General features: G+C 29.5%; 1 protein-coding gene across 1 annotated transcript; it reads left to right on the top strand.

Moving 5' to 3' along the window:
* Window positions 1–43145: 43145 nt before the first annotated feature.
* LOC129966179 (forkhead box protein J3-like) lies at window positions 43146–136100 on the top strand. Its single transcript, XM_056080582.1, has 3 exons — window positions 43146–43264; window positions 103981–104463; window positions 134860–136100. The coding sequence occupies exons 2-3, from the start codon at window positions 104020–104022 to the stop codon at window positions 135970–135972; spliced, it is 1557 nt and encodes a 518-aa protein (XP_055936557.1). The 5' UTR covers window positions 43146–43264; window positions 103981–104019; the 3' UTR covers window positions 135973–136100.
* The last annotated feature ends 8079 nt before the right edge of the window (window positions 136101–144179 follow it).

Genomic DNA, 144179 nt, shown 5'->3' with positions numbered 1-144179 from the left:
AATCAGTGCGTAAACACAGTACATAAACTAAGAGCTATATTATAAAAAAATTTATGCTTAAAGTGGTAGACAAAAAATGAACACACAAATTTAAAAAAAAATAGTTAACTTCTATTCTATGATGCAATAACTTTGTCCAAGGCTTTTTTTTTTGTCGCGCTTTGTGTTTGTATAAAGCTGAACCTCTATTTCAAATTTTTAAGATTTTCGTTTAAGAGACTGTTCACAATAAAAAATCTAAATTGATTCAAATCTGAAAAGGAATCCCCCAAAACATAGAACGGATTTAGTAGGAAGAAACTGCAACACTACTGCAACAGCACTTTCCGAACGCTACTGGTACCAGAGTTTCGACTCAAACTATTTGAAACCGACTCCAGAATGTGAGTTTGTATACTCCCAAAGAATGATGGTCTGGGACGGTATTTGAATCAATGGTTGCACCGACCTGTGTATTATCAGAATTGGAGCACTAATGGCTCAGCGATGTAGGGATGGGACTCTCAGACTTATTGTGGTCTTTTACGGTGCCGCAGTTGGAGATGAATTCATTCTCGTAGCTGATAACGTCAGATCAAATCGTGCTCAGCTGGTGAACAATTTTCTTTGCGACGATGGAAATCTACTAATGAATGACACAGCATATTCTCCAGTTTTGAAGCCAATAGAACACATCTGAGACATTCAGGGGAGATGGGTTTCTAGTCGCTCATTACCTCCAGAAACAATATAGCAGCTGGAAAACTCTCTTCTACAGGAGAGGGTGAGAATACCCCAGTCCCTTATTGATAAACTCATTGCACCACGTGGATGTGTGCTACTCTCGATCCCCGCCCGCCAGCCCTCCCTTCATTGCTGCATCTGATTTCTCTGAGAAGAGAGTCTTTAACACAGCATCTGACAATCGGTGGCACTTTTTGTAACAACATCTCGATGTCGATGATAGTTTTGATGTAACATCTGACAACCGAAGAAGACATTTTTAAACAATATTGGGCAGATGGCTATAGTTTTGATGTTAAACTGCATTCTGCCGTTACCGATGTTGGCAAATCCAGGGCCACAAAAAACTGGTTGACCTCATAGGATTCCATTACTGGGATTCCTATAGGAGCCAGGCGTGCCGGCAAATTGAGGGTGCAGCACATTTTGTAAATCGTCAAAGACTTTACAATGGAAACATCAACCTTCTGAACTTTAGGAGGAATAAATTCAGCAGGTAGCTCCAAAGCCTGGCATATCATATTAACTGTATACCAGCGCACAACAGCAACTCGCGGAACAGGTGGAAGAGATGGTACATCCGTATCAAAATCTGAATCAACAAGCGCAAGAGATTGTAAACTGGGGTAAAGGAAATATTCTAGCATTTCCCAAATCGTCATTAAGACGAGGAACATAATGATGGCCGTAACTCATTGAAATTCTCGAAAATCGCACTAAGCATTTTTACTCAGTAAAAAAAGTCGCACAACTTCGGTTGCAAAACAGTGAATGAACTTTAACAGAAAGCAACAGATTCTTGTTTGTTCTCTTAGATTGTTTTCATTTTGTAACTTTGTTGAGCATTTAAACAGTTATATTGCTGTTGATAACAATAACAACTGGTGGCTGTTACAATATTTTGAGTTCAGTAACAATTGAAATATGGTGAACTGTTATTACCAACTCAACAATTGAATGCTATTGGAAGTCGAGTTGGGCAAAAAAGGGGCAAAAATATATAATAAATAGACATAAGTATTTATTATAAGAGGTATTAGTAATTAAAATTTCTATAGGTAGTTAAAATTCATCCCCCCCCGATTGAAAATGCACTCAAAATAGCAAAATATTTTTTTTTCACTTTATAAACAGGGAAATATTCCTATGTCATACTTGGACATAGGAGACATCGAACAAATAGGAATATGATTGCGAAGTGAATTGGAAACCATAAAAGAAGGAGAAATTATTTGTAAATCGAATAATTACATATTTTATAGATTTTAATATAGGAATTTGTATTTCATTAGTGATCAGTCTTTTAACGAGAAAAACTTAATGAAAATTCATTCTTTATATATTGGGAAGTAACTTATTATATAGTTTATTAGAATACGATTACATCAGCGTACTAAATTAATTTGCTTCTTCGAAGTAGTTATTCAATTGATCTATTTATATTGATCAGTATCTTGCTCTGAAAAACAATCATATATGTATTCTTAACTTTCTTCAATTTTCATCGCGTCGAAGTAATGTTCTTCCTTTTTCTAAATATTAATAAAACTCTTCTTAATTGTGACAGAAATTAAGATGCCAAGATATCGTGTAAATTTGTAATGTATTTGTGTTAATTTCAGCGATTTAAGACACTTTTTTTTTAATTTGCCATTTAATGAGTATTTGGCTATGAAAAAATGCTTGAATAACGAGCTATTTAATAAATTAAAACAAAAAAAAATGTACGACGCGGTTGTGATTTGAATTATATTTTTCTGTGCTATATATATATATAGTGCACTATTAATTCATTCGTATTGTTATGTCGGCTTTGATAATTTTTTCCCTCGGTAGATTACTTTTCATGCTTTAACACACTGCGCATGCGCGAATAATTTGCTTCGCCATCAGAAGCCTTGTCTCATTGGCGTGGGAAAAGAATAAGCTCTCTCTGTTACGAATCAATCCTCATTTACGTAGAAAAAGAAATAGAAAGCTTAGAGATGCGAAAAATTATTTTTAATTTATAAAAAGATTTCGGTTATTATGTATGCACAATTTGAATAACATCTGTTAAATAGCCTTTTTAGTTTACAGAGGACACGCACAAACAAATATTGACTTTTGTATATATAGATTAAGCTAATGACAGAATCCTCAGAAAAGTTTAATTGTAAACAAATTAATCACAAGAAACGAATTGTCAAATTAATCCTAAAAAGGAATCGTCTGTAAAATCATGTAAAAACATATTTCTGAGTTCCTTTTTTAATGTTGGCAGCATTTTTAATTGTCATTTTCTACATTTTTTCAAAAATCGTTTGTTTTTTCTCTTTTACTTTCTTGCCTGTTAAATCGGTTTAGAATTGCTTAAAACTGAAGGAGAGGTTCATAGTGATAAATGAGTTATGAAAGAGCTTTTGGATGAAAAGTGATTAAAGAGCTAACTATTTTCTTACTAAAAGATAAATTTTATAATTAGTAAGTTATCAAATTTAACAGATTTATGAGAAATAAAACTATTGAAAGTAGTAATAATATTGATAATTTGTTAAATACGTAGTTATAATCCCTTTAAAAAGTCTTCTGATCCATTTCCGAAGTAAGTTACTTCTTTCCTCTTTGATTTTCATCAGAGTTCTTGTAATTAAATATAAATAATAGATGCTTGATATAATAAAAAATCAAAATCAAAAATTAAGTAATAATTAATCACATAAACTTCCATTTTTCCTACTATTAACAATAGTGAATATGTGTTTGCATGATTTGGTATTCTACGTGACCGAACGTTGGTTCTAGAGTTTCCAAATTTAACAGAAATGGAAATTTCTGAGGGAATTTTCGAACTTTTAATTAAACTTTTAATTATTTCTCTCATTCTTTGTAATGTTACTATGAATTCTTATTCTCTTGTTTTATTTTATCACTTTTTTGTATGATTTAAAAATTAAATCCTTTAAGATATTAGTATAAAATCTAGTAACCAGTATTTATGCTCCATTTTCCTTTTATTTTCTAAACCCATTCAACTAACCCAAAGGGCCTAAAGCTTGACTTCAGTTGAAAGGTTGTTATACTTTCTATTCTTTAAAATTAATTGATGAATTTCAAACCAACTAGTACGCTAGTGAATGTACTTAAGTATCGCTATCTATGTTTCTGCTAATACTAGAGGAGAATGTGTATGTGCTTCTGCATGTTGACACTCTATAGAACAAGTCGCTTGATCTAGAATTACCAAATTTGGTATAGTTATACTTTCCTAGGATGAGATTGTGTACTTTGAAAAAAGCCTTTTTTTAATTATTAAAAAATAAGCAAGATTTGGTATTTTTCCACAATGACTGCGGAAAATATTAGACATAACTAATTTTTAAATTATTTTCAAACTTCAAAAACTTATGTATAGAACAGAATTACGAATAAAATACATGTATATATAATAATGTTATTACAATGGAATTCATACCATCTGCAATATTTCCTCTAATACAGTGGCTCTCAAAAGTCTTTATACAGTTTTAAAATGGTGAGAAAAATCGCTGTAACGTGAAACTGAATTTCAAATATGATGTAAAATATTTTTCATATTATTTCCACTTGTGTGTGTTTTTACATCTTTGAGGGAAAAACTTTTTATTTTATCTGATTTTTTAAAATAAAAGTTAAAACACAAGAAGGCAGAGATAACGCGAGTCACAAAAGTATTCACACAACGAAAAGTTTCAAATAAACTAAAATTGTCGTTTGTTATTTTTCTTTTTTATTGAATTTTGAAGATATTCTAAAAATTGTTTAGTTTTAAAATTTGCTTGTAATTTTCTATCGTTTAGTTATTTTTTAAAAACGACTCGCAATTGTAATAAAACAACAGGCAGCAATCGAACATTGATTAATTTTCATCATAATAATGGTAAATCAATTACGAATATCGCTAAATTAGTAAATTTATCTCATTCTACTGTATAGTATGTGATAAAACGCTTTAAAAAAGAAAATAGAATTGAAAATAAAGTATGATAAGTTCATCCAAAAAAAGTTGTCTCAACGTAATAAGATATTTATAGCTAAAAAAAAAAAATTGCGAAAAATCTTCGTTTGTGTGTTGTAAAGATTTTTACGGAATTTACCAAAATTATTTCAATATAAATTTCGCATGAAACTGTTCGACGAGTGCTGAGATCAGCTGGTTTACATGGACGTTCAACTAGAAGAAATTTTTTGTCAGTACAAAGAATAGAAAGCTTAGGCCAAACCAAAGATTTAAAAAAAAATCCCGAAACATATTGGAATCATGTCTTATTTGTAAATGAAAGCAAGTTTAAAATTTTTGGTTATGAGGGGAGTGCAATTGTATAGAAAAGAAGAAACGAGGTAAATCCGAAGAATTTAATTGGAATAATAAAAAATGGCGATGGTAGTGTTCTTGTATGGGAATCCATATCATCTTTAGGACTAGTTAATTTCGTAATTATGATGGAATTATGAATCATACTGTTTATTTAAATATTTTAAAAGATAACTTAAAGTTTTCATTCCAAAATTTGAGTACTAGAAACAGTTTTTTTTTATATCAGAATGCAAATTGCTCTCAATAATCGCCTCTGGTGTTTCTACGATAGTCCACAAAATCTGAAAGCATCTCCTCGGTAGCCAGATTTAAATTCAGTATAATGTATTTGAGAACTGGAAGTTAGAGTAAGAATATATAACATTAATACAGAAGCTGAACTAAAAATCGTAATGATGAAAGAATATAAGAAATTTGATACAGAAATAACAAATAAATTAGTGCACTCTTGGCCAGATTTTCTAAAAAATTGTTGTAGATGCTGAAGGATACTATGCTTAAATACTAATTGACTAAAATACTACAATATTTACTAATATGTATATAGATAACATTTAATATCTACGAAGAATTTTGTGGCATAACTTTTTGTTTCTATTTTTATCGATTTTTTCAAAAAAAAAAAAATAGTTTGTGCATATTTTTTAATTATGTTTTGTTCGGGAAATTTATAAATGTTATTAAAAAATTCTTATTCTGAAATCTCAATTTTTATTAATGGACAGAACAATATGTCATCAAAACTTGTAAGTGTACGAGCATTTTTGAGAGCCATAGTACTTACAGTGTGATTTTGTTTCCATCGTTGAAAGCTAAGGAAGAATGATTATGTATGTGCAGTTATATAAGGAATAAGAAAGTGAAATAGCAGCCCTGCAAAATATAGAAGATAGTTGAAGCAGACACTAATGTTTTATTTTGCTGTATAATATCAAAGCACTTGATTCCATTAGATTGGTTCATACACACAATGGCAGATTCGAGGCTGTTCAAATAACACGTCTTAAATGTTTGTCACAATGTAATGTCCTTAAGTATAAGTTGATGATTATATACAGGTCAAAATCAGTAACTAATACATATGGAAATTGAAATTAAAATGCCAATAATATTTCTAGTAAACCAGCTGATCGTCAAAGGCGACTAGTTTAAAATAAAATTCATCGCACCAGTTCAATTTTGAAATTTACTGCATATATTGTATGTGGAAATAGAAAATGAATGTTAACTACTGCGTTAGACAAAACAGGGCTAGATATACGTGGCGCAACAGTTCGTTTTTCGTGTGACTGTCATGTCATATAACTTTACTTAATATGGGAAATCCATGTTCACATTAAAAGAGAGATGTAAAACTGCAAACATAAAACTCCTAAAATGTATAGCTTAACTTGAAATTTTTTGGTTCACTGTGTTGAGGCTACTGTGAGTGTAAACTTTTTTATAAGACATTTAATTAAAATTAAATATACCATATAATTGCGGTTTTTTAGTTTAATTTAGTTAGATTAACGTACCGTTTTAAACACTAAGGCTATTTTGGGACGGACCTGATAATTTTGTACCACGGTCAGATGGCGAGGTTGACACCTGAGCTGGCACTCCATCTCCAAGTTTGCACACCGCAACAGCGGGAGGACGTTTAGCGTGAACCGGGCCCGCTTACATGATTGTTCTTCGTGGAATTGGGTCTCGAGCCTAGGGTCCTCCGGTTCCGAAGCAGAGACCTTTCCACCAGGCCACGATGGCCCATACTATTCCCGCTAATGAACTAATAACCAAAGGCAGCTTGTTAAATAATATTAACTATATAATAATTAACTATTTTTCTTTTGTTATTGTTCCCACGGATGTTTTCTTCGTGGATTTTCACTTCTTGAAAATTCAGATCTTGAAAATCTTGAGAATTCAGATAAAGAACTGGAAGATCCAATGCTATCTCATGGTTTCAGTGGTTGTTATTTATCTATTTACGTATAAAAGTTTTATTTGATGTTAAAAAATCGCAAGCAATAGGTAATATATAAATATCGCGAATCGTTATTTTGCCTAAAAGATTCATATTATTTTATTTTGTTTTATTATATTCTGTAAAAAAAACATTCTAGAGTCGATGGAAACTTTTGAATTAAGGTGCGTCTGAAACAAATGCACCATTATCGTTTCATTACTTTAAACTAAAGAAGTGAAATGTGCAGACATTTTTTTATTCTTTTTATTATAATTTTATTGCAAAAATTCTATTACTCATTATCTATCATAGATAATTACAATTGATATCTATTTATTTCATTCAAATATGAGCGTATGAGTTTCATTATAATTTACTTTTTCACTACTAGGGAATAAACAAATTTGTGTTTACCAAAATCGAAGTCATGCTTAAAGATTTATATTTTTAGAAAAAGAAAAAAAAATCCACACTGATAGTATACAAATAATGATTAAATGCACGGAAGCATAAATTCATTAATTTTTTTTTGGGGGGGGGATATTGATTAGCAATATATTAACTTTGTCGTGAATGTAGTTTCGAAACATTCTTTTAGTCTGAGTAAAATTTTTACATATTCCCAGAGTAATATTCCACATTATATAATTTGATTCTAAATATTTGTATGTATAACATCATATTAATAATTTGTTGTAAATAAATACTTTTAACATATTTAATTATCCTTTAATAATTTCGTACAAGAAATCTGATTGATTTCTTTCTAAGAATTAGCCGTCTTTCGCGACCAACTTGTTCACCCAGATTATTTTTTTAGGTTTTAAATATTAATGTGGAACCATAAATCTCAACCATAATTATTTGCGCTAGTATTCATGGTGCTGTCATGGTAGTGAGCTAAGCTAACAGGTTTCTACAACAACCCTGGAAGGAGTGAAGCAATTCACTCAGTTTTAATAATAAGAAGAAAATTATTTTAGTATTAATACATTTTACTATTGCCTAATATATCTGTATCCACTTTGCCCCTTATGTGATGTCATAACTTATTTAGCTTTGACAAACGTCTGATCTGTTACCGCCAACGTGTATATATGTGTCTTTTCTTTTTAATAAATCCGTGCTTTCTTGCTAATCGAACTTTCTTTTTCAGTCTAACAATAATAGAAGTTTTTTTTCATACAAGTTTTATATAAGTATGATACAATGTAAAATTAACCTTCAGCCAAATATCCAAATATGTTTAAAAAAATAGGTTCATATTTTCCAAATAATTTTATTTTAGAATTACATCTGCTACAAATGGTCGATTCTATTAAATTTTATCAATTTTATAATAGCAAAACAACTCAAAATTTCTTTTTCTGGTTACATTTTAGCTTGTACGTCGTGTCTCTAATTTACTGTCAATATACTTTCTGTCGCCCAAAAATGACATTTTGGATATGTTTCCATTTAAGATGAACTTTAAAATTCCCAGAAAATTAGCATCTTTACAACTCTTTAACATATTACTTGAGTGAGTTAATTAGGAGGACTTTAACAAGTTGGGAATCTTTTGATATCAAGCTTCAAATTGCAGCAGTTGAAATTCCGTGCCGTATGTTCATAATTCGTCGAACAACGCGCTTCCGTTCCAGTTGGCGTCCAAAATTAATTGGTTCGACAGATGTTTTTTATCCGTCTCTTTCCATATTTCACCCCAAATAAACCGTAAAATCTGCCCTGTTAATTTCATATGACCGTGACTTTAGTAAGTAGGCTTCAGTGACAGAGGATTTTATCGTGTATGAAAAAAAAAAAAAAAAATATTAAGAACTGTTAATAAAAAATTGCATGAAGCATATGTCATTTAATGTCTAATTATATTTTGCCTTTAGTTGCACTCTATGGTTTCCCATCACTTTTTCATTCTCAAAGAGGCACGGTGTATTTCAGAATTAAACTTATGATATATTTTTGTATGTTCATTGGTGAGCAAGAATTGATTTCTTTATAAGATTTTTATTTTATAATAATCTCTCGAGTCAAAGTATACAAATAAAATTAAAGAATTTTTGCTGTACTAACATTTTAAGAATAATATAATCAGTTGTGATCCAGTGGTATAAGTAAAACATAAATGAAAAATATAAAACGGGATTGTCTTCTCCATTTTGTTCTGGTATCCTGGAGATCTCTGAGCGATTTAGAGAGCTCTTCGATTTGCCTTCGAAGTGTGTGGCAGTCCTTGCATCCGCTATTCGGGCCTTCGACCAAGTGGATGGATGACGAGTCAGTAACTTCCAAGACCTTGTCTGCCATCTTTGCAAGAGCTTCTAAATCACCGGTGCTGACAGCTAGGATTTGCTGTACAGCTGTGGGCAAGCGTTGTAACCATAAATTTTTCAGAAGGTCTTCTGGTACCTTAGAAGAAAGGTCTCGCATCTTGCACAGGAGTTGAGTCGGACGATCGCCCCCAAGTTGCAGCTCTTGTAGAAGCAATTTAAGCCGGTGAGTCTCCGAATCTGCAAATTGCTCAATCAGGCGCTCCTTTAAAGCTTCATACATTAGTTCCTCAGGTGGGTTCAAAATTATGTCACTGACTTGTGCTATCACATCTGTTTCAATGGCAGCTACAACATGATGGTACTTGGTTTCGTGTTTTTAATTCCAGCAATGGCGAGCTGGCTTTCAATCTGTGCAAAATATAATTTGGGATTCTGTTTCCAAAATGGTGGTGCCTTGAACGACACTCTAGCAACGACAGGACTGGAATCGTCATTTGTTGAAGGATTAGTCGTTAGCGAAACATCTTTATGCTCGCTAGTCATCTTGAGGCGTTAAAGTTTCTTCTATCCGGGTCACCACTTCTGTGGGTTAGTGCTGGTTTCAATTACCTAACCTACAAATTTGCCTGCCTAATTTAAAATATGCTAGAGCTAAGAAAACAAGGTTTAAGTTAAAGAAAATTTAATTACAACATATTTACAAGACTTTGTACAATTGCAAGATTGGTGAAAAACCACGCTTAAAGATTCAGTCAGAATCGTTCCGGTCGCGGCAGTGTTTTTTTTTTTCTCTTGCTTCGCTGGTTTAAAAATAGACTGAAGGAGTCGTTCATTTGCATACTTGCCGAGATCAAAAATAACCACTAAGCGGCACTGTCAATTTGATTTGAACCTCGTGGCAAATGTCAGTTTGTAGTTGCACTTTGTAGTACCGCTACAGCATTGTCAATTTGAACCTCGTGGCAAATGTCCGTTTTAGTTTCCCTTTGTAGTACCGCTACAATGAATCTATTTTCTGGTAATACTCTTGACCAGGATTATTTAAATCCATAAAATACTTGAAGCATTTTATGGATTATTCATTGCGAATATCTTTGTGTGAATGTGTATGAATATCTTTGAATTATATACTTTCAATTTCGAAGAACGAGTATTCAATACCCCTGTGACACACAGGTATAAAGATTAATGGATTCAAAAAAGAGGGATTTAAAAAAAATCAAAGTCGTAAGTTTTCTAATGATTCAATAACCATAAATAAGTTCCGCCATTGCTTAAATTATTTCAAATATCGATGGATCTTTGATTGTCTAAATCGAAAGAGCTTCCACAATCCTACAACATTCTGCAAAATTGCTTCTGTATTACAATACCATCTAGAAGCCATTCATTTATATCACGAGAAAATAATTCTTATATTCATATGCCAAATGAACTGAAAAAGAAAATGTATTCTTTTTCCTTAACTTCCCCATCGCAAAAGCGTATGGGAAATGGAAATCTCTTGTTGACACAAACAGTCAGGACCTGGAATTTTTTAATCCAATTTGGTTGTTTGTTCGCGTGACCGAGGCGTGTGGTGGCAGAAAAAACAGAGGACGCTTTTAGTTGATAGGGTCAACAGCGAGAGGAGCCCTGCGTCAACAGAGAGAGAAGGGGACAGGCATCCGTCTCGCGTGATCGCCAGCACGAGAAGCAGTTCTGCGTTCGTGCCTTCTTCTGCGTGGGAGGGCGGAGACACTCTCAGCAGAGCTCCGAACGAAAAAGGAAGTTTTAAATCTCTGATGTGAATCTATTGTAGAACCCTATTAGCTAGATTTAGTGTGAGTAAATTACCAGTTTTATAGATTCCGGACGCAACCCTTTCAGTCGCTGGAATGAGTCAGGAACGTTTATATTACGTAGCATGGACCGAGTATGACACGTGGCTTGCTTTTACAAAAAAGGAGAGAAAAAATTCTTCTCGGTGAGCTGGGAGGCAAAGTTAGATTCCTTTTAAATTAATATTTCATGAATCTAATTTCAGGCAAAATTAGGGCTTGAAGATCACTTTTTAGCCCCTAACTGATTAGGAATTATCTGGAGGAGCTGATTAGCCAGTTGACGAAAACCTATAAATACAAAAGTTGTTTGTCAGAACGAGAACTAACTTGTCATTGATCTATTTTTCTATCTTCAATATTAATTAAGTCATAGCGAAATGAAAATTTCAAACTCTCACCATTTCCACCTTTTTAAGATAGATAGCCCATTCACGCACTAGCTCGAGGTTTCTACATTTCTAACAGCATATTCTAAGCCAGTTAAAATCCAAACAAAATTACTGCAGCTCAAAGTTGCATTGTTCAAGATAACATGGGGAAAGCGTTATACGTATATAGGTATAGATTTAGTTTTAGATAGATAGATATAGATATAAATAGATATATAGACTTTTGAGAGAAGGGTGGTTTTGGGTTCTAGGAACCATGATCGGTGAAGATCTGCAAAAATTTTCTTAAAGTCGCGTCATGAGAACTACTGCAATAAGTAATCTTTCTATAGGAATGTAACTAAAACGCATCCTTCATTCTAAACCGTACTTAATTTAAATGAAAATACAAAGATTTTTTTCTTAATTAGATTTTTTTTGTAATTTATTAGTTCATTATGTTTTCTCGGAAGATGGCAATATTAAATTATTGGTATCATTATTGGCATTTGTCATCGCCATGATTTGAATGCACGGCCTACCCACCAAAAGGAATGAACTGCGCTCTTCCGACATTGAACTGAAGGAGAACTGATTGAACATTGAATTGATTCCTCCAACTGAATAAATTTAAATATGATGTATGATATGATACGGGTTGATGATTCTTAAAATCTCAAAAATCAATTGACTTTGAATGAGAACCGAGCTGACTAACTTAGACATATGAGGACAGCACAAAAGTTTTTTCTGTTTGAGAATGCATATAAATGTGCTGTCACCAAGTCTATCTCTAGTGTTTGAGTAAAGCTAAAATCACAAAATTATATGTTTGACTCACAGATATGTGATATAGTTTTGATAGAAAATTTCTATTTTCCCTGGGTTTTAATCTTCCAACCCACGATCAGAAAAAAGAAATGGGGATATAAACTTATGACGTACTCTGTTCTTTTCAGAGATCAAAGAATGGTTTTGAGTAAGAGTGCATTACTTCTTTATTTCTTACCATCCCCAATTTAAAGCTATTTCACAATTTTTTTGTAATTTTTCAGTATCTGTACTATGTTATATAACATTATTAAAATTTCGATTTTGTAGAATGTTCGAATGCGTTTCATAGAATATCGAATGTGAATAGAGTATGTTTGTAATTATGGTCTTCTACTGATAATTAATATAAAATAGAAAAAGATAATAGAAATCATCATTCTCCTTAGGCACCTCTTTCCTTATTTTAAAAAGAGAGGAAAAAAAATCTTCAAAATAGAATAAAATCTTGTATACTTTTCAAAATAATGCAGCAAAGGAAAGCAAGTATTAGGTTTATTCTACCAATCCTCAAACTAGTCATTACTCCCTAATTGTATTGGCCCTATAATATAATAGAGATGAAATAAGTTTATGAAATATTGATGAAATAAATTAAAGATATTTATAACTTTCCTTATCAAACAAGGCAAAGTATCTCACTTTAATGACAGCAATAAAAAAGAGTTTATTTTTTCTTTAAAAAAAGAATGTTCTTAACGAATATAACTTCTTGAAAGACAGGGGATGTTTCTCGTCTTTTAACTATAATTCCCGAAGAGAATTTATAGTTTTTCTAAAGGTTTTGAAGAGGCGTATTAGAGTGATAACTTTTGTCATATATCCTTTTATTAATTTTAATTTCATTAGTGTCTATAAAATAGATACATTTTTCGTAATGAAATCAATTCATTAGATGCTGCAGTCATGTTAAATGTCTAACATTAACTGCATGCTATCTTAAAATCTGCTTTGACATGGCATCTCTTTTCTTCTAAAGATATGCAACGTTCTCCAAAATCAAATTTTCAAGATGCTCTTATATTATTCCAGGTAAATATAATTTAACGTCAGTCGCCTTTTTTATCCGCTTATGCTGAAGAATATGACTCATATTGAATTTTGATATTCATTATGAATGTTCCCCTATCGTTTATAATTTTAAATTCTTCAATATGGCAAGATTTGAAATTATGTTCCTCAAATTAAGAAACCTTTATAAAAATAAAAATGGCAGTTTTTGGCAATAAAAATAAATGATTTATTTCAAGAAAAATTCAGAGAAACAACTTTTTCATTATCCGTTCTTGAATTTGTTTGTACCTTCTCCATTATTTTTCAAATTTTCCGCTCAGGCTTAAAAACAGAGGATAGGATATTTGACGGACTTGATGTCGCAAAGTTGTTTTCATTTCAGATCCTATAAAAATTATAAAGGAAGGAAAAAAAATTCAAGGAAATCCTTGCAAAAACTTATCACCTGCATTTAAAATACAAATGTTATAGCTTTATCGATATGCTTGATTTACTAACTTTCTCTTCAGATATTGCATGATTTAGATCAAAAGTGGAGATGGAATTATTTTACTCTACGCAAGTAGAGACATTTTTATTGGAATAACAACCATGTTTTCAAAATTGTTCATTTTTCTTCATTCAATTTTTTGTTGACATTCTTATTCTTAGATACTAGGAAAAAGATAAAGATAAATACTATTCATGTGTAAATTCATTCGACATTAAAATTTTTTTCATAGAATTATACAATATTAAGAATCAAAATAAACTTTTTTCATTGGGGTTGGAATCACATGTTATAAGATAGGACCTTATTAACTCTAGTCGGAATTGCCATTTTCAAAATAATTCTTTGTAATCCTTGATCAATAGAAATCATTAAAAAAATATTAAGAAAACTTCGGTTTTTGTCGTTTTAAAAACTTTTCACTTCAAGTCGAAGTGTTGTGAGAATTTGCGACTTCTAGGGATATCTTTTAATATTCATGGAATCCACTAAAATTTGAACATACTGTATTTGATTTGTGGATATTTATCATTAATTTATTCTTTGAATTTGAGCTCATATATACGATTAATTTTTAAAGAAAAGTGAAACAACTAGATAAATAACTAATTCGCAGTTGTTGTTTTTTTTTGGGGGGGTGGTGGCGAATTTTGATTTTTTTTTATTAAAGATAAATGGATCTGATATTCCGTGTCAGTAGGTGTGCTTCTAAGTGCTATTGAAGGCTTCTTTACCCTTTCTTTTGGCTCCTAATTCTGTGAAGTTCAGTTCTTTTAATTAAATCATTCTGATACCAAATTATAATTTCTAACGTGGTAACGCTTAAAATCTAAAATACTATCTATAAGTTACATTATGCAACATACATGATGAAAAAAATTGCTTAAAAAGGCTCTATAGGAGAGATCACTGAAGTTAGAACTATCAAATTCTGCACGTAGTTTTGAGGCTTCGTAATAGATGTTCATTAAGAACAAATTTTCAAAATTTTAAATAGATTTTTAATTAAAAAATATGGAAAAATTTAGCGTTTTTCTTTTATAACTTCGGGTCATATGATGGCACGAAATTCATTTTTACATTACTTTAAACTTTAGAAAAATATGCATTTCGGTATAATCAATTTAATTTCCATTAATTCGTTTATGTGAAAACATTTTTAAAAAATATTTTAAATATATTTTAGAACAATAATTTTTTATTGTTTTAGTTACTGTGTTTATACACATGTACGTTATGGCAATTATTAAATTCCACCCATCTTTGACAGTCAGCTAATTCACCGGGAATATTGATTATAAATTTGAATTAAGTCGCTAAAGCATAATTTCCTGTCCATGATTCTATCAAACTGTCAGACATTAAAACCATGTTTTTTAATAGACTTACATATTTTCTGTTCATTGTACTCATGGATTTTCTTAATGGAGATCTCTCGCATGACATCACAGCTCTATTAAAAATATAAATGTCTCCCTTCTAATTTTCACAATAGAGCAAATTCACTCTTTATTTGCCTTATAAAATACACAGATCGTAAATAAAATCCTTCTTTCTTAGTTTTCAACAATCAATGAAAATCACACGATGAAACAATCAAAATGATTTGAATTTTAGATCAAAAATGTAATCTGTTATTGGATATCAGGAGGAAAATTTTTTATAAAATTTGTCTAGAATTAGAAAAAGTTTGTACGGTTATTAACCTGGTATCACTGAAAAGAAAATATTTCGATTTTGGAAAGGTACAAAATCCAGTCTGATTCAATAAAAGTTTTGAAGGTTATAGCGAGAAAATACTAAAATTCCGCTTAATTTTTAAACAATTAAAATTTAAAAAAGACATCGCTCCGAGGTGCACATTCCCACCCTCACAGGTATATATATATCTGCCAAATGTATTAACTCTGGTCAGTAAAGCTCCAATACACACACACACACACAGAGCGAGACACACATTCATATTTATCATTGCTAGAGAGAAGTAATCAATTTCTAACCACGGAAATCGCTGTTATATCATTAAGTGTAAGTTTTGAAAATAAAATAAAGAGAGATTAATCAAATTTGTAACAAAAAAAGTATTACCGCGCTAATATATTTTGGCCTTGAAATTTAAAGTTTCTTAAAAATCCTTTTACTTTATCTTCTCGTAAATGTTAATTGCGATCATTGTAATCGTCAATAAACGGGATCTTAAGATTTTGGTGAATTAACAGATTTCAGATCTTCTTGAGCCGGAAACATACATACTCTACAATTTGAAAATGAAAAATGAATCTCCATTAAAATCTTTTCATAAATTTTTACATAGATAATTAAATCTAAATCTTATTTTTAAATGAGTCAGCCTTTCTTGCCCATGCTGTAAATTATTTCTTTCCAAATGTGGCTTTGCCTAGTGATTATTCTGATACTGAAAATTTTTGCGAAATAAAATGTGTTAAAGATCTATGAATTCAATTACACAAAAAATGAAATCTAACAATGTGCTTCTGTCAGACTTTTCAAGACAACTAATTCATCAAATGATACATACTTCGACGTTTGCGAAGATACTATAATAGTCAAAAAATTCGAACGTTTCAGTTCTTCCTGAATCTGAAAAACACATTTTTTGTATTATGTTTGTCGCTCTGCCTGACAATCAGGCCATTTCTTTATGAACACGATAACTCAAAAACACTTTGAGCCAGACGGATATAATTTGACAAGTAGATTTGCGACTAAATTTGTATATTTCTGTCAAATTTTGAGCGAAATTCATTTAGAGATATCTTTTGTCTAGCTATTCAAGTACAAAAGAATTCGATAACTACAAAATTCAAACAGCAATTTAGGTAAAATGAACACAAATGTATATATATATATATATATATATATATTGACAATTGACTGTATTTTCTGCCAGTCTGTATTTTCGCCTACATGTAAATGCAATCTCATAAATAGAATAACTTAAATCCATGAAATTCGACATATCTTATGACTACAACCGTAGTACCACGTCAGATATTGATGTCAATCAGTCGCCAAAAAGGAGGCGAAAATACCTATTTTCACAATAGATTCAATAAAAGTGCTAGATTCATATCAAATATCTATATTTCGAACTATTTTTCTCCAATTCATGGTCACAGTTTTATGGGGGGGGGGCACAGAGGGATAAAAATTGCAAGAAAAGCATAAAAATTTAAGAGATCACTCCCACTGGTTTTTCTTACAATCGAAATTTCGCACAAATAGTCACTTTTCAATCTCTTTTTTTATAATCCCATTAAAATAAAATGAATTAATCTAAATTTTTGTGATCCTGTAAAATAGGAAATTTTTAATAAGCATAATTACTTCACATTATCATTCTCCTATTAGGCATTTCTTAAGTAATTATAGCATAGTTTCTCAAGTCGGTGAAAGTATAAGGTAAAAGTTATCCGATCCGAATTTTATGTCAAAATAAAGGTCAGTAAGATTTCATTGGAAGGGAACTTATTAAAATATTAGTTTGTATAACTATTCTATGCATAAACCAAAATTAAAATATCTTAATAACTTTTAATATATATAATTTAAAGTGAGCTATAATTTAAAATTTTAAAAATATGGAAACTGCAATTAGCAACTAAGCAAGTGCTTTTAAATTGCACCCAAAACCATAAATTCTAAATTTCAACAGAGACGCAAGGCTTTCATTGTAAAAGTGATTGGTTATTTTAAAAATATAGCCGCTTTTGATAACCAGCCCAACGTATTAATAAAATTAGTTTAGTTGTGACAGTCAACTTTGGTGATCTACATCTTATGAAACAGAATGAAAGTGCTATTTTAAATTATGCTTACACACAAAACACACACACAGAACATTTTGATTGGTTACTTATTCACACAAGTTAACGGAATTAATTGCCGAAATCGGTCTTCTTGTTGAGACTGGGGAGAGGGACCCTGTCAAGATTTTATTTTGTGATATCTCGCAAGTGAAGAGTTAAGTGGTGCGCAAATACATTGATGACATATCTAACTGCCATAAGCTTTCAAATCAAATAAAAATTGGCATATCGAGGCAATGATTGTGGTTAGTAGATTAGTTCTTTGGTTTTGCAAGTTATTTTAAATATTTAAATTTCTTTAAAATAACCATGGGATGCAGATCATGCAAACCGAAACATTTAGCAAGCTGTGGTTAGCTTATATAACCATCAATGAATTTTACATTCCATTAATTTACTAATCATTTAAAATCAGATGAATAATCACGTGAATCCAGAAGCTTGTTTTACCACAGAGTCCCTGGAGCTCTGAAGTGGGCCGGGAAGTTCAATTTCCGGCGATCAAGTGTTCCAGGTGGGAGAGGTGTGATTCAGCGAAGCCGATCATTGCGATTAGCTCCACACCAGAAAGACAATTTCGTGATTCATTCGGTGGGCACTGGTCCGGAACGGCTCCCTCTCCCGGGTCGCCGGTAAATGACAGTATTGCCACGCGTTCTTGTTCATCCCTCTAAGAATTTATATCGATAAGCTTTCGCATTATGAGATCAACTTTATAAATAATTGGGTCGCCTTTAATGTAATAACTGGCAAGCTTCGAAAACGAAAAACTTATAATTACAGGATGATTATAGTCTCTAATTAGATTACAAATTCAATACATTTCAATGTGACTATCTTGCATATCCATACACATTTCTCAATGCCCTAACATAAACTGGATCAATTAGTGATTATAGTCTCTAAATAGGTTACAAATTCAATACATTTCAATGTGACTATCTTGCATATCCATGCACATTTCTCAATGCCCTTACATAGACTGGATCAATGGATGATGATAGTCTCTAAATAGGTTACAAATTCAATACATTTCAATGTGATTAGCTTGCATATCCATGCACATTTTCCAATGCCCTAACATAGACTGGATCAATGGATGAATATAGTCTCTAAATAGGTTACAAATTCAATACATTTCAATGTGACTAGCTTGCATATCCATGCACATTTCTCAATACCCTAACATAGACTGAAGCATTATCTCCAACATACTTGATGTAATTTCAGACATTGAACTATAATTTTATACTTTTTTAAAAAAATATTTAATGTGGCGGATATTTACAGAATACACTTCAGAACTGGCAAAAACCTTTACGAATGCTAGTAAGAGTGGTTCCCTCAAAGCATACTTTTTTCTAGCATACTTTTTAATAAAAGTGTTGTTTACCTCCACCTGTATAAAATTGTAGATCTTGAATAAGGCCGTTAGCGATTTGCATGACATTGGAGAACAATAGTTTAGAAATATTCGGGTTTAGTGTGAGTTAAACAATTTTACTATTCCTATGGTGTGGTCCTTTCTATATTTTTAGTGATTAATTCCTGGCATCCATTTAATAGTACTCGAAAATAGAATTATATTTTATATGCGTCTTTTCCGGCCGATTGAAACCAAAATTTGATAGAGAACTACAATTGTAGTCACAAAATAAAATGCCAAATTTCAAATATTTATGTCATTGCATTTTTAAGTTATTGCAGGCTTAGCCGTTAGATCTATAGATGTTCAACCCCTCGACGGATTTCAATCGTAATTTGATATATATCGACACTTTAAATGTGAAATCTGTGTACTAAATTTCATTTGTCTGCTGTGTGCGTTTTGTAGTTATCAACTTATATTTGAACAGCAGGGAAAGCAGATTTCCTCTGAGTATATTTCGTTTAAAAGTTGATAGAAATTTAAGAATTTAGTTTAAAGACCCTATACCAAAGTTCATCCGTCTAGATCAATGCGCTTTTAAGTTATTATGTTCACAGAAATACTGCTGACAAAAAGGCAGTCATAATGTCAAAAATATGCTTTTTGAACTCCTGGTGGGAAGGGGTCAAACTGGGGATTGGTCAAAATCTTGAATTCGAATTTTATTGACGATTACACTACTATCTTTTTATTTTGTACACAAGAAAGTAAAAACCTGACAAAACAATTGACGAATTTTTAATTACTGCTATTCATGATGTTTGTGCATATGCCACTATACACAAATGTGTACAAAAAACATTGTTAACACTGCTTTAAAATACTGGAAAAAGATGGCGATGTAGAGAAAAAAATGCTAGACATTTTATAAATATTTAGTATTTAAAAATTATTCAAGAATTATAGTGTTTTTTTATAAAGAAGGAAAATTTTAAAGTAATCTTATTAACTATATAAAAAGTAAACATATCTCTCAATTCATGTTATGAAAAAATCACAAAATATTGCTCTCATGGTTTTGATTAGTGTGAGTATTGAGCATATTTCCCTGAGAACATTACTGCATGACAAGCTAGTAAAATATTATTTTCATTTTGACATCGTTCAAAATAGTGCTATTTGGGGTCCTATGAAGTCCAGTACAATTACTGGAGCTTATGTTTTTTTCTAAAAGGACTAACATAAAATTATTGTTTTGATTTACTGTGAGAGCGGTTAGTGGAATGCTTGTAAAAAGAAAATATTGATAATTTCGGAATTATTACTCGTAATATGAATTTATATGAAATCTGCGATTTTTAAAAATTTTTCTTACAATCATATATTGTATATTTAAAGGTACAAATTATTTTAATGAAGGATTTATTAATGATTTTACAAAATAATAATAATAATAATGATTCAACTCCTTATGACACTCTCAGAACTGATAACTGGAAACATTTATATTTATGCCCTTTATATCATAAACTATTAGCGTTACCCTTCTTTTAATGTAGAAATTCGGATTTTAATTCAGTAGTAGCAATTTGGAACCGAAGACGGAATCATAAGGCCTACGACCCAACTCCTTTCGCAGAAATTACGTCTGATCATCGAAATAAAGGTAATTCGAACCGAAATCATTACTTTGCCCCTTGAAGAGGCGAGAGCCCGCTTACATATCCAATGGCTTCTTATCTACGAACCCATTCTGTCTCTCCCATGGGAGTGTCGGTATCATAAAGAATTTCTCTAGCCAGCTACGTGAGCATGTAGTAAATGAAATGAGTTGAATGAACGGACTGTATACAGAAAAATGTGCAAAATAAACTTTATTACGAATATCTCATACTTGGAATACTCACAGGTATTAACAGAGATAGAAACGTTAACCAATCAACAGAAACATTATTATACTGCTAAGAGAACTCGAAAACTGTTTTATGTAGAATCTTTTTACTCTCAAAGTGGCTTCCCAGCATGCTTATATTTTTGTATTACTCTAAACAAATTTCGCATCATTTCCTCCAAAATTCAAAATGGACTTATAATTATATAATTTTCAGTATTTTTCTTTAAGCTTAGCAGTAACCGAAATCTGCAGAGGATGACAAACGTCCTTGATAAATATAATAGTAGTAATTAAGATAATTGTAATGTAAAAGTAAACCAACATGAAAATAAATAACGTGGTGAACGATTATATCATGGTAGCAAAGGTAAAATATCTTTCTTTCAAATGAGTGACCAATCTTTCAATGTGGTTACCTGTTACTCAAGTATAGCCTCCACGTCCAACGACCATCACTGATTAGAAAACTCGCACCACAGTTTTTATTACAAACATCGACACAACCGCTCTCTAAAGGTTTGACAAGAATTGCTTTACAAACTTCATATATGTTCTTGATATCTCTCATGGTTGTCTTAACACTACAATAAAGCTTTGAAATCAAAGCTTCTATTTTTATTCACCTCTTATTACAGTCATAGATACGAAAAAAATTCATGCCACGATTCAGGTTTATTATTTATCCTTGATTACAGATTAATTGTCCGTGCAAGAAAATCAATTATTTGTTTTAAATACATGTTTTGAGTGTTTGGTAAAAAATTATTTATTAATTAGCATTTGATTACTATTGGTTTTGATAACCGAAAAAAAATTTATTCCATAAATGACACGGCTAATAATCTCATGCAAATATATGATCCATGAAGAAAATTTAATAAGTTATTTCATCTACATAGCCTGAAGTTTTAAAAGGAATAGTTAATATTTAAATAATTAATAGTTAAATATTTAACATTTATGGAGGAGTTTGAATTTAAAATATGGTTGTAAGCATGTTGTCATATTCATCAGAATTATAATAAGTTTCTGTTAAGAAGACTAATTATTTACTTAAACTTTTTTTAAAAAATTCTGTTGATTATTTGAGAATTTTACAATTTTATTTAAAAGTGTAATTATGGCAATTTCTTCCATAATAAAAATTCTAATTCCTTTATTCTAGTTAGTAGATTGTGTTTATATATGGCCTATTAATATTGAACAGAGAAACTTAGTAATAAGGCATTTATAAATGATTCATTTTTCTTTGAAATGAAAGGTTCTGTATTTTTTAAAGAAAAATAGAGTTACAATAATATAACAATTAAAATCAAATCAGTGAAATACTCTTATCATTTTGCAAATTTATGATGTTAGTTCATTTCAGAATGTGCTCTAAAACAGATAAATTATTTGAACATGGAAGAAACATGTTTTCGTCAAAATCCTGTTCCCTCAAGTTTGAAAGAACGTTGCTTTTCTAAACAATTTTAGAAAGCAAAAATTTACGATCAAATTTTATTCTTTGTGCTGTACTTACAAAGATTTAACGATCTTTTTGAAACATCCATTGTTAATGGAATCTGAGTCGGAAAGCCGTATCGACTTTCTCCAACTTGTAAACGTGTATCCGCCTCAATTTTTTTTGAGAGTAATTAGAGTTCTAAAGAATCAATCATGTTTCATTTACAAGGAAGTAAAACGGGACGTGTGGAAAATGTGTTCCTTTTTAATCGCTTGCTTTACGCCTTGAAAACAATTTTCGTGCACTTTTAACACTTAGAGCAAATCATTATGCCCAAAACATAATTTATAATACAACCAATTTAGAAACTACTATACTAAGTTAACTTATTTTTAAGCACTTTTCAAAACCCTTACATTCTTCACATCAATAATTTATTGTTTAATTAGAGGTCTAATCAGTATTCTGAGTGCAAAAAGGCATTAATTTTAACATAACGAGCATGGAAGAATTATTTGAGAAATACTATTTGGATATTTATTCAAAGAAGTGCATAGTCTTCAGTTGTAGAAATCAAAGTACTCTTATTGACGGCTAACCACACAAAATAACATCCGTATGATTTGCAAATTTAAAATAAATGTATCGGATTATTTGTAATGAAAAGAATCTTCAAAAAAAAAAAAAAAAAAAGAGCAGAAAATAAAATTAATTCATTTACTCTTATTCTTAACTAAACACTTTTAGTGACCAATGGAAATTGATTGTGTTCTGTCAATACATTGTTTTAAGCATCAAATTGCTTTATATAAGAATCTTTTTAATGGATAACAGTCCCATGACATCATAGCGCTATTAAGAAATCACACCGGTTAAAATTACGCAAAAGAAATTGTCGAAATTTAGAAAAAATTTGCATGAATACTAAATTGATATCATTGAAAGGATAATTTTTGAATTTATAGATAACATGAAAATTATTTTTAAGCTATAATATTTTTGAAAATTGTGGTGAAAAAAATGTCGAAATGTTGCTTTTTTTTTATTAATCAAAATTCTAATTAAAATTTTTTAAAAAATTGCTTTTAGGTCTTCATTTCTATCCTCCAAAGTATATATGTGTTTAGTTTGGTAGCTCTAGGTCAAACAGTTTAACCTGTAGAACACCAACACATACTCGCACACATTCATCTTTATTAGTAGTAGAGATTTTGTCTCATAGATTTCTTCACAAATTCATAACCTATAGCGGTTTATCTTACTTACATGATATCATACTTTCTAAAATATTTTCATCCACTTGGGCGTAGAAGTAATGAGAGCTGATCCTTTCGTAAACTAAGTTCTAGATTATTTTCGGACAATATTGGTAAAATTTAGTTCGAACATCTAAAAAACATAACCCGAATAGAATTTGAAAAATTATGCAAATTTACGTGAATATAAATTACATTTCTAAAAATAAATAATTTGAAGAAAAAAATCGTGATAATAATGTTTCGGAATGGTTCTTCTCGTTTATTTTATTTTAAAAATTAACTCTTAATGATGCAGCAACAATAATATAGTTAAACAAATTGTTTAATATCGTTGCATTGAGCGTGAGTATAAATATAATTTCTAAAGCAATAAAAGGTAATGTTTTAAAATATGCTTAATGTACTTTTAAATAGTAATAAAATGAAGGAAACAATTTTACCAAAATAAAATCGGTATTGCCTACAAGTTCCTTATTTTTATTTTATTTCAGAGTGGTGTAAAAAATATATTGTATGCAAAAGTATTGCACAATAATATGGTCTCTGAAGTTATGGAAGACAAATTTTAAATGTTGACTAATTTTTAATTAAAAATCCAATTAAAATTTCGAAAAACCCTTTCTTAGCGAGCACTATTATCGAAAAAGTAATTACGTAGCAAATTTGCTACTAAACTCTTTCACTTCATTCAAAATGTGGAGTGTTTTGCATGGCTTTTATGAAGCATGTCGCATAGCACTTTTTAAAACTGTATGACATTCTACAAGTTAATTCATTCAGCTTTCAAGTGTATTTTGTAAAATTGCTTTCGCACCTTTATCTACAAGAATATAAATCTTTTAAATTGCACATGAACTTATTAGCCCAAATCCTTTTCTTACCCTCTGTTATGCTTTGATTTCCGAAAATCTTTTTGCCAGATAATTGTCCCTGGACATGTTGGTACGTTATTGTCGATTAATTAATTTCTCTAATGTGATACGAGCTTTATTAGCAAACGCTATTTCCGAACAATAAAAAATTCTAGTCTCAAAATTCAAAAAGATTAACTCTGTAAATGAATCTAACATCGACGGGATGATTTCTATAGATGTATATAAAGCTAGCTCCTCTAATACTTTTTTTTTTCGGAAATTCCGAAAAATTTGGTTTCGAAGAAGAAAAATAGGTTTATGGTTACATTTTTTTTTTCTGAAGGAAATAGAAGAAATACGTATAATTTACAATTCTTCAGTTTTTTATATGTGCAAACGTAAGAGTCCTCCTCTTTGCTGATAACAATTAAATAATTCCTAATTTAAAAATCTTTATTATCATTACTATTATTACTGTAACAATATTTGTTTGAATGATTCAGCTCTCTGTGTTTCTTCATTGATCAAAAACAACTTCAAAATATAGAATTGGAATATTTTATTTTTCAAGAAAATATCGTTTAAGATAATATTAGTTATTTTGCTTATTTTTCATATACTCCCGGTGAACAAGATATTGATAAATTATAAAGATATAACTTGTAAAAAAAATACGAGTGGGCATTGAGTTTCATTTAATGCTCATGTTTTTATTAATTTTCCTTGTCCTAGTATTTTTTCCTTTGTATGAAAAATTTGAATTTATTATTCTGTAAGTTTCTTTTAAAGCAAATAAGGAGTTGCTTCTGCTGGATTTATGTTCTTCGAATCGAGGTTTCATCAAACAACCTTATCTTGCTTGGCTTGCCAGGAAAGTCACCTTTAAATCTTCCAGGCCTTCGTCACTAAATCAGTTTTTAGAGAAAAGCAAAACATCTCTGAAAAGTCATCCATTTTGGTGGCAATCTAGCTTTATGACAAGAGAAAATAAGAAGATTTAATACCACACGGCGCAGACGCATTGCTTTAGCAAATGGAGCTGGTTACACCAGACGGAGAAATCTCTGTTCCAAAAAAATGGAGGGGGTGTGGGGAGAGAAGAAAGATCAAGGAGCCTCTCTTTTTGGGCATCGACCGCGTTTTTGCGTGTGGCTCATCGATTCGCTGCAGAGAAATACTAATGAGGTGACGTCATGCGCGCGCATTTCTTTTGCTTGCTATGCCATCCTATCCCTTCGCAGTAGATGGATGCGGAGAGGCCAATCCCCGGCAAGGAGACCGCATTCTAAAAGAAGGCGACCCCTTCTGTCATCCCACGCGGGAATGACTCAAGGGTTCCACGAAAGAAGGGGTGAGTGGGAGTAATCTTAGTGAACAGAAAAAAAAAAAAAAAGTCTTCTTGTTGAAATGGTTTCGTGGAACAGAAGCGGATCGGACGGAACAATTGGGCTGCTGCTGTATGTCTGTTGAAGATGTACATGCGTTTCAGAGTTAGAATTCTGGAGAATTTCTATTGCACGTGGAAGGCGTATCTCATTTTTCACTGTCAGTTTTCTAACTGCGTAGATCTTACTAAACTGTAATCTGTGGTTTAGAAAGTTTCAGTTGAAAATCAATGAATATGGTTCCGAATTATATCGATTATTGTCTTGTAATAAAAAAGAATCAAAGTGCATTCCGTTAAACTTAATGGGGGTAGTGTTTATTTTAATAACGAATTTCCTCATTTCTAAAAATTTTATACAGCAATTTACTTACTTTAAACCTTTTTTTCAATAGGTATGCTAACCAACGAAATGAAGATTTCTCTTTAAAAAAATGAATAAGATAAAAAAAATAATAAATCTGCCGCTTTTACTTGTTTTATTTTCAGTCCCTACCTCCCCCCCCCTTTTTTTTTTAGAAATAAGGGCTGGGAACCATTTCTATTTCTGATGTTTCATTAAAGAAAAGGTATGAACAAAAATAAAGTTTTTGATTTTATTTGAATATCCTTTGATCCTTTAGTGAATGGTCCTAATATTAATCCTAAATATTAATCAAAACAAGAATGAACAGTTCCTGAAAAATTCCGACCACAAGAAGAAATGGAATTTAGTTGTATAACTTCTTGTCTTGTATACCTTTTTGTTAAACCCAGTTAATAATTTTCACTGCTAATTTTCCTATTTGTTTATTAAAGTGACCAATTAATAATTAATCGTTCATTAAATGAAATTGAAAAAAATTCAATATAATTCATTGCTATTAATTTAGATTTTTAATTGAGTAAAGAATCTTAGTTTAAGAGCCCTAAACTCTTGTCGCTTATTTAGTTCACAATTGTTTTAATAAAATATTGTTGAAAAGAATTTTTTTTAACTGATTTTAAACCTGCATGGAGACCATTAGAAATAATTCTGAGAATTTTGAATTGCAATTAAATAACAAAGGGCATCTTATTTTCTGAAATATATTCCACATTAGTTTGAGGATGTTTTTTTTTTTTTTTTTTTTTTTTTTTTGTAGATTTAACTTTAACCTATTAGAACCTTCAAAACATGGCTTTCTTCAAAAGTTCTTAAAACAATATCAATATCTTCATACAAAACTAGTTGATATAATCAGAGATGCTTGAAATTTAAATACCTTCATATATAATATTTTTACGTAAAAACTAACTTTTTAAGCATTAGTATAATGCATATAATCCTTTTATTACACCAGACTATTAACTGACTGACCTTGGACTTCAAACACTTCTATTCGCTAGAAAAAGGAAGGTTATTTCAATTTTAAATAAATGGTATAAGTTCCTTTTTTTTAAATAACTATTTTAAACAAATAAGAAAAATTCAAAAAGGTATGAAACAGAAAATTAAAAAAATAATAATGGTAAAGTAGATCAGAGTTTTGCTGTTACTGTATTTCAGAATCATTTGCGTTACATTTTAAAACAATTAATAAAAATCGAAGAAAAATTTAAAATCACTAAAAAGATAAACTTTTGAATTTTAAGGGAGTACTAAATTATTTTTTGTATTAAAATTTATTCCGAAGTTATGGCAGGAAACCGGCAAAATTTCAGTTAATTTTTAATTAGCTGAATTTAAAATTCAAGTGCAAAAGTTAATGAATGCAATATTTAATTAATTTTTGCACTTTAAAAAAACTAATAAAAACTTTCTCTTGTTCTAAAGAATAAGTGTGCAAAGTTTAATTAAAATCGACCAAATGTCGTTCAGAAGGAGATGTGAAACATATTTATATACAAACATAATCACAATGAATTTTATTTATATCAAAATTATGAACTGCATGGATATTAACAGATATCAATTTTATCCTTTCTGCTACCCATCGTGAGGCGTCTATAAAGCCTCCGGTAAATGCATATTATTGTTCTTTTAACGAGTTAGTTCTATTATGAGAATTTAAATATTTTGCTTATCCAACAAATAAATCTTGATGATTTCAGAAAACTGCTGACTTTAGAAATTCAGAAAACTACTGACTGCTTAATTCGAATAGTACATTCAAAAAGTAAAGTAAATGAAGAAGTAGTAAAGAGTGAAGCCTCTTTCGTATATCGCTCATTAATACATCATTCTTGTTGATTCTCTCATTTATATCTTTATCGTTATATCTTTTATATATTTTTATTCCTCTCATTGTTAAAAGAAATCTTTACAGCAACAAAAATTCACAATCCTAAACCTAAAATTTCGGAAGAATTTTTTTAAAGGTATTGATCCAATTTATTGTGACTTAACTAGACTCCAAAATTAAATATTATAATAATCAAAATTTACTCGAATTTTTAAAAATAAAATTAAAATTTTAGCATTTCCTTCATTGTTGATTTCTCTAAAAGTAAGGAGAAAATATCAAGAATGATTATAATAATCAATTTAGAGTCTATTTATTGTAATAAAATTATTTGAAACTTTACAACATATCCAATGGTGCATATTTGCTTGGCATCATTTCATGAAAATTCTAGAAAAAATCAGTATCTGTATATGGTTGCATAGTTATAGTAATTATTACAATAAAAATGTTGTGAAGTATAATAAAGTGCAATGCGTTTGATTAAAAATGTAATTCTTAAAATTTCAAAATATTTTAAACTTGGTGAAGGCAAAGAAATTATAAGTCTGGTAACACGGGCAAATTATTATAAATTTAAAAAAAAAATAAACCGATACTAATTGGTTTGGATTGAAGAATGTCACTTTATGTTAAAATATCAATTTATCCTGACAATTAAATAAAATTTTATTCAATAAGCATTAGCATTCAGTTTTAAATGACTGAACATTTTATTAAATCAAAAGCAGTACTGTTGCAATCTATCATAACAAAAATAATCAAATGAAAGTGAAATTTGTTGTCAATTAAAATTGTAACATATTTAAATGACAGCCTTAAATAAAATATGCAGTGAAAACTATTATAATTAATAAAAGAAATTTTAAAATACTTTCAAACATATACCTTTCATTGTTTCGCTAAATAAACTGTATTTTGAACTCAGAAACCCCACGTTAATACGTCATTTTACAACGGTCTCGAATTCCATACTAAAGAACTGTATTTATATATTTGTTTTATGCAACAATTGCTTTTGGTTACTACATAATAGAAGTATCCGAATCATAATTATTCGTTATTTTCATTATTTTTAGAATCTAATAAACTGACAGAAAGCTACTATTTCATGAATAGTATGATTTAAAATAATTTCGAAGTAACTATATAGGAATACAATTTCTAATCCAATTTTTCTTTTATTAAGTAAAATAGAAAACTAAATTACCATCACAGGAATGGAATCGTAAATCTTTGTCTTAAGCTAATGACTTAAATCTGACAAAAAAAATTTCAAACGAATCAGCAATAGTCTGAGTACTATAACTTAACGAAAATTTAAGAAATGTGTGGGCGATATGAAAAATGCAAGTGTTAAATTCTGATTAAATCATCCTGTGGGACTTATATTTCATAGAATATGTTCAACACGCTTGAATGAGATTGGGTAGCTATTTATAAGAATTCCCTCTGGCACAATACCGGTTCACTTGCAAGATTGATAGTATCCACGCGCCGTTTTTCTTCCTTGAGAATATTTCCGTTCAAAATTATTTCCATGTCAATGCATACACCACATGAAGCTGTTAAAGCAAAATCAAATAATATATCTAATCTGCATCTCGATTGGCATAAAACTTCTCTTCATATTTAATCTGTAGTAGGAAGGGCGTCAATTATTGATCTCATGATATATGTAAAATATTCAGCTCTAATTTAATCTTTGTCCATCTTGTAAGAAAAAAAAAATTGTTTTCATGAAATTCGAATCTTCAGTTTAAAATATCGTAATATACTAATGATTTAAGATATTAATTCGTTTATTTTTACATAATTTATAAAATTTGTTAGCAATAATATAGCTGCCATAACAAGCAATAATATAGCAATAACAAGCAATAATTTGTTAGCAATAATATAGCTGCCATAATAAAATAGTATTGAATATCATTGCAACAGGAATGAGTCTGAATCATGTAACTAACACAATGGAAAGTAAGTTTTAAAATGCATATAAACTATTTTTAAAAAATGTTGGAATTGGGGGAGGGGGAATTGTATGGAAATTAAATTTATGTAATAGAATTTTGATTTCTTGAATTTATAAAATGATATAATAAACAGTTTTTGCGTGATATTATATTCCGAAGCTATTGAGATGAAATGTTATCCTTTCGAAGAATTTTTAACGAAGTAAGTAATTATATGTAGCATTTGGTAGCTTAGTTTCGTATCTCTACCCTGTAGAAACATTTTAAAGATTTTTTTCTTTATACATGTTGCAATTTACCCATGGTAAACATGCCATCCGGTATTATCAAATTACAAGGTCACAACAAACTGTAAGGCATTTTCCAATTAGGTGCCAGATGATTCGTACAATTGCTTTTATCATGGGATTATGACGTCATGTAAAATAATTCCTTTCTTTGAATCTAGAATGGCGAATTCCCTATTAATTTCTCTTAAAATAAATGGACATTTCTCGGAAGGATAGTTTCGAGGATCTCTAAGAATCCCTTTGTTTGACTATTTCGTATATTTTATGGATAAAAGATTAAATGAATCATATATAATCAAAGCAATATTCTTTTATAGACCACCAATATATAAAAATACATTTTACAGTAGCATTTTGTTTTTAAAAAATAACTTTCATTAATGCTTTATTTCTTCTTAAATATGTTGTTATTTTCGTAACTAATTCTGAATTATAATTAGCCATTTACAACTCAGATTAAAAATAGAAATGGATATTAAAAGCAGATTCCTTCGGTATAAAACCTGCACCAGAGAAATTCGAGTGAGTTAGCAATTGACTTTTTCGATTTTGGAATTTTCATAAGTCTCTTGATTATCATCTGCCTTTATTCACGAAATTATTTTTTAAATATCAAATTCTTACATATAGCCATAATGTTTCTTTTTGATTTTGCTCGTCAATGTACAGTTAGATTAGATTCAATAATGACATTGCAATCACATGACAAATAAAGCTATAAATGCCATTTCAATTTAACTTCATGTTGTCCTACGCTGTGTTGTGACATCAAGCCCTTGTTCTTCCAGTAAAATGTGCAGAATATTCCAAAATTAAATTGATCCAGTTTTTTGCAAATGTATCTCATCAGCTTGAATTGATTCAGTTTCGGAATATTTTGTAGAAGAGAAATACTTTCCTATAATATTTTTTGAGACAAACAGACACGCATTCGCATTACATGAAATCCTAAAAGGACCTTTCCCTTCTACCTTATTCTGCCACTGCGCACTGACTTTTCGGGAGCTTATATTAAGTCTCATAATTCCTTGACAAAAAAAAAAAAATATTTAAAAAAAAAAAACAGTTTTAAGCCCTCTTGTTCGAAATTTTTTTTAGTTGCTTTGACCCGTTTAACTTCCGACAGTTAAGTCTGATACACGATATGGAAAGCGGAGAAGCTCTGAAATACACCACAAGTTTTGCAATTCCGTGCATTAATGTCTCTATCTAATTTTAATCAATTTAACTTTAATCAATTTCAATCAATTGTTCAAGTTATCGAAATTCTTATCATGAATGAGCATCGATTGATGAGTCGGAGAAAGAGAAGAGAGTAGGAAAATGGTATTGGCCCCAAATCCATGTCGTGAAGGTACACACACACACACACACACACACACACACACACACACACACACACACACACAAACACGCGCGCGCGCACACACACACACACACACATTCTTTGTAAAGTCAATGACATCTGAGACTCTAACATATTGCCATATGATGACACGAGTATGAGATGGTAACCAACTGAGATATTTATCACAGGATATCCATCTCCAAGAAACATCATGTGATAGCTTTTCTTAATTTGTAAATTCTTTATTTGCGTATATTTTATCAGATATTAAAATTTCACCTTCATTATTTATACATCACACTAGTTTCTTTTATGTTATATGATCAACAATTATAAAATTCAGGATTAACCAGTATTTTACAAAAATAACTATCAATAAAACGAGTCAATTGAGTTTTAAAAATTAGTTTAATATTATTGCAACCATTAAGATCGTGATGGGCGAATAACGACCCATTTGGATTTTCTACCTGATTGCTGAAAAAAGTAAAATAATAGACGATGATAATATAATCAGTTACTGAATATATGTAGACTACACAAGATAGACCATTTCACGTACAACTATTAAATTTTCTATAAATATACTTTATAGAATAAGAAGGTGTTCCTCGGAGCGATGATCTTGAAATTTTAATTATAATTAATTAAATTTAAACAGAGATTTGGCGCTTCCCCTTCACTAATTTCGGAAATTATAGTTGGAAAAGGATGTTTATAGTATTTTAAATCTTTAAAACAAAAACGCGCATTTTTCAATGATATCAACTTAGATGCCGTACAATTTTTTTCGCGCAATTTTTCGCAGTTAAAAAACATTCTTTGGATAATTTTCACATTTAAAAATGCATTTAATGGTTGCAATGAAATTCAAATCATTTTCATCATTTCATCAAATAATTTATATCGAAATATTTTTTTCCTTTGTTGTAATCTAATGAAAGAAGACTGATCTGGCCAGTTTGCATAAGGGATGAGACTGTGATACGGCATCACAGCGAATGGCATCATAGAATTAGAAAATAGATTATGCAAATGTATACGTTTTTAACAATAGTGTGATGCAATGGGACTTGATTTCATTGGGAAAGTTCACTTAATACAACAAACAGGTGGAAGCTATTAAAATAACAGTTTCTTAATGTCTATTACATTTTGATGCTTAAATAGATTTATACTAGGAATATGCGATATAAATACATACTGGGAATCATAAGCATCAAGCTAAATATAAGACATTTAATTGAAGTGATTAATATTAGCACAATTGATTTTAACAGTGGGCTAGTTGGTTATCAAAAGGGATTACGATTAGATAAAGAGTGATAGTAATAAAAGTTAGATTAGCACAAATAATATAAAAAATACAATATATAATGTAATTATTGTTCAAAATCTCCTAAAATAAAATGCGTTCATTTATACAAAATCGTATTTCTCAAACAAAGAATGGGAAAACAGATTTAATTAATTATTTTTTATAGTAATTAATCGACGATAACTTATAGAGCTCAATTACAATTTAATTTCAAAAAATTTAATTGCATACGCAATAATTATTGGATACGTAATTATCATTTTAATCAAAATCAATACTGTTTATAAATTAGACCCAGTTATGAAGTAAAACTAACTCCAAACTACATCAATTCAAGGTATAACTTTTGCATGTTCTCAACGAAAAAAAATGTCTGATATTGAAATTTCCTCCCCCCCCCCATAAGTAACTACCCTTTATTGATTATATGTTGTGCAACGGACTCCATTTAGTTCAATTTTCCTCCTTAAACTATGTGCGAGTACAGTTTCCAATCGGAAATTCGATGGCTTAACTATACAATGGTTATCATTTTAGATTACATAGTGTGCCGCGAGTTTCTTTTTATTTATTTATGACATCAGCAAAGCTTTGAAATCACGATGTCCTGTTTAATGATATCAATGACATATAAATTTAATCATCATCTGACAGTAATGATGTAACAATGTATTTAATGCTCATTTACGATTTTCTAGAAGTGCTAGCAATTCTTTGAAAGCCAGCCACTTTGGAAATTTCGTATCTCCAGCGGAGTCTAACTGTTTGACCACCCATGATCCAGAAGCCGTTGGGGCCGGCAAGGAACAAGTAACGGGCTTATTGATCTCCCGTTCGGCCGAGCGTCACGCCGCTGCACCTGGTGGGAAGGACGCAGATGCAAAAGAGGTTTCAGTCCGTTTTTTTATTCATGGGAAGGACAAAGATCTTTTGTTCCGGTAACGAGAACTGGCTATGACGAAATTTCGGGACTAGGATTTGGAGGTTCGCATTTTAATAATGCAAATGATATGGGTCCCTACAGGTATAGCTTGGAAATGAAGTAACTAACTGTGGTTCTTTAAGTCTGAAATAAAGTATGAAATTAAACAGCTACTGTTAAATTCATAAAATGTTTTAGGAATTTTACTGACCTGGCAGTCGTTTGTTTTCATTATTCTCTAAAACTCTGACACTCCAAGAAAGAATACCAGCTAGGAAAGAATATCAGGCTATCTTTGTGCCTAGCAACGAAATGCAATTTTTTCAAAATAGAAAAGATTTTGCCCTATAAGTGGTTTAAACATAACCGTAATTTTTGATATCTCACTCTTTGTATTTTCAGGTCTATGTATTTATGTGAGTTATGATGTCATAGCATGAATTTTATTAAATGTAAATGAAGTATTGCATTGCTGGTAACACCTGGAATTGTTTTTGAAACCATTATTTTTAATGAGTAAAAGTACCTAGAAATTATTGACAGATTTAACAACTACATTAAGTTTATGTAATTTTTATTTATCGCAATAATGTGTTGGCAAGCGAAGAAATCGAAAAAATCCCAAAGAAATCTAATCCCATGACTATGTTGTGGACAGTATCTGTTCAATATTTCTTGTTTTAATAATTTGTCCCCATGACTTTTAGTTTCTAGTACACGCAGTATAGAGAAAAGATAGCAATCGTCAAAAAATTTGAACTCGGGATTTGGGCGAATCTTCCTCATTTTAGACCTCCTTGCGGTCGAGAAACACATTTTTAGAAAATGTCCATCTGTCTGTCTGTCTGTCTCTAACAAAGATAACACCAAAACGTTTTGAGCTAGATGGTTATTGAAATTATGTGTACGGTACCAAATTTGCATATTTATGTGTACGGTACCAAATTTGCATTTCTATCAAATTTTCTATAAAATCTATTCAGAAGAAATTCGGCTTTTCGAATATAAAGTAACACAATAATTACAAAACAAAAAGAGCCAGATCGATAAAATTCGGTACACAGATTTAACATCTATAGTGTAGACATCTGCCAATTTTGAATCAAATCCAACTCTGGGCTGACTTTTGTTAGTCTATACTTTCAGAAACATATAAACTCAATAATTCAAAAACGCAGTGACTTATATATATAAAATTTGGTATAGTATACTTCAAGTGCAGTTTTGTGTCAACTTTTTGTTTCAAACGATTGAGAAAAATATGTCTAAAACAAAAATTCGATTTTTATTACTATAAATGGATGCTAGGAATGAATCGCCAAAGAACTCTCCTTGGATGGCACAATAGATTCAGTAAAAAATGCTGAATTCACATAAAAAGGTTAATATTTCGAATCTGTTGTATCCCAATCCCATGAAAGGGGTTTTCTGGCATGAGAAGTTTGTTGGAGAGAATGCGGGAAAGTTTGGGGAGACTAATTCCGCTGGTTTTCCCATAGAAATTCTGTGGTGTAGCTATACCTTATTACCCTCAACCCCACCACCCGCCATTATCAGTGGTCTCCTGTCACCCTCGGGGGTGGGGGGGGGGGCGGAAGACAGTAGACAACTAATGAAAAGTTTCAGAGCCAAGAGCTTTCAAATAAAATAAAAATTGGGGAAAATGAACAAACGATAGGAGCTATGAGGCTGATTCTTTTGTTTCGTAAATTTTAAAAATAAATATATAGATTCTAAATTTGTTAATAATAACAAATATATTCTAAATAAATAAAATAAATAAAAAATAATATTCTAAATGTGTCTTATTTGCAAGCATATATTTGAAGTTGTTTAACAACTTTTGAATTTGCATAGGTAATTAATATGCTTTGATCTTTAGTTCTTAAAGTTGTATTATTTAGTTGAAGTAGTAAAATTACAAGACATGCACTCATCACTGAATTTACAAGCATTAGGTCTTTTTAAGTGATCTGAATACTAGCTTGCGATATAAGCTGATTACAAAAGATAGATTGATTATTTGATTTCTTAAATGTTCTCTTACCTCTGTATCATCGAAATTATATTACTGCTTAAAAATGATGGTAAGACATATATCGTAATTACGCATTATTGGCACGGTAATTTTTAATTGTTGCTTCAGACAGAGGTTGCTTCAATATCCTTCCTGATATTTGTAATTAGATACTTATAACCTCTGATTAGTACTATCAGTGAAGCTCCAATACTGCATTAACTCGAGCGCATTTGAGACTTTTTAAATTAAACGCACTTACCACTCCCTATAATGGCTTATTGAGACTCTAGATCATAATAATAGGAATGGAAGTAATAATTATAACGTATTTAGCACCCTATATTTTTCAGTATTAATGGCGTTAGACGATGTTATTCCCTGTAACATCGTCAACACCAGATTAATATTAAAGAAAGTCTAACTATTTATTACTGTTGTTTATGACCAATTATTCGAAAACTAGAGATGCGTTAGGATGAAAATCTCTATTTGTGATCTCTATGATGATGACTGAGATATTTGAGATTTCTATGACTTGAGATCTCTATTGAGATGAATATAGTTTTAACTCCCTTGTCTCGAGAAATCCTAAAGCAGTGTTTCCGAAAGACGATCAAAGAAGAAAATGAGATTGTAAGACACATCATTCCGAAGCAAATAGTTTTAGAAAGAATTTCTTTCATATTAGAGAGGCAACTGATGAGTAGAATTGCCTCACTGTAGTGTCTGGTAAGATTTATTCAATTCCAAACGAATTATAGCAATATAAATGCCGAAATTCATTGAAGTGTGAAAATTAATGAGGGTTTTATGGAATAAGACTTTGAATAATCGAAGTTTATAATGAGCTTGTAAAAAACAGGTGAGTAGTAATGAAATCCTCCGCATAAAAAGTCCAAAACCCACACCGCCCTCCATATTTGAGATCTGATACAAAATTTAGAATGAGAACTATGGTGAAATCCCTTTTTAATTAACTTCCTCTTTTAATAGTGATTATTTCCTTTTCAGATGAATAAAGGAGGTCTTGACAAGCAGAAGATATTTTTCAAATAATAAAATCAAGGCATCTGCCTAAATGAGAGGGACATACTTTTGCCTAGTCTGGTATGAAAATATTGGTATTGCAGTCTATCGATTCGACAGTTACATGGAAATGCTATGCGATCTTATCTCTCTTGCATCTGAATTGTACTTTCTGGCAGCCGTTACATTATGGTATTTTATTGGCATAATAACTTTGCTTATTGATCAATCGACGTAACTATTCCAAACAAGTTTGATACTCTTATGACTTTGAATAGCTATAGTTATTCGCTATACTTCAAAAGCACTGAGAATTATTCATAAGTGCATTATGCATTAATTATGCATAATTGCATATAAATTGCGATTAACAGTCACTATGTCTATGCATTTATAAATTAGATCGCGAAATCGTTTCCCCTCATAATAAATATTCCCACTTTATTGCATTTAATGATTTATTGCCTTTTTTTGGTGAAAAAGATTGCTTGAACACTTACTATTAGTGCCAGGGTCGGGACTGGGGAGAAGCAAAGGAGGCATTTGTCTCGGATGGATAACCGGAAAGGGCAGGGAATTACACAAGCTTTCCGAGAAAAAAAAAGGATAAAAAGTAGTGAAGAAAAAAAACTGCCATATCGATACTTGATTTATAAATAAGAAAACAAAAATATATAATAATATAATGATAACTAATGACGAAAATTAAGATGATTTGCAATAATATTTATAGCTAATCATCTTTGGCGATCAGTTTGTTCACCCAGTTTATTGATATCTTGTTAAACGGTTAATATGAAATATATTTTTAAAAATTTCAACTTGGTATGAGGTACGCCTATAAAATGAATTTAATGGAATCCATCTGCTACACATTCCTGCTGATCCAAATTAAAAAGCGTATATATTAATAAATAAAAGCGGAAGTGGAAATTCTGGAGTTAATGATAACAGAAAGCAATTTTTTAAATATTAATTTTAGCATTGGCAAAAGAATGGGATTGAGTCCTTTGACGGATTAATTTGAATTTCATCATTACATTAAAAACATTGTAGCAAACTGAGTATGAAATTCAATATAAAGAATTTATTTAAAAAATAAAGGATTTTTTTTTTCGTTTTAAAACTATACAATATCCTTTTCTGAGATATTAGTTTTGGAAGATATGGTCATCTGTATCTATAGATAAGTCAGAGCGATTGCCTATCTAGCGACGTTTAAGTCTATTTTCTCGTTCAATTAATTTGGAGCCTATTTCTTAATTTCTTTTACATCTTTTTTTTTCTCTCTGACTGAATGAAATTTTTGATGATCAGGCAAAATCACTCCAGAACATTTCTAGTAATCCTTTGAAACTTCATTGATTAGCGAGGCTTTTAATTTTTGGCAATTGTAAGAATGTAAATGTTACGTTCGTACGGCGATTTATTTACACTTGATTGTCGCCATTTCACTATAAGTAATAAGAGCTATTTCAGTGCTATGTACATTATTATTTATATACTATATATTTTATATTATATTGATTGGTATAATCTTTTTAAGTCCTTCAAATTCAAAACGGCGTCTTGCAAAGCCAGGAAAGTAACGTGTATCGATAATAAAGTGCTTATAGTGATTTTATTGAAACAGGTTGCAGGCCCCTAGTGGTGAGATCAGGAAGTTACAAAGAATAAAAGAGTCAGTCAAAAATTTCTTTTTAAAAAATGTATCCTATTCCATAATTTAAAAAAAAATGGGAAAAAGTTTCATATAATTTTTTGTAAAATTGGCGAAGATATTTATGATTAAAATTAAGAATTTTCAGTGATGTGAAACAAAAAGGTTTCACCTAAAGTTGTAAAACGTATTCATAAATTTTATAAATGTATATATTCGTAATATACTGAAAAATGTGCTTTCGTAAACTTGCTTAACTTAGAAAAATTCGTGTAATAATATCAAAGAATTCCTTTTTTTTTTCAATTTCAGGACGAATTCATTTTCAAGTCACGAAAAGTTCATAATTTTAATTCCAAATATATCCGCCAATTTTACATATAATTCCATGAAATTTTTTTCTATGGTTTCATTTTGGATAAAGTACATTTATAAATTGAATTTTTTTGGTCGATTTTCTTTATTTTTATCGAGGAAAGTTACAAAGTTCCCAGCAGCGAAGTAAGAAAGTTACAAAAATAAAGAAAATCGACCAAAAAAATTCAATTTATAAATGTACTTTATCCAAAATGAAACCATAGAAAAAAATTTCATGGAATTATATGTAAAATTGGCGGATATATTTGGAATTAAAATTATGAACTTTTCGTGACTTGAAAATGAATTCGTCCTGAAATTGAAAAAAAAAGGAATTCTTTGATATTATTACACGAATTCAATGTAGTCACTTTACTAACAGATAACGTTACTTCCCTGGTTATAAGAGACGCCATTTTGAATTTAAAGGACTTCACTGTTTACCCTGTATATAGATGTTAAATTGTTATTTTGGCACAAAATTATAATTTTAATTTATTTCAGAATTTTACCAATTATTTCCCTCCTTCAAGTGAAAACATCATAGAGCTGGGCCGATAAATTTCAACATATGATCTTCACACCAAAATTATGGATCTGTGTATTATTTTCAGTTAAATTCGTCAGAGGTATAGACTTATTTCTTTATTTTTTTTTATTATCTCTCCAAGTGTATATGAACGAAATAAAAGAAAACGCAAAACTTTAGATAAATGAAATCTTGATATCAAAATTACTTATCTATATGCAATTTTGGAACCAATGAAATTACTGAAGAAGATCCCAAACGCATAATTGATAATATTCACCATATTCCGAAACTAAAAATGCAACACATTATGCATATACAATATTATACACATTATTATGCATATACACATTATGCAATACATGAGCAAATCGAGAAGAAATTATTTCTGCAGGTAGTTTTAATTTGTATGTGTGTGAATGAAGTCTGACATTTTTTTTAGGATTCAAGATAATGCATTATTATCCAAATATTCATTATCACAATGCAGATGATACTTATCCAACGAAAGAGTACTGCTGACTTCAAATCAACCAAATGCTTACATATATCAGGTTTTTTTTTTTTTTTTTTTTTTTTTTTAGTCTATGTTGAACAATAATTGTCATGGAAATCAAAATAACATCATGAGGTAAAATCTGAAATAAAAGACTTTATCATTAATCCGAAATCGAATGTATAATTTTAAAAAGTGCTTTGATTTCATTCGGAAATTTTCTCACTATGGAAATGTTGATTTTAATTTTAAATAAAAACTTATGAAATATAATGTAACAACATAAAGGGTTGCTTAAAATTTGCTTGGTTATTAAATTCATTTTAATTTTAGAGAAAAATGCCTGAAATATAATGTAGACATTCTTTTTATAAAAGGTTATTAAAATATGCTTAAAAGTGTGGCTATTAAAAAATGATTAAAATATTTGAAATGTGACTTCAATTTCTGTGATGCACAAAATGTTTAAATTTTCTCAATCCTTTATAGCTTTCTGGATGGAAATTTTTTTCCCAATCTCATACCTTTTTTTTTTCTATTGGAAAGATTTGTCTACTAACAAAATTAAAAAAAGTAGGTAAATGAATAATGATAATCAAAAGAAGAGTCAGTTCAAAATAAACATTTAGCAAATTTTAATTAATTTTTAAAAAAATCCGGATGGATTGTTTTTTCAGCCATTGTTACTTACAGATTTTGAAAAGCTGGGAAGTAAAAGTCCATATAGGCTTTGTTATTATTCTATTATTTTTCTACAGTGAGGTTTTGATATTCGGTTTTTAGAAAGGGTTTATTCAAACTTTAAATGCTTTGAAGGGAGGGAGAAAAAAAAACAGGCGGACATAAAATTAAGCCATTTCTTTAATATGACTCAAAGCATAAAGGAACCAATTTATTCATAGATAAAAACTAGGATGAACAAATAAATTTTTTTACATCTAGACATCTTTATCCTATGTGATACAGAGCTTATAAAAATTGCGACTCCTATAATCTCTAACTTAAAGATTTCCATAATTACATCGACATTTCAGCGTTTATGACAATACAATTTATAATTAATGTACAAAAGAACTATGTCCTGAGTTAGTTTTCGAAGACAGTTGAATTGAATTTATACTGTTCGACTGTCTTTCCCATTCTTTTCTTTTTCTTTTTTCTTTATTTATTTTTTTATTATTTTTTTTTCTTGTATTATTCGTTCTCCCATGCTCTGAAATGTCTGCCACGGAGTCTGGGAATCGTTTGACCCCTAGTTTTCTTTTCAAAGTGTTCTTTAAATGTAACCACCTTATACAATGTTTTCGAAAGCATGTTAAGTTTTAATCTGACTTTTCTGAAATCGCTATCAATAAAAATATTCTTTACAATAAGTTCATTTTAGACATTTTAGAGGTATATAATGAACAAGGACTTGAGTTTAAAGTATATTTTCCATCTGTGAGTGTTGAGATGCCATACTCCATATTAACTGTTACAAACCACAGCTTTCTGTTTCTCTTTATCTTAGAAAATCTTTATTTTAAAAATTACAAATTCGAAATGAAACAAATAGTAGTGTAAGATCTTTTTGAAATAACGCTGAGTTTTCTAAAATACTGATAAATTTAGAACCGTTGTTCCGAAGGTCAAATAAAAAAATTCTGATAAATTACAATGTAATTAAATATGTTTCCTATATATAAACTTAATCGAAAGAATTAAAAATAAGATAATAAATTTTTCAGGCAATTTGGAAAATGGGAGAGATTGCATTAATAGCTAATACACCAGCAACTAGCACAATTTTGTGAAAATTGTTGGGGTTGATGCAAAGTATAAAACCATTTGCCTACAGAAAGAGAAGTTCTTCAATAAAAGTCTGATAAATTAGGTAGAATATGTTAATAATTAAAATTAATTGATAAATTAATAGAATATGTTAATCTATCGTAAATCATAAACTTAAATGTTAAGTCTAGAATAACGCAAATTTATTCTGTTTAAAAATTTCAAACTATGTATATTTATTAATTATAAACCATAACCTGAGCTATAGGTACTTACTAATCAAGTTGCAGGTTTGTAATGCCATTGTCTGAATTTAAATCTCAGTAAAGAATTTTATACAAGATTTCCAGATTTTAAATCTGGAATTTTTCTATATCCTGGATAAATATAGACCTAAAATTCTCATCATATGCGGATGAAAATATTCCAGATCGACCGTGATTGCAATTAGATAGCAAAATTAGGTGAAGTTTGAGTTCCGTAATCGTATGTGTCTTTGAATCTAAAGATTATCTGAGTTTTATCTCAAAAACCTCAAAAAAATCTGTACGTTTCGGTACAAAAAGTTATCTTCTCATATGAAAAGAATCACCTTTCTCATATATTCAAAAGTTATTGCATTTATATTTTTTCAGTTTCGAAATCCGACTGTGTGCATGATTTTTCCAGTGAAAAATATATGGCATCAACGTATAGATTTCAAGTAAAAAAAGGAAAGTTTTAATTTTTAATCTTTTCTTTCAAAATTTTTTGTTTGTTTGTTTTTGTTTTTCAGAGATTAATATGTGTTGTAAAACGAAAAACGATTTCTTTTTCCTTGCATGTTGTGTGTTCTATGCGCTTTGATCTCTGATAGTTGACCTTCATTTGGTCTTTGACAACTCATCTTTCAACATTTGAACAGCATTGCTCAACATATACGGACAAATAATAATGTAATAACAAATGGTATTTGCCATATCTCTTATGGTGAAGAGGGGAACGAAAGTGGGTTTTCTGTTTTAAAAACTTTAGAAAGAGTTTGGAATTTACAGGTACCCCAGCAAATTTTCCTGAATTTAGCAAATTTTAATGCAAGCTAGATTTTATTGATGTTTATGGCAACAACTATTAATTGTTACAGCTATGGCTATTCCTTCAACTTCTGTGTTGAAAAGGGACACTTATACAATGATATATCCTTCCTGTCCCAATCACACCATTACCGTTACATCCAAAATATGAAGTGTTTGCTTTCTGCTTGAAACAAAACTAAGTGTTTCGGCTTTCTTATCAAACGACATCGCCTTTCTTGTCGAGTGCGCAGATGTCCGGCTCGGTCCGGGCTGGTCGATGTGTGGCTGCGCACAGGGGTCGAGCGTCCACCTGGCGCAGACGACGCTTGGCTGCCGATCACACAACTCCGTCCACTCGCGCTCTCTTCGTGATCTGATCCGTCCAACCTTTTAAGCCTAAGCGGGATGCCCGACCCACCGACAACCGGATTATCCGGCCGCGAAGCCTAGGTGAGTACCTTTTCCTGGATTATAAACAGTGTAATCGGATTGACATGAGTTTTTCTTTTTTTTTTCACCCGACATGAAAGTAGGGGAGTACCGGCTACAGTTAACTATTGACCAGTGTCTTCTCTTTCGATACTCTTTTCGATTATTTGTGCAAGTTTAAAGATTTTTATTTCATTATGATTTTTTTTTACTTGCATGTGATAATTTAACTGATTTAGAAGCATGAGAAAATTTCTCTTAGACATTAATGTTGATTTTTTTCTTGCGATTTAAAGGAATAATATTTTGCAATCAATTTAGTAATCGAATTTTGGTTGTGAATTTTGGTTTATTCTAAAAACTGTTGAAAATTATTAAGCTGAATGAAGGTTGAATGTCTGTTTTGTTGATTACTGATGAGGAATTTTTTTTTTTTTTTTTTTTTGGATTTTCATATATAATCTTATTTTTCCTGTCATATTTAAATTTTCCTTTTTCTTTCTTTTATAATTCTCTGCTTTTTTTTATTTTTGTTTAAGGGCTTTAATTAGCAATATTTTGTAGTTATGTAAATCTATATTAAATATCAATGCATGTATTTTATTTTTTAAACATATGATTAAATTTATTGGAATCTAAATGAAAATTGATTGAAATTTTTTAAGGTTCCCATTTAGTTTTCATTAAATATCTTCTTGATTTTTATTGAATTCCTTCTAGATATTTCTCCACTGTTTATTCTGATAATTTTCATTATAGATATAAGAGAATTTTAAAATTAATTTGATAGAAAACTCACTGTTATGTTACGTAATTCAAAATAATTACAAAACATAACAGATGCCGATGTTATTATTAACTGTAAGATAAGATGAATGCTCATCTTACTTCTGCTGTAAATATTTAATTACTATTTTATGATTATCTTTTCACTTTTCTGAATTCACTTTTATGAATATTGATGTTTTATTAATATTAGATTAACAATACTCACTCTGTTACAGTTGCAATCAATTCGTTGTAACAAAAGTGATAAAATTATTGAATGCTTCCTTTATTTTTTTCCTAAAGAAGATATTTAAAAGGTATCCCTAGCTTTTAATTGATTTAACTACGGCCCTTTTCTGCCATTCAGTTTATAAAATTTTCTTTTCATAAGCTATACTTTTTTCTTTTTAAACAAATTCAAATTAAATTTTGGAATTTCTTTGTACTGTTCTTACTATTGTTTTAATAATAGTAATCATACTTTGTATTGAACTAGAAATCAGTAGATTTTAGTTTAAATTTTTCAATATTTTATCTCTTGTTAGTATTCTCTAAAGGGTTTGAATCATTTAAATATTTTTACGATAATTTATCATTATAATTGATTATTTTAAAAATTGTAAAATTAGCTTAAATAAAGAATTATTTTGAAATTATACAGCGAATTATTTGCAGAAATTAATTAGAAATAGAATAAGTTATAGATTTTGGTACATTTGATGCATTTGATTATTCTATTGATTAATTTTGTGATTAGTTCACCTGGTTATTCAGAGATTTTTTCACCTTCATTTCAATAATTTATCATCTGGTTATTTTCTAGCTTATTCAGCGATTTTCAGTAAAAAAAAGCACTGTGAATATTCTGTCGCAATTTTAGTTCAATTTTAATTCAGTAGCACTTAATCTTTGAATATAGTTTAACCCTTTCACGATACTGTGCGCACATCGCTTTCTCGCAATTTTATACTAACAAAAAACGTTTACCAAGTTCACAAAAATTATAATTTAATACAAAAATTACTTGGTATAGAAAATATTTTAGGTGATTTAGGGGTTTTATTTTAATCGAAAGAGATAAAACATTAGCAAAATAGACAGGTCCATCTAATTAGATAGACAAAATAAGCCGGTTAAGAGGTTGAATATACAACAGAAATAGGTGAAATATACCAACATAAATAAATAAATAAAAGAAATTGAAATCAATAGTAAGTTGAATGAATTGGTACAAAAAGAAAAAGAATTAATATTTTTATTGTAATGTAAAATAAAAATTAACTTTTAATTAATCTGGGGAAATTAAAAAATCTTTCTAATAATGTTTTATCCAAATTGTGTAAATCCCTTCAAGCTTTACTCGAAACCCTATTACTCCATTAGCTTTTATTCGGAATTATTGTTTATTACTTTTTTTCATTATTGCTTTTATAAAGTTTTTTTTTATAAAATTTTTAAAAGTGCCATGTTTTCTTAAAATTCAAAAAATAATTAAAGAATAAAATGTTTCATTCATTCAAGAAAAAATAATAATTTTGTCATTTTTTTTATAGATTTTGGAACAAATGTTTATCTCTAAATTGTACTGTAATCATTGATTAAATTTAAGAAAATGTTAAAATTACTTCTTTTCGAAGAAGTCATGGTAACATTCATCTTTTTTTTTCTAAATATATTCTTTTGTTCTCCTCCAAAAGTTTTTATTTTTATTCTTTTTTTTTCTTTTTGCCGTTATTTGTGTTTAAGAAAAAAATATATCTAACCTGGTTTTGGAAAAAAAAAAAAAAAAATCCTTTTTTAATTTTAGGAATACAACAAAATATTTTTGCCTCTACATTAAAGAAATTACAATTGTTTTTCTAAAACATGAATTTTTTTAGATAATTCTCGAAATTATATTTAAAGTCAATGCGCCGTCTTCTTAATAAGCTGAGCAGCAGAGCGAAGAAAAAATTCGAAGCTATACTCTGATAGTTCCAAAATACATATATTATTTATACAGTCCTTTACGGTAACTTATAAAAATGTTCCTTGCAAATTTGAGTTATAAGTTCAGAGGCTAAATGACAGAACAAATATCTTACTAACATTCTTTATTCCAGGAAAATCTTTATCACATTTTAAGAAGCATATTAACTTAAATCCAAATCTAAAATCAATTAAGTAATTTTTGTATTCATACAATGCATGAAATTAATATTTTTAAGGAATCATCATCATCATATATGGCTAGACAGCCCAGGGTGGGTCAGTGCCTTCCTCTGAATTCTGTTCTACCGCATTCTATTTTCGACACTTATGCGCCAGTTTCTTTCCCGGATAACCAGGAAAACTGTCTCCACTGACTCCATCCATCTCATTTCGGATCTACCCCTTTTCCTACTTGTTAGAGGTTTTTGTAAGAGAAATTTTTTTAATATGGATTTTATGGAAGAGGTGGAGAGGGGAGTATCTTCCCATTTTTGGTATATTTTTCCAAAATGCCGAATTTACTTTCTAGTGTAATTTTAATGTTACTTTCGTCATATAATAATGAAAATCGAGCACTTATTACGGAATAGAAGCTTTTGACTGACTCCCACTTTTAATTTTTATTAAATATATATATATATATATATATATATATATATATATATATATAATTTCAAATAAATTGTTTAGATAATAGCTTTATGTTTATGACTCCATCAAATTGTGAAACATTAAAGGCGTTTTATGTTAATTGTCTTACTTAAATGCACTTGAGTCTTTTAATCATAAAGTTAATAACATCATAACGCTATTAAAAACGTAAATGCCCAGTACATCTAAATTTCGCAGTATTGCAACGTCACTTTTTGACACGTCTTGTAAACTACACAGATATTAAACAGAATCATGCTTCCTTAACTTCCAACAATGGGAGAAAATCACGCGATTAAATATTTGACTAAGTAATGAAAATGGTTTGAATTTCTAGCCAACAATGTAATCTATTTTTGGAAATTAGGCAATTTTCTTTGTAAATTTTTCAACAAACAAGACAAATTTGAACGACTTTTAAATAGGTGTTATTAAAAAAAAAATTTTTTAAATAGAAATGGTGTAAAGTTCAATTTTTTCCAATAGTATTTTCGGAAGTTATCGCGGAAAAACTTGAATATTCAGTTTAATTTTTAAGTCTCAAATTAAATTTTAATAACCATTCTAATAAAAACTTTAAAAAAAATCACTTTGAAGTGCACATTTTTACCCTAAGTTACCTTGTAGTGTGCCAATACAAACATTTATCTTCACTGTTAGTATATATATATATATATATTTATATGTATAAATGCATGCATGAGTAATTCTTTTTTTTAATTCGATGTAAAAACAGTAAGTCAAATTTTATACAAGTAGCTTGTTGAAAATTATTCTAGTTTTTCAAGTCATAATGTTCATATGCAAACTGTCAGATATCATAACCAGCAAATATTTTTTTTTCGAACTCGTAAATATCAAATGTCGGAAATTTATAAAATCTGGCGACAAAATTGTTTCATAATTACTACATTTTCTTTATGCATGCTTTATATACAAGAAAAAAATTATTGAGAATGGATTTCTTTCCTGAAATTAATTCAGGTTTTCTAAAAAATATTTAGAAAAAAAAATAGCAACCAAGTGATTTCCTAAATCCTCATTTCGATTAATTTCTTTATAAAGTCAAAATTATTTTCTTGAATTTAATGAGATAATCCGATAAATTAATGACTAAACCAAAAATACAGCACAGACACGAAGTACAAAGTCAAAAATAAAATGTCTATTTGCCTTTCTGAGTTAAAACGGGCATCATAGTCTTCGTAATTTAATTCCCGGATACACGAATATCCAAATTTCCAGGAATCCTAAAACTGTTCAAAGTTTGTGGGCAGTTCATGACGTCGTTCGTGACGTCATAGAATTCACTGGTGCATGCAATCAGATGGATTCATTATTAAGATCGATTTTTGGACGCTTTACCTAAACGAAACGCTTCTCACCAATTGCAAGCAATTCAAACAAAACTAATGATATTTCTTTGATTATGTTTTCCCCCAACAAATTTATTTTAGTGTCTGTGCTTTCAGTCAATTTATATTTTAATGCAATTGAAGGAAATATGCTGATATTTTAATATGATGACGTTTATTTTGATGATGTTACAATAACTTTATTTTTATTGCAGTTATTTGCTTTCATAAAATAAAAACTGTAATTATAATTAAACTGGTTTTATTCGGCTATTTATTCTTTTTTTTATCATGAAGATCAGCTTTTTTATATTCGGATTTTTCAGAAGTATTTTGTATAAATTAGACATTAAGTTTATTAACAAATCTCTTCCAAAAAAAAAAAAAAAGACCTCTGAAAATATATATAATAATTTCTGATTGTCTGAAAAATTATTTTCAAAATCATTCGATTTACTAATCTGAAACTGAATTTTTTATTTAAAATTAAATTAATTTTATTTTTTAATTAAGTGAATCATATAATCTAATTTTCATGATTACAAGCATATAAGAACTCAATTATTGCAGCATAAAATTGTCACCTAATGTATATGATATCAAATTCAACGATTTCAAAACAGGTTCGTGTAATTTGTTTATTGTTGTTAAAAATTCTATTGGAAATTTCAGTAGATTATTTTTTAAAAGATATCTGAATTCAGATATTAGTATTAATTTGAAAATATTCTATCATGGAAATATTAAAAAAATTCTCAAATTTATTTGTGTATCATGGGATAAAATAAAGCTTATGAAATCGTCAATATGAATCAAGAATTTGAATGACCAATTTAAAATTTTGTTATTTTTCCTTTCCTTACAAAGCAAATTTGTTTCTATTTAGACAGATAAATACTATTCAGAAATTATTTTTATTGTTATTACTATTTTAGTTTTTCTTCCTTGAAAATTTTCTAATAAACTGCTTTCTAAAACATATGGTCAGAGATATTAGGGATAAATTTCTAAGTTACAAAAAATATTCTTGAATGCTACTTTTATTTTCCAGATTTGCTTTTTTAGGCTCATAAAAATTTCAATATTTTTTTTTAATTAAAATATATTTTTTAGCCTTAAATTTGACCTATGTTTAATCCACTAAACTGAGCATTCTATAAAATTTTGATTAATGTCTAACTACAAAAGCATAAGACTTTATTTCTGCTTTAATCAGAGAAATTAATTTTCGCGAAATATTTGCTTTTTCTTCTTCGAGATTAGTGTTTTTGCTAATTAGCGTTAAAGCTAAAATAACTTATTTGGTGACATTATTTATATTTTACTTTTTTGTTTAAAAAATTCTAAGCAATTTTATTTGTATTTATTAGCATTCCGAAATTTCTTCAATTTGATTAACTCTGCAATTGGAAACAATATAAAAAATAAGTAACTATCATATCGCTTTAATGAAGGGACAGGAAATTCCATTTTAAAACGTGATTAAAAATAATACTTCAAATCAATTACTTATGAAGTATTAGAATTAATTGTATGAAATGTTTCCCAGAGAGTTTAAAAAAATGATCACCCCAATGATCGGTGTGAGTGAGATTGTGCATCCTTTTTATTTTTCCTCGTCAGAAGGCTCCTCACGTGCTGGAAATTGAAGTGTGTATCGGAGCCAGCAGGAAGCTTGTATCGCACAGCGTAACCTTGAATGGGATATTTATTAGTCCTCGAAACGAAATTCATTCAGTAACAGCAAATGCTTCGTGATCCCGTACACATGGATCTGGCATCGAGTTATTTATCGTTTGTAGATAAAACAGAATGCATCGCCAATGTTGATAATCTTGAAAATGGTGTGATGAGATAAAAATTTCGATTTTGAAAAATTTATCATAGTACATGTGTAATTCAGATTTTAGATATTATAAATAAAAATCATAACTTTAATTTTAAAAAACTGTATAATAAACATTCAGTGTGCGTTACAATTTATTAACTAAAATATCATAAAAATATTTAAAAATTCACTAAATATTAAAAAATATAATAAATAAATGTATTTCTCTTAAATTTTATTCACATGTTGACTCTCCGCTAATGAAAATGCTTTGAAATTTTGATACAGGTTGGTAAAAACATTAAAACTAATATCAATTAACAGCATAAACAACTGTAAGTTTCAGAAAAAAGTCCGGATATTTTGTTTTTATTATATATTTTTTAATTATGATTTATTTTTATTTTGGAATGCGTAAATTTCAAAAATCAATTAAGTCATCAATTAAAATCAGTTTCATCAGTTCTACATGTCAATGCAGTCATTCCTGAAATATGTAAAGCAAGATAATTAAATAAATGATTGATTACTTTTATTTTCGTAAGAAAACACACACTGTAAAATTAAAAGTAATGTCTTATGAAACTGAACTAATAAAGAAAATTTTTCTGAGTCGAAACCTTTAATGGTAAGATACATTGTATTTAGAGCGTGCTAATGTTGCTACATCTAAAATACCAAATGAAATTAACCAAATTATGAATGTACATTAACCCTAAATTTAAATTGTATAAAATTGAATTTAAAAATAAGGAAATAATGAGTCCGGCCTGAAGACTTTTTCGATGCTCATCTTCAAGCAGGGATTTTTTTTCCCATGTGGGGACTGACTTTCGTCCAAGCATTGAACACTTGTGACCCTAAAATCTCAAGAAATTGAAGTTTTTAAAACACAAAAATAAGTATATAAATCAATGACAATAAAAATCGAAATCAAAGCATAAAAATACTTATTAGTAAACAAATTATTTCACGAATTTAAATCCAAATCTAAACATACAAAGCTGAATATAAACAAAGCAAAATACTATAAGACCAATAAACAAGAGATAATCATCAAATCTTAAAACTAATAAGCATCAATATTCGAGTACTGATGCTAAGAAAAAACATACCAGGTGAATACAAGCATCCTCCAATAGGATTGATACTAAATTACAAGTTTGAATCTTTCCCGTGTTTAAGCCTACAACGCTTGGTTGACAACTACATACTACAATGTTTATCGGTTTTATTCCATTTAGTGACTCTTGATAAAATCTTCAGGTCGGATTCATTATTTCCTTCTTTTTTATTACTTTTATTCTATTTTATGCAATTTAAACTTAGGATTAATGTTCATGTTTTAATTTGGTTTTATTTTTGCAAATAATGCCATTAAAACGAGAAAAAAAAACACTAAACAGTTTTCGCTTTAAAATGTTTTAATCGGGATAACTTTTTAAAGAGTGTGTGAGAAATGAATACTATTTCCACCACAATTTTGTTTATACCTATTTCGACAAAAAAGTGTTTCTTGACATTTTTGTACTTCAATTCTTTTTCTAGAATTTTGCATGCTTCCATTACCGCCCATTCCATAATATTTTTGTCAAATAGTAAATAAAATGGGGTGTTTATATTTCCTATTATAATGTTTCGTTCGTTTCCTATTATAATGTTCTAGTTGGACCAAATGCAGTTTTGAAAATGGTATGAAGAAGTGGTCTACCAGGAGAAGAAATTGTTTCCGATCTTTTTCCGAACTATTCCAATATATTGCCGTTCATTATTTCTTCACTATCGTCTTCAGAATCCATCAACAAATCGCATTTTCTTTCATCCTGTATTTGCTTTCAAATAATCTTCTACTTCATTAGTGCTTGATGAATATTTTTCATAACAGCTGAGGAATTCTCATCACTTTCGAAAGAATCATTCAACTCATCATCATTTTCAGATTATGGGCTTTCAACAGTAGAGTGTTCTTCTCTTCTCTCTCTCTCTCTCTCTCTCTCTCTCTCTCTTTTTTTTTTGCAATAATTTCTTATTTCTTGAAATTTGGAAAATAAAAAGAATAGAAATTCGGGAAATAGAATTTTTAGAATTAGAAATAAAAAGGGAAATAAAAAAATAGAAAGAATAATCAGTATTACAAACAATTTTACTACTTATGTGCCTGTAATGCTAATTCAATCAATGCGTTTTTAAATTTTTCACGAATAAAAACAAACTTTACATACATTGATTCACTATTAGAATTGAAGAACAAAACGCGTTTTTCAGTTTTATTAAGAAACTGGTCACTGAAATGATCTGCACTAAAATGCAACAGGGGGAAAACAAGAAAAAATCAGAGTTATGTAGTTACTCCTGTATTTCCCGTTATAATTGAAATCGGGATTCTCTAATCTGAATATAATTTAAATGATGCTGTAAAGTTGTGTTGATATTTATATGTAAAACTGTTTAGAATTAGACACGTTATGAAATCTTTAAGATATCACCTAAAAATGTCTATACGCACACTTTTAGATCCAAGATGAAAAGAAGAAAATGATATTTATGAATTAATTTAACAATTATTGTATGAAAAGTAAAAGAAATAGTTATGAAGAAAAGGTTAAACTTTGAGAATAATTTTAAATTAAAATATTTGAAGTTAAACTTTTGACACTTCTTAATAGAAATAATGTTAATTAAAATGAAATCATCAATGACTCTGTTTGGAATGTATGTACGTGTATAATTTTTAGGCAAATAGAATTAACAATTGTAAATCATACTTATTTTAGCTCCATTTCTTCAGTTTTTCTAGTCAGAAAATTCCCATATCTATTTTATATTAATAAGAAATACATTCAAAATATTACCCCGCCCAATTTTGGTGGACAATTAAAATGTGTGCATGAACCATACTGAGATCTAAATCTTAAAATAGGTCAAACTAATGTTCTCATTTCGTTAAAAAAAGCCTTATTAGATGAATCTTAAATTAATAAATGTCATGGCAAATATAAATTTAGGTAAACAAAATAAGAATCTATAAAATCAAACATCCTATCATTCCATTTAAAACTTTACTATAAAAATATTAAATTAAGATTTGTAAATTAAGCCATAAAAATGAAAGAAAAAGCAACACTGTAACTTATTGAATTTAATGTACATTCTGAACATTAAAAAAGTCTGTAACCCTGCTTTATAAGGTTTATTTTAAAGAATATATTTTTCATATCAATTTTCTTACTTTTTTTAAGGATGTAATGCATCTGTAATATTTTCCTGAAACTGTAATCTCCTTCAAATTGTGTCAAATAATGTCAGTGTCTATTTTCATGAATATTTTTAATAACCTTTTTACCGTACCTTTTATCACTTACTATAATATTTTTATTACATTTCATAATTTTCTGCATTATGCCATACTCTGTAGACATAATTCTTTGTATTCAGCAATTATAAAACTTTCATCAGTGTGTAGAAAATAGAACTGCTTTTATCTCCTAGATCATTTCTTACATTTTACAGGTTCTGCTATTTTTAGGGCAGCCGATTTGATAGTATTTTTAATCACGTCGACAAATGGAAAGTCATAAACGTTTACTAACTTGTCTTTAAAAAGAAAAACTTCGTTAAATAGAAATAATATTCCGTAATATTGGGGGATACATAACATTTGAATCTCTTTCGAATTTAACATTCTGCAAAAATAAAATCGTTGAACAATGAATATAGAGGTTACTGTATATATTTTCATATTTTCAAAACTGAGATAGGGGGTCCGAACCTCCGCAATCCTTTCTCTTAAGTGCAACTGACTAAGAAGTGAATTTCACAGTCAGAAAGCTTTAGCTTTTCGTAAAGCTTTTTAGATATATTATTCTTTTTAAATCCCATTTAGTACATGCTTCTAATGACCAGATTGCTTTATACGCATGAGTTAAAGTTACAGCGATTCAAATCACTTCACAAGAAAAGAAAAAAAAAGCCAACTTTAAAATTCTAATAAATGCATAAATTTAGTCCTATATCCATGTTAAATTAGTATCCAAGAAACTTTCTAAAAGATTAATATTACAACATTTTTTCACTCGAATAATACAGTATCTTTTGCAATACGTGAACTTCTGAAAAATAAAGAAAATATAACTTGTACTATTGTAACTTGTAACACGTCTATATGGCAGAAGTTATTTGAAACTAATAAATCGGTTTCTTCTTTCAAACTTTTTCACTGTCAGCTTTTAATCTTTCATTTTGAACTCAAAGGATAGACAATTAATGAAATACTTTTAATATATGTAGAAAGTATGTTTAAAGAGAAATGAAATGCAATCAGGAAATTTTAATCAACGATGAATTCATGGAATAAACTTGTACAATTTTTTTTTCTTGAAATAGGAAATTTTAATTTTTTTCTATAAAAAATTATAGTTTTTATTTTTAAAATAAATATCTGCTAAACATCTAAAAGCATATGCATAAATTCTTTCTGATTTGTTAACTTTATTATAAAACAAATATTTTGATGGAACTATAAATTATTATTCACGCTGTGATGAGAAGCAAACCATTTTTAAGCAAAATAAATTTCCATTTGTCATTATAGTTTCAAGATTAACTTTAAATATTAATGGATATTAATGTTAAATAATTAGTAATATTAATGGATAAATATTATTAATTATTTAAGGTTACATCCAAATATAATAATTAGTAATATTAATGGATGAAATCATTTTTAAACTGGTAGGATTGCACTGCAACAGAATTAACTTAAAGTTTGTTTTTCTGTAATAGGAATTGGAGAACCACAAAGCTACTTTTACGGCTGGTACTCATGACATTTGCTCGCTATTGATTTTAGAATTTAAGAGAAAATTTACAGCATGAATAATCGAAATTATTATTATTTTTTTTCAATAAGCGAAGCATTAATAATTTTATATTATTTTTCGACATGATGACATTAATGCGGATGAGAAAAAAAAAAGGAAACCCTTTTATAAATTTTTACAATTTAAACAAACAAAACTAATTCTAAGCCATGTATATTAAAACTCCTTTATCTAAATTATTGTTTTTAAAATTATGAAATCTGGATAAAATGGGGACTTAAAATATAAATAGCAACTCTTCTGTAATTTTAATAAGAAATCTCTTCATAAGGATGCAAAGTTCTATTCTTATTTTGAGCATTTCATTAAAATTTTACAAATGAACATATGACGCAAAACTGCTCTATTTTTATCATTAATTAATAATTCCGTTTCCTATTTTTAATTTATTTATATTTTATTTATATTTATATTCATATTTGGAATTTCAAAACAAAGTTATTCCTAATCAGTTATTCCTAACATCCTAAAAAGGGGGATTAGTGAAAAACGCTTAACAAGTCTTAAATTAAACCAATGAGTTAAATTCTAAAAAAAAAAAAAAAAAAAAAAAAAAAAAAAAAAAAAAACATTCTTTTAAAAACAATTTAAGATGATATTTTTGGGAAGTTGGAATATAAATTCTCTCATAAAAATCAGAGTTTTTAATATTTTCAGAAGTTTTTTATAGCTGAATAATCATCAGCGATTTGCCTTTAATTGGTTTCCTCTTAGTTCATAGAACGCACTTGAACTTATAATGAATTCTTTTGAAGTTTAGAAATTAAAAGTGAAAAAATATGGTAATTATATATAAACTTGTCGTAAAATGAGAAAAAACAAGTGGAATTTAGCGATCTAATTTGTCATTTTCAATCCGGAAATGTGAGAGTTTATACGTGTCTATTTTAAAAATTTTAAAGCCAAACGTCTTAAATCAGGTTTTTCCAAATTTGAATTTAAGGAAAATTTCTTAATTTGAAGAAAGATGGAAATTCGGACAGCTAAATTTATAAGTAGAGAATATTACTTTATTTATTTTCAAATTATGGTAACCTGACAAAATTTTTCATCAGAAAATGGATACATAAATCCTTTTTTCTATCTAAAAAGGAGTTGCCAGGAGAAAAATTTCAGAAAACACCGTTCTCAACTTTTCCTTTAAAAAATATTATTACAGTATTCAGAAATCTACCCTGATATCTCCTAGAAATATCTGAAAAAAAGAGAAAGGGAAAAAAAATCGCGAATTTAATGCGACATTGATCGTACCATGTCAAACGACCTATAAAAATAAAAGGCTCGTCCCTTCCTGGACAAACGTGCCTCTGCTGGAACATGGACGATGTTGGAAGGAAAAAAGAAAAGAAAAAAAAAGGAGAAAAAAACGAAAGGAGAAGAGGGAGAAAAAGAAATAAAAGTAGAAAAGCGAAACAATACCACCAGGACTAGGATAGCATTGGCTCCCGCTATGTGCCAAATCGAAGCTGCAATGCCCTGCAGTCACGCGAGCTGCAGAGGAAAGGAATTCTCCTACTTCGTGACTGGCGGAGAGCTTTTCCTTAGGAGCCGAACACATCTTTTTTCGTGTTAACTAATGAGAGCCAATGCAATTGTCGAAAGGGGCAGAACGGATCGACGCTGCCATTGGCTGGCGGGGCCTCATTCATTCCCAACAACTCCCAGGTGTGTTTACCCGGTTGGTTCTGTGTCGGTATTAATGGGAAAGAGTTTCTTTTCTTGTAGCGTGGAATGAAATGGAGCTTCGACGCCGTCGAACCCAATTTCCAGTTACATGCAGGGAATGAATATTTGATGATGCAAGAGGGGGGGGATCTCCCGGGTATACACTACTGTCCTTTCGATAATCTGAAATGAGAAAAGAAACCTGTTATTGCTTTGGAAGTTTTGAAATAAGTTTAGTGTCCATCTCGGTGCAATTTTTTTTATGCCACAAATGCTGAATTTCTGAACTCGAAGTAGGACCAGGTTTGGATTATGAATGTGAAAGGTATTTTCAAATTTTGATGAGATTACGCAGCATGTGTTGCGAATTATCAGAAAGATTTCCATCACGTGGTTTCGGGATTCAACAAAAAGATACAGATTATTTCACTCAGGTTTCAACAATATTTTGTCTATTGAAAAAGTGATTATTTTGAAAGATAAAATAAAATCTGTTTTTTTTTTTAATATCTACAGACATAAATTTTCTTTAACATGTTTTTTTATTATATTATTTTGAAATAAAAATTAGTGCCTAGTATTTCATTGTCGAATAATTTTCTTAATTACTTTTGCTTATAAAATTTTCGTGCCCACTTTTTTCTCCGTGACAATAATTAGTGAGATTATTCCTCGCCAAATTTATCTAGGCTGTAATCTACAGTCCAGGAATTTGATTTATTTTATCCTTAATTTCCTACGACAATTAAAAGAATATTACCTTCAGAGACAAGTTATATTTGCTTTTTCTGGGACATTAGGAAGCATTTCAAGTGAGGCGTAGTTATATTAATTTCATATTTTGATTTCTTCATTTTATATTTGCATCACAGGTCTATAATGCATGATCAATAGAAAGACGCTTCCTTATTTTAAAACCTGTTAAAAGGCATTGGATCTTAATATTAGTTCTTCACTCTTAATTTTCTACCTTTTCAACAAGATAAATTTTGAGTTATAATTTTTTTAAAATCTATATCAACCAGTACACAATGCCCGGAGCAAAGTACCTCTGACTGGAAAGTTAACACTTAAAACGTGACTTTCTGTGTAACATTAATAAATTTCACTCCAACTTGAGATGTCTAAGTGACTTTAATAATTATCATTTTTTCTTTGATGAAAACTTTGAAGCTGTAAAGTGCTTTAAAATTTTCATACATGTAATATCATTAAAATGTTACAACGAAAAGAAATCAAGATAAATGAAGTATGTTCAAATATTTCAAGGAGAAGTAACAAAAATGAATAGTGACATTTTTGGCATTCCATCTTTCAAAAAATTATTTTTCCACCACGTTCAACAATTCCTAGCAATTCATTATCATAATAATGTTTGTATCAATATTTTTAATTATTATCTTGAGTGAAGATTCGTTAGCTTGAAGACAAACTTATTGTAAACATCGTAAACACTATTGCCGGGAGAGTTTTTTTATGTAAACATACATAGAGGAATTATGTTTTTATCATTTACAACATTCAACTTCCTAGAATTCTCCAAGACATACTGAGATAATCACAAATTTTCTCAAAATTATCTAAACTATATCCTCTTTACAAATAATTTCTTACGTGTTTACCGAAATGTTTTAAATACATTGATTAAATATAAAATCAGTAATGAGCTCTTATGAAATCTTCGGACAACTAATAATGATTTACGTTTAAGTCAATTAAAATATGCTATTACAAAATTTCTTCTTATTAGGAAAATAAGTTTTCCTTTAGGAAGATAACAAGTTAAAAAGCTATATTGATATTTCAAATTATTTTACTAACAACAAGAATATCCTAGTCAATAGCAAGCACCAATTGCGTGTTCAAAAGTGTTTACTTAAAAAATGGACGGTAATAATTTTAACTCCTCTGGTTAATTAAAATGTTCAAAAGAAACAAATAAAACCTGTTAAGGTTATAGGCAGTCGAATACACATAAAAATGAATCATTCATATCAGCAAGATAATATGTTCTTATAGCAATGATGATTTCAATTATATCTTTTGCTTTGTTAAGTTTTTACTTCATGTATCCGAAAATGTGTAGTTGAATAGAAAAACATTGCTAAAAATTGAGTTATAAACGAATGTTTTGAAAAATGAAGAAATTTCAAATAGCAAAACAAAGTAACTTTACTTTTTTTACTACTTTTCATGTTTGCTTATATATTTACTTGGCAGCTATGAGGATAAATTAGTTATCACAGAAAAAAATAGCAAAATTTAAAAATAGATGCGCTCCTTTTTTTTTTTTTTTTTTTTTTTTTCTATTTTTACTTGATTTTGAAGTTAAATCTTAATTGAAAGTATATCAAAATTTCAAAAAATATATATATACTAGCCGCCTTTGGCGACCAGCCGGTACGCCAATCTTAATGCTCGTTAAAATTTTAATAATTAACTATTTTATGTAATTCCTAATTTAATAGCTTCCTCATTAAAATATTTTAAAACTTCAAATTTCAATTCCCTCAGAATATTAAAAAGGCCTTCAGTCATAACGTAATCTGTATCTCTCCAATTTTCTGTTAGCTCCCGTAGAATTTATGCTTTAAATTTTAAATTAAAGTGGAAATGATTAATCTGCAATTAATATAATAATATTTTTTACTGAAACAAAGCATTTTTTTTTTTTTTTTTTTTTTTTGTAATATGCTTACTGAAAACAGAGTCACTGAGCATTTAAACCTTATGGACACTAAAGAATATCTTTCTTAATTTATGTAATATCTCAAGAATTTGTCAACAAAATTTTTTCAGATTCATCTTGCGCAGGTATATTAATTAACAATGTTTAATTTTAAATGCCTCAAACACTAAGAAAATAAACAGAATCGTTTAAAATAATCGGTCGAAAACATGTAAAAAATTACTTAAAAAACGATGAACTTTAACTAACATAAATACAATTTAATTACAAAAGCATACAACTAACCTAAAAATAATTTAAATCGAGTTCGCTTCCGTTGAAATGTAAACAGTCATAATACAATGCGCATGCGTGAATTTTCAACGCCAATTACGGTAACGCACATACGTGAATTTTTCTACGCCAGTTGGGGTAACGCTATGTAGATTAGAAATTTTTAATTTCCTTTAATCTGTTTTATTTTAATTCAAAAGTACTTCAGAATGAATATGAAAGATCGATTAATTAACAATGTTTAATTTTAAATGCATCAAACATTAAGAAAATAAACAGAATCGTTTGAAATAATCGGCCGAAAAATTTTAGCCCTAGCCTCATTGCTGTTGGAAAAAAAAACCCTGAAGCCTTACTCATTTGGGGAAAATGAAAGAATTTTTTTGGCGGGAAAGTTAGTTTTTAATTAATAATTAAAATTTTAATTAAAAATTCAAAAAAAGGGCTATCCTATCTTTTAAGTTAGATCAAACTGCACACGGTGTGCAAATTTGATTAAAATCGGTTAAGTAGTTTAGGAGTCCATTGCGGACAAACAACGTGACACGTAATTTATATATATTAAGATATATATATATTTATATAATTTCAAATGGAATTCAAATATTGTTCAGTCATTCTAGTATATTTTAATTTCTAATTAAAAAACAATATAATTCTTTAAAATCTCAAAAATCTCAACAATTTTATCGATTAAAATTTTTGATTTCTAGTTGTCTATGTCTATATAAATGTCCATATCCTCATTTTCTTTATAAAGAGCAAAAAAAAAAAAAAAAAGTAAAAAACGTTACGCGAATAAAAAATAGAATCTGTGACTTTTCATATTAATTCATTAACATCGTTATATATATATATAACAAGTTATTATTATTTTTTAAAATTTATTTTAAACTAAAATTCTTCGAAAAATTTATATGGCCCCAAAATGAATTAATAGCATGCGTTTATTTATTTATTTTTTTCAATTTTGAGTGACAAATATTTAATTTTATAGTTGTTCGCAGTTTGTTTTCTTCTCTGCCCAGTTTGATCTTTATTACAAAAATTTCCTTTTTTTTTTCTTTTTTTTTTACTTGTAGCTTTTTAGGGTTATAAATTTTATACTATTCAATGCTTATTTATTTCGCTTGTCACATTTCGTAATCTTTAATTTGTGTGACATAAAATAACTTTAATTGGGAAGAAGTTTTTAATTGCTTTAAAAAAATGTTTTGTAAATATTTCTTAATAATAGAACTTATATTTTAGTTTCTTTTTTTTTCCCTTCTTTAGTTGTTTAAATCGATGGATATCTGCTGTAAGAAAAGAGATTAAAAAGTACCTTTCAGTACCTTTATTTTTAAAAAAGTATTAAAAAGTACCTTTAATTTTAACTTTCATAGCCTATCTATCTTCCAGTTTATAAGCTTTAAAATTAAGAAAATGAAATTTACTTATTCAAAACGCTAAAAAAAAAAAAAAAATCTGAATTTCTAAACTTTTCATTATTTTTCATAAATTACATTAATTAATATAGTATAATAAAGATTTTTCTCTCATTTTTAGCAATTTTTTTAGATTAGTAATTTTATATTGTTTATTAAGTCGAAATGAAGTTGTTTTCAAGTAGAGATTGTGAGTATTACTTATTCATTTTGACAAAATTAATGAAATTAATTTTTTTTTAATTATGTTGTTTTGTTCGATATTTCTCGATTTTCTTACGAACTTTGTGATTTAGAGAAAGTAATCTTCATTTATATACTTTTGGAATAGCTAAGTCATAATCAAATGATGAACCCATAATAAATATTATTTAATAGAATCTTTTCACAACCCATGATTGTAATTTTAAAAAATCATGTCTATATACTTTCATTACATATTGATAAATAAATTTTCTTAGAAATATTGTTAGAACTACATTTGCACCTAAAGAAAGATCAAATGATTTTTTTTATTCTTTATACATATTTTTTTAAACTTAACTCTGCCAATAATGTATTCTAATATGACTATTGAGTATACAATTCATAGTTTCATACATATCACATATACAATTCATAGTTTCTTCAGATGTAATAATAAAGCAATAAGTATTAGTAATAGTACTAATAAGTAAATAAATTATTATCTGAAACTTATATGAAGCTCATTTTTATACTCATATTAATATCATTTTTCTAATTTCAGTTACAATTGCGTAATATATTTTTATTGCATTTTTTCTAATTGTCATTACATTTTCAATACGTCTTTTTAAAGTCATCCCAGCGTGGCACATTTAGCAAAATAATTTTTAAAAAAAAGACTAATGCTTAAATAAAGAAATCGACAGCAAATTTGAATTAATTCCAACTTTTATTTAGCAGCAATTATATTTGAACGGAGGAATACTAATATGGTAGATATTCCGAGTGCCAAACATCATGGAATCAAGCGTTTATATCGCGTTTTAATACCAAATATGAAGGAGCAAAATAATAATAAAATAAGGACCCTTCGCCATTTACCCTTTCTATGCCATTGACGGAGAATTCGAGTAAAGTAATCATATTCATGAACCAGGCGCAGCTTTCCTGTTGTATTTAGTCTGTCAAAATCTTTTTTTTTTAAATATAATTTCATACATGTAACAAAAATCGTCAATGCAGTGCAATTTTGAGGTTATAAAATTATTTATATGCAAAAAAAAGGGAGAAAAAGAATCAGTCACTTGCTGATGATTAGATGATAAACCAACATTCGAATCAGTCAAATTGCTCAATTAAAGTATTAATTTAGTTTTGGAACCAGTCGACTATTCTTTTATATGTTTAGACAGAGGCTGTATTTATCTAACTATGAATCACTCCAATGCAAGTGCCGGACTCTTTCTTTTGATTTTCTTCCATTGTTAAGCCATAATTCCTCATATTCGTGACCACCCTCCTGTAAATAGCCGATCTATCAAAACGGCACTGCAGCAGCATTCCTTATGTGGGGATCGGAAGACCACTACAAGGACAACGAGGGGTGGAAGACTTGCACCCATTAACTGAACACAGCTCTCCCTCTGTACAGAAGCCATTTCTTTTTTTCCAGGTTCCCCCTGAACACGCCAATCCTCCTCTCTGGATGTGATTGAATGAAAATGATCATTATTTAGAGGGACTCTCCATATTGGCCATCACGTGATAAACGCTCCCCTGTCACGCGCGCACGCGAGCCCAATTACAGAGCTATCCCAGGGGATACGCAGGCTCCGATTTAAGGCCCTCAAGGGTAGGAGCGGGGGTCTAGGTCAGCGCACGTGAGACACAGGTAGGATCGGAAATGGAATGCCTGGTCAGTACAGGAAGCTATGATCGATCAGGGATATAAAACTGCTCAAGTAGAGGGTGAAACGAGGAAGTTAGATGAGATTTAGCTCATCGGTTTGGATGTTTAAAGAACTCATTAAGTGATGACCACCCCATTCATCCGCTTCGAAAAGTACCGCTCGAAGTTTATGTTCGCAAAACGTAGTAGATGGGTTTTATGAATAGGCAAAAGTAAACTAAATAGTTTTGCTAACTAAAAACTCAAGTATTTATTTTCTAGCATCAATTATTGTATACTTGATAGACATTTCTTACTAAAATAAGCATTCTACATCTTTTTAATATTTGGTTTTAAAGTGAAAATGTATTTCCTGATTTAGAAAAGAATGTATTTTACTGGACTTCACTTTGGGAGTTTTCTTCTCTTCATGTAACTTGTTTTAAAATGAAACATATATTAGAGAATTCATAAAAAAATTCAAAAATAAATAAAATTTGAACGCTATTCATACAGTTAAAATTTTAAAGTGTGTGTGTGTTTGTGTGTGTGTGTGTGTGCCAAACCAAAACTTACGGCGAGGCACTTCATAATTATTTCATTTCAATAATAAATGTTATAATTTATTTGTTAATATCTTTTAGAAACTTTTACTTCCGTAAATGTTAAAGAATCTTCAACATTGTTCGTTATAGATCGACTTTATTCTCATATTATCACTCGAAGTGAATCTCGTGCCGTATACTGGTTATCGGTTAAGTCTCTTCAGATTTCCACACTACACAAAAAGGTGGAAATTTGAACCACGAAAAATTAAGTCTATACAAGGTTTAAGTATCTAATTTAGATGACCAATTTTCGGTATAATTTTGATATTCATTTATTTCTTTTAAAAATAAAAGTTTGAATATCAAGGACATCAATGGAATTGAATTTCCTATAGCAGTAATTTTTGGCTCAAAATAAAATGCTTAAGGAAAACAAAATGCTCATTAAAATAAGACATAACAAAACTGAATTTTAAGATTTCTTATTTTTAAAAAAGTATTTCATTCGCATTTTTCTAATTTTTTTTGGAAAAAAAGTATTAATTGAGTATGCTTGCATCTTGTAGTTTTTTTCAGCGGTAATTTTCTTTAATTTGCTTTTTTTTCATTTAGAAAAATCCCTAATCGATTCAGGGGGCGGGGGAGGAATGAGCTATTATTAGTTTTTTCCCCTAAGACTGTTAAAGCAATACTTACTGGTTTAAGATTTTTTATATTTTTTTCTCTCGCAGTTAGGAGATTTGACTAACATTCTAGCTTTCATAATGACGCAAAACTTCTTTATGCTGGTCGAAAATATTTTGTACTCTGGGTTTAGCAACCCTAGATGCTTGAATCTCTTCTTACTACAGGGAAGGATTAGTTTCAATTTGATTTCCGGTGTTGTATTTGACCAAATATACCATTTGTTCTTTTTTCTTGTAAATAAAGATTCAAAGTCAGGAAAACGAAGGAAATGGATGCCTTTGACTACAAACCGTATCGATAGGAATTATTTCAGAACTACGCCTATATTTAAAAATAATAATAAATTCAGGATAAAGCAAAAATAGTCGTTTAGTAGAATGAAGGTTACACGCATGTGGTTAGGTTAAGAAATCGTACTGTATTTAGTGTAACCAATGAAATATTTCAAAATTCATGGGAATACTGAGATAACTGCTACAATGAAACCACTTTCAAGAATAATAATTGATAACTCTAATGTTGAATATAACATAAATTATCAAGAAAAAATCTTACTCAATTTGGTTGAATTGACATCTGTACATTTAATTTAATTATGTCACAAAATCAAGAAGAGAATTTTAATAATGATAGTAACTGCACAAGGCTACGCTACCCCGCCTAATTAAATGCACTCGGATTAAATTTGAATGATCAAACCGCCGCGACAGCATTCGCAGGAACTAAAGTTGAATTTTAAGGGCCAACCCTTCCTGTGGGAAGCACGTCCCTCATCGGAAGGAGGTAGCCGACCACCACCATTTCTGCACCCACTTGGGTAGCGAGAACCAACCACCATGCCGGAAGCTTCCCATCCGCATATGAAGTATCCCCTCGCCCCGATGGGGGTAATTCTGATAATAAGAGCAAACCTCAAGTATGATGTTCTCTCATTTTTGTGAAAGAATCTGATTGAAAAATACTACATATTACAAGAGTCTAATATTTCAAGAAGTAAAAACAATTTTGTAATTCCTAAATCTCAACGACTACTTAACAAGGAACTAAGAATCGATATAGTTTGAGTTCAGTTTTTCTTTTGAAATCATTGCCTTCAGTTCTGTAACCTAATTTTTGTTGGCTAAATCTTTTGTCGTATAAGTAACTTGTTTAGAATAAGCTGCTTTATTGATCCATACTACTATTTGAAATGGTTAATAAAAAAAAGTTTTGTTTCTAATGTCACCAAACGATTTATTACTATTTGTATTCACTCCAAACGATTTAGTATTACTTGAATTAAATTCTACATCCGCGCGTTTTTAAGTAAGGAAAAATTCATTCGGCATTATGTCAGTTTTAGAGTGAGAATTTTAAGTTATAACTGAACAGAAGATAGTTGGAATATTATTTCTCTCCTGGAATTTAGCACATGTTTCAAATATTCAAACGTTTTACTGTTTGTCTGTTTTTTTTTTTTTTTTTTTTTTTCATAATAGTTTTTCTGAATTTGTCCAATACTATCACTTTCCGTTTCTTATGCAACGATGTTTGAATAACTTTGCAATTATACTGTACATGTATTTATTCTATATTAAGAACATACTATATGTTAAATTTTCAGTAAAGAAGAAAAATTCTATTGCTTGTTTCCATTTTCATAATTTAATATAATATTCTGAATTCCTATTTTTTTGTAAATTATTTTTAATATTCCTTCAGAAAGCATACTGTTTTAGATATTTATGTATGTGTACTATTGATTACGATTTTCGAAATAAAACGCAGCGCTTTTTACTTTTACATACTATTTAACAAGTGAGATTTAAAAAAGAAACTACCAATAATTTCGGTGAAAATAGTATAAAGAATTTCATTTAGATGTGTGCTTATAACTCAACAAGATACTGCATTGCTATGCTATCTTAGAATGAAAAGAAAAATGCCTCCGAAATATTTTTCGATTGTTTAAGATTTTAAAAAAATTTCATGCACGAACTTACTCTTCTCTCACACATTGATTATTTGCTTGAAACAATTTGATTAATTGATTTCAGCCTTTCGAGAATTTCGATTCAAAACTTTCAGTGAAGTAAAATTAATAATATTTTACAGTGGTAATCACAATACTATCGCTTATTTGATCACTCATTACCAATTTACTTAATACAATGAGCTTTGAATTGATTCAAAGTAATTTTTATAAAGGGTTTTAGAGCCAAGGGATAAGGAAGGGAATGTCATTAAAAATTATATATCTGAAGTTTTTACTTATATTAAGAGCAATAAAGTCAAAAAAGGAAATAAATAAATAAAAAGTAAATTTAATATAGTAATAAGTAAAAGTAACTTCACCTTTGGCACACACGTAATCGTTATCAGAATGTAAAAAGTAGGCAACTATTATTTATGATTTAAACAACCGAAAAAAGAGCGCAAGGTGAATGTCTGAATTCAAAGCTAATCCTTCGCCATAAGTCGGGTGACACCTCAATTTAGTAATCAAAACAGTCCAAAAAATAAAACACCTCTCATTTCCATTTTCCACCCGCGAAAGTAATCTCCCAGAAAACCACACAGCGACATCACCGACACTCGCGAAACATAACTGCCCTCCCCCCTCTTCCATCCCCCCTTAATTGCGATTCGGGAGCAGATAACGTGGAAAATCGTCCCCAGCAGCTGGCCGTCTCTCGGGATCTACCTGTGCCACACGAACCAATAAAAATGAGCATTAAATCTGCGCAGTCAGCCGAAGGGGGCACGCGAAAATCACTCCCGCACAAGGGGTGAAAGCTTTCATTCCTTCAGGAAACTCCCTCCCACCTCGTCACGTACACCATGTGTGGGGGGGAGGGATCGACTATAAACAAACTCCGCGAAAGCAAAGGGTTAAACAAAATGGTGGCGTACCTTTGTTTTATTGTCACTTGTTTTCAGATCTATGAAAGGGGAATGAAATGAGTATTGTAATACTTGTTTTTTCCATCCTATTTTTCACGGAGTAATTTTACAAACAAAAAAGCATAAAAATCGATTTATTAATACATTTGTACTTGATTACAAATTAATTTATTAATAAATGCGCAAAATTCTGAATTAGATAAAGTGACTCATATTCTCGATTATTGTTCAGTAATGAATGTCCTAATCTCTGTTTCGCTTTATTATAATTTTAATTCAGCTTTCCAAATCTCCCGTTTATTATCAACTCGCTTGTTGCCTTCATTCAATTGTTCCAGAATATCATGATGGATGTTAACGACAAATTGGAAACAACTATTAACTTGTTATTTTAAAAAAATATGAATGTAATAAATAATTTTTTATACATGAATCATTGATACCTGTTATCTGTTGAAGTCTTATTTTTGATTCTGTGATACCTGTTATTCCTTTAATAAATGTTGTCCTTAGTACACTAAGCAATCAAAACCGGAGCTGTGAATAAAATTTTTAAAAAGAAACTATTATTCTCTCATTTCTAAAACTCAAAAATCTTTCAAGTAATCGCGGAAGCAAGCTTATTGTTTTCTTTAGTCTCAGTTTTGGTTTTTATTGGAGAAGAATATTATGACTGCAAGAAGAATGGAAATCAAATAACTTATCAGTTGTTAAGCTTTGTATTTCAGGGAAACAGATCGAGCTAATGCGTATTAACCATTAGCAACAGAAAAAGAGATTCCTTTTCTCAAATAGCAGAGCTTGTTAAACAATATCGTACAATATTATATATATTATTCAATATTCAACACTATTGTACAACATTGCGAATATTGTTTAACCCTTTCTAAGGCCGTGAGAAGTATGCTTCCCACCAAATTTATCAATCTTTGTATGAAATGATGTAGGTTGGCATAAGTTCTGACACATTTTTTTAGAAAGGCAGAAACTTAAATGCTTTAGTTCTTTATCTCACACAAAATGATGTGTCTTGGTTTGTCACTTAATTATTAATGAACCAAATTAATTAATTAATCAAATTAAATTTATCTAATAAGCTAAATGAATTCCTTTTATTATTCTAATTTCAAGCCTAAAAATATTTTAACATAATATGACTAGAAAAAAATGGCCCTTTAAAGGATTAATATAATATTATACAATATTAATGCGCTATTAAGGTACTACAATGGTTTTATAAGATGTAATAGAATTTCTTCACAAAATGTTTATTTATTTTAGTACCTACATAAAGAATTAACCATATCATATGTCATTAAAGCTTCCGTGACAAAAAAAAAAAAAAAATTACTCTGTTTATTCTTTAGTATTCAATACTTCCACTCTGCACTCATAAGTATCAAGTAGATATGGATTTTTTTTTTTTTTTTTGAATCTTAAGAATGTTTTAAATTATCTTTGCACAGACAAATATTGCAAAATAAGATTTTATTTTCCATAATTAAATCAATTAAAAGCACATAAAGTAAAAAAATATTTTACCCACTTTTATTTTTCTGTTATATTTATTCTATACTCAATAAATTGCTTGATAACTGTGAAGAAATATATTCTAGAAACTTCCATATTGCTTATTTTATGCTTTCCAGTTTATTTTGACACATTTCAGAAACCTCAACAACCTCAACGGTTTTCGTTCTACAAAGTTTGAATTTGGTTCAAGGATCTCTTTTTCCAGGCCAGCGAGAATTGATTTCTTGAAACTTTTTCGCATACTCTCCAGTAAAAGTCTTATCTCTCTACCCTCGCATAAAATGGTTGGCCTTGAATGCTTTAGATGGCATTGGAGAACAAGAATATAAATTACTGTTCCGTGAATCTAGCATTTTTCGCTGAATCTATCTTGAAAAAAGGCATTTTGGCGGGTTTTTGTAACTGATTCATACCAATAGTTGAGACGAAACTATAATGGTAGTCCCAAGACAAAATATCAAATTGCATTAAGTCAATAATTTCTGAATTACAGCGTTTACATGCATGAGAAAGTATAGAACAACAAACGATCAACCGTTAGACAGATTTAGCTCAAATCTGATGAGAAACTACAGTTTAGATGAAAACCAATCAATTTCATCTAAGCTCTTTACGTTTACTTACCCGCATAAGAAAGTGCAGACCAACAAATTATCAATCATTGATAGATTTGATTCCAAATCTGCTGAGAAGCTACATTTTAGATGAAAATCAAATTTTATCTATCTAACTCTTAACGCTTCGCGGTGAGCGAGTTCACTTGTAAGCAAACAGTGAAGCAGGCAGATTCCTCTCAATGGATTTCGTTTAGAATTTGATAGAAACATACAAATTTGGTCCATACTAAATTCATCTGTCTAGCTCGAACTTTTTTGAGTTACCACTTTCACAGACAAATAGACATAATACCAAAAATATGTTTTTCGAATTCAGGGAGATCTGAAAAGTAGAGATTGGTAAAATCTCGAGTTCGAATTTTTTGTCAATTACAATATACATTCTCTATACATCATCATAAAAAAAGGCCTTATCAATTCCTTAATTTGTTAATTTCGTTCAAAAGAAAGCCCTCTGATATTGACAGATATTGTTGAAATTTATAATATTAAAATTCCGTCATTTTTAATCTTGTCTATATCTGAATGCTTTTTTTTTAATTTTTTTATTTGTGAAATAAATATAGAAAACAACATGAAATAGTAAATTTATAATAATAATCTCATGTCTTCTATGTATTTCGAATTTTCATATTTTCCTCGCATCCGAAAAAAATGGATTTATTTTCGGTTATGCTAGTGTATAAATTATACGCAGATTATTGCAGTACATACTCGATTTTCTTCAATATGCCATGGAGTTTCTCAAAAGAGAACCCCATTTACAAAGATCTTTTTTAACATGTGCTATCTCCATCATTTTCGAAAAAAAAAATTAAAAAAAAAACACTATGCACAATTTCCACTATTATTTTTATTATAACTAGTTGCCATAAATATATATATAGATATTTAAAACATTTGTTATATTTAAGTAGTCTTTGTCGTGATTAAAAGAAGTGTTGAAAGATATGAAGACCAAAGACAAAGGAACACATTAATTAAACTAACATGAGTGAATAGATGTTTTTTAAATGATATTATAGCGTAAAATAGAAAACTAATATTAGAAAATCCTTTGTTCTCCTGAAGGTAATGCAAGTTTCAAACTATCAGAGTAAAGAATAAATATGGATACTTTTAAGTACATTCTTAATATTAATTGATAAAGTTGCACAACTCGTTGGTATGACAGTTTTTTACCAAAAATAACGAGTAAATTTCCGAAGTCAGAGAAAGTATACATCCAGATTTTTTCCCTCCATTTATATATGTTCTTCAAACTTCATACCAACATGGGTTATGATTTTTTTTTTTTAGTTGCAAGAGTTTGTACATTGTACTGAAAGTTTTATTTCTGTAACTAAGAATGCAAAATGTCGTTCTTAGAAAGTTCCAAAATAAAAATAATCTTTCATCAATGCCATAATGTGATAATATTTTTCACGATAAGTGAACCAGGTGACAAGCCTTTTCTCAATTCCTATATAACCCCTCACCTGTGGAGGGGGTAGACCGGAAACGCTCCCGTATGGCAAACCTCCGTGTTCTCTTGGACAGACGATATTCCAGTGGCCAACCCCTTGCACCCCCCTACAGCAAATCGTTGTGAGGTGCGCGAACGGCATGTGAATCCCCTTCATTATAAGGGGGTAGCACGGATGACTGTTTGATTTGGATAATAACGCTACCCTCTAATGAAAGGGGAGCATGTTGCATTCGGACAAGGGATTGTATGAAGGAGGGGGGGGACTGCAGGGGAGGGATAGTTTAGGGAGCAGTGATGGAAATGCAGGGAAATTGTTGGTTGAAGGTTGACTGTAGCAATTTAATATTCAGGGTCTGTTTGCGTTGAGTTGTCTTTCCCTTGCAGCTATGAATGGACTCCGATGTAATACATTTATTTGATATAATCGAAGAAATGTACTTGCACTGTAGTTACTTAATTGCTTCCCGTAGAATCAGAGGAATTCGTTATTTGATATAACAATAGAAATAAGCTTGTCATTCTGCTACTTATTGGCAGGAATGAAGACCAATTGAATCATTATTTGATACGACAATAAGTAAAATAAGTAATTTTATTGAAGTATTCGGTTCTCTGTACTCAAATATTTGTCTTATTCAAACATTTGAGAATGAACTTTTCTGCAATGTATTGAATCCAAGTTCGCGTGATGTGTAATAAAAAATATTTTAATTGGAATCCATTACTTATATGTCATTCGTTGCATGTAGTACTACGCAATATCATTAATTGTATATAGCGTAGCATAAAACATATGTAGTTTGCTATTAGATGATCTACAGCTTCATTTGTTATATGATTACAATGCCAACTTAATTAACTAATTAACAAAGTGAATTAACTAATATCAATGTTTCTTTGCTAACTATATATATATATATATATATATATATATATATATATATATATATATATATATATATATATATATATATATATATATATATATATATATATATATATATATATATATATATATATATATTGTTACGAAATTTCCGGGGTTCGTTTGGATAGCGGGAGTTATATGGTGTGGAGAACACTCAATCAGCAGGCGGCAGTAGAAAATGAAACAATGACGTTTATTTATACGAAGACACACAGGACAACACAAAGACGACAACTATATACAGCACACAATTATCTTCAGCCTAGACGTGCAGACAACAGCACACAACAGACTCTAATGCAGACCGTAGCGCACAACTTAATTCAGCACCCACTTGACTCCGTCGCTGCTCCACTAATCTCGGGAAGACCAGTTCTTTCTGTCGATTCCAACTACTCTTCGACTCCACTGGTCCACGACTCAATTCACCGTCGGTCCACAACTACGACGACTCCACTGGTCCACGACCACTCTTCTCTGTCGCTTCCGACTACCCTCCGATCTGGTTCACGACCCAGTTCACCACTCGACTCACACTGCCCGGCAGCTGCGGGTACTTCCTTTTATAGATCTCAGGAGGCGGGGCTAGAAGGCTCAACTAATCAGGAACGTTCGAGGCATATCTCCGTTCCTACTGGACGGGTCGGGAAAATTCTCGATGTTTCGGGTATAATCTATTTTGGCGCCAAAGTCGCCAAATTCGTCTCCAAATGGTCGCCAAGCTCTGGGACCTCCTATGGAACTGACTATGCTGGGAAGCCGCCTCGCAGATTCGTAACAATATATATATATATATATATATATATATATATATATATATATATATATAGAATTGGATGCGTGAAATCACTTAAGAAAAGAAAGAAATTAATTTCTCTCATTTTATTCAACAAAGACCTTTAACAATCAAAAGACATTTTTTACACGCTTTTACTAAACTTTTTAGGTCTACAAATGTCATGATTGGAAATATCGAAAAACATAATCGATTTTTCGCTCCTTTCTTGAAGCAGTAGATTTCTAAAATTTTGTATAATTATATATCCTATGATAATGTACTAATACGCTTAGAAGTCAAATATAAGCTAATAGATTCATTATAATTAAATTTTGATTCCATAGAAAAGACACCACGTGGTAGCAAATTTGAAAAAAAAAAATCCTTTCATAATTCCATAAAAATTTATAATAAATTATGAAATAAATTTCGAATTAAAACGAAGAAAATATTGAAGTAAAAAAAGTTTTAAAAAACATCCTTTTATTATTGTACTAAGTAGAAGAAAATTGTTGAATAAACAATAAGAATACTGCAATTACTGTAATTTTGGTCTTATAAAGTGTGTGTGTGTGTGTGTGTGTGTGTGTGTGTGTGTGTGTGTGTGTGTGTGTGTGTGTGTGTGTGTGTGTGTGTGTGTGTGTGTGTGTGTGTGTGTGTGTGTGTGTGTGTGTGTGTGTGTGTGTGTGTGTGTGTGTGTGTGTGTGTGTGTGTGTGTGTGCATGAATCGATTCAATAAACGAGGATCTAAACAATGTTCTAAAAGCAAATGCCAGCTTCTGTATATGTCAATATATTCTACAATATATGTCAGCTTCATCCCATTAGTTCCAGATGTGTTTCTAATGTGAATTAGGATAGAAAAATAATATATATTCAAATTTAAAACTTTAATATACCCAAATGAGAACTTTGGACTGGAACTGTTTTTAATGGCGTCTCGTCAATTCAAAATGCAATAGTGCTGCTAAGGATATTTCCCAAGGGCTGAAATACATTATTTATCCAAACCAAAGAAACTGTCTCCCTTCGTGTCTTTTGAACATTTGTTCAATCTGAATACGTTTTGTGTTTAACTTCATATAATTAAAATAATTAAGTGTGCATTTTGGAATCCTCCCATCGTCCCATTCGGTCCAAAATGAATGGTTTTGATGTGAAGATTATATATCAGTGTTCATTTATCATGTTTGTTGTGCATTTAAGTTAACATGTTCATATACATACGCATAGTCTCCTCAATTGATTAATGAAAGAAATTAGATTCATCTTTAATTCTAGAATAAAATAGCATATACCAAAATTCAGTTATCAAGTTTGCTGCGCTTGTGTGTCATCATATTCACATATGATTGGTAGATTGTCAATTCTTCAACAGACTTAGTCCAAAATTTGATACAGATTAGAATTCTAGTAATGAAATAAAGGCCGAATTTCATCTATTTAGCTCGCTGCGTTTTTGAATTATTGTACTCATGTACACATTTGCCTACAAATAGATAGTTCTTAAAAATAATGTCGGCTAAAATTGCTGCATATGTATTATTTTGTTTTAAGGACTGTATACTTTCATGCTTTTAGCATGTAATGTTTTTCACGCGTAGTTATTAATTATTTGGAAAAGTCAATGAGACGGGCAGGTTTATAAAAGGTGTAGAGCTGAATTTTTCTGTGATTTTTAATTAGAATGAAAAAAGTAAAATTGTTGTTACTTTAGGAAATTCTTAAATTAATTATAATTCGAGGGTTGTTGTTGTTACTTTTTTTTCATTTTAGTGGAATTAATTGAGCAGTATTTAATATTTTTTTAATGTTGCTTCTACCTACAAAAATTAAAATCTATATCTAAACCAATACAATGACAAAACAATTTCTCAAGAGTATTTAAATCACTATTCCCATTCTCGATTGACAAAAACAAACTTTAAAATATATTTATTTTCCCTTATTGCAATATGTGAAAGATTAACTAAAGAGATATAGAGAAAAAAAATTTAAAAGCTCAAAACAATTTAATAATTTCTCTAAAATATCAAAGCGAAAAAAAAAGGAATAAAATCTTGTTTGTGATTTCCCCCTATGTTTAAGGAAAGACTCTTCTCGTTGCAGCTCTTCCCAGGTAGTTTAATCTGTTTCACAATATTCTTCAATATTACATTATATCAATCAATATTCAATAATATTGTATAATATTGCAAATACCGTTTAATATTATACAATATAAGTGTTCTACCAGGGTAAAAAAGACTGTTTCTCCCCAAGATTTTGCCTAACTTAGTGGCGTTTCACAATGCCCACAGAACACAGTTACAATTATTTCGTGCACAATGCCTCGGGAAGGGAGAAACAGTTCTCTCCTTTTAACTGCGATCACAAAATGTGACTAATGAATAATTCAATAGACGATTCGGTCAAAATCATGAATTATTAGGAAGAAAATGTCGTAAGCATTACGAAATAAACTCATAAATGATGCATCAATGAATGTTCTTCTCACCGATTCATCAAAAATTTTTAAATCAAAACAAATCGCAAAAGCATGAGACGTTGAAAAGAACACTTTAAAGAAGTCAAACTGCAAGGAATATCATAAGAAAAAATGCTCTAAGCATGAATTAAAGCTTAAAATTATATCGTAAATGTCATATCATAAAAATACAATACATAAAGTGTTTGAGAAATCTTGGGCAGATTACAAGATTTGGGTAAACAAAATCTATAAGTTATAGAAACAAAATGGTTTTAATTGCTTGCACCAGAATTGCAGAAGTTAATAAATTTCAATCTGAGATCCTTTATGAGATGTTTAAGAGCGATTCATTTTATGTATTTGTAAGTGCGTGAGGAGTTAGAGATTTAGTAGCAGTTGTGAATTAACCCTACTAATTACTTCAAAGCATCTGATACACTTAATTTTTCCATAACCTCACATGGAAAAAAAATATAATTTTGAAAATCGTATGAATGAATATTAAATGAAATTTTCTCATTATCTCACCATCAAGTCATACATAGCGCCATCTATCGGATTCTGAGAAATAATAACATCGTGAAATAAAATTTCATAAGCCATGCTAGTAAACTGTAACATAAAAAAATGCTATTATTCATAATTATTCTTTTATATAATTTTGTAATATTTCTATGAATTCTCAAACACCTTGTATTTTAGTATTTCCATCCGTACAGAATGGAAATGCATTTTTTCTATGTTACATTTTACTAGCATGACTTATGAAATTTTATTTCACGATGTTATTATTTCTCAGAATCCGATAGATGGCGCTATGTATGACTTGATGGTGAGATAATGAGAAAATTTCATTTAATATTCATTCATACCATTTTCAAAATTATATATTTTTTTCATGTGAGGTTATGGAAAAATTAAATGTATCAGATGTTTTGAAGTAATTAGTAGGGTTAATTCAGCGTCATACTTTAGCAACTTTATATCACATCTATCTATATGTATTTAGAAAAAAAATTTAAAATCTCCTTTAGTTCAATAGTAATTCAATAGTAAAGTAATCATGTTTTCAAAAAAAATTTTCGTTTTTTTTTTTTTTTTTTTTTTTTTTTTTACTGAAGGAGTGAAGCGAGAATAAAGCGAGATGCATTATCATTTACAGAAAGCATTATCAACTATTCAGTTTACCAATAATATAAACATTAATTATCATAAAGTAATCTTCATATTTTTGATCAAATCAGTCTTCTGCGAAATTCTGCACAGAACAGACGAAATTAGGTCACAAAATGCAGTTGCTTTTAAAGTTGGAAGAGTCTTTGCACACATTTGCTGGCTGCTTATTCCGCATTAGCCGAGAAAGCTTGCCTCTGATATTTGGGAAAACTATCGATTTTGCCTGCGTGCAAAAGCAATAGACAGTTGTTACAGGGTATGCCAAAGAAATGAAGCCAAAGTGTTTGCATTTTCAGGAAAAGAATGAATCACGCGATAATTCAATTTAGGGTAACAGCGTCGATTTAATAAAAACCTGAAACAAAATGTATAAATATCAATATATTAAAGAAAGAATTGAACTGCCCTTAAGAAATAACATTTCTGAGCGTTTTCCGAATATTTTATCATGAGCAAAAAGGTAATAAAAGAGTCCTAGCTCAAGGATAAATTGGTGAAAGGAACATATTCAGCTTCACATTAGAGATGGCGGAAAACTAAAATAATGGAAACTGGCGTATGCATTTGTGCCTAAACTGATCGTTATCAGCATTGTTACGTAAAATGAGTTATGAAATAATGTTGAATATGATATTAATGAAAAATATATTTTAACCTTCTGCATAAGATCCTCTTGTTATTTTTTTTTTATCCTTTTATGAATATTTGAGAGAACCAAAATGTTGCACTTAATTAAGTCATGAACTTAAACTCGAAAAGTTCATCATAAATGCCACCAGTACTCAGCTGGTTAAGCTGAATCGGAGGAATGGCTTTTATCTTTAGGCTACGCTTTTAACGTGAAATATTCAAAAACTGGAAGATTATTTAATTATACCATTTAATTGTAATCCTGTCGGCGTGCTGGCATAGTGATTGCGCGTCTTCCCCGTGATCTGGGCGTCCCGCGTTCGAGTCCCGGTTTGGGCATGGTTGTTCTTTCGTTGTTCTATCTGTTAGATGTGTGAATTTGACCTCTTGTAAAAAGGGGTTTGTTTCTTATGGCAATTTCCATGGACAAGCCCGCTGATACGAAGACAGCGATTTTAATCCGTGACCGGTGGGGGAGCGTCTCTTGTCTTTATAGTAGCGCCAACTAGGGCCAAGAGTACGACTTAGCTACTCACGCATCACATTCGCTTGCACAACCCCTTTTTACAGGAGGGCACATTCAAACATCTCACTGATAGAACAACCATGGCCGAACTGTGACTCTAACCCATGACGCCCAGATCATGGGGAAGACGCGCTGCCCCTATGCCAGGACGCCGGTAAAAAGGGGTTGTGCAAGCGAATGAGTGATGCGTGAGTAGGAAAGTCGTACTCTTGGCGATAGTTGGCGCTACTATAAAAACAAGAGACGCTCCCCCTCCAGCTTAAATCGCTGTCTTCGTAACAGCGGGCTTGTCCGTGGCAAGTGCCATAAGAAACAACAACTGTTGTAATAATTTAAATTATAAAAATTTCATTATATCATTTAATTGTGTTAATCAATGCACATTTTTACCACTAAAACCGACCAAATTATGAAGCCTTTCCTTATTTTAAGTTAATTCAATTGCCGCCTCAAATAAGTGCCAATTAACTTCTATTGACTGGTGAAATTAAGTTAATTGGCAGATTAATTTAAAATAAAGAAGTTCGAAAGCTCATGACAATGTCAGATTTAATTATAGGAGTGTAGTCTTTTTTTAAAAATACTTTTCGTATTCAAGAATATTTTATTAAATCTATTCATTATCTATTCATTAATGATAGATAATTTAGATTTTATAATTAAAAAGTTAAAAGGAAAATTTTATCATAATGTTGGCAACGAATAACGAACCAAAAATTTGTTTTTGTAAACATCTGAACGAGTTTTTCTTTCTGTTTCTTCTACAATTTCAATTTTTTAAAACTTTTAAATAAAAATTTGATTTTTGGAATAGATAGATAAAGGCTTTCTTCATTTTTTTTCTTTTATTACATAATTTTGTAAACGCGTTATCTGATATAAATTTCATTTCTTCATTTAAACTAATTAATATTGTGATCTAATTATTTTTTTTCTTTACACTCTAGCAGTTTGGTTAATTAATGTTTTTCCTGAAAATTTTTCTCATATTCTAAAAATTAAATTAATTAAAATTTCTAATGAAATTATTTTTAAAAATCATACAAATGAAGGTAGCTTGATTAATGCGACTACTGAATGTTTAAAATGATTAATGAAAATGAATGGATGCAAGATCTCTGTTCTCACCAAGTTTTTGAGTATGAAAAAAACTGATAAAAATTTTGTTTCTGGTATGTTTTATAGAAGGAAAAGACATTTTCCATTCGAAAAATATCAACTGAATGGCAAAAGAATTTTTTTTCAATAATTTTATAACAAATTTTTGAAGATAGTAGTGACATCTTGCTTAAACAGAGACAGAATAAGCTAATAATAAAGTTAATATAAATGCCAGAATTGTCAAAAGACTATGCTATTCAGTATTCTTTTTATTTCATTGAACTGAATGAATATTTCGATACGAAATGATATATTAAGATATTATATTTCTATATTTTACGTAAATCACATAATAAGACAGTAAATCAACTTTAAATGTTATGTTATGCTAGCTATAAAATGTTATAAAAGAGAAATAAACATAAATCTTCCGTTGATTCATGATTAAAAATCAAAATATTTTAGATGTAAAATATCAGAATTGCATTTCGATTTTCGAATTATATGTATTATCCGATATAAATAAGAACAGACAAAAAAAAAAAGGGTTGAGTTAAAATGATGATTAAAGAATGTTTTGGTCTGGATGATAAACAACTAAATGTTACCGGTAAAACTTTATTCCAAAAAAAAAAAAAAAATTGAAACTATATGAAAATTGTTTTTAAAAAATGATATTTAATGGTTTTAGTCTGTTTGGGAGTTCTTTCTCCTTATCTACAGAATAATAAGAAATATGTTTTTGCTTATTGTCACTTTAATTTGAGCACAAACGAGCATTTTTTTTCCATTGATTAAAATAGCTGTATGTTTGTAAATAAAAGCAGGAACTAAAAATGTAAATGATATTTTTCTTGGAACGTATAATATATATATATATATATATATATGCTGCTGTCCAATCTTCTCTGCTTTATGCCTAATTTTTCACGATTACTGTCATTTCTCATTATATATTTCGCATATGAAAAAGTAAACATGATTTCGCTTTCAAACTCTTGACAATAACTTTTAACTAGAGGCTCTTAATTTGAAGAATGAGTATAAGATTGTGACTAGTCTGAAAAATGTCAATCTTTTTGCTTTTTCTAGTACTTCTGATGTTCTTGTGTGATTCGTGGAAAGCGTGTGACGTCATTGCACTCTGACTAATGAATTCTCTCAATAAATGAGAGACAAGCTGGTCAGGAAACACCCTTTTTCCTTTTCTTTTTGTTTCTTTCACACTCCAGCAATCAGATGAGGAATACTACCCGTCAGAATAAGAGATATTTTTTTCTATTTGTTTTATGATGGTCTTCATTATCGGAGAAATATTAGTGTTTCTAGCTTTTCTTGATAAACTCGGAATTATTTCTCATCGTGGTTTAAATTCATTGAATAACATAAAATTCATTGAATTTTATAAAATTTTGATATTTACTAAAAGAATACTAGTTTGATTTTGTTAATTTTTCAACGCAATTTCGAATAACATATCATCTAATATGAAGTAATTTATAAGAAAATACAAATAACCTTTTAACGCGACTATTAAGATTCCAAAAAATAGTGTTATGTGAAGTAAAACCAGCGGGAGTGGTCTCTTCAAACCTTTCTCGCATACTCTGTAATTAAGATGTTATCATAGAGAACATCTTTCATAGCATTGGCGCACAATAGTTACGAAATATTAACCTTTGGCGTGAATTAAGCCATTTTATTATGTCATCCTTGGCGAGGTGTTTGTAGATTAATCCCTGACATTCGGTTAATAACTTCCGAAAATCGAATTTCTCGTAACCCAACTGATTGAAATAAAAATTTGACACAGAATTTACACTTGTAATCACCCAATAACATACCAAATTTGATATATTTAAGTCATTCAACTTTCAGTTATCGGGTTTATATGTTTCTAAGAGTACAGACAGAGTGAATCCCTTGTTGAATTTGGCACAAAATTTAATTGGTGTCTAGACTTGAAATGTTAAATGTGTGCATCTAATTTTATCCATCTAGCTCATTCCATTTTGTTGTTGTCGTGTTAAATTAGATTCGAACAGCCGAACAGACAGACTTCCTGTAGGCAGATTTTGCTCAAAATTTGACAGAAATCTGCAAATTTGGTGGAAAGACCGTATATCAAATATCATTTGTCTGTATCAAAGCGTTTTTGAGTTATCTTTGTCGCAGACAGGCAAACCGACGGACGTTTTCTAAAAATGTGTTTTTCGAACTCATGCAGGTCTAAAACATAGAAATTTATCAGAATCTCAAATTCGATTTTTTTTTTTTTTAACGATAGATTTAGTAGAAGAGGGGGAATTTGGAAGCACACAGTTTAAAAATCGACGCTGTCTCCTTATTACTGTGTAAGTGTCTACTGAAATAATTTTCAGTGAAGTTTGGAACCCTTATAAGTATTAAATTGTCCTTTCTTCATCACAACTAAGCAAGATTTAAAAAGGAAAAAGCACTTTCTCATTTTAAAGATATCTTCAGTTACTTCAGATCAATTCAATATTATTTCGATTTCAATTGCCATCTTTTTGAATTCTGTTATTTAATATTGTTTCTTTTATTTGAGCAATCATAATAAATGTCTTTGTGTGATACTAAATATTTGTGTTAATTTTAAACTTGAATTACATTGTATGATATTAAATACCATCTTTATGCACCTATCAAGTGGAAGAATCTTCATTTAGGAAATAATTTCATAATATGTTTCTAAGCTAAATATTAGTTTAAGGAATTAAGCTAACATTTTAATTCGATTTCATTTGGATCATATGCGCATTGCACATGAATATGTGCTCTTTGCAGGGTTACCTCTGATTTATAGCTATTGTAATAAGATATAAACAGTCCCATTTCAATAATAACCTTTAATAAGCTTTGTTTAAAGCACTTACTCGAAAAATACCTTAAACTATTATAGTGAGAAAAACTATATTTTAACCTTTTCTTTAATTTATTATTTATAATTATTTGATATTAACTACCTTTGGCGATTAGCTTTTCATTCACGATATTAATATCATTAATTTCATATTATCAACCATCTTTGAGGAATGACATCTCATTAGGCCAAAAGTGCTATTTCAAATTATCAGTTTTAATTTGCAGAGTAAACATCAAGCATTCTGAGTAATCAGCTTCAATTTAGTCACCAGTGAATTTAGCACGAAAAATGCTGGAATTGGTCTAGTTATTGAAGATGGGAGTGCTGTGTAAAGATTTTACTTTGCGTTATCTTTAAAAATCGATGGTCGAAAAGGATCAAGCGACTATTGAGGATTAATTAGTGTTATGAACTTTCAAATAACATATAAGTTGGCAAAATCGGTACTTTCATTTGGGATGGGAAAACTCTATCGTGAATAATTTTTTCTATCCATAAAACATGTACAGTGAAGCTGCATTTTTGAGATTTCTCCCGAAAATAGGGAATGATTGGACAGGTGATAATTTATGGCATGTCTAGGAGTCACATGGAACAAAAATCGACGAAATAGGACCAATGATTGGGACTGGAGGATAGGTAATTTGGTCTTACTATTTATTTTAAATGCAAATATATTACTCTTATGGGAAGAAACAAACCTGATAATGTTAAACAACACTTTATCGACGTAAAGAAACAATCATAAGGTTAATAAACTAAAAAATGTTTTCAGTGAATTTTTGATGACCCCTTTAAAATAATCCTAAGGGAATGATGTTAGCCTGATTATGTATAATCTTCATGATAATCATAAATTCCTGCCATACGTGTTTTTTCTTCCGGTTTATAGGTTTTCAATATTGGGTTTGATGAAATATAATATAGGTCACAAAAAGCTCATGTCCGGCTATGAATTGATTAATTTTAGAATTGCATGAAACTCGATTAATGTTAACTGGGATAGAAAAGTTCGATGTCCCGTTTTCTTCACCATATCTTAGAGGAAGTTGATATTTTTTTAATATTTAATTTTTATTAGATCTAGTTTTTTTTAATGATTTCTGTCTCTTATAACGATGGAAGTCTGTAATCTGTAGACTTTCGCCTTTGTCTCTCTCTCTCTCTCCGCAGTCTTAGGCTTTAACTGTAATGATATTTGGACATATAATTTTTAATATGCATTCTTGGAAATTCAGCACAGTTTATAAATTTGAGAATATTATGCAAGAAAAATATAATAAAACAATGTTCGGTTTGGTTATTCATGTGGGATATTTTTAACTCTCAAAAGTTTTGAATACTTTAATCGTTATTTGGGTATTTGTTTTACTCTTAAACGCTAATATTACGCTTTGTAATATTAGAGGAATTTACTCCTTGAATCGTGTTAAAATTTATTTTATAAATCATTAAGGTGAAAAGTTTGTATAATTAAAGTGGAAATCAGACTTCGAATAAGTAGTATATTTTGAAATCTCTTTATGCTAATAAAAAATTAAATTCTGAATTTTTATTGCTTGAAAGAATTTATTACATCGAAGCTTGAAATTTAATTCCTGTTATCTTTACTTTAGTTTTTAGCCCATTATTGAAAGTCTATGTGAAAAATAATTCAGAATATCTCATCTGGATTCAAGTTTTTTTCTGGAAAACGTTGTTACTTTTATTTTGCTTCTGACAGATAAGATTTATAAACTTATATTTATAGTCATATTCCAATTTTCATATCAACATATGGAATGGTTATTAACAGTTTGGGACTTTATCCCCCTTCTTTTGAATAAAATTTCGTAAACCTGATGAATCAAAAATCACAAAAAGAGAAACTGTATTCATGGAAATACTTCCAATATTTCGTGTTTCGGTGCTATTTTGAAACTTAAAACACAGTTCTTGGAGATTCACAAGGGATTAAAGAACAGTAGACAAAAGGACGTAGATACATTAGTTAAATATGTTCTCCATTAACATTTCTCGAATATAAAATAAGATTGGAGGAAATATTGCAATTATAAAATTATTTGAGCTCGAGTATTTCATGAATTCCAGGGCTTTAAATCTCTTTAAGTAAAATGAAAAATAATTGATAAAATAAAAGCGTGGAGAACCATAGCTGCATATTTGTCTGTCCATGCCTGTGTCAATAGTTCAAAGACTCAACTAGTTAAATGAATGAGATTTTGTCATATGTCTATGGCACAAAAATTCACGATTTTTTTTTTCAAATGTAGATTAATCCGTTAAATGAAAAAATTACTTCATCTAAACACACAAACAATTTTCTTCTATGAACTTTCAAACTAGGCAGAAAAAAATAGTTGTAAGAATTATTTTAACATGCTTATTGTCAGATACCTCTCTTGAATAAAAATATTATATACGCCTTTAATTAATTTACTTATTTGTTACGTATTCCAAGCTACAAGAAAATTCTTACATGCAATTTTAATTATTTATATGCGCATAAAATGGTAAATAAATTTATTTATGAACAACTTTTGGTGGTAAAAATTAAAATTTTGGAAATGAAAGAAAATGATGTAGCAGCAATTAAATTAACATAATCAAGTTATTTTTTTCATGTCATCATCTGTTCGTACCAAATTGAACAGAAGTATGTAGAATACTGACAACATTTATAAAGCATAAAACATTTGATCTCTTTTGAACCCATAAATAATCTATTTTCAATGGTAGATCGATATATTTCAGATAAAAAGAATATTTGATAATGTTTTTAATCAGCGAACAATGTTCATGCAAAAAATTTGGCATTCAGTTCTTCTTGCTTCAAATTGCTTTGATTTTACGCAGAATTCGCAGAATAAATTTTTAATAAAACTTTTTAAAAATGTTTGATTTCCGGATTAACGAAAATCCTTTCACAGTTTTCGATAAATACTTAAAACATGAAAGTACGATTGCATTTAGGCCGTGGTGGCCTGGTGGTAAGGTCTCGACTTGTAAGCCGTAGGGTTTCGGGTTCGAGACACGATTCCACAGAAGAAATGTCGTGTAAGAGGGTCTGTTGCACGTTAAATCCGTCATGCCAAACGTCCTCCCGCTGGTATGGTGTGGAGAGGGGGGTGCCAGCTCAGGTGTCGTACTCTTTATCTGACCGCGGTTCAAAATGACGAGGTCCGTCCCAAAATATCCCTAGTGTTGCTTTATAACGGGACTTTAATAAAACTAAACTAAACGATTGCATTTGTTTTTTCTGCCATTTGGATGCAGTAAAATGGGAAAAAAATGTATGTCAAAACGATAAGACAAATTAACCGTTTTTTCTGATACTACCATCTTATATTTTTTACTTTTAAAACTTTTATTATGAAGCTTCTTATTTCATATATTGAGGTCTTATTGATTCTAATTTTCAATTTAGTTTGCAAGTTGAAAAAGAAGTTCTTAAAAATTTCTCCAAATATTATACATAACTATAAAAATTATTTTAAAAATCTTAACTTTTTGGAACTGCAAATTTCAAAACACATCGAGAATCATTTATCCTGTTTCACGGTATAATTGCATTTGATTTCATGCCCTGTAGAATGTACTATTTTTTGGGACAAGTTATTTTGGACTTTAGAAACTACTTTGGTTTTATAATTTTGGATAATGATCAGATAAAGGATATCTCTGATAACGGAACGGAGCTTCCGCGGAAAAATGTCTGATTGCCCTAATAATTGTTCTTTTGAAACAAATAATACCGCGTTTTAGAAGAGTTTTGAAAATACTAAATAAAATAAGAGAAATTTTTTCGAAAAGTTTATTAAGGAGGATTACATCTAAAATTAAGTTCCCTATTCCCAGATAAAGCGGATGTCAACCCACTTCCACTTTAAGGAAGAACGTCATTTTTGCACCACTTTAAAAGAAGTACGTTTGATTCAAGGGATTGTTAGATCTTCTGAAATTGTGTTGGGATATACCGTAACACTCTAAAAGCCTTGAAAAGATAAAAAAAATACAGATATTATCACGTTTAAATGCTTCTTCTACCCATACGAAATTAATTCATTAAATGTTTATATCTTATCATTCATATATTATAGAGAAATTTGTCACAAAGGAAAATATCGAACCAGCTCGATTGTCACCAACGCATGACTTCCCTTTTTTTTCAAACGCTCGTTTAGAATGTGCTAGATTTACTTGGAAAAACGGAACCGTGCAAACGCGCGTGACAGATTCGCTTTCTGGGATATCGGGGCGGATCTCTTGGGAGGGAAGGGAAAAAAACTGGACAATGGCCAAGAGAGATTCTGTCTCTTTGGGTATTTGGAGAAGCGCACAAATTGCAACACCCCCTGCAATGTTTCGAAATGAAGATTAATGGAAACGAAAACAGTTTTCCTCGCAAAAAAGAAAAAAAAAGTTTTAATGGCTCAGTCAGAAATGTTCAGGCCTTTCACTTTATTCACTGACATCAATGGGAGATATTGTTTATCTTTCTCTTGCATGAGATTGGAATTAACTCTCAGATGGATTATTTTGAAGAGAAAAACAGAAGTAATTATGATGTTAGCAGATAAAAGCACTTGACATTGCTTTAAAAAAAGTTTTAATACTCATCAAAGCAAATTTTTAAAAAATGTGAATATCTAGTAAATATTTACAATTATTAGAAAAGCCAAAGAATCAGTCTTCCAGCCTCAACCACTAGTTCAACAACTAGTTCAATTTTTATTTCATATGAAATCTTATACTTCTAGATAAATGTCATCAAAGGTCGCTTTTTTCCATTATCTCTGTTTTTCGAGATAAATCTTATATACAAAACATCATTGCAGAATTTCTATAAGAAGAAACATCGGCAGTCCCCATGCCCTAAATGATCATCTATTTCCACGATTTTTTTTTTGATTTAAAGGCTTATGAAATCAGATACGTTACCGATGGTTGCCCACCACCCATCTTTCTTTATTTTCGGAAAATATCTTTGTAGCAGTTGCATTGCTCTATCTTCTCTTTTGGATAATAGATGGCGATGCTTGATTAGGTACGCTTCCCATAGTGCATTGTGATTCTAATTATAATGAGATGATATGCTGTTCTGTTAAGAGGTGCGCGCGTTAATGCCTTGTCTTGTCTTTAGCGTTTGTGTTTGTTTAGTGTGAAATGTGATCATTAAAGAAATGTTCCCAAAAAACATGAGTTCTCTTGCTTCCACTGCATGGATCCTAATGATATTCATTCCATCACATATTAATATAAACCTTGAGAGCAATTTTCGAGAAATGGTTATCAATAACATTACTATTGGCCACGAAAAAGTATTGAAAAAATTGAAAAAAAAGAGAATGAATATAACAGCAAGAAAATTAAATTAAAAGTGATAAATATAAATGTTATATCTTCCTAAAACAGCCTTCGGTGATAAATTAATTAACATTTTGTAAAGAAGATATCTGATAATCTTAAATATATCACATAACCTAAAAGCTCGACTCAAATGGGGATAAAGTACTTTTGTTCAATTCTTTCATATTTCCAATATCAAAAACAAATTATTTTCACTCCGGAATTTTTTGTACCGAAAGCTGTCTGTAAATTTTAATTAAAATAAAATGACGCATCTACTTTAGTAATTTAAAATCCGATTCTAAGTTATATTCGAAATAAGTACACTTTATTAATGAATTTCAAATTTGAATTAATATTTCAAATTTTATTAAAAACAATTAGAATTAGAAGCAACTAAATTCTTTGAAATAGAACGTTAATTATTTCTTCGCTATTTTTTATATATATATTTAGCTGTATTTTTTAAAAAATTTCATGATTGCAATAGATAAAGATATAGAGAGAATTAATTATAGGAATGACGATGAAATCATAATAATAGCGTATTCAAAATTAATTTGGGGGCCACGGTGGCCTGGTGGTAAGGTCTCGGCTCTTGATCCGTAGGATTTCAGGTTCGAGACCTGATTGTAAGGGGGGTCGTTGCACGTTAAATCCATCAAGGCCAAACGTCCTCGCGCTGGTGTGGCGTGGTGTGGAGAGGGGGTGCCAGCTCAGGTGTCGTCCTCGCCATCTGACCGCGGTTCAAAATTACGAAGTCCGTCCCAAAATAGCCCTAGTGTTGCTTAAAACGGGACGTTAATATAACTAACTCAAAATTAATTTGAACAGCCCAAATTATTGAAAATATATTTAAGAAGAATTTATAGTTTTTACGAAAAAAAGTTTTTGTTACATAAATAATTATTTCATTATTTCAATTCATAGTCAACTACATAAAACTGCAAAATATTTCAAAATAAAAAACTGCTCTTTTGAAAATGCGCAGCTATTTTTCAGTCTCGTGGCATAATCTATAATAGGCTGTTTCAAAAGCTGCGCGGGCCTATGATGTCGGAGCTTTTTACTGACATTTTACTGGAAGTTCCTGAATACTTCGGACATAAAAAGTACGAAATAAGAGAGAGTTTTCGCGAAGTAGAATTTAGGGCCATATTCTCTTTCACAGGCCATAGGAAAAAAATTAAAGCAATGTTCATTTAATATCATTTCAATTTTACAAAAAATTGTTATATCACCGAATGTCTTTTTTCTGATGTTTGGATATATGTAGTTTTTATACATTATCCTCTCTGTAGCCTCTATGTAGCTTTTATATAGTAGAAAACGACCGAGCTGTCAATATTTCCTAAAATACGAATTAAAAAAAAGCGAAGACATTTGCTTAATTTGAAATCTTTGTGCTCAATAATAATACATTTGAAAATAATAAATTAAAAATTTTGTTTTAGGAATTCTACATCCATCCATCTTCTTTATAATTGATTCAGTTTGACATTAACGAATGAGCATTTAATTACCGTATAAATTCTGCCGTCGATTTTAAATAACTTCCCAATTGTTAGAGATTTGAAACTTGAAATGTATCTCAGAACTTGATGATAAAGCAATATTAACTCGTTCTCTTATCTGTTAGGTACACATTTTGTCATCGGGACGTTAGTTCAAAATCGCTTACAGAATTGTACGCATAAGCCTAAAAAGCAGAAAATGATTATGTAAATAAAAAATTATCTATTAAGTTTGCAAAAATCTCCCAGAATATTTGTGATTGGGAATTTTCACAATCAGAAAACTTCAGCAAAATCTGTATGGGATTATAAAACATAAGATAGATTTAAAAACACAAGGATAGAAAAAATTATTTTATATTTCTTAGTCCATTTTAACAAACGCGGAATTGGTTTTATTTAAATAATTATTATGTTATGAATTCACCCTCATTGAAAAAGGAAGCAGTCATTCAGCTTCAGACCTTTAATCTGAGCCATGATATTATTCTTTCTTTTTGGAAAAATATATCGTATCATTGTTGTATTAAAAATCTTACAGGTTTCTTTCTAAAGTCATTTGATGGAATGAATTTTATACTTTATAATATGGAGCCAAAAAACAAATCAAATTTTATAACGCTTAGGCGCAAATGTCTTTTTTTTTATTTTAAAAACATAGATTAGAAATTTCATTCCTGTTATTTAATTGATATTGCTTAAACCGTTTCATTCTATACTTGACGATTTTCATATCAAGAATTTTTACTGAAAAATAGTCTAAAGATATTACTATGCTAAAATAAAAGCTGCATGTTGAAATGAGGGCTTTTTTTAAAAAAAAAAAAAAAATTGATAATGAGGACAAACATTCAAACCAGAAAATGGATTCACAGATGAAGGGCCCATGCTTGATTCCTAAAATCTTCAATCATTTCATTATATTGAAGCTGAATTTATATTTATAATAGTTAAAGTTACTTTCTTAAGATAAAAGAAAGTTATTAGCTTACATTTATAAGGAACGTTTCCCATTATTTGCAAACGTTTAATAAGAATCTTGAAAGCGTCAGAGAATACAATTGAAGTCTTGTATACCTCTCATAATACCAGCTCCTTTCTTTGAAAAACAGAATTAACAAACGGGAGAGGTATTACAAAACTTTCACTCATTTTCTTTAATAAAGGTCTAATTTCCCTTCCCCCGCATAAAATTGTGAGACTTGCGTTAAGGCTGCGAATCTCCTGCATGACTTTGACGAAAATTAATTACGAAATATAGATCGTGGAGATAATCTTACTGAATCTATCGAACAAATAGGCGTTTTGGACGTCTTTTTTTCAGACCGATTCACGCCAAAATTTGACATGGAACTACATTATTAGTCACAACACAACATACAGAATTTCATTGACTTAAAAAGTCAATGCGCTTATGAGTTATTAAGTTTACATGCAGCGGTTAATCGAAAGACCAGCAAACGGTTAATCGTTTATTAGATTTGGCTCGAAATTTCATAAATATTTATATTTTAGACGCTAAATATGGGTGTCAAATTTTATCTATCTAGCCTTTAGCGTTAGTGACCGAGTTCGAGCATCAGATAGACACGCTTTCTGTGAATGAGCTTCTTTCAAAATTTCATAGAAATATACAAATTTTATAAGTTCGCATACTCAATTTTATCCATCTTGCTGAAAGCGGTTTTGAGCTATCGTTTTCACAGACATATAGACAAAGGAACAAATAGACATAATGCCAAACATGTATTTTGCGGACTCAAGGAATATTGAAAGAGGAAGATGCGTCGGATTTTTTCAATACTTTCTCTATACGAGAAAGAATTCGATAGAGGAAATGTTTGGAAATTGAAAGTATTATTTGTATTAAAAGTGTTATTCGTATAGAGAAAGCTCAGATTTTCTTGTTTTTACCTTCTCGTCGGTAAAGGCAAGATAACTTTAACTCTTTTTTTTTTTTTTTTTTTTGTCGATTTGAATACTTTTATGAATATATTAAGGATATGGTTAATCGAAATAGAACTATTACTAACCAATTTTTTTAACTGTTTAGAGCTTGATATTCTAACCATAACAATTCAGGTTTACAGGATAATCTCACGAGAAATTTTTCCACTGGTAAAGGACAGTATATCTTTATACATTTGAGAAATTCTGAACAGATACTAGAAAAATTAACGATTTTCTTCTTAAATTTAGTTTTATCACCAAAAATATGATTTTTTGCATCGAAAGTTAAATTATGTTGAAAAATATTGGTCATTTTTAAATAAAGTAAGATCATAAACAGAATAATTTAACTGGGGGGTATAATATATAGAATGGGTTTTTTTCCCCCTTTCTAACAACTACAGTCGTCTTAAGTTGGAAATACTAATTAGCAAAAGAAACTTTACAGGAATAACCGCAGTTATTTTTCGCCATTCGTGAAAATCAATTTTGTTAATAAGTTTTATCTGGCGGAAAAAAAATGAATTTTAAATTGGAACTTATAAGGCTTTCTTTGATCAAATCATTCATTCCATGAGCTCATTAAGAACTGCACTTCTAAAGATCAGGAAAACACGGAACACAGTATTAAAGACAAAGATTCGTTTCGGGCAAGTGTACGAGTAAAAATCTCCGTTACCCAAATACACGATCCATAAATTTTTCACTCTTTTCTTCGTTCCTGCGTCACTTAGTGACGTCATCACCGACCAATCGAAGAATTCTTTGCCCGGAATGTACGGGCGCGTCGCCATCTCCCTTGCCATTGGTTGGAAAGCAAGAAAAAAAGAAAGGAATCGATAAATGTCGTTTGGTGTTATTAACTTTATTTTTTATCATTTTTTTCCCTCCCTGAAAGAAAAGAACCGGTATGTGAGGGAAAGAATAACAGAATCGAATTTCGGAAAGTTCCTGAAATGATAATTATTTTCCAAGGGGTGGGATTTTGAGAGTTTCCGGTATTCGGAACATGATTGCTTTGCTAATTGCGGTCACAATGAATAGGAGTGAATATAATTTATTGTCCCTTTGTGTAAAGCTCTAACCATAAAAGGAAAGAGCTGGTATGCTAATAAATGAAAAGATTGAGCCATCTTTATGAATGATCGTTTTCTTTTCTTTAATTTTACGACTTGGTATTGATCGATTTGCAGATGAATGCTGCTGAAACGGCGATCATCAGTTAATTTAATATGATATTTAAGATTCCAGCTGATTTATTTAATGTTGTTAATGTTCGCTCGTATCATTCTGTTTATTCGATGAGACCAGTGACGACTCGTTCAAAAAGAGATGTATTGTTGCAAAATAGCGTGAAATCATTTAAAAAGAAAATATATTCTCTTTTTGAGTAACATTTATTGGTAATTTTTCATAACATTTCTGAACATTTGGAACATTCCTTTTAACATTCCGTAAAATTTTGATGATCTTCAACAATTAAATATAGACTTCATTTTATACCACATCGTACATCCTTTATTCATTTTAAAAACATTTTGTCCTTCCGCGAAAATATTAGATCAAGCTGAAAGAGAGTTTTTGGCAGGGCGGATTTTCGACTAAGCAGACTAGACAACCAGTTAGAACGTGTTGAAAGGGTGTCATAAACAGGTTCATTAAAAGTACTTTATTCTCCTAATCCCCAAATGAAGATTTTTTTAAAAAATACAAATTCTATGAATTATAAAATACTAAAATAATATTTATACTTTATCATGCTTGATTACTCAGATTATTATTATTTGCTTAATTACGTTTACTTAGTTATTAGAATACTTATAAATACATAGTCTGTGTCACAAAAGCTTTATGTATAAATATGAATCTGGGTATTTTGGTGCCATAAATAGATAAATAAAAACTAATGCAATTTCGCAAAGTTAATAAAATTAAAATAATTATAAAAAAGTCGATAACATGCTAAAAATTTGCTGAAATGTGATACAAAATTAATCATTTTATTAACAGAAGGGCTTTATAACGCACACTACCCAGAAGAGTGAGATATCTAAACTCACCACCTGATTTTAGCCATTTCATTTTGTAATTTTAACTTTCGAAAAATCGATATGACATAAAAGTAAGAAAAACTAAGAAGAAACGCTGTTATTGGGACTTTATAACTAACGAACAATAGTGCATAACTAACGAGCAAATATCAATAAACAATGGCATAGCGACCGAGGAGCAAGAGGGGGATATCAATATACTTTGGTCTTATGGAAAGCCATTGGAATAAAACATTAGTGCATTTATATCATTTTTGAAATAAAATATCATGAAAGGACGAAAAAATAATGCAATGGTCCTGGCATCATCATCATATTTACTAAACTACTGATAATGATTGAGAACGAAAAATATTAGTTGCTGTTACTTTTGTCCACAATAACAGAAAAATAATAAAATGAAACTCTTTCTATATGGTAAAACTTATGCCATCCAGATATAATAATTGGCAACTAAAAATATGAAAATTACAAAAGTGTAAAACGAGTGATAAATTTTGAATTTTAAGTTACATAACTTGCTCTAATATATGAAAATAATGACTTTCAGACATCTCCGAGAATTCGTTGATACAATTAATATATATTTTAGCTATTATTGCTATCGTTGTTAAAAATGTAAATTACGTAATGAGCTATTCTGTAAGGACTATATTCTTGTTCTCCGTAATGACCACAGTGATCTAGTGGTAGGGTCAAAGCAACCAAGTCAAATTACTCTAGTTCGAAACTCAATTCTATTGAATTTTCGCCGTGTATGAAAACTGAATGCACCGTAAATATCTCACATCTGGCCTAATGTACTTTCAGTGTTGTGACGCGAAAGATTTGTATGGGGAACTTGAAATCTCAAGCGGCATCCACATCATCTGATTCGTGTTCGAAATTCTAAATTCCGTCCTAAAACAGCCCTAGTATTGCTTTCAAGAAAATGATGATGTGACTAAACTACTTTTGTTTTTTTTTCCATCGTATAATTACGTTACCCCCCCCCCTCCCAATGATGATCAACATTTCTTTCGTTTGTGTCATTAACAAAATGAATCCCACCCACTTCTTTTTCCGATAAAAAGTATGGCTGAGAGTCATATTTTACATCGAAACGAAAAACTAGAATCAAACAAAATTTTTACTTCAGTTTGGAAGAGGAAATCACATACTTCAACAATTACTATATAATGCTACGAAATCCTGTAATTAAATAGCGCTCAACGGAAATTCGCAATGCAGTCGACTTGGGTCCATACTAAAGGCACCGAGTTCGAACGATCCCAACTGAGTGAAATTAAACTGTCTGTAGAAAGGTACCGATACTAGAGCTGTCCTTGTCATAGGACATGGTGGGTCAAAATTATAAGACCCGTCCCAATGCAATCTTCTTGCAGCTTCAATACTGGGTCGAAATCTGAACAAAAAGTCACAAGAGGAAAATATATATATATATCTTTAATTCGCAATTTTCTACTTAACATCTGTAAAATAATGACAAAATCAAATTGCCAGCCCCTCTCTCTCCAATCGCAATCACTATATTGATTTCAACAATTTTAATTTCATCTGAGAGCTCATGGCTCATAGATATTTTTTAAATAATCATTTTTCTTATTCGATAGCAATATCAATAACACTATTTTACTATATATTTTTCTAAGACGGAAAACCTTTACATAACACCTCAGCCATCGGACCGACTTCGCCAAATTTTTAATGTATATTTGCTTGTGACCCCTCAATAAGTCATTAACGGAAATAATGTAAAATAAAATTCGACAAAAACTTCCAACCTCAAAAATTGAATCGGTTTTACTCATTTACTTCGCTGCTTTGAAGGGGAATTATTAAAAAGGACAAATTAGAATTTTGGAGAAAACCAAAGAATGTATTAAAGTGTAAATTTTGAATGGAAATTTAAATTTATATAACTTTTACTATCGACTCTTTTAAATAACACGAACTTTAAGTCTAACATAGTTCAGACGAAGTAACTTGAAAACGCAGCTAGAGAAGGCAATGACATTTAAATCATCAACTAAAGCGGAAACTGCTTCATATTATTCCTTAAAATATTCCCTTTGCATAACTAGTAAGTCCTGCATGAGATTGGATGTCAAGGATGAGATGTCTCCTCCTCTCATTGGTGGGAGAAGAGAAACATCCCGGATGTAGATGACGTTTACAGAGATGAGCCAATCGATGTTCTGTTTTGAAAGGAAATGCAGTGGCCACTGATACCACCTGATACAGTGAGAGGCAGCTACTTGTGAAGGATGCTAAGAGGAATTATTGCAGCGAACAGAACCAGTTTTAGATAGCAGTTTTTAAGTAGCAGAGAGTACCTATTCTAGAAAAATTAACTATAAATTTGCAGTTCAAAATTCTAAAAAGTATACGTATTTATTTTTAATCTTGTTTCGTCAGTTTTGGAATAATCTGAATATATATTAAAACAGTGTAATTATTTATAAACTGAGACAAAATCTTTGGGTAAAATAAATAGTTTACATTAATTAATTTTGTTTCATTTTTTAGAAATTAACCAGAAATTAGCTACAATAAATTTGGTTGACTCGCGTATTTTTATCATGCATTATGGTGTACTCAAAACATTATAAAGTGAATATTGCCAAGAATGCATCCATGCAAACATCAGAAACCTTCCTAAAATAACGTCAAAATTCGGCAGATAAGATTTAATAATAAATGTCATCTGTTGTTTTTTTCTGGTAAGTCAAAAACACAATAGTAATTGTTACAAAATTTGACCTTGAAAAATCTGGGAAAAAAAATATGTATGAAAATAATGTTAACGAACACAATAGTTCAACAATCTGATAAACAAAGAAAAAGAAATTTAGTATGCAGTCTAATCTGAAACTGTAAATTTATATAAGAGTTTAGAAAAAAAATCAGTTAATTCCGATCAGTACTAATCCGATTACAAGTAACTAGTAAATTTGATAAAAATATTTTTTTAAAAATATACTTTTATTAGCATATTGAGAAGTACACCTTATTTACATTGCTTTATTTACTTTAAATATTTTTTTTTATTAATTTATAATTTATTATAATAAACATTATAGTACCTTGAAATCCATTTTTTTAATTCAGGATAGATGGCGCCAGCTTCATAGAATAAAAAATTAATTAATCAATTAATTGATAGTTTAAATTTAAAAAAATTAAATTTGAGTAAACATAAATAATGCATAAATACACAAGATCTCAAATCTCTAAGACATTGGGAAGTGTAAAGCAGATTTGTATATTTCTCTTTAACAATATGAAACACTTAAAGTTAAATAAGAAAGTATAAAAACACAATGGATTAAACAGATGAAATTCGGCTTTGTGCAATGAAAAATTATTCTATTATCTTCCATTACTTAAAAAAATTATCTTAAATATACTTCTTACCTTTTAATTAATTATCTTATTGCACATTAGCATTTTGTCACTTCAACGCAGTTTCACTTCTATCTTTTGTAAAAGAAAATTAGATATTTATTTATATTTGTAACTTTCTTTATTGCCAAATATGTTCTTAAAATCTGAATTAACTTGCGTGTGTTTTCCAATCTGCATATGAATTAAACCAATATAGAACTCGTTTCTTCTTCTAACGATGCCAACAAAGAAAATTAAAAGAAAATATATAATAAAAAAGACAAAATATTCTGGAATTACAAATAAAACTATAATTATGCTTAAAATAATTTTATAGTTTCAATTTTTCTCTAAATTAAAACAAAACTAAGCTAAGATTGATAAAATAAGTTATTTCACGAGACATTTAAAACTTAACATTTTTCAATTGGCAACTGAAATGCTCTGCTTTCACGGAAATTTTGAAGACAATGGAATGATATCAAATTGTTGTTCAAATAAAAAGGTAAAATAAATCATTTATTTTCTTTGAAATAATGAATGTTATTTTCGATATTCATTCTATTTATTATGTTTAAATTTTATTGCTCTGTAAACTTTTATTTGTTCAGTTTAAAATGATTGCATTTAAACTTTTGAAAGAGCATCTCTTAATGTTAGCTAAGTTGTTATGTGCTTGTATTAAAAGCTGTAATTCTTTCCCTATGAATTCAATATAGAGTATTTTCTGTTTAGATTAAATTCAAATTAAAGGAGACAGCTTTGCTGAGAAACAAATATCATTGAATTCAATTTTTCTTAAATATTTTTAAGTTTGATTTTAAATTCTACTGTGTAAAATGAGAGATTTGATAATTATTTTATTTTTCAAATTACCCAAAAAGAAGTTATTAGTGTTGGAAATAACCCAAAACAAATTCCAAAGCTAAAAATATTAACTGCCTTTACATTTCTCATTTTAAATTTATTCAGAATAATAAAATTTTTGATAGTAAATATTTTTGTTATTTTCTAGTAACGAAATAAGCAGTTAAAAATGTGCACATTTTTCGAGAAAATCTTTTTCAAAGCATTTTAGAACAGATCTGTGTAGTGAATCTATTTTTAAAAAATCATTTGATTAACTTTTAAACAAAATGAATTGGCATAATTTTAACATCAATTATAAAAATTTTATCTTTTTATTAAAAAAAGAATTTTCTGAGCCCAATAAGAATTTTTTTCCCTCAAAAATATGCAGGTCAAAATAAAAATTAAAATGCAAAAGTGTGAGATGTAGATAGAAAATCTGTAAGGAAATTAGAATCATAATTCCATTCATAACGCGTTTTAATTTTTATATAATAAATTTTTGGGCTTTATTTCAGTTTTTTTTTTAAATATTCGTTGTAACTTCATAATCTTCTCTTAATTTTTTTGCTATTTTTGTTTTGACTTCCTTGTTTTTGATTAAAAATTTATCGTCTTTGATTCGTTGATAAAAATTCTTTTTATTTTCTAGTTTTTAAAATATTTATCATATAATACCATTAATGATGACGCCGTCTTCCATTTTTAAACCTGCTGATAGCAGAAGTTGCACTTATACCTTTATTAACTGCCTCATGCTTTAGCAGAGAATGGAACTCACTCATTCCGACTGTAATAACCGTTATATCAAATAGGACGAAACTGAAGTTCTGCGTAATTGTACTAAATTTCCTCGTGAAGAAAATTATATGCTAATATTCTTCATTTCTAAGATTAAATATTCTTTATCGTACATATTTGCATATTAATATCTATTAGCATTAATTGATTTTACTGGAATATTAAATATTCTAATTCGCATTAGTAATTTTCTTATGTTAAGAATAAATAATTTATTTTTTAAAAAATATCCTTAATCTTTTACTTTTACTTTTTTTTTAATCGCATTTAATTTTCGAAGTCAAAGCTTATTGTACAATTTTCAGATTCCGAAAGAAATATTTTCTAAATAAATTAAAATTTTAATAATATTTATATATTTTTATACTTTTAAGAAACGTATGGAATTTTCAATTACTTTCATTGTATTTTGATTTCTTTATAATATTGTTAGTTATTCGATAAAACATTTTATATTTTACTTTTTATTATAGTAATAAATGCTTTTTTAAGTCTTAATACTTTTATTGCATTCTACTCTTCAACCTTTAATATATTTCATAATTCATGATTATAACACTGTGGAATCCAAAAATTCATATTTTTAAATTTGAGTTTTGATGGTGTCATCTCAGTAAAATAAATTTTTAACTATATAAACATAATAGTTTATACTTTAGAGCCCCAACGGGATATAACTGTAGCCACTGGGATCCTGTTTTAAAACAACATTAGAGCTATTTTGGAACGAACCTCGTCATTTTGAACCTCGGCCAGTTGACAAGGACAACATCTGAGCTGGCACTCCTCTCCCCTGTCCAAAGTAGCCATTGGGAGAGTTAGAGTTTAGAGCTCCTGTTACCATAACTGTGCAAATTTCAGGGCATTAAAACATTGGGGAGTGAAAAATCAATTGCAAAATTCCATTCCACAAACATGAGAAGACAAAAAAAAAAAAAAAAAAAAAAAAAAAACTTTTTGAAAATAAAATGTAAACTGCACAATTTAATAAATATTGCAATAAATATTTTTTTAAAGTAACTTCAGTAGACTTCACAAATTATATAGAAAAAAATAATTTTAATTTCCTTTTTCATCTCTTGATAATATTTTGTGTTTGTTTGTTATTGCCTTTTACGCCGATAGTTACTTCTGCCTGATAAATAAATAAGTAGAAGTACGGGTTAAGAGTTTTAGTTAGTTTCTTTCCATTTATTGTTTCCTATTATTGTTTTATCCAAGATCATTTCTGCAGAAGATCATATAACCGTATTAAATAAAATTTATTATAATTTCTCTTACAGTTTTATACCAATTGTTGTCGATAAGCATTGTTAAACTCGTTCAATAAGCTTCTGTTTTTTTTTCTCTCACTGTTATGTGGTGTAGTAATTTTAATGTTTCTGATTAATAATTTCAGAAACTATCATCTAAAAAAACTGTTTTCCCCCAATTTACAATATAAAAAATTCAATAATATCAGTTTGATTGTCGAGTTCTTTTTTTCTCCTGTTGCTGCCGTGATTTTTTTAAACTGTTTTTTTTTAATTCTATTAACGGTAACTTGAATGCAAAACAATGCATTTAATGTTTTCATTAAATGAAGGTGCAAATCGCTCTAAATTAATGCAATATCTATGAGGATTAGGATTTCTCCTTCTGGAAGAAAATTGTAATTATCCATTACTATATCCCATTACTTATCTGAGAGTATGGTATGATTATCACGGACCATGGTATTTCTTAAATCATAATCCGGGCGATTTCTTCCTGTAGAATAGTTTAAAAGAAGAAGGTATTTACAAAAGTCTACAATGCTTCCTAACCTGGAATTAACTATTGATAGTGAATGTACAGTCATTCCCAAAGACATGTTGCAGAAAGTCTCCTTTTAATAACATATTTTAATTACATACAATGATTGGGAGTGATGAATGTTAGGAGAAAAAAACGTCAAACGATTAAAAAAAAAATTTCAAAGATTGACAGTTTTTGAGAATGAAGAAAGCCTGATTAGTTCACTGAACCTCACGCTACCTTACAAAAAAATTAATGTAAATTATTCAAGGCATTAAGAATGGATATAAATTTATAAAAAGATAGCAGTTTCTAAAGCTGAAGTACCAATTAACAGTTTAGCATTCCTACAAAAAAAAAAAAAAAAAACGTTTATTACAAAATATATATATATATATATGTTTTGCATAAAAATATCATGCAAGAAAAGCTTACATAATTATCATAGTTAGCTTACTATTCTATCTTAAAAGCAGCTATTGCTTTTCAGGATACTGTGTATAAATACACTTGAACCAGTTTTACATGCCCGTTCGTGCAAAGGCTTCCCACTGAGTGTCAATGCCAACTTGGGTAGCTTCGTTTATTTGTGGAGAATTCAGAGACAGAAAGGAAAAGCTGCGTGGGAGATAGATGCTTTTGTCACGCTATCCTTCCGTTAAGCAACTCTTTCGCATCTCTCCCCTCTTTCCATCTTGTTTACCGTCGTCCTCTTGCATCTCTCTGTTTGCCATCCAATGGAAGGGTTCCAAAATTACGTCGGCAAATAGACATTGGGAGATGGAGGACATGTTTCCGAACGCTAACATGGAGCTTATTAGTAGAACAAAACGTTCTTCTGGGGTTGGTCTGAAAATGAATTGCCATACTTATGTAATGAAGTGTATGCCTATATAATTCAATGTGTTTAACAAGAGTAGAGATTCTTTTCCTTTGGGAGAAAATGGGAGATAGTTTGCAAGAAAAATACAGCCATATCAATAATAAGAATAATAAAAGCTTAATCAACAAGAATGCCAAAAGGTATATTTTATTTTAAAAAATGCGAAAAGGTATATTTTATAAGAATGTGTCGAATTCAAAGAAATTAGATAACATAGTAATTTTAACACAGTATTACAATACCCTGGAAATTTAAAAATATAAAAAAAAATGAGGGAAAAGATTTCTAGCCTTTTACCAACAGTTTGAAAAATTCTTTGAATTTTTGTTGGCCGTTGCTTTTTTATGCGAAAATTTGGATAGTTAATGACCATAACCCATTCACAATAATCCCTGTTTATACGGCTTATTTCTGTGATAATGGGGTGACTGGCTGTAATTAATAATAATAGATATGTTTTAAAAAGACAGAGTAAAATATTACTCTTCAAAGAAGGTAAAGGTGTAATTGGTTATTTTTTATTTAATGCAATAATTAAATTTTTGATTTTAGATCTTTATAAATCCAGTGTTTCAAATTATTTCCACCAAAATAAATTCGCCATGTAAGATTCAGCACGAAAAGTTAAATGACGCGCTGAGCATTTTATAGTCGTTTCTAAATATGCATCAAAAATTCTATTGCAATTTGAAGTAATGATTTAACTTCACCAAAAACAACAACATCTTTTTCCAATCTGAAAGAGAAGAAGCTGAGTTTTACCGAGATGTTAACTGGTTGGTGAAGTGACAGACTTATGAGCTTTTGAAGTAAATAGAAGTTCTTTTTACTTTCTCGCAAACGAAGTATAATACAAATAATAACAATCAAATTATTCGATCACTACCACTGTGAAAAATCTTCAGGTTTAAAACTCACTCTAGGAAGAAATAAGAACAATATGTGCTTGTCTGTCTGAGAATGCTATAATTGAAAAATATAACATACTTGACGAATGAAATTTGGTTCTGAAATTAATCTCTTTTTTAAAAAGTAAGTCACTGCTAAATTTCTGACAAAATCCATCGAATTAAAGTCTATTTGTTGTCTTTTCGTATGGATCTGAAGATGGTTAGTTGAAAAGGCAACGAGTTAGATGAAATTTAGTATAATGACCGCTTTCGGTGACCATGGTGTTCGCCCACCATGTTAATAGAATCAATTTACTCATATCAACTAACTTTGATTAGCTCAATCTTATCACAACAAAAGTAAGTCTTATTGTAGCATATTAAACAAAAAATAGATCTTAAAAAAACACAATATGATAATGTTTGCAGAAGAGTAAAATTAATTGGCGAAATCAGTCCAGTTGTGACTGAGGACACACTCAAAACTTACTTTTGTGAATATCTGACAAAAATGGGGTAGAATAGCAGGCGAATAATATTGAGGATCATAAGTTTTCACATGACGTAAAAATTGATATAATTGATTGAGAGTTGGGACTTTTCCAAGGTTCCCGATTGAAAATGTAAAATGAAGTAATGCTTTTGAGGTTTCTCTCAAACATAAAGTTGAGATAGGACAAACGGTCAGGGTTTTGAGCTTCCGCATGACTTAAAAATATGTGAAACTGAATCAGTGGTTGAAAGTGAATGACGTTGTTTTTACTAAAGTTTTAAATGTGTGGATAATTTCATCACCAAAATTATAGATCTGTATACACTTTTGCACATTTGTATGCACTATATACATAAAAAGCTTATTCGTAACGCATCATTGTAGGGCGAAATAAAATACTACGTATACTACTACTTCATTCATTTATTTTAACACTCCATAATCAATTTGTTCTTTTGATAGAATACTTTTAAAAAGATACATATAAATTAATCATATATAAGGATTAACTTTTTGTGCTCCAAATCTGCAGCAGAATAATTTATTCTTATTATTTGCACGTAAAAAACAAAAGATTCATTTGATTAAATGGAAAAAAATGCGAAATTTAATCAAAATCATTGGAAATCATCAACTATTGCTTAAACCTAGTATAGATAATCCCTAAATTCTATAAATTTGAAAGTTAGAAGACTAGAGGGTGTACACTGAAAATGCTTTGTCCATACAGAATTCCTTTAAATTTCTGTTCGTTTTTTTAAATTTTTTCCCCATTTTATTTTTCTCTAGTTTCAACCGAGTATATTTTTGTAATAGCATCACGATGGCTCTTGGTGATAATTTAAGACATGGTAAAACCCCGAGACATATTTCATTGAACAACCGGTCATTTTGCAAAAGATAAGGACGAAGCAAAGGGTTTACATAAATTTACTCTTCACTTTAGTTCAGCATGTAAAGGAGGTGAATGGCTCTGAAGCGACATCGTCGTCTGCATTCTAATCTCGTGGCCCCGCCCACCTCACTCCCCGAGGGGAGACCATTACAGACACGTCTTGAGGATCGATATCGCCATCCGAATGAAGGAAAGGCCATTAGCTGATGACACACTCCAACATTAGATTGGACCCAGAAGAATTACTGCCCGGGACATAACTTTATTTAATGAGAAGAAAGATGGATGCCATAAAACGCATTTCATTTCGTCTTCAGGTGGAAAAGACAACAGAATTAATTTATGATAGGGTTTTCCCTTCCACGTGGAAGGAGAGTTTGTAGTAAAAAAGAACAAAGGATTGAAAAACCGACAGAATAGCTCAAGAGTAGATAGAAAGCCTCGAAGTGTGGGAATAGGAAATATAAGTGTCTTTCAAGGCATATACAGAATAATTATAAAATATACATGGTAGGCTGACTATCACATAACAGGTGTAATGATATTTATAATCTAATTGTATCTTGGTTGGTGTTTAAAATAATATCATTTGTTTTTTCTTCGTTCAAAATGCGCAGCGATCAAAATAGTGCGACGCACAAAACTTAAATTGCTAAGCAAACTTTTAATCTTAAATGAAAGGAAATGATTCCTTTACATGTCATAAATTAGTATCATTAGATCACAAAAGAAGTAACAGAAGTCAGCCGACAGATATATTGAATTTTTGTATTAAAAGAATGCTGCTTCTTTTTACCTATATTTTATAATTATATATTTTACCTATATATTTTTATTTTTTAGCCTATTTTTTAGAAATGCTAATTTAAATTTGTTATCTTCTGGCAATAAAAAAATATCGCGTGTTTGAAAATTTTTTAACTCATAGAATCAAGATGTTTTTTATATATAGTTCTGCAAATTTATTAGCTATCAAATGATTCTAAACAGATATGAACTTCTCGAAGTAAACATTAACCCTATGATTGGTCTTATATGCTAGCTAATATAAGAAGGTAAGTTGGCAAATATTGTTTCGAAGATATAAAGATATTAATAAGAAGAAAAATTATAATTCAAGCTATACATTCAGCATAGCATGAATTATAATTTTATCTAATTCTGGATAATATCACAAACATGTATTTTTGTGGTGTAGATACTTATCAAGGTACACTTGATGCATTTTATTTTTAGGACAACATAATCTATAGGAATTACTTACACGAAGAAAAAAAAAATTTCATATTCCGCATTATTTATTTTTATTCCCCCCCCCCAACTAAAATCACAGTGACAATTCTAGATATAATTTGACTTTGACATAAATGGCACTTTAACTTTAAGCTTTGAATATGATTTGGGGCCACTTCCGTTTATTACTATAGAATATATTAGACTAAACTAAAACAAATTAATAGAAAATTCTTCTTTAGATATTTTCTGATTAGCAGGAAAATTTGCAAAATGTTACTATCCTTCAAAGGAAAAAGAAAATGATTGAATGATTAAGAGTTATTAATTTCTCCAAACTATCTATCTCTCGTTTCATTTTAGATTAATTTTTTTTAATCACTGTTCGATCTTTTATTGAATCCTTGATATTTCTGATAGATTTTTGATAAACTTAAATAAAAACCGAAAGAGATTTTTGGATAAATTCATTTGAAATATTTAATCAAAGGGTATCTAACATGATTTCCATATTTATTTTTTAAAAGATTGCATGATTCTTCAGTTCCTATATGAAATCTCAAATTGCTATTTATTTTTTCATTAAAAAAACACTTTACCTAGACAGTTACTACCAGTTATAATAATATTATTTTTATATTCATTCAAATTATTTCTGTGAGTAGAAAAATTAAGTCAGTTCTGCTACTAAACATGATAGTATTCATTCTTCTCTGTGGAAATAAATTCAAATGACATCACAGCCACTTAAAAAAAATGTCTTCTTATCTGCATCTTAAATGAAAAGAAAAAAAGTTTCACCACTTTTATAAGCAACGTACTTAAAAATCAAAGCAGTATTGATATACATCATCTGAGCATGAATTGACCAGCTAAATGAATTTCGTAAACAATTCTGCTAAATAAATTTCTCAAAAAAGGGTCTTTTACTTAAGTTGACTAGCATGTATCGCTTGATATCATCATCACATAAAACATAGTTAATAGGAGTCCCTACTGTTTTTGTGCGTTTTGCTGCTGTCAGTGGGTTTTTCAATAATTACCACTAAACGCATTATCTGTCTTTTAATAGGTGCTTTCCATTCCTTCCGTCCATGGTGGTCAGACTGAGATGACCTTCAAGATGCCCATCGTGTCTAAGGATGAGATGGCTCTGCGGTTCCATCAGAACTGGCGCGAGCAGAACCCAGAGGACTTAATCAGCGATGTCGATGACTGTCTCACCGATCTAAATTGGCTGCAGAATCTTAATATCATGACTAAGTTCGGGGCCCCTACCCCTGAAACACCACCCGCCAGCCCTGTGCCCTCGCCGGAAGCCAACAAGGGCCTGCTGTTCGCCAAGACCAAAGTGTCCTCCTCTTTCTGCAGCAAGCCCCCTCAGGTGGAGGATGTCGACTACAAGACCAATGGTAGTGTGAAACCCCCTTACTCGTACGCAACGCTCATTTGCATGGCCATGAAGGCCAACAAGAACAAAATGACTCTTTCGGCCATTTACAAGTGGATAAAGGAGAATTTCATGTACTATAGGAATGCCGATCCCAGTTGGCAGGTAGGTCGATTCACTTCCATCCAAAAAAAGGCATTGCATTGTCTAAACACAATTCTAAATCATGGTGATCGAAAAAGAATGTTGAAAAGCTTTTTACATTACAGTAGTGTCTAAATCAATTTTTATGGATTATGCGTTTGTTGTTCAAATATCATTTCAAGAATTATCGTTACATTTTCAGGAAACTAAAATATTCTAGTTATATCCAATATAATTTACTAAGCTCTTCTTATAAAGTGGAGTAATACTTATCATGACTTGAAAATTCCACAAATACTCCACTAGATTATTGCGTCGGTGTCATCCAATTACCGAAGAGAAGCAATACATTTGGGAGAGACCTCAGAGAGTTTGTTTTTCTTGGCCTTTGTATATATAAAGAGCATTAATATAAAACAAATACGAATCTGTGGAAGAATATAGGCCGTGCGTTTTCTTGAATAATGTAAAAATATTTGCAAGTAGTTATTATGTATTTTATGCCGGCGTCCTGGCATAGGGGTAGCGCGTCTTCCCCGTGATCTGGGCGTCCCGGGTTCGAGTCCCGGTTTGGGCATGGTTGTTCTTCTGTTGTTCTATCTGTGAGATGTGTGAATGTGCCCTCCTGTAAAAAGGGGTTGTGCAAGCGAATGAGTGATGCGTGAGTAGCAAAGTCGTACTCTTGGCCCTGGTTGGCGCTGCTATAAAAAATAAGAGACGTTCCCCTGAGGCTTAAATCGCTGTCTTCGTAACAGCGGGCTTGTCAGTGGCAAGTGCCATAAGAAACAAACAAACAATGTATTTTATATTGATCCAGAAATGTAATTAAAAGGTAAGCTTTGTTATAGAGAGTTAGAGTGACTAATATGGTTTAACATTATAACGATTTTTTACAAATGTTTCCTGTATCGCTAAGTTTCTTCATTTCAAAATGGAGGTTTTTCAAATGACTTTGTATTGATTTAAAGCAGCCTAATTTCCCCTTTCATCAAAATGTTATATTTGATGAAATATATATATTCATAATATATATTAGTTACTGTTAATTCATATATATATATATATATATATATATATATATATATATATATTATCAGATATTGTTAATGCCTTTTTGATGTTTAAATCAAGTGATTCCTGATATAGTTTTTCCCCCCGAGATGGAATTGAGAAATAAAATTACTTTTTCATTAAAAAAAAAGGAATTTTAAGACTAATTGGATAATACATTCACATTAAGGTAGTTCTGCTTTTATTAAATCCTACACTGCTCTAATACCAGAATGCGAACATTCTTTTTAAGATTTTACCGGCATCAAACGAATGATTTATTTTACTATAAAATTATTTATATTCATTTTTCCATCATGAAACAGGATTTTTTTCATTTGATCAGTATGAATATGTTTAAATTATTAATTTAATCGTAATTTATTCTGAATAAAATATATAGTAAAACATTATTTGAATTCATGTGTAACGATAGATTTTTTGAATTCAGATAGATTTTTTTTATTTTGAATAAAGCAACAGAAATTGCAAGAAAATGACAAATATGAGCGAAGATTATTCGAATATTAATTGAAAATTAAGCTAATGACTCTCTGAGATTTTAATTTGCAGTTATAGATACTTCTTATTGATCCATATATTCTGCATCAATGACTTTTTAAATATATATTTTCTATTTTGTATTTTTTTATGAATTTGAAATATATATTCTTTTAAGGTTATAATTATGTATTTAATCAAACGAATTAAGCATAAAACGAAGCATAAAAGCATTCGAATCATAAAACGAATTATTATTTGTGTTTATATTTTTCCAGAAGCAAGGAATAATAATATCCGGTGTTAGTTTACAACTTCCTTTGCAAGATAAGTTTCTCCCATGCACTTTTAAGTTTTCAATATATGAATAGTTCTTAAAAGCTCAGGGGTCCTAATTATGAGACCATTAACTTTTTGTCAATGATTCAAACGATATTTAAATAGAGAAACTAACTTTTCACATCGCTGATGCGCGAGGAATATCGAGATCAATCAAAGCTTATTATATCAGAACAGGACTTCTTAAATGATGGTTCTCTACGCGAAGTTTTAAATAAGGGTATCAGTTTACAAACATAATTTAGAAATCATTCTTAATTTTAAATATTTACTTAAAGATTTAAATAAATATATTTCGTCAACTTCCATTTATTTAGCATTAATGAACGAGCAAGAGTGGTATTCTAGAACTTTCGCGCCTATTTTTAATTAAAGTGCTACCCCCCCCCCCCTCGCATAAAAATTGTGAACCTTAGGTAAAACCGAGAATGGCGAGAGTTTCAAAAACTTGCACACAGCATTTTCTTCCTTTGTTTTGTTCAGTACAGAGAAGAAAGCAGAATATACATCTTGGACACCTTTATGACCAAATGAAATTTGTTTGTGGTGAATGAAACCAAAATGTGAACAGAATTAGAATTATAGCAACAAGATGACATACCAATTTTCATTGATCCAAGTTTGCATTTTTGAATGATTGCATTGACTTTTCATCCGAAAGTATAGACCGGTAGACAGTTATTCCGTTGACAGGTTACGTTCCAAATTTAATATGGGTCTTCATTATAGATGCTAAAACTATGTGACACATTTTATCTATTTAGATTTTTCGTTTTCTAGTTATTTTTTAATTTCATCAAAGACACACAAACTTCTTGGAAACGAATTTCGTTCAAAATTTGACAGATATATTTGACAGAGATTGGTGAAAAGAACACTTACTAAATTCCAGCCATTAAGCTTAAAGAACTTTTTCAAAAAAATATAAGCAGTAACATTAAAAGTAATTAAAAATTATTTGTGTATTGTATTATTTGAATTATGAAATTGATTTTTACTGAAAAGGTCAGTTTAGAAAGCACCTTATTATAAAATTTAAAAAGAATTTGAAATTTTCAAAGTTTTAAAAACTTTTAAAGAATATTTAAATTTTAATATTTTAAAATTATTTTAACTGATTTGTAGTCGGATTATTGTCAACATAAGTTATTATAGAATTGAAGTCTGACTCTTTGCAAAATTTTAATTGTTTTCCCAGAAAAACTTGGGAAAAAGACTTAAAAATTCAAAAATGTTAACTCTGATATATTTTAAATGACTCTCAGACTTAAATCCTTATTGATTATTATAGTGTATATGCATATTTAAGTATCACCAAAAAATACCAAGACACTATCTAAAACAGCAAAAAAAAAAAGAAAAAAAAATCTTGGGGAAAAGAAAATACTCAAAAGTTTGAGGGGGGAAAAAAATAACTCCAATGGAAGTCTGAAAAAAAAATGCATTTAAAGTTTGTAAAGGCATTAAACAAAAGTTAATAATGTTTGTAGAGCTCTAACTTTTTAATATGTTTTTTTAATTTAAAATATGTCCAAAAGCACTATTTAAATTCAGTATGATTGAATATAATTCTTTTAATTCCAAATTATTGTGTTTATTCACAATATCAATAGAATTAGTTCCGACAAACTTTAAATACAGCGAACGTTTATAAAATAATGAAAACACAAAATTAAAAATAACCACATTCATGCATAAAACTTTCTAATAAGTTTTAAATTGGCTATAATTACCTGATTTGTACTCTTAGGCATATTCAGTTAGTGCATGTATCATTGTAGCACAGCTCGGATAGAAAGTTTGTAGGCCACATGTACGTGAGTAGAAAGGGTTTTGCAAGAAAGTAAAGGCACCAGTCAGGTATCAGGATATGAGTTTGTGAACATGAATTAGCATGCTGTTGATATTTAGAATATTTAGATTATGAAGACTTAGTTGGCTGTATCCGCCCATAAGAATGATTTCAAAGTCCCATGAAGATGGGAATGGCATATTTTCCACATGTGTGGACTATGGCGTAAATTTTTAGCTTAATATTAAGCTGTAGGAATGCGGGTGTGTGAAAGTGGGAGAGGATAAATAGCCCATCGATTTGGCGGGGTTTGGGGTATTGTCAATAAAACTTAATTTGGTGGGTTATATGAGTTTAGTGACGAACGTGATTTGAGTAACATATAGTTAAGGAGTTGCAATTGTTGAGGAAAATCAGAGAATGTTATAAAAGGTATGGTTAGGTAGGTGCTCGATCTTTCTATTCCAGGACGCCAGGTGTTGGTGAGATGGGGTGGTCGGGCTTTGATTGACGTTTGTGGCTGAGGGCCAACCGCCGAGCATAAGAAAGCGGCTAACAGGGAATAATGACTTCAGGCACACAATTGTTTCGCCACAGTGTGCTTATAGAAAAATATAGGGGTCAGACTTTTCCAAACAGATTGTTTCAGTCTAAAAAATGGGTTGTTGGCGTATCTGGGTGGAAATGTACAACTGTAATCGGTCACAATATTTCATATTGATAGTGTTTCGTTCAGTGGTAATGGACTGGCCAGCATTACACACAAGTGTATAAGTTCTCGAAAAATGCAATACAATTTTTCTAATGTTTTTGTATATAATTTCACAAATAGAGAGATACAATTCCAAAAAAGTGTTTTTCGTTTCAGAAAGGTTTAAAAAGTAAAGATTCATCCAAATCTCAGGTCGAATTTCTTGACTATTACAATAATTTTTCTTTGTGTTCTTCGTATAATTGGAAGGAAAATTTCTGCATTTTCTAATTTTTTTATATGTTTACTTGGAATCATATACATATACAAATAAAGCATAATCTTGCTTGCAGAACTTTTTATGCAGTCAAAAATTTTCTTACTTGCAACATTACCAAGCTTTTATTTAAAAGTTACTTTCGTTAATTCCTAATGTACAAGTAATTTAATTTAACATTTAAAATTTTTAATGTAATTTAAGCAAAACTATAAAGCATTTTATTATCCCTATCATGCATTCTTAACATTAAAGTTACCAAGTATTGTCCAATAATTTTAATCAAAAAAATAGATATGTGTAGTACGGGGAACAATTTTAAGCAAAGACTGTTTTTTTCGCACAAAGACTATTTAACGTCATTATAAATGGCATTTCAAATACACTTCCTATATATATATAGTTGCGAAGGGGCGAGGTAAGAAAAATACTGCATATATATATATATAGGTGGAATATATAGAGGTGTTTTAGTTGGAAGTTATGAAAAGATGTTTTCCTTTAAAGTTTTTTTTTTGAAAGATTTTTTAAAAATCAATGCAAAATCCTAAAAATGATTTGTGTAAGATTTTAAACCAGAAAAATATATCTGAAAGACATACACATATTTTGAATGCATATTTTGCTGCTGAGTATGAAATCAAGTCCTTATTAAACTTATAAACATCTTCCTACTTTCAATAATAAAATAATTTCATGATTAGTTTATTTATTGTCACTCAGTATAATAAAAATACAGACTTATTTGATAAATAATTATTTTTAAAAAAATGTGTTTTGAAATGAAGAAGAATGAATAAAGAATTATTTTTTTAAAGAAAAATTTTTTAAAAAAGGTTTAAAAAAATAATGGCATTTTAAATCGATATTTTTTTTTAAAGTTCTGTTGTCATAAAATTTATCTTCACTGAAAATTAGTTTCTGAAATTATCAGTAGATTTTAATAAAATTTTTTAATTAAAAGCTACAATTGTGATTAAAGAATACTTATTTTGTAAAATAGTAAAATATTTTAATTTATGCCATTTTGTTGCATAATGCATAAAGAAATATTTTGACCGTAAATCCATGGATCGATCTTTATGTGTTAGAAGTGTTAAAAAGCCTCCATGATACCCCAGCACCTTTCTCTACCCTATTGCGCAGTTGCATTACCGTTTTGAATAAGGCACTGATATGCCAGGATGAAAGAGTAGTGATCCATTAGGGAAAGATGCCAGTGACATTACTCAGGGGCGGAGCCGAGTGTCACGTCGTCCCATTTCCATCCGGGGAATGCCATTCGGAAGCAGCATCGATCCGCCGTCTCCCCAGAAGATCGACCACTACCCCTTATTGATCGGATGGTGTGCAACCCTTATCGATTCAACATGCTTTCTCTTTCCTCATCGCCCGTCCTCATTCGTCCAGTGCGATTCGAAGAAAAGTGTGCAAAGGAAACATGATTATTCGCCTTCGTTGTACTGCGTACAAAAGGCAAATTCTTTAAATACATCATTAGCACTTTGAAAAGATTAATTTTTTATCATACAACACTAGTTGCTTGTTTGCGTATTGTTTTATTTTTTGTCGAGTTCCTACCATGTGGATTGATGAAGATTTTAAGTCCACATCATGTTTTGACAAAAGCGGAAAAATAAATATGCGTTAAAGATCTTATCTCACCCATGGAACATAACCTCCCGACCCACAGTTTCTGGACTGGGATTAGAATTAACACCACTACAAAATTTCTTTAATTTAAACAGTATGTAATAGATAGTACATAAGAACTTTTAAACTATAATATCTAAAATCCTAAGATAAATATTAAGGTTAGTTCAGGTATATATAGGCAAGTAATTTTGGAGCAGAAATATATGGCTATCAATAGAGGCAATGCTATAACAGAAAAATTTCGAAAATACTTTAAACGTTATAAAAACATTTTACAACACTTTTGAAGCTGATAGTATAATTTGATATATTTATGGAAAGTAGTTCCTTTGTTCCTCGTGATTTAATTTGGGACTATACAGTTGAGCACGAATATTTTTCCGAGTAATAAACATTAGAACGAAATAATCTCTGAAAATTGTAGGAAGATAAAATTTTTATCATTGAGCAACCCTGTTCTTAAAATTTTGCATCATAGAATAGATGTCAATGCATAAATTTAAGCAGAAAATAAAATAATTTTTAGCAAAATAATTCCAATGAGAAAAACAACACAATTTTTTTGTGGTCCTCTGAAACTAAATCGACCATTTCTGCTTAAAGTGATCTTAGATATTAATATGGACGCAATCCTCTAGTTATCAATCTATAAAAAATGGCATCCTCTCACTAGGCTATTATAGCTCTAAAGTTTCTGGACGATAAATTTTCTGGCAGATGGATTGGAAGAAAAGTACAATACCGCGGGATCAAAGCACTGCTTGAATTAATTTTCTTGATTTCTTCCTTAGAAATTTTGTAGAGGGAATAAATAATGTTTGCCATATCAATTTGTGATATTTGAACTCTGAAAGCTAGCAAGCAAGCTAACTATGTCTAATGTTTCTAAATAAAGATAAGAAAAACATTAAGAAATGAAATATCATTTTGACATTCTCACAGTAAAGGAGGGGGATGCATTAAAATATATTAAGCTGATTGTCCTTGTTACAAATTCCATTATATAATTTATAATCCGTTTGAAATATAATTGATTATAAATAATGGATTCCCTTTATAATTCATATTTAAATAAACATATAAATAAGTATAATATTTTTAGTGCAATAATTTTTTAGAATCAGTTCACCAAACATATTAAAAGATAAAATAAAAATATTTGAATATACAAAAATGCTTCTATAAATTCAATAGACAGAGTTTCATTTTTCCAGACAAAAAAATTATATCATTGGATAGTTTTCACTTTTTTCACAAAGTAGATTTATTAATCGAAATGTACATTAGAAGAATATAGAATTCCAATACCAGGAAAGAATTAAAATCGAGTCTGCGAAAAACAAAAATAAAAATAGCTAAAATTACAAAAGATTGAGGGAAAACTTACATGAGTCGCTAAAATAAGCAGTACATTCTTAAGACTTTTTTTCGCAAATCGTACTGATCAGATGAGAAATATACGATAATTAAAAAAAAATAATAGTAATTGTTTTAACAATTGATTAAGTATCCTAGAAGATTAAATATTCAAGTGTATTTATAAAAAAATCCAAGAAAAGATAATAAGAATTAGGCTATTTATTAAAATCACGTATAACTCTGAACATAATTGCTACAATGAGTAAATTTTAAAAAACTGTTGTTTGTTTGTTTCTTATGGCGCCACTGACAAGCCCGCTGTTACGAAGACAGCGATTTAAGCCTGAGGGGGACGTCTCATATTTTTTATAGCATATTTTATAGCATATAGGGCCAAGAGTACGACTTTGCCACTCACGCATCATTCATTCGCTTGCACAACCCCTTTTTACAGGAGGGCACATTCACACATAGAACAACAGAAGAACAACCATGCCCAAACCGGGACTCGAACCCGGGACGCCCAGATCACGGGGAAGACGCGCTACCCCTATGCCAGAACGCCGGCTAAAAAACTAGTTATGGGAAAGAATTTGCTAAATGTATTCATTGAGGAATATCTTATTACCATATTTCTGGAATTTGATGCATTACTTTGAAATTCAAAGCTACTAATTTTCACAACTGATTCACCTCTAGATTTTTTTTTCACTTTATAAGAAAATAAACTAAAACTGTAGCAAATTTCACAAAATTAAAATTTTGAAATAAGAATTGCGAAATTTTGAATTCATGCCTGTTATTTCTCTCTCATTTAGTAAAAATCCTTCATAATTTTATTAAACATAAGAATATGACGTTACATTAACAATATCTTTATGATTAATAATAATTATAACTTATGTTTCAACATGACATAGATAGAAAAATATTGATTTAAAAAAATACTTTATAGCACATCCAGTGTTTGAAATCGGGGAGTACCTTTTTATTGAAGTTCATAAATAATCAAAGGATATTTAAATACCAGTCATCCCTTAATATACGATTAATCTACTTAATCAAATAATGAAAATTAATAATAAAAGTATTTAATATCACTGAACCCTGCGACACTTTCGCACACTGGGCCTTCACTTTTTCTGCCTCACCCGTTAAAAACCATTTAGTTTTTTGCTACTCAGCTGAAAGCCTAAAAAATTTAGGGAGAAAGAGAAAATTTCAATGACGTCACAGTGAACATGATAAATATAACTGTACATAACATCTAATAACAAACTGGAAGTTGTTTTATTTCGCGCTAAAATATTATCGCTTTTCATAATGCAAGATACACAATTGATTCCAAAATTAAATTGGGCTGACATATTTAACTTCTATTACATGAGTGTGATTTTTTTTCTAGCTGATTGAATGAAATAAGCAATGGGGACTAGAAAAAGGAATTCATAGGTTATTATTTTTTTTTTAATTAGGCATGAGCTAAAACTATTGCAATCCCGTTTCGTCCGAAACTTTTGTTCACAATCTTTTGAAGATGTATAGAAAGATAGGTAAAATAATCTGATAAGCCTTTAAACGATAAATAAAAAAAATAAACTCAGAAATCACAGTGTTTTGTGACAGTTTTTTATAATAGTAGCTTTAAAAATTTTTGTTAACTATTGAGAAATCTAATAAAAGTGAATTCTATTAAAATTTTCTTCTTCTAGAATTCCTTTCCACAATCTGAAGCAAATAACTGATAATATCAGTCAATTGGTATTATAAGTGGATATATTCACAGATAAATTCTGCCATTTCTTATGTATCTATATTTCTACTGAAAATCAGCAAATTCTTGTGTGTTTATAGAAACAAAATATGAAAGTGTATCTAGGACAATGCCTCCATAAAGTTTTTGCCTTATCTGGAAAAGTGTTATGAAATGAAAAGGAATTAAGAAATACCTTATCAATAAATCAGAGGAGCTAGTATCTTATACTTGTCGGCACTGAGACATAAGCATGCCACTCCCCATAAAAAAGAAAATCAGCTTTCATTAATTATCATCTCTAAATTGTATGTGAAAGTCTATACTTGTGTTTTTTATCAAAATATTAATAATAATAAAGGAGATTCGAATTTCTAGTCTGAAACATCGTAGCATAATAATCTTTGACTTTTATTAACTATTTTTACAATATTTTTAAAAATTTGCTCTTAATTATGTGGTAGGTATAAACTTAATTGTATAACTCTATTAACAATAAAGTACACACAAAAAATGTATTTTATATCGTCGCAGCATGGGTGTGTATATGTAAATGAAACAGATATAAATATGAAAAGCACTGATAATTTATCCCCTGATGTTCAAAATTATATGAAATATAAAGGGATCACTTTAAAGTTAATTTTCAAAAAATTCTAAAGTAATGTGAAAATAATTTGTGTGTCGTAATACGCTGCCAAGTTATTAAAAAAAAGCGTTAACGTTTCGATTCATTTTAACTAAAAATTTAATTAAAATTTTGAAAACACTTTTTTTTACGGAGCACCTACAACGGAAAAATATCTATATACCAAATGCGGTATTTCTAGGTCTAGTGATCTGCCCTATCTTGAACGATTTCTCTTCGTGCATGTCACAATTGACAGATAGCATCTAGCCGACAAACACTATCGTTTTTTAGCACTCTCGCAAGTCTACTTCTCATTTTTAGGTTTTTGAGTCTGATCTCCCTCGTTTGAACGACCAATATTACCTTTCATCAGTTGATGCTGGCGTTTAATGGATGGATTCCGTTGTTTTACTGGTAGCTTTAAAAGTAAATGCACATGCAAACGCATTCCGATTTTCACTATTAATTGACAAAGAAGTTTGACTTTCTGTACGGTAATCATTATAAAAGATATTTAAGCTACAGGAAATAAAGAAGTTAACTGTACTTTTAAAAAAACGTACCCTTTCGGGTTAGAAAATGGTTTGTTTGACGTGCAAACAAAGAACAGATTGTGATTGGGTCGTATTTCAAACCGGACGGACCCATCGCTGTTTCATATCGATTCTCGCTGTTGACACAGCCTTCCTGAAAACATTATCGATTGCTGCACTTTAAATGATGCCGTTGCACAGAGCCATAGAATGCATTTAGGTCTCTGAAAAATACACTACTACCGTGTAAAATAATTCTGATGGGCTTTAAAAAATATTCTGAATTTCACTAACGATTTCTATATAAATGAAGGAGTAAAAAAATTTATTTTAAAGTGATGTAATAGTGTTGATTTGTTCTCACATGATATACGTCAAATATGCCTTGCCAGCTGAATTTTGGAATCCATTGATTGTACCACTGGACAAATAAAGGAATGATCTCACAGAGCAGCAATATGACAATGATCAGTTAGATGTCGATTGGCACACGTACATTGATGTCATTGAGATTAAGATAAGTTGATACCATTAGTAATTCTGATAAAGTGTATTGGTAATAGTATGATTATAGTGTATTTAACCCAATGATAACAGTTCAGGAGGTTTTGGATGATCAGATGTTATTAAATGACGAGAAAAGAAATAAGGAGTTTCGTTGCTAAAGGGTTAAAAAGTAACTTACATATTGAAAAAAAACTTGGTTCAAGACAATGATAATCTAACTAATGAAACTTGACAAGAGAGCAACATTTCTTCCGTTTTCTGGAAATCTGAACTGGAATGAATAGAAGCATTATATTTATTCACAAAATGAGAACAATTTGATGAAAAATAAGAATTCAATCTTATATTCTCTCTTTAGCAAAAAAAATTGTCTACCCACTTAAAAAGAAGTAATATGCAAATCTGAAGAATAAAAAGCTAATAAAATAACGTTGATTGCAATTAACAATAAAACAAAAGTTATGCAACGAGATCTGACAGTTTGTTATTTCTTGGTTAGTAATTGCTCATAAATGGGTTTTTCAAAATCTAAATTGGAATTTTAATTAAAAATTAATCATAATATTAATTTTCCCCCTCAAAAATTTCTAAGTATATTTTTGCACAAAAAATAATTTAACACTTTAAAATAACAAATTTTAGCTTTTCAGTGATATCAGTTTTATACCTTCTCAATATATTTCTCTAATTTTAATATTTTTTTTATATTTAAATATACTTCACAATAATACTTTACATTGTTTTAATTACTTTATTTAATATGCACGTATATTGCGATGATATAAAGTATGCTTTTAGAATATATTTTATTATCGCTGTTTTAAAATATTTATAAGTAAATGAATTACTCCGGAAACCTTATCATACCACAGTCTATTCTAAAGATTGAATTGCTTTGAATAACTTTTTTTTATTTCCTCTACTAATAAGGATGTGCGCGTACATGTGAGTGCATACGTGCGTGTGTGTGTTGTCGCTCTGCAGACCAGGTCTCGTTTTAACTGGAATTTCCAAACTTGGAACATATATACTCTGGAGAGTGGGAATCTACACCGTGGAAAGATTTTCTTCAAATAATAATAGTTTTACTTAATTAAGAATTAAGCAAAATTTTGACTTTTCCCGTGATAACATCTGAAAATATTACAGTAAAAATTTGCTTTTAAATAATCTTAAAATTGAAAAAAATTATCTTTTCAACTATATATTAATGTTTTGCCTTCCATTTTTTATTCTATATTAAATTAATTTTTCAAAATATATTAAATATATTTTCCAACAATTTTTTTTTTCAAATAAAATTTAGCCTGCACGAGCATGATACGCATTCATGGGAAAAAAACTATCTTTTATTAACATGTTGCCATCACACTGACAGAACCTCAAATTAAAAGATTAAATTAACTCTTACACCAACTAAATCTAGGAAAGTGTGATTTTCAGCACATGTCTATATGAAAATGAAATATATATCAAAGATGATATTTTCTTGAAAAATAGTATTAGGAACGGTTATCGCTTAATTACTTATTCTGTAATTCTGCTTTGTTTAAGAGATGTGACTATTTCTGGTTGAATTATTTGAAAAAGCTGTAAAATTGTAATATTTTTGAATTTTTGCAAAAAGCAGCAATGGAACCAAATTATATCAATAAAATGACGAAGGGTTTTTTTTTCTATATATATACATAAAAATTGGGAAAAAAACGTGATGTGTGTTTTTTGATGGGGGAGGAGCTAAAAATGGATGTAAAGTAAAAGCTTTCTTTTTAAAAGTGTTTTCAAATACTTTGCTCAGAATCCCGCAGATAGCTTAATAAATATACTTCCGATTTCTTAACTTGAAAAAAAAAACACTTTAAATATTGGGATTCAAATGATAAAAAGAAAAATTAAATTTTTAGTTTTTTATTTTCTTATTATGAAGTATTAGATCTCATACAGAATATTTTTGAATGAACAAATTGCTTATTCTTTAATTCAGAAACTGGAAAAATACATGGAGGAATTATTACGTTAAATTTGAACAAGACTATTCTTTAGATTTTAATTTATGATATTTTCCACAAGAAAATTTTGACAAAATATAGAATTCCTGAAAGTCGCATTTAAAAAAGTTATGCAAATATGAAATTCAATGTAATTTTCGAAATAATATTCTTCAAAAGAAAATTCAAAGTGTTTTTTGAAAAAGACTGTTCAGAAATTAAGGATGAATTAAAAATATATATATTATATTTTTACAAAATTTCGAGTTTCCAACCCAATCACCTACCTTAAGGAAATATAGTTTATATACAAAATATATCCACACAGCTAGTTTCTGAATTATTTATCATTAGTATATTCATATAATAGGAAAAATGATCTAAATTAAGTAAATAATTACCTTTTATATAGTTTGAATCAATAAATATTTTAACGAATTATGAATTTTAAACTTTAATATGCACATGTGGTCCTTTGGGTCATATTTATTAAAATTTCTTGAGATACTAATATTTTAAATAAAAAAGTACCACTCTTTTGTAAGCAAAATTAACCGAGTTATGGAAATTTAAATATCAATATTTTATTTTTAAAAATTGAGCAGTTTTAGACCATTCCATCAACCGTCTCGAAGAAGATATGCCACTAAACCTCTGGAATTTTACTAAGGTTGAATGCATTAAAATAATTAAATTGTTGATTACTCTAAAATAATGATATTCGAAGCTTCTAACTCGGTCAAATTTGATCACAGAAAATTGAAAGTTTTTGGATTTAAAAGAATGTCAAGAATATCTTTCTGAATGTGATTCATTAAATTGAAGAAATGTCGAAAATTTAGCTTTCATAATTTTTTCAAATCCATTTAATAACTGAAACGAAATAAAATATTATTATTTACTCCATTTAGAATACTTCCTCAACTGAATGTTTGCAACTAATCAGTTTAGAAATTAGGCTATGATAAAAGCCGGTGTATAAAATCTTTCAGAGAAATGTTAATTTCAAAAATAAAAAAGAAATTCACAGCGATCAGTTTGAAAAAAAAGTAATTTTATAAAATGAAATATAAGAGGATGAAGACATCTTTGAAAAAGCAATTCAATTCACAGGACAAAATTAAAATCAACATGCATGGACTCTGCCAACATATTAGTGCTAATCAAATCTGTGTTTTGAAATATTTTCCAAAATGTAAAAACATAACCAAGAATTTAATTAAGTTTCGATCAGATAAAATCAACTTTGGATTTACGAAATGAAAGGATGTAGTAAATACTTATATCCTCAGATAACCAAGAAAGGGTATCAAAATTCGAAATAGTATCAAAATTTTGTAATTTTAGAAATTTACTGCCAAGATATTCCTAAAACTTCCTTTGCTGTTGCATGTCTTAGTTTGCTTGCCTTTCAACAAAGAGTTTTTTTTCCAAGATAGTGATGGTAGAGTAAAAACAATTAACTGTCAATTAAATCTCTGAAAATATTAAGGCTGGACTGCAAACATTAAAAATATAAATTTCTAGTTAGATATCTTGTATTGCTCAAGCCACTAGCTCCATGTCATCTGTGTCTGCGATTTTAGTGATATAGAGTGGAGATTTGTTGTTTTCTCATATTAGGGCCGTTTCAGTCTTGGTGCCTCTGACAGTTAAAAGGAGGTCAGATGAGCATCTGAAACCAACTAGATTTATGCCAGTAATTAATTTTCTATGATAGCAGGAGTTATCTCGTTATCCCACGTACTTTGACGGCAAATCTGTACTTTAAACTGGAGATTTAGCTTTTTTTTAAATTAATAATCCAGGAGACTTTTTTCAACAGGATTATGCTCATCTTTGTATGGCTGCTGCTGTTACCAAGTGTGCTGTATAGAATGTCTACATACTATCTTGTCCTACAAGATCACCAGATCTTTCTCCATTGATCAGTTATGGGATATTGTCATAAATCTCTAATATTGCTTTCCTGCGTAGTAAGTCTCATAGTAAAGAAGAGAGTTTTACGAATAGCTATAAAGGATTCTAAATGGATACTGAGTCAATGACGCCCGGCCTTGGCGACCATTTGGAGACAAGTTTTCGACAAAATGTTCTCTGTGGAAATATTAGCAATATTTCTATCAGGAGAGACTAATAGTTTCTTACCGAAGAATAGATGCCATGTATTGGGAGCAATAAAAACGGAGAGATCATACAAAAGGATTAATATATTATCCTTAAACACTTTTTGCGGTTCTCGCTTGTTTACAAAAAAATTGTTGTTTGTGTTTTGTCACTTGCTTTTTCAGACTTTCTTGTGAAATAAAGTATTGTCGTCAGTTTGTTATTGAGCCTTTCACCATACCCTCACAGAACGTATTTTCCGTAAAAATATTATCGGATGGCAAATGCGCAGAAATTTATAAGCAAAGTAGACCGTAACCATTTGATTGATTAAGTGCAACAGCCGTAGAATTTCATCACACAAAATGGCACGGGGTACCTGCTCGATATGATTCATAAGCACCTGAAAATTTTCACTCAAAATCATAGCAACTACAATGGTTGTTATTGTAAGTAATTAGCCATTTCACATTTAAAATGACTCTCATCTTGTGCACATTTTAAGCTGTGGTCTCGACTAATTAAATAAATACATTATCAAGGCAAATTTTTTCCCTAAATATCATTTCTGTTAAACTAACTTCTCCTTCCTCTTGATTTCATTTTTTGATTGTGTATTTTTTCCAATCGAGAGGAAATTCATTCATTCATAAATATGCAAATTCTCGAAAAGTTTTAATGCAATTAAATTTTTCTTGTTTGTATTTTCACTAATGTATTACAGTAAGATTCCCTGAAGAAAAAATTACTTTTATTAATTTATTAGATTAATGCTTTTTTTTTAGATTATACTAGAATATTTTTTTTCGGAATAATGTGCATGCGAGAGGGGAGGGGGATGGCTTGAATACCAATACTGCGATCCTGGCTTTTTGAGTGAACTCCTATTTCTTCAAAAATACCGAAAAAAAAATACTAATAAACATTTTGAATATATTATAGGGCTTTAACAATCAAGTTAATTATCTATTAAACAGCATCATTATTATTTTCAAAAAGTAATATGCAAGTACCTAGTGCTGAAAAGAGAATTGATCTAAGTTCTCGACAAATTTTTCGATTAAACAAACGCCTAGATATCTAAATTTTTTTTATCCTAAAGTGAAACAATAAGTCTTCATTTGTTTATTAATCAAAACAATTAGCAAGTCAAATTAATAATCTAATTAACTTTTTATAATTAAATCAATTTCAGTCCTGAAAATATTTCAATATTCTGGAAAAAATAACCAAGTAAGATTTAAGAAATCAGCTAAATCAATATCTACAAGAGTCTGTTTTCTAACAATATTCGCAGTTCAATTTAATTTCTGTATAATTTAATTTTTTTTTATAATTGTATGCATATTCTTCGAGCACATTAGTGAAATAGAGAGAAACTGGTTTTTAGTAGATTACTAAAATTATGGCCAAACAATTGAAAGTATTTGAAATAGAAATCTGTAAGAGGAAAAAAATTATTTTACTAATCTTGATTCATTATTTTTTTTTTCGCTTCCTATTTAATAACTATAAATAGCTACTGTCTTAAAATAGTGCATTCTATAAAATAATAGCGAACGAAATTTGTGATACTGAGTAGTCTTTAAAATATATCTGGATCTTTATCTGCTTCATTATTAGATGACTTTCTGTTTTTCAGCAAGCAACTTAAGCATTTGACAACCGTTTGGCAATTATATATTAGTTTTGTTAGAAGTGATGAAAACCACCAATATGTCTCAAATACATATTATATACATTACAATATAAATTAAATTCTAAAATAAGTAGCTTGACTTAAGATTAGTATTTCGTTCGCCATTGATGAATTTTTAGGATGATTTTTTCCTCAAATTTAATCTTGGCAATTTTGTAATTCTTGCCCTAAAAATTGCTTGTTACCTTATATTGTAACCATTCAATATGGAGGACTTTTAACGTAATTTTGGAAAGTTGGTGCAATTTTGTTATGCTCGGTTAGAAACCAGACACTAATCTTAAATCTTGCCAAATAAATATTTTATGTTTAAATTCATACGCATAAAAAAGAAGAAAATGTAATATATGCCAAATATTAAAATCTTTTTTAGCCAGAAAATTCATTTTACATTTAAGCTATGAAATATTATAAAGACTTTTAACAAAGAGTTTAAAATGTTCATAAATTGCTAGCATTTGGCAATCTATATCAGTTAGCAGCAATATGTTTTGTTGCCGACAAGCTATTTTCTAATAATATTTAGCACCTTCACTAATTAAATAAGCCAAGTCAATTAAGTGCAGTTATAAAAATGTCCAATGAATCAAATTAAAATGTTCATACAGCAATTTTTTTACATTTGACAGTTGCCATTCGGTAACAAATAGTAAGAATAATTTCTGTTACACGTACGTTTGTTTTTTATAAACGTAGATATTTAAATTGATAGATATATGTTCTCCCAAAGCTTATGATCTCATGATTAAATTTAACAGTTTATTTAAATTTTTTTGTAGCAGTCAATAAGCGAAAGTCCTGCTGCTTTCAGAATCTTTCCAATGATGGTTGTTCTAATTTATACTGCATCTGCTCACAAAATATAAAATGTCAAACTAATGTCCAAAGACGCAGGAGCATCATGTTACAGAGTACAAATTGGTTGAACATCCTTTAACTTCTAGGCATTGAATCTACTTTGCTACCATTGAGGAAGAATATTAATCGCTGTGTGCAAAAGGAAAACACTCAGTTCCTTCTTGATTGAGTGTTGATGTTTCAGAGCTATGAATCAATCTTCCCATCTTATTCCTAAATGCGTTATACAACCTCTACGATGGAGACGAAATCTGGATTTTCAGATCAAACAACCTTTCTGAGTTCATCAAATTACTCTATGTCGGTATCTCTATGGAATGTCTCTATGTCAGTATTTTCTAGCTTATAAAAGTCGCTTATTTAGACTTTGTAGCTAAATCAAATTGTTTCTTTTTAATCTCTAACTATGAAAAGCAATTCATTTTATAATCTGTCTTACAGAAAGCATAGATGGGTTTTGTGATGATTTTTTAATTATTGCAACGAGGTTTTTTTACGGAATTCTGAGGCTTGAGAAAGCTTCACAAGCACCTCTTACACCATAATTCTAACTTGTTTAATAGAGTAAATCATTAAGGCCAAATTTTAAAAAATTCACTATGTTCGTAAGTAAATTTTGTTTGGTAAACATTTATTATAAAATTATATTTATTTGGAGGGGGGATACACTATTTAAGCGAAGTTCGTCGATCGTACCATAAATTTAAGAGACAGAAAAATCTAAGGAATTTTCGGGAAGAAACGTAGCTACCTAAGATCAAAATGGAAAACATTTGAAAATTTTAATCTCTTATATTGATGTATGGTTGGGATACATCACTGCTTTACACGAAAATGAAATTATAATTTAAAATATCCGACACACATCTCGATTTTTTTTCTTCGAGCTAAGAACAGGAGTATTTAAGCTTGCTGTTGTTGAGTTTTACACGAAACTGTTTTATTACTTGTTGAGTTTTACACTAAACTAATGCTAGAATTTTGTTAAAACAGTAATAAAATGTGTAGATGATTGATAGCTCATGTTTGATATTTTTGACTGATCTAAATTGGAACATTAGTAACGTAAGGATTCCACATTAATTAATAGAACGAAAATTTTATTTCGTTTTGTGTGAGAATGAGCTGTTATTTCTTTCTAAAATACAAAGAATACAAATAGAGAGTATTGTAATAGTCAAAATTGATCATTTTAGATCTCTTGAACATATTAACAAATTTTTGGAAATATGACTATTTACAGACTTGAAATTTAAAACAAAATGAAAATTTAGTATGAAGTTTTTACACCAGAAAAAGGAGATTTGTTTCTAATTTTGAATAAATTCCGATGATTGAATCTGTCTATTTGTTTATTCGTATGCGTGTTAATACAATAACACAAAGCACAACTGTGTCTCCGTACCCATGATATAAATATGTAGCAAATGCTTTAATTTAACTGTCAACGCAAACAGGCTTAAAATGCATATTCTACAATATGAAAAGCAAAAATATAGTAAACAAAAATTGAGAGGAGGATTTTATCACTGGTTTTTATGTTGCAACTCTGATGATTCCGAAGATAACCTTGTAAAACATTACCTAGGTTAATACTTTTTATGCTTAAAGCTCAAAATATTATCTCTTCAATCAAGGTGATTAGAATTACATGCTATTTTTTTTTCATTTCCACATTTTTTTAAAATTTTATTATTTATAAAAACTGTCACAACTTTCAAGAAAATAAAAACAGTATATTTTCACTGGATGAAGGGGTGCATTGTTCAGAAATGCAATAGCTAAAAGAAAAATTAAAGTTTTAAAAGAAATATAAATTTCAAATAAACATCGTATCATAAATTTGATTTAGGTTTGATTCGTCTATACATATTTATATTTAAAATTCGCACTTAATCATGATTCAGGTATGGGCACAAAATATTTATTTAATATTATCGTAACATGCGTCAACATAAAGCCAATAACTGATATGATGAAAAATATTATCGAGTGTTCAAAAAATATGTTTAAATATCTTTAAAAATATATTAAAACAAGAAAAAAAATCATCAGAAAAAAATGGCATTATTGAAAAATTGATTTTTTGCGGAGTAAAAGGAATTTTTTACAATACTATGATCTAAAGCATTGGGGAAAACTTTAAAATATCGATTAAGTTTTAGTTATTAATATAATTAACACGGTAGAATTACTCTTGTTTAATGAACACCCAAGAAATAACTTAATTTGTCAGGTATAGGTGTAAAGGTTTGCCTTACAGAGCATCATTGAGCTTTTCATCGATATAATTTTTCCATCATGCATGTCACATCCCATTATGTTATATGATGCAATATATAGATAGACCGCCAGTTTATAAACGTTAGAATGTTAAATTGTATGCAATAATTTTCTTTAAAATGAACGGCAATTCAAAATAAGATAAAATAATTAATTAAAATATTTATACGGTTTTCATTCAATGTAAATAAGATGTTGGTTAAAAAAATGGGTATAAATATATCTAGGATGTTCGCTTTTTCATTGTTCAGTAAAATAAATTCAGTGTCTGATTATTGAAAAGTATCGCTTTTGGTTTGATGTTTTGGTTTTGAGTTTACTGTAGATCGACAGTTGTTTGAAAGGTTCGCATACCAAATTTTATCCTTCCTATTCATTATGCTTGATTTATTATATTCGTATGCAAAGGTGTGAGTCATGTAAATATAATAACAAGAAAAAAACGGGTTTAAAATAAAGGAAACATAAAAATCTTAGGATTGAATTTTTTCTTGTTATTAAAGTATTCTCAGTGTATAAATCCGTATACAAGAAAATAATAGTTTTCTAACTTTCAAACGAGCTGCACTCTCCAACCAAATTCTTTTAAAAACATAATGACACTGTGTATTCCAAAACAGTTACCATTTCCGAAAAATGAACCATTCAAATTAATAGGAGCAGTAAATCTTCCATAAAAGATCTAGAATAGCAGGTGTACATTCTTTCCAGGTACTCCTTTAACATTCTGCGGGAGGGGCGCGCGCTAATAAAGAAGTTCTAAATCAGCGAGGGTGTTTGAACTCCTGCGCTGGCCACGCTCCAGTGGCCGAAAGGTCGATGCCCACCTGACATTTAACGGGACGTTTCTCAAGGACGCTTTGGATCCTGCAAAACAAAGCATTGTCTCCAAAAGAAATCTTTTTAAACTGTTGTTTTGAAATAGTTTGTACACATTTGTCCATATTTCATTATAGTTTTATTCGGTATTTATTTATAAATTTTTAATTCTATTATTTAATCCTTTATGATAGCTTGTGTTACGATATAAACTAAATTTGAAGACATCGAAACAGTTTGTAAAACAAATTTTTTACCGTTTCGAAAATTCTTTATCTATTCTTAAGCATAAGAATTCTTGGGAGATCGCGAAATGGAATTCTAGAAGAAGAGAATTTTGATAGTATTCACTTTTATTAGATTTCTCAATAGTTAAAATAGTTAAATAGTTAAAATTAATTTTTAATGCTACTATTATAAAAACTGTCACAAAAAAACTATGTTTTCTGAGTTTATCTTTTTATTTATTGTTTAAAGGCTTATCAGATTATTTTACCTATTTTTCTATACATCTTCAAGAGATTGTGAACAAAAGTTTCGGACGAAACGGGATCGCAATAGTTTTAGCTCATGCCTAATTTTAAAAAAAATAATAACCTATGAATTCCTTTTTCTAGTCCCTATTGCTTATTTCATTTAATCAGCTAGAATAAAATCAGGCTCACGTAATAGAAGTTAAATATGTCAGCCCAATTTAATTTTGGAATCAATTGTGTATCTTGCATTATGAAAAGCGATAACATTTTAGCACGAAATAAAACAACTTCCAGTTTGTTATTAGATGTTATGTACAGTTACATTTATCATGTTCACTGTGCGTCATTGAAATGTTCTCTTTCTCCCTAAGTATGACAAGAAAATAAAATGGAATTTAATATATATCACTCCAAAACTTTTTTTTATTTTAGAAGCTTGATTTCCGATAGTTTAATTTTGAGGTTATCTGCATATAATTCTTCATTATCATTCAGAATAGATCCAAAATTCATTTGATGCTATTTTCAAATCAAAGAAAAGACATGCAGAAAGACAAATAAGGCGCAAAGGGTGTTAAAGAAGATATATAGAAAAACAATTTGATTGACCAACCAAGTTCGCCAAACTCCTTAGAAGTTAATGGCCTTTTACATTATTCATGGTTCGTTAAATAATAATAATGTAGTCTACAGAAAAATAAATAGAAAAAGTAATATTTACAAAACAAACAATGTGACAATTCTAAATTATTCTATTGCTTTTGTGTTCCACTTATACTAGTTTTAAATCTCTCGCACATGTAACAGGAAACATTGATAAATTCTGCTTTCCTTTTGTGACATTCATTTAAGCATGGATATTTTCCAATTATCCTTATTAGTTGTTTATGAGCTGAACAATAACACTTTTACACAGAAAAAGACTTCTCCAGTTATTATGAGTGTCAGTCCAGTTGTGTGTATGTGTGTTGTTCACTTTTGCTTTAAATTTGTAACTTGATGACTGAATTGTAACTGTTTAGCCAATAACAGTCAGCTTCAAGTCATCAATGATTTCATTTATTGATTTGTTATTCAGAAATCGAGATTGTTCTTCTCTTCGAGAACTTTCTCATGCAATTTTTTGAAGAAGGATGTCACTTGTAACGTTGCGTCATTAATGATTTTAACTTTATGTAATGCAACCAAATGTTTTCAACGGATATCGGCAAAAATTCACCAAAGGCAACGAAAACTGAGCTGGACATTGGCAGTTAGTCATTGCTGATGATGATGATGTCGTGTCCGTATTACCACGGAAAGCAGGGTGCAGTAGCTTCTGAAGGTAAAGATAACCGAGCACCCGAGGGCAGAAGTCTGACTTCTAGCTCATATGAAAATGACACTCGCAGACTCTCTTTCACAATCCCTTTGTACAGGGAGGCACACACCTCACAGATAGAACACAGGGTGAAGAACAACCATGCCCGAACCAGAACTCGACGCTTCACCCCTAGGCCAAGACGCCGGCATTTGTCATTGTTATTTTCTTTTTATAACAATTTATATTTAATGGTGCTAGTTGGATTGCCATGTCACCCTTTTAATCCGATCCTCATAATATTAAAAAAAAGACTTTTGGATAATAGGTATAATATTTTTGAATACAATTAAATGTATTAATCGTTTTTAGTTGAATGAACGTATTTAGCATTGTGAAATAAACTAAAAAATGAATATTTTCCTTCGATTTGAATGGCATGAATAAGGTAAATAAATAAAATTATCAAAAATGTATGATATGAGACAAATATTTGTATAAGTTGAACTCATTTTTGAATTATTCCATAGTATCAAAATCAGAAAATGTGCTTCATAAAAGGGCCTTCTTTTCGAAAGATTGGGCCAGAATTTGGTAAAGATCAACAATTTCTACTAAATTTAATCCATTCAGATCAGATTACTATTCAATTAATGTATAAACAAAGTAGAAGTAACTGACTCGAACTGACGAATACACAGACTTAATTTCTAAAAAAAAATTTTAACTTTAAGATGTGCAAAATGTTAAAAATTTTTGATAAGCTAAATTGATGATCGCAAAACTTTTCAATCCATGCTTCACATACAGGAAACTACATAACAATATAAATGCTATAACGTTATATGCAATCCATTTTAGGTTATTGCTAGTTTCTTTCTTCTCTAGGTTCTAAGTTACTTCCGCTCTCTGTTATTTACAATCCTATCTAGGCTGAGTACCAGTTCCTTCCAAATGGGCAAGACGCCAGAACACAAGCCAGCTTAATTAGGATGGAACAGAACGACCACGGGCTTTTTATGCCATTACCAAAGAGCATAAAATTGACATTAAAAATTTAAGAGGACAATGGCAGTATTTTTTTTTTTTTCCTTTCCCTCTTTACTTTAAATCAGAGAGATTTTGAAAAAATAAAAAATAATAGAAGTAAACACGGAAGAATTTAAATAAGCAGTCTTTTTTTATATTCCCGCCTTGGAAATCTGCTTTTCCAAACGAGCAAATAACAAACGATACAACAAGAACACAATTTCGTCGCCTCAATTTTGTATTTTTTCCCAGAGATAAAATAAAATCTATTAAGGGATTTTCTTTTGATTATTATGATTCTACAAAGGGATATAAACTAACTGCGAACTTAGATGATCAAAATTGTTTCCAATTGCAGACCGCACCTTTTAAGAGCAAAATGTTATGATGCAGTAGGGTTTTTTTAACGCTTTTTGCTTAAGAAAGGAATTACAAATATTAGTTAAAGTCATTAAACTTTTGCTATTCCACTTTTGTAATAATAACCATAACGTAATAAGCAAAACGTGTATCTATGGCAAAGGTACAGGTGCAGTTAAAGGCATTTTTTATTAATATATTCGCACATACTATCTTTTATTTATTTTTATTTCTCTACATGATAGGAATGAAATAAAATCCATGAAGTTCCATAATATTAATTTAACATCGCTCTTCTACTAAAATTATTATCTATTTAATTAGAATATTAGAAATATAAATGAAATATAGAAAATACATTTATTTTTAGGCCAAGAGAGTTTGTACGATTTCATTATAGGTAGAAAAAACTATCATTTAGATTCTGCTGGTATGAGTTTTTTCGGTTAATTTGAAGTATAGAAAAATTCTCAGCTTATAATCATTTTTTATCGTGAAATATAGAGAATAATCACGTCTTGCAATAGAAAAGGATATTCAAAGGTATTGTATTTTCAGCATTAGCAGGTCTTTAGGAAAAGGTTATGCTCTACTGGAAAAAAAAGTACTTTAATCTCGAGAAATCTATTGCAAAATTCATATACTGCATAATAAATACAAAAGAGATTCAAATAGAATTTGTGATCCTAATTTCTATTTCAGTAATTCATTCTGATGGTAGAATTTTATTGATTTGCTCAAAAAAAAACTATTTATGTGACTTGAAAACAACCATACCGAAGAGACCATAGAGTATTTATTTAAATAAATATAAATTGCGTTTATGCTCATATGCCTTGTATTTATGCTTTTACAACATCAAAAGAGAATATAATTAGTTCACATTCTTTAACAAACATGTGACAAAGTAACTGTGTTTATCATCGAAAATGCATTATCTTATGTTTTTTAACCACAAGAATAAAAAATAAATTTGAAAATCAAATTGGCATTTTATGTGTATCCCATGAGCATGGTCAACTTCGTCATATCTTCTTTTTCTTCTAAACATTGTTAGCCTTCGTAATTATTTCTTAATAAAATAGCCGTGGTTCATAATATCATTGAAGAGAAAAGGTTAATTTTTGTAATTCAAATTATAACGAACTGCGACTAATGCTCCTTAAAGCTATAGAATACCAACTCCAATTGATTGATTGTGATGTTATCTGTAGTTACCATTAAATTTGTTAATGTAACTTAACATAGAATCAAATAAGATTTTGAAGTGATCATGGCCGATTTTATACATGAGTTTTTTGACAGAATGTGTACCAAATTCTTAAGTTTAAACTTCAATTCTGACTTTTTTTTTTACATTGATTAAACTTTGAGCATAAAGTTACAAATATGGTGCATTTTCATAGAGCCCTTCATTAAGAAGCAGATGTTTAGAAAAACTTTGGGAACTATGAAGAAAAATTACTTTTGTTTCCATCCTAATTTAAAACTTCAATTATATTTAGTTGATTATAGTCTTAGAAAATTTTGAATCAGCAAAATTGATGAAATATATTGATTTAATTTAGTTTGGCTACTTTAGCCGATTAAAAACAAGAGGGATAGAGCTCTTCTTCTCCTAGAGGCTATTTTGGGACAGATGTTGAAATTATTTTATAATCTAGATAGTTCTCAATTGTATAATTACTTCTAATTGTTAAAAAAAATCTGAAATGTTTATTTACTTTCAATGCAGTTATTATTTTGAAAATATTTATAGTTGCTGGAAAAAACAGTCGTAATATGCATGCTCGAGTGCCTATTGAAGATTTTAAAATGGTAATAGCGTCTTAGTAAAAGATTCAAAAAGAAGTTTAAGTGGAACTATTTGGGATCAGAAGACTTATTATTTAATGTGAAAACGCAGCTGAATTGGTTTCTTTTCTATTATAGAAAATATTAGTCAACTTAATAGTAGACAAAAAAATTCACAATTATAGTTTCAAAATCCTATTTTAAAATTCATTCATGAAGGTTATTTAAGTTACGTTGTTGTTGATGATGATGTCGTGTCCGCGTTACCACGGAAAGGGGGTGCAGTAGCTTCTGAGGGTAAAAACCCCTGATCAGCCAAGGGCAGAAGTAGCCCTTCATATGACTTCTAGCTCATATGAAGATGAAACTCACACATTCGTTTGCAAAACCCCTTTTTACATGGGAGACACATTCACAAACCTCACATACAGAGCACAGATGAAGAACAATCATGCCCGAACCGGGATTCGACCCCGGGACGCCCAGATCACGGAGAAGATGCGCTAGCCTTATGCACGGACGCCGGCAAGTTACGTTGAGTTTTGTACAAATAGATAAACCGGATCATTTTTTGATAGATTTAGTTGTGCTAATTTGGTAATAAAAATATGACACATTTCAAAACTGTTTAGTTCATTGTAATTTTTGAGTGATGATATTCACATGCAAACTAATGCGCAATAAAAAAAAATCCCGTAGAGAGTTTTCGTCCAAAATTTCATAGAAATCTACAGCTTGGGCTTAAAGACCGCACACCGAATTTCATTCATCCAACTCGATATTATTATTATTACTATTATTATTTGCAGATTGCGTTCATAAAGAAACAGATTGCGTTCATAAAGAAACAGATTGCGTTCATAAAGAAACAAACGGGTATAATTCGCTACCCCCTCAAAAAAAAAACAAAAAAAACGAGTATTTTCAGTCTTAGAGGGGGAAAAAAACTATTTTCTAAAACTAAAAACTATATTTTATTAACTATTTTCAATCTTTTTTTTTGACGATTAAAATACTTATTCTTTGTATTTATCATATACGAGGAAGTGAAATAAATCAGTATCATAATCCACAGATAACAAAGCTGCTCTATTGAATGCCATCTTTTTTCCATAACAAAAAAAAAAGATTTTTTTTAAAAACTAAATTGGAGTTTAATCTAGCATAAACATTTTTCCTGTGTATCTTTGAAATCGTTAATAACAAGAACGGGAAAAAAATTAATGTGTCATTTATATCACGTTTTAGATTCACGAGCGAAACACTGTAAAAAATGGTAGACATACCTCATTAAAAATGTTACTTGAACTTCATATTCTAACGATGCTATTTGAAATCTGTGGCAATTTATACGCTTAAAAAGCGCTATTATTCTGCCTGCTTATTGGTTTTCTGGGAAAGAAGGCAACGCCCAGGTCAATGTGATCCCAAACACGCACCTTCCTTCTCATCTTTTTCCAACTATTGTATTTATTTTACGCAACCCTCTGCATAAATAGAATTTGTACGACAGATGTTCCGACGGTATAAAAATTAAACTCATTTTTCATCCGGGCAATGTTACCGATGTTTTTATTAATTTCAATCACGCACAGACGGTTTCTTATGAATAACTGTTTGAGAAACCCAGAAGTAAAATCGAAATCACCGCAGTATTTGAAACGTGATTAAAGGTAATAAAGGTTCTTAGAGGAAGGAGTAAATTTGTCTGCTGATATCTCCACATGAAAAATGAGGGGAAACATATCTGATTTATTTTATCTTCTTTAGCAAAAAAAGAAATAATAAATAGTGCACAGGAATACAGATTTAAATTACTGGAAATTATTTAAATATTATTTAATATCTTGATTCCGTTTATACTTTTTTATAAGTAAGATTCCTATTTGATTTTGCATGGTTGTTTAAATAATCATAGCTGTAAGGAATTTTTTTTTTAATGAGGGGAAAATGAGGGGAAACATATCTGGTTTATTTTATCTTCTTTAGCAAAAAAAAGAAATAATAAATAATGCACAGGAATACAGATATAAATTACTGGAAATTACTTAAATTTTACTTAATATTTTGATTCCGTTTATACTTTTTTATAAATAAGATTCCTATTTGACTTTGGTTGTTTAAAAAATCATAGCTGTAAGGAATTTTTTTTAATGAGGGGGAAACATATCAGATTTATTTTATCTTCTTTAGCAAAAAAAGAAATAATAAATAGTGCACAGGAATGCAGACATAAATTACTGGAAATTACTTAAATATTATTTAATATTTTGATTCCATTTATACTTTTTTATAAGTAAGATTCCTATTTGATTTTGCATGGTTGTTTAAATAATCATAGCTGTAAGGATTTTTTTTTAATAAGAACGAAGTTTTTTTTGCAATATCTAGAATTTTTCTTAAATCAAATAGCCATGGAAAGTATTTTCTTCTTTCGACTTATGCGTTACCTTTTTCACTTAGTTAATTTTTAATATTTCTTTAATTAATTTTAATTCATTCTTTAATATTTTTAAGTAAATACAGTTAGAAAAGTGTCCTGGTTTAGTAGATTACATTAAAAATATATTAAATAACTATTTTAAATGTAGTCTCTTCTCATGACTTCCTATTCACATGACAAAACAAAAAAGCGTGCTGTGAAACAGCTTATTACACAATATCTTCTCTGTGCAATCTCATCCCATCCTTTTCCCATTTTTAAAAAGCACAAAAAAAATTGTAATTAGATATATTCTGCGCAAATTATATGTAAAAAGTGAACATGAATTTACTCTATTGAATTTTCTTTGCATACCATTAATTAATACTTCATTTCCTTATTTATTTCTCAACTTTGAGAGAGCAACAATAATTTTTTTTTTCGATCAGAAAGGGAACCTCCATTTTAAAACTTTTATTCAACAGATGCATTTGTTTACCTAAGAATAACAACATATGCATTTGTTCACCAATAAAACAAACCAATAAAATAATTTGAAACAATGTATTACAGCTAAGAAGTAAATTTCTATATTTAGATTTTGAGATTTTTTTTAAATTTTGCTCCGTAAATGTGGATAATATAACAGATATAGTTGGTATTAAAATTTTAGGTACTCTAAATTTTCAAATATTGCAGTTATTTCTGAATACCATATCTTTACCATAATCCTTGCAATTATTTCTGAATACCACAAGTTAAGATTTTTCCTTGGAAACTAATATTTAGTTGAGTCTTTGATGCAGTAAAAGCTGAATATTTCTTCAAAACTGCAATGAAAGTTTTCGTTTCTAACTATCAGCTTCTTTTTTTTAACAGTATTTCATATATTTCCTTGTATCTGGCAGTTAATATTCCTGTTCTGATCTCACATTTACTTAAATGACATCCGAATTCATTTCTTTTACTCCGGTATATTTTCACTGAGTTTGCTTCTTTGATGTCTCCGCAAGTCTTTCTATACCGATCTGTTAGATTTCAATGAACATAATAAGGAACATTTCACATGTAATCCATATCAGATAACGTAGATGAATTATCACATTTGGCTATATTCCTTCATATGAAAAATGATTGAGTACCCAATCACTGCTTATTGAGATAATGATTGTCAATCCACAACTAACAGCATGGAGCTTAATCTATAACAAATAATTTAATGCTTTAATCAATCTGTACTTTCTGAAACGCGGTAATCAACAGTCTTAAATTTTATTGTTTTTTCCCTCTGTTTCAATCGATTATTTGATGCATTTCCTTGTCTAAAAAAACTAGCGTGTTAGAAATATGAATGTACTAGTCAGAAGCATTCAAGGATAGAGGGCTTGAGGCTAATAACAAAAATTTAGTATTGCTCCATAAAAAATTCATGCGCCAACGAGTTACTGAAAGAGAGTTAAAGAGAAGAAAAAAAACCAAATCATTGGAATTACCACACCGAATTCTCGTAGCAAAGGAAGCTTGCAACAGAATATTGGCCCATCTAAAAATAACTCAATCAAGAAACAGCGCGTGAAAAGTAGAACACGATAAAGTATAGAAAGGAATTCGCGGAAACAATCTCATCGAATATTCAATCTTTTCGAGATCGAAGAGGCTCGATTTCCCTATTACAGGAAATGAGCCAGTCGGCTGATTCTTTTTATCGTAACTGGTCCACCGAATTCCTTTTTACATTGACCAACGATGTTGGCGTTCGATTAGAAAATACATCAACCAGAAGACACATAAGGTCATTAAGTTTCAGTTATTGAATAGTTAACATGTGTTTGAATCAATATCTTACATAAAAATTTATTAAGATCTATTCAATTAAAATGTGACTTGTATTAGTTATGATAATCGAGCAATGGTTCAATAATTTCATTTTAAACTAACTGGAAAATTTTTAGGAGAAAAATCATGTTATTAAATATAGTGATAGAAATGTATTATTTCTTTAATCTAAACATTATTCAATTTCATTCAGCTCTAGTTATAAGGCACACAAATTGCAGTATTAATGAAATATTTACTAAAACTATGAAATTTGTCTTCTCTAAAAATAAATTAGTTATTGCTAATTTAGATTTCTGATTTAATTTTTAAAATTTAATATTCTGTCTGGACAATATATATCTATTCTTTCTTTCAGAATTCCATCCGTCACAACTTATCGCTCAACAAATGTTTCATTAAAATCCCCAGGAGTAAAGACGAGCCTGGAAAAGGCGGCTTTTGGCGACTCGACCCACAATACGCCGAATCTCTGGTTGATGGCATCTTCAAGAAAAGGAGGCCTGCCCAGAGGCAGGCTAGTAACGGGAATGCCAAGAAATCTCGGCGAGATACCGCCACGACTACACCAAAACTGAAAGGACAGTCCGACACCCTTACCAGAGTCCTAGAGACGTTCCAGCAAGACACTCCACCCAGCTCTGCTGGTTCACTTGTTTCTCACACCGAGGTGGAAATGTTGGCAGATCTGAAACCCTTACAGACTCAAGAATTGTTCGCCTACACTACTAACAGCCTATGCGATTTTCAGACCGATCGCCTTTTGATTCCCTCTTCACAATCAGTCCATACCAAATTGCAACCATCTCCGTCCATTTCGGATCAAAATGATGAAGCACTTCAAGTACTGGAACCCATCCCCCACGTCAACATGGTCAATGGTGGATTGCGCGTTAGCCATCACTCTACCATCAACGATCACAATGCCGCCACCACTACCAATAATAATGACGTCTGTTGGAACGACGTCCTTGGAGATCAAGACTTAGAGCTGGAAAATCTCTATAAATATAGACCAGAAGATTCGATTTCCTCAGTTGTGAACACAGCCTTGGCCCTGAATGACGACTTGTTTAGCTCAGACGGCAGCAGTTCGGACCTGCCAACAGAACTGGACCTGGTTTCGACCGATCAACTTGACATGAGTGCTACCACTGGCCAAGCTATGCCGACCACAACGGACTGGTGGGGTTTCCAGCACCCCTCTCTAGATGTCACTCTCACACCTCTGCTCAGTATTTCTGTACCTTTCAATGGCAACGGAGCATCAACCGTTGCCAATCTTGGCGGGAACTGCAACAACTTCAATAATAACTATGTTCAGAATGCGACCTCCTACGTGTTAGACAGGCCGGCTCAATCTCAAGATCCGCTCCAAAATCAACCATGGGCTGAGTGCAAGGCAGCTTTAGAGGCGGTTGCCTTTGATCTCGATGATCTAGGAGATTTGGATCCAGTCCACGTGTATTAAGACAAAGCGTCGTTCTCCCTAGTATTATGAACTGTTCCGTAAATTTCTTGCTTTAAGAATGCTGGGATTTCTATCCACAATCGATGAATCTCTTTTGGACATTTTTAAATACTTTTGACAATCATTTGACCAATATTAAATGACATCAAGTTTTAGTTAAAAAAAATCATATATGCTTGAAAATTTTATTAATAAAGATAATAATAATATATATAGCATAATGTTTTAGCATCATAAAACGAAAAAAAAAAAAAAAGTACATATAGTCATTGTGTTTCAGCTAGCGTGGAATAATGGCAAAAATATCATATTCCAGTCTAAGCCATTTTTGATATTATTGAAAACATTAATTAATTATTCTGGCGTATTGGTGTATTACAAAACAGAAGATTACATATAGCATTAAATAGGCTATACATTGATTTACAGACACAATTACTGCTATGTGAATTAATTTTATATTTCAGTGAATCTAGTTGTAGTTGCAAAAGAGGATGATTCTGTAAATTTTGATGATACAAGAATTATTATTATATAGTTTTTCTTTCTCAAAAGAGGTTCATTGATTGTTCCAGATGGATTTCACTGCTTTTGTGTGTACATAAATTATATAAATACATAAAAAAATTACTTATAAATATCCATGTAAAATTCCCTGTGTGGTGACTCAGTAGTAAGGCTTCCAATGTTGTCCAACAACTACCCCTTAGCTCAGCAAATCAATGTGTGTATTTAGAAAACCCCCTTTTTTTCTGTAATTCCGCGCCACATGGTAACGAAAAAAATGTGCGGTTGTGTAAGTGGAAAACACAGAAGAATTTAAAAAATGGATTGTAATCCTCCGTTTTTTCGATTTGGATTGTGAATAAACAAGTATTGGTAGTATTGGTAGATAACGCTGCAAAGTTTAGACACTTTGCTACGATGAAAATGCCAAAGAGGTGAAAAAAATTAATTCCTAACCCAAATTTAGCTAGAAATTAGCAAAAGTTAATACTTTTAGTATTTGATGTGTTTCTTATTTGTAAATAGTACAGATTCCTAGGGAATTCCATTGTAAAAAGTAAAATATCCAATTTTTTTTTTAGTTAAGATGATACGAAAAAGTTTTGCGAAATAAAGTATTTAAATCCACAAATTTTAATGAAAAGATAACAACTGTCTGGTTATTTTTCATTCCGTTTCTTTTTATCTTTCTATGTCTTTATAGATTTATTAACTGAATTAAGAAGAAAACAATGAAAAAAAAATTTACTTCATATTTTTTTTAATATTACTTTCATTACGGGTCCTATAAAATTTATACTTCAAATAGTATTATATTTAAGAAGAATGATAAGACGTTACTGTAATTAAAGTGGATCAAGATTAAAATTTAAAAAATATCTCGTCTAAATATTAGGAACCTAAAATTATTTAGCATTCAATTTAAAAGGGAAAAAGTATATATATTAAAAAAAAAAGTATAAAAGTATATATATAGTATATTTTTCAAATTTAAATATTAAACATGCTAACAACTCTTTTGATTAGGCATTATTTACTTACCTTTCTATGGAAAGATCAAGATCTCCTAAAAGAAAGTTTGAAGTTGTAGAAGATGATTCTAAAATATATTTTTTAATTTTAATTATGAAATGTTTAATTCATGAATATTTTTCAAAAAGTTTAAACTGCTTGAGAGATATTAAAAAAAGCAAATAATAAAGAAAAACATATAAAAGGCGGTAATTTTTTAAGTAAGATAATTGCGAAATATTTAATCTTTAATATTTTCTTACTGTTTGTTTTCCAAATGTTGAGTTATTTTTCAATTAAAATGAAGAAAAGAAAAAAGAGACGTGATACTTATAAACAAATTTTTATTCAAATGAATGAAGTAAAAAAAATTATCAATAATTAACCTATTATGTTTTAGAACATTGCGCTAAGAAAAGGAATAAATTCTTAAAAAAATATAATAAATAACTGGACAAAATACTATAGGTTCAAATGCATTCAAAGTATTAATGCATTCAAATGTTTAATGCTATATTCATCAATAGTGTTGGAATCGAAAGAAAAATGAGAAGAAGAAATTCTTCAGTTATCTTCTTTTAATATTGCCCAATGTTTATAATTTGCTTTACTAGATTTTTAGTTATTATGATAATCAAATAAAAGAGTTGTTAGCATACCCCAAGGGGGAGGGGGTATTGAAACAGTAGGGCCACAACCATTTTTCACTGATGAACTTGCGAAAATGTACATGTACGTTCAGATACCACGGGATGATATAACAAAGCATGATAACATGAAAATATTTATTTGAGATCTGTACAGTACATCTTTTGTTGTACATTACAGTGCTGGAGAGAAGCAATGAAAACAATGCGAGCGAAATTTTGGCAAACATTGTTTAAATTCAGAAGAACTACAGAGTTTGAAGTGGTTTCAAACCATTTCTCCACCGAAGATACCAAATTTGCTATCGATGCCTAATGAAAAGACAACATTTTATAAAAAAAATGACTTAAGTCCCTCTAATGGACGCAGTCCTGTATATGAACTTTCATTTACTAAACTTGATTTGCGTTTGTTATGTTCTATTTAAATTTTTCTTACTTTCGATGACGGCAAGCGACAATTTAAATTTATCAGCAAATTAACTGAATCATCTTTATTTATTTAAAAATATTTTAACAATTTCTGTTCGAAATAATCTTTGAACTTATAGTACCAGAATTTTCCCTACAGCATAATTCACCCCATAATGCCATAGCAAATACTTTGAAAATATGTAATTTAAAACATGTTTTACTTTCCTCTATTAAAAAAATGGCCAGGCTTACAAAATGTAGTCATTTCAATAAATTGAAAATTATCGAAGCTTTGTGAAAACTCACATGTTTTGAGTTACTTCAAAATAATGAAATGTGACACTATTTTTTATAAATCTTGATCCACTTAAAATTATTGTCTTTCAAAATAATAAGAAAATAATGGAATTCCGTAGCATGTGTTTGGTGTTGAATTTTGAGGGAACCCAAAAACTGCTCAAGCTGATAAGGGCGTTAGTTGTATTTAATCAGTATAATATTTGTAAAAAGAAAAACCATTTTACCTTTTTGATGTGTGTAGCCAGAACAGAGCTCAACGTTTCACGAGAAACAGTAAGTTTCTATGGAATAGTTTCAGCACAAATGTTTAATCTTTCTTGAATCTTGTCATAAAGAAGACGCATCCTTTTGAAGTGTGTCTTCAGTTTCTTAACTCATCGTTCTAGTGGAAATGCATGCATATGTATAAAATGGCAAAAACAAAATGTCTGATGGGAAAAAAACGAGTTTTAATTTATTACTGACTTTTTAATGAAAGGTTATTATGAATATGAATGAAAATTTTTATTTTTAGGCAGGAAATATGCATTGTTTTAATTTCTTTAAAATACTAATATGTTAATTCTGTATGTTTGGTGAATTCCAAAACTAATTTTATGTATAGTATTAGTAATTTGCCTTTAATATTAAACAATATAATTATTTAACAAAAACACTTGGTTTCAATAAAAATACCTTTCAATTCAAAACATATAAAAGGTTTTTAAAAATGCAATTTTTAAGTTATTAGAAGGTAAAAGTTAATTTTCATACATATCCTAAGTAGTTTAGTCAGAGCTACATGTTTTTGACAGCTTGACATACACAGAAAAAATTATCATTCTTTTATTTAATACACTGTATACTTTAAAAATGTTTTATATTTAAAGCAAACATAAAAACATGCTGTTATGAATCACTTACTAAAAAACATAAAAATATGCTAATAATGCTACTTTCTTAATAATAAATTATTTCTAGATATGAATTATTCTCTTTTTTATATCATTTTTTTTTCTTCACCATCAATGGCTTTGCAAGGAATAAATGAATATCATTATATTAGACTGATTGTTATCTGAAGGTTGTCAGCAAAATAATTATTAAATGATTCATCGAAATTAAAAGAACATTTATAAAAATTATTTTCTGTTAAATTATATTTTCTTTGGTGAAAATAATGAACTTTGTTCAACAAAAAAAAAAATTGGGCAAAATTTTATTATTCAGCATTTAAAAATTAATGTTGTGAAATCTCTTTTAATAAATACAATTTCTTTATTTGGTGCAGACATAAAAAAGAATAAATTAAATAAAAAAAGAATAAATTAAATAAAAAAGAACAAACAAATAGATAAATAAATAATAAGACATATATCTACATGTTCCAAATTTTTTAATGAGGAGAAAATCCTTATTCCACATCTAAAAATTACATTGGATGCATTGTTGCCACCGATAACTCTTAAAATCAATTAATGCCGAATAATAGAAAGTCTTTAAAGATATTAATGTCTGTAACTTAATCTTTTAATGGTTTGAATATTCTTTTTGCTACTTTATATTGATAAATGAACAGGCAGACCAGACCAACTGCTAAAATATAAAATGAAGAAGTTTAATGCAATCCATTTATTTTATGCCAATAAATGCACATTCTTAAGAAATAAATTAGAATTATAAAAAAAATCCAATTTAATTTACAATTTATTAAAGAAATAATTTTAAATTTAAAAATAACTAAATGATTTTATGGAGAATTAGCAAACATAGGGGACAATATACAAGAAGAACAAGACTTCTGAATTACCTCAATTAAGAGAAGAAAAAAGTATTTTAAAGAAATAAATTTTAATGTGTAAAACTTTGTAGAACATCCATACTATTTTTCAAATTTAATATAAGGTGTATTAATTATTCACAATTTCAACTGTAATATTTTCCATATTAAGTCTCCTTAAACTAGATGAACTTTGTAAATTCTCTTTATATCTTTTTAAAGATGATTGATAAATTAAATGACACTTTTTTTCTTGTACAATCATATTTAAATATTGAAAAATAGAGTCATCTTACAATCCATCTAAAGGTTTGCAAAAATTATTCAAAAACAGTATTAAAAAGCATTACGCAGATATTTTTTTGATTTAAATTATTTTTTTTCCCCTCAATGAAAAAAAAAACTCAAAATATTTTTATATATATATTATGCAATTTTCCTAATTTAAATTGTCAATGAATTTCATATTTAAAATGTCTACGCTGTTACTAAATTAATAAATCCATTATTTAATTAAAAATTAATAAATAAATTGGTAATTTCAAACCAAGTTTGGAATAGTATTTATTTGTTCAGTTAATTTAACAACAGTCCATTTTATAATTTTTAATTGGTTCCTCTTATCTTAATTTCCACAAAAAAATTATGAAAGTTATAATCTTTATAGAAGCTTTATTATTTCTGAACAACACATAGTTTTTTTTCGTACATATTAGCTGAACACTATAATATTTTTCTGAATTTATTAACTACTCTTTTTATTGTACATAAATTATGCTCAATTAATATCATCTTAATTGCTCTTATTGCACAGTCAAACTGATCATAATTTTTTTAGCAGAATCATAAAATAATAATTATTTGTCATAAGTTATAAAGAAACGTTATAAATAATTTGTTGCAACTATTTTAACAAGTTGAACTTAATTTGCGATGATGATGATGATGTTAAAATTGATTTATTATTTTTTAAAAAGTTATTTGTATCATCTAATAATGAATTGAAGCACTATTTCAAACGAATTAATTACCTGAAAATGAATTAAATCAAGTAAAAGTTAACTAACACGATAATTTCAGCTGCTAAAAATTAGTATTTTTTATCCATCGCTTTCTTGCTTTTATCAAATTATTAAAAAAATTTATCAAAATTATTTATTTTTCTATAGAAACTAATATAATTTTCAGAATTAAAAACTATAAGATGACTTTATTTTGACTCTTCCTTTAAATAACATGTATTACAATTTTTAAGAACGTCTGCAGAGAAAGAATGAGTTTAAAACCTCACTGTACAGTAACAACTTAAGTGATTTCCCTTTAATTCTATATTCTATTCTATTTCGAACATTTATTTCTTGATGATATCTCGCACTTCAAGATTTTTGTGCAAAACAATCATATTTCAAACTTCGTAAGATGTGAATCTGTTTCAATATTTGGTTTGGATGACTTTTGTTTGTAGAACTTTGCATTATGATGCTTCGTGCTCTTTCAATAACTACAAGTGTGTGATTTTTAATAATTGTATTTATTGTCGTTCTAGTTGAGGAATAAACTGTTATTAAAATTAAGAAAAGTGTTTCTTCTTTCTTTGTAAATCGTCTTGTATTCCACTGAAACTCTTATAACATTTATTTCTTAAACATCTAATTTTATAATCATTTTATTATATATGGCATACATCAGATATATTTATTGGTGGATACATACATAAATACATACAACTCACAAATCTGATTTATATCAGGATTAATCGATTTAAGAATAATTTAATTAAAATTGGCATCATAGTTTTTACATTTAACTTTATATTAAAACTGCAAATGGGAAGTGGATTTTTAATTCACTAAAGAACTGTCACATAAAATTTTAGCTTTGTTTACAGAATTGATTCCTCTCAAATATTAATACAATCGAAGGGTATTCTAGCACAGAAAAAATACATAACATAATTTTTATTGCTTAAAGATAGATTTTTTATTACTTATTATTTTAAATACCTACACTACAAAGGTAAGTATTTATTATTTTTAAATACCTACACTACAAAGTTAGGCATATATTATTTTTAAATACCTACCTTTCCCACCTCTTATTAATAGCCATTCATTTCCCCATTTCTTTTATTCTGTCAGATATATGGTATAGTGACATATGTTGAATGGCCAAAACAGCAACTTAAAATAATAAAAATGATACACATTTTTCTCTCTGCATTTTAATACTTTTTATAGTAATTCTAATAGTCTATAATTCCAATACGAATTATCACTGACTACAGTTTAAATTAAATGCAGCAGTAAACTAGTGAATAAAGCAAATTCGGAGTGAATTTTTTTTTCAGATAGCCAGAACGTTCTCCCTTTGGCTTTCTCATATATTACACAAAATGGATGTTTATGGCATATACATATATACAAAAGGAACAAAATATGCGTGTTTGAAAAAAAAGTTCTCTAATTACTTACGAAGTACAAAATTTGACGCATATCTACGATTGTGGTGTAAATATCAATAAATAAAATTCATATAATCATATATTTTTTAAATTACTCAGTTGCATAAATTTAAACGAGGCATGGAACTGACAGATAGTACATAAACATAGGCAGAACAAAAGGCAATCATCCTTTTGACGCCTGTTTCCCAAACTTTGAAAGAGATTTAAAATTCTAGTAATAAGATAAAGTTCTAAATTTAACCCTCTGTCTTGTATTTTCGAGTTACTGAGTTCACATGTACAGGATAGGGCAGACGAGTATTTATGGACAGATTTCGTCGAATTTTCACATCATTTCTATAATTTTGTTACCATGACTCGATACCAGATTTCATCCCTCTAGTTTGTGAAGTTTTAAATTTTCCTATTTACACGATGGCATCATAATTCTTTAAGTAGTCTCAGATTAGATAACAGACCTATTTCTTAAAATTTCAATGTCGGTGATGATAACACTTTCCATTCCCATATTTTTCAGCGAGAAAATAAAAACAAATATCATTATTATTTGGGTCGAAATTTTCATTTTAATCTCGCACATAAGGATTCAGCTTCAACTTGAAAGCAATCCAAGTGAGATAAATAATTTTGTGAGAGCAGGAAATATTATAATTTAGAGAAGTGATGTAGGGAAAAAGAAAGCATGTGTCTCAGAATATAATAAATACTTGTCAAAAGTCCAAATACAGATTATTGAACATTTTGCGCTGTCGCATATAGTTGTGCACTGTTTTTAAGAATTTGCCTAAAATATTGTGCTTCCTTTTAATATTTAAATCGCACTAATATAAATAATTTGCTTCTTTGATAGCATTTTAAAATCGTCCATTTGACAACTGCCTACAAATATTTTTTAGTTTATGATCACTTATATTCAAATTCAAAAATTCTCCCGTGCATGATGTAACCTTTTTTGTATCATTGGTCATTCCATTATTTATATTTATATTGTATATTTGATATCAATTTGTTTGTTACAATATCTTTAAATTTCCTTTTATGTACTTATCATCAAATGCATTTTAATAATGTTTCTACACTCAATATCAAATTAAATCTCTCTCTT

Source organism: Argiope bruennichi, chromosome 4 (assembly GCF_947563725.1).
Source record: "Argiope bruennichi chromosome 4, qqArgBrue1.1, whole genome shotgun sequence".
Taxonomy (NCBI): domain Eukaryota; kingdom Metazoa; phylum Arthropoda; class Arachnida; order Araneae; family Araneidae; genus Argiope; species Argiope bruennichi.
Note: the sequence above shows the minus strand (reverse complement) of the source record. Positions and strands in the feature narration are given on the sequence as shown.

Bases quoted from the DNA above. Each gene is read 5' to 3' on its own strand.
- LOC129966179 (XM_056080582.1), top strand. From the start codon at position 104,020: ATGACCTTCAAGATGCCCATCGTGTCTAAGGATGAGATGGCTCTGCGG. The intron at 104,464-134,859 runs GTAGGTCGATTC...TCTTTCTTTCAG, and splicing joins ATGCCGATCCCAGTTGGCAG to AATTCCATCCGTCACAACTT.